Raw genomic sequence first — 144,179 nt, 5'->3', positions numbered from 1 at the left:
CATGCTGACCATCTACCACTAATTTGCCTTAATCCCATCTGGATCCCATTAGATTATTCCTCTCCATAGGTGCTGCCTGATCCGTTGAGTTTCTCTAGTATCTTTTACATATGTTGCTCTGGATTTCCAGCATCTGCAAAATCTCTTGTGTTTAAGACTAAGATATTGGCTTTATTTGTTACATGTACACCGAAGCATACAGTGAAATGTGTTGTTTGTGTCAACAACCAACACAGTCCAAATATGTGTTGGGAGCTGCTTTCAAGAGTCACAACTTACTTACCCTGTCTTTGCAATGTGGCAAGAGACTGGAGCTCCAGGAGGAAACCCACACATCCAGGGGGAGAAGGTATAAACTCCTTACAGACTGCGATGGGAATTGAACCCGATCGCAGATCACTGATGATGTAACAACATTACACGAACGAATATGCTACCGTGCTGACCGCACACTTCATGTTACAGCTTTGTAAAACACTTGTAAGATCACTTTTGGAATATTGCATTCTTTGCTGGTCGCTCCATGATAGAAAAGATGTAGAGGCTTTGAAAATGGTGCGGAAGAGATGTACCAGGATGCTGTCCAGATTAGAGGGCATTAGCTAAGAAGAGGAGGTAGAGCAGGCAAAGTCAATAAACATATTCAAGAGGTATATAACATCATGAATGGCATAACAGGGTGAACACATACAGTCTTGCTCACAGGGTTAAGGAGCTAGGTGACCTACTGTACATTTAGGGTGGGATGAGAGGGGTTTAATAGGAACTTGAGGAATAACCTTTCCTCACAAAGAGTGGACCATACATGGAATGAGCTGCTGAGAATGTGATTGACCAGGTACATTAACAACACTTAGAAGACAATCAGACAGATACATGGATAGGAAAGATTTAGAGAAGAGGTTCCCAACCTGGGGTTCATGGACCTCTTGCTTAATGATAGAGGTCCATGGAATAAAAAAGGTTGGGAACCCCTGGTTTAGAGGGATATGGGTCAAAGAGAGCAAATGGGACTAGCTTAGGTGGGAATCTCAGTTGACGTGGACCAGCTGGGCTGAAATGTTGCTTGACTCTATAAGTCTATGATTGCTTCTTTGATAAAAAGGAATTTTGCAGGTTACTGCAACAGAGCAGGTGTAAAGAAATACAGTACAACAGGTGGAAAATAAATACAAATAGACTTCACACTCCAACTAGTGTCTTCCCAGTTTAAAGTATTGCTCAGTTCCTTAATTCCTCCCCAAAGAAGTACAGAATAATGTGTCATGGTTCCAACTGAGCAGCAACAGACATTCCCTCGAGTACGGTTAGCTGCCACTGTTCCTTTAAGACTCAGTCTGTCAATTATTGCCCACCACATACCTCATGGAAAGTCCGTACTTAAAGACCTTGTGCTGAGCACTCTGTGCTCAATCATAGGAGTTCCATTTCAAGTACTACTGTTTGTGACATCAGCTTTGGATTTTGTTTGTGCAGTCTTGTTTATTTAAGGTCTGAATCTGAGTGTATCCTAGATGTTCTGCTGAACTTTAGTTCACCACCATCCATAGCTTTCATGTTACCTAATGTTACATCTATCAGCACTGGGAGAGCTGTTATCCAGCTCTAAGAGTGCGAAGAGGAAACAAGACAGCATGGACATGGAGATAATATTTCCTATAATGAGGGAAGTCTAGCACCAGAGGCCACAGCCTCGGTATAGAGACATTTCCTTAAACAAAGATGAGGAGGAAATGCTTTAGCCAGAAGGTGGTGAATCTGTGGAATTCATTGCCACAGACGGCTGAGGAAGCTAAGTCATTGGGTATAATTAAAGCACAGGTTCAAAGGTTCTTGATTAGTAAGAACATCAAGGATACAGGGAGAAAGCAGGGAGAATGGGGTTGACAGGGATAATAAATCAGCCATGAAGGTATAGCAGAGAAGACTCAGTGGACCGAATTGCCTAATTCTGATCTTACGTCTTATGGAACTTTTGTGGGAAGGGAGCAGGAAGACAAAATTGCAGATGAAAATTATTCTGCAGCAAGATCCCAAACAATATGTCATTGTTCCTTCAGCTCCCACCAGAGTACAGTTGGCACTGACACTTAATGATTCAACAACATGTGTTTTGTGTACTCTTCAGTGCTTAAGTGGCACTGAGGATGAAACACTCAGAACAGCAAAGCAATAAACATCTGGCTGTTTATACAGTTTCCAGCTAAGCTCACACTGAGGGAAAAGAGTCAAGTTTCTTTAGATTAACGTAGTTTGGCAGTTGATTTTGGTGCAGGCCATCTGGACACCATCCATTCCCTGGTGAAGTGCACCAATATCATTGAAAAAATTTACATGAAAACATCAGAAGATCTGTCCTGGTTTCAGCACATGAGTGCTATTTCAATAAAAGCACAGAAGCTCCTCTACTATTTTAGAAGTTTGAGCAAATTTCACATGTCATCTAAAATTTTGACAAAGTTCTATATACGCACAGTAGGAGTATCCTGAATGATTGCATCACAGGCTGGTATAGATATACTAATGCTAATGAATGGAAAGCATACAAAAAGTGATGGATATAGCCCAATCCATCACAGGCAAAGCCCTCCCCACCATTAAGCACACAGGCATCCCACCCTGCAAAAACTCATTTCAGGGAGGTAGCACCATCAATTTGCGGGAGACTCCCGGGAGAGGTGGAATGTCTGCAATAGAGTAACTCCTTAGCAGCTGGCCAGCTAGTTTAAATAACGTTAGCTATGCTAATAAACGAATGACACCTGTTAAACTCACCTCAACATGTCTTTTACATTTTAACCCACCAATAGAAAAGTCACTGTTGCAAACAGTGCAGTGAGCAACACTGTCATTATTTTTGACCCCTATTAAGCAGGGGTACACTTTAGTGTAGTCTGGGGTGAGGTACATTTTATACTTTCTCTTTTTTGGAACACTCTGCCATGGCGCGCTCTCATGCTCTCTCTCGTGCTCTCTCTCGCGCTCTCGCTTGCTTTCTCTCTCATGCTCTCGCTGGCTTTCTCTCTCACTTTCCCTCTCGCAGTCTCACTTGCTTTCTCTCACTCGCTGGCTCTCAAAAAAATTGATTTCCGTGATATTGTATATAATTTGCTGGCATCAGGGAGCCACTATTCGTATGCGGGAGACTCCCGGAACTTCTGGGAGAAGTGGGATGTCTGAGCACATCTACAAGTAGTGCTCCCATAAGAAAGCAGTGTCCATAATGAAGGACCTGCACCAGGCCATGCCCTCTTCTCCACAGGGATTGCCCCCTATGCAACTCCCTTGTACATTCATCCTTCCCCAGTGATCCTCTTGGTACTTACCTTTGCAATCAGCTCAATTGCTACACGTGCCCCTACACCTCCACCCTCATTACCATTCAGGGCCTTTCCAAGTGAGGAGACACTTCGCCTGTGATTCTTTTGAGGTCATCTACTGTATCCGATGCTTCCAGTGTGGCCTCCTCTGTATTGGTGAGACCCAATGTAGATTGGGAGCCCGCTTTGCGAGCATGTATTCTCCGTCCACCAGAAAAAGCAGGATTTCCCAGTGGCCACCCAATTCAATTCTTTTTTTTGGCATGTGCATGCGTGCGTGTGCGTCTGCGTGCGTGCGTGTGCGATGTTGGTGGGACGATGTCTTTTTCATGCCTTTACAAAGTGCGGAGCGAGAGAGAGAGACTGTGTGGCACGCCACTCCTCACATGGACACTTCGCAGTATTTTCCCTTTATTTTACGAGGTTGAGTTGCGATCTCGACACTCAGCCCAGCACGGATGGAAAACGTACTCGCGAGTGGCCCCGACTGGGTTTGAACCCGGGAGCCTCCATTCCAGAGTCCGGCGCTGATGTCATTGCGCCACCAGGCGGCCCCACCCAATTCAATTCTACTTTCCATTCCCATTCCAACATGTCAGTCAATGGCCTCCTCTACAGATACAGTGAGGCCACGTTCAGGTTGGAGGAGTGTAACGCTCAGCTATATTGACTCGTATTTATCTCGGGGAAACCCCATCCGCTGCCCACCTTGTCTCCTGGTTGTGTCAGTTGCTGTACCAATGCCACCTGATCCAGCTTCAAACATCAATCGTCAGCCAGCACACAATGTATGTTTTACCAATTACACTTTATAGATATTACTAAGTCTATGAGATTAATAGAAGTTCAATACAAAAAAGGAGTGGAAAAGACGCCACACTTATCAGAGTTCAATTCCTTCACGCACACGTTGGAGCTCGGTGACATCTTCGGGACCACTCTGACCCCGTCGACTCGCAGCTCGGGACCACCAGGAGTGGTCAACCTGAGATTTCCCCGCACATCCGTCGTCCTCACAGTCTCTCCTCCAACTCCCTGCCAAAAGCCCCTGGTTCCCAGCCATATGAGACAGCATATCACCCCAAGAAAAAATACCATGGATACCCATTGGCTGATCGTACATCTGTTATCTGTTATAACCCAAGCAAAGTGCCAGCTGGAGACTTTCTCAACATTTAACATAACAAAGAAACCATTTTAATCAGACTACGCAGTAACATAAAAGAAGAAACCCCTTACAGGAGCAACACCTTATTTTCTGTTTGGGTAACCTCCAACCTGATGGCATGAACCTCAGCTTCTCGAACTTCCAGTAATTGCCCCCCATTCACCATTCCCCCATTCCTGTTTTCCTCTGTCACCTTATCTCCTTACCTGCCCATCACCTCCTTCTGGTGTTTCTCCTCCTTTCTTTCTTCCATAGTCTTCTACCCTCATCTTTCAGAGTCTCCTTCTCCAGCCCTGTATCTCTTACACCAGTTGACTTCCCAGCTCTTTAGTTCAGCCCTTCCCCTTTCCCAGTTTCACCTATCACCTACTACCTTATACTTCTTCCTCCCCTCCCCTCATCTTCTTGCTCTAACTTGTCATCTTTCTATCCAGTGCTGATGAAGGGTCTTAGCCCAAAAAAATCATCGGTTTATAGATGCTACAGATGCTGCCTGGCCTGCTGAGTTCCTCCAGTTTGTGCGTGGTACTCAGGAACCGTTACTACACTTCAACCTCCAAGCTTCTGAACCTGCATGAATAAGTTCACTCACCTGAACAATGATCTGATCACTGAACACAACCTATGGACTCACTTTCAAGAACTCCATGACTCATGTTCTCGGTATTATTTATTTATTTTCATATTTGCTCAGTTTGTCTTCTTTCACTTATCAGCTCTTGTACTTAGACCATAAGACAAAGGAGCAGAAGTCGGCCATTCAGCCCATCGAGTCTGCTCCGCCATTCTATCATGAGCTGATCCATTCTCCCATTTAGTCCCACTCCCCCGCCTTCTCACCATAACCTTTGATGCCCTGGCTACTCAGATACCTATCAATCTCTGCCTTAAATACACCCAATGACTTGGCCTCCACTGCTGCCCATGGCAACCAATTCCATAGATTCACCACCCTCTGACTAAAAAATTTCTTCGCAAGTGATACGCCACTGTTATGTTCAGTTTTCTTCCTTCCTTGATTCTATTGTATCTCTTTGTTTTACTGTGAATGCCCATAAGAAAATGAATCTCAGGATCGTATATGGTGATATAGATGTGGTTTGATCATAAATTTACTTTGAACTTTGAATTTAACTGAGTGGCAAGGATAGTAATGAGTGTTATTCAGGAATGAATAGAATGGGAGGAAAACCGATATTGACCTGCATTCTTATCAAAGTCATAGAGATTAGAAGTCAAGAGACACTAGGTTATTTAACTACAATGCAATTATGAAACCTCCTGGTCCAGATCCAGGTGCAGGTAGATGGGTCTAGGCAAATGGTGAAACCAGCATGAGGAGTATAGATGGGGTAAATACAGGCTGGCTTTTTCCACTGACACAGGGTGAGACTAGAACTGGAGGTCATAGGCTAAGAGTGTAAGGTAAAATATTTAAGGGGAACCTGAGGGGGAGCTTTTTCACTCAGAAGATGGTGAGAGTGTGGAACAAGCTGCCAATGGAGGTGGTGAATGCGGAGTCAATTTCAATATTTAAGAGGAGTTTGGATAAGTACATTGACGGGAGGGGTGCGGACCAGGTGCAGGTAAGTGGGACTAGGCAGAATAGAATAGTCCTGATGAAGGGTCTCGGCCTGAAACATTGACTATACTCATTTCCATAGATGCTGCCGGCCTGTTTCTCAGCTGTGGTGCTCTGTGACTCAATGATTAGATAGGCTGAGTGGCCTGTTTCTGTTCTAGGACTCTATCCCTGTGGAAGATTATTCACCAGACTATGCCCCAGAAACAAACATTTAACAACTGGCTCCTTGCCCTGAATTTTCTACCGCGTTGAAGAGCTGAACATAACAGTGGCACATCACTTGACAGCTCCAGTGATCACCAATAAGGATTCAACTCCCACCACTGTCCACAAGGAGGGAGTACATTCTCCTCATTACTACATGAGTTTCCTCCAGGTGCTCTGGTTTCCTCCCACATTCCCAAGAAGTATGGGTTAGTGTTAGTGAGTTATCGACAAGCTGCATTGATTCTGAAAATATGCTGACACTTGTGGGCTTCCTTCAGCACATCTCGAAAAGTATAGGTCACTAACACAAATGATGATTATGTTTTGATTAATTTGTGACAAATAAAGCTAATTTTTACAAAATCTTTACTCTTTATAATCCCAACCTAAAATCAATAGTGTTCATGGTGACTACTGTACAAGTCACTGGTGAGACTTGGCGGTCAATCGGTGAACTGGAGCATGAGAAGGAGAGGTGGTTTCACAAGTCCACAATTTAAGATTAAAAAATCTGCGCTTTGAGACAGTTTTCAGAGAATGAACTGCAGCCAATCAGTGTACGGAATTTATTTGCAAGAACAGATAGAAGTAAGGCAGGGACAAGCGGAGTGGCCATTGTGTGAGTGAGCCAGTGTTAGATTGGGGAGGCTTTGACTTTGGCTCATCAGGCTTGGGCAATGTAAATATCTGATAAGTTTCTTCTTCTTTATTTTTGATTTCTTGTCCGATAGGACATAGTTATAGTGAGAATGACTTCAGGGGCAGTGTTATACGCTTTGTGTAAGATATGGGAATTCTGGGAGATCTACAGCCTCACTGATAACCACATCTGCACCAGGTGCACTGAGCTGCAGCTCCTCAGAGAATGTGTTATGGAACTGGATCGACAGCCCGATAACATTCAACTCAGATAGGAGACTGCGGAACTGATAGATATGAGCTACAAAGTGGTAGTCACTCCTAGTTTGTAGGAGGCTGTTAACTGGGTGACTGTCAGGAGAAGGAGGGGAAATGGTGGTCAGTATACCATTTTGGACACTGTTGAGGGGGGTGACCTAGCAGGGAGAGCTGCAGCAACAGGGTCTCTGGCACTGAGTCTGGTACTGTGGCGCAGAGGAGAAGAGGGGTGAAGAGAGCTGCAGAGGTGATGGTAGATTCCATAGTTAGAGGAATAAAGATGAAATTCTGTGGATGCAATAGGATGGATGGAATGTTTTAGCCAGAGGATAGTGAAGCTATGGAATTTTGACAAGGTGCCACACATGAGGCTGCTTAACAAGATAACAGTGCATGGAATTACGGGAAAGTGACAGACGTGGATAGAGTGTTGGCTGATTGGCAGGAAGCAGAGAGTGGGAATAAAGGGATCCTATTCTGGTTGGCACCGGTTACCAGTGGTGTTCCACAGGGGTCCGCGTTGGGGCGGCTTCTTTTTACGTTGTACATCAACGATTTGGATTATGGAATAGGTGGCTTTGTGACTAAGTTTGCTGATGATACAAAGATAGGTGGAGGGGCCAGTAGTGCTGAGGAAACAGAGAGTCTGCAGAGAGACTTGGATGGATTGGAAGAATGGGCAAAGAAGTGGCAAATGAAATTCAATGTTGGAGAGTGTATGGTTATGCACTTTGGCAGAAGAAATAAACGGGCAGACTATTATTTAAATGGAGAAAGAATTCAAAGTTCTGAGATGCAACGGGACTTGGGAGTCCTCGTACAGGATACCCTTAAGGTTAACCTCCAGGTTGAGTCAGTAGTGAAGAAGGCGAATGCAATGTTGGCACTCATTTCTAGACGAATAGAGTATAGGAGCAATGATGTGATGTTGAGACTCTATAAGGTGCTGGTAAGACCTCACTTGGAGTACTGTGGGCAGTTTTGGGCGCCTTATTTAAGAAAGGATCTGCTGACATTTGACAGGGTACAGAGAAGATTCACTAGAATGATTCCGGGAATGAGCGGGTTAACATATGAGGAACGTTTGTCTGCTATTGGACTGTATTCATTGGAGTTTAGAAGAATGAGGGGGGATCTCACAGAAACATTTCAAATATTGAAAGGCATGGACAGAGTGGATGTGGCAAAGTTGTTTCCCATGATGGGGGAGTCTAGTACGAGAGGGCATGACATAAGGATTGAAGAGCGCCCATTCAGAACAGAGATGTGAGGAATTTTTTTTTAGCCAGAGGGTGGTGAATCTATTGAATTTGTTGCCACGGGCAGCAGTGGAAGCCAAGTCATTGGGTGTACTTAAGGCAGAGATTGATAGGTATCTGAGTAGCCAGGGCATCAAAGGTTATGGTGAGAAGGCAAGGGAGTGAGAGAATGGATCAGCTCATGATAAAATGGCGGAGCAGACTCAATGGGCCGAATGGCCAACTTTTGCTCCTTTGTCTTATGGTCTAATTCTTTGCACAGGCAGCTGTGGAGACCAGGTCCTTATGTATATTTAAGATAGAGGTTGATAGATCTTGATTGATCAGGGCATGAAGGGACATGGGGAGAAGGCAGGGGACTGAGTCTGTGAGGAAAATTGCATCAGCCATAATGAAACGGCAGAGCAAATGGCTTAATTCTGCTCCTATATCTTATGTCTTCTGGTCTCCCAGGTGCCAGGGTTAGGGATGTCTCAGATTGGGTCAACGGCATTCTAACGGGGGAAGGAGAGCAGCCAGAAGTCTTGGTACATATTGGTTCCAATGACATAGGAAAGGCAAAGGGGTACTGAAGAAAGACTTTAGGGAGCTAGGTAGAAAGCTGAAAAGCAGGACAACCGGGTAGTAATCTCTGGATTTCTGCCCATGCCATGCACCAATGAAGGTAAGAATAGGAGCAATTGGGAGATAATTGTGTGGCTGAGGAACTGGTGCAGGGGGCAGGAGTTCAGATTTGTGGATCATTGAGATCTCTTCTGCAGAAGGTATGACTTTTACAAAAGGGATGGGTTACATCTGAACCTGAGGAGAACCAATATCCTTGCAGGCAGGATTCCTAGAGCTGTTCAGGAATGTTTAAACTAATTTGGCAAGGGGGTGGGAACTTGTGTGATAGAGCTGAGAATGGGGCAGTTGGTTTACAAACTGAGGCAGTGGGTGGCGAGACTGCTAGCAAAGGGAGGCTGATGATAAGGCAAATACAGTCAACAGGAAGAGTTACAAAGTAAAAAGGGGACAAAATCGAAAAGGGTGATGATACAGGACTGAATGAGTTATATTTAAATGCACGCAGTGTAAGGAATAAGGTTGATGAACTTCCAACAGATATAGAAATTGGCAGGTATGGTGTTGTGGGCATCACAGAGTTGTGGAAAAAAGAAAATTGTAGTTGGAGCTTAACGTCCAAGGTGACATATTGTATTGAAAGGACAGACAGGAAGGTAAAGGGGGTGGGATGGCTCTGTGGGGAAAAAGTAAATTAAATCATTAGGAAGAGGTAACATAGGATCCAAGAGTGTAGAATCCTTGAGGGTAGAGCTAAAAAACTGCAAGGGTTACAAGACCCTAATGGCAGGTACATACAGAGCGGCAAACAGTAGCCAGGAAGTGTGCTACAAATTACAATTGTAGAAAATTCATGTTAAAAGGTCAATATTATGATAGTTCTGGGGGATTTCGATATGCCGGTAGATTGGGAAAATTAGGTTGTTGCTGGATCACAAGAGGGGATATCTTGTAGAATGGCCACAAGATGACTTTTTAGAGCAGCTTGTGGTTGAGCCCACTAGAGAGTCAGCTGTTCAGGATTGGGTACAAATGTACAAAGTATATTTATTATCAAAGAATGTATGCATTGTACAATCTTGAGATTCATTTCCTTACAGGCAGCCACAAAAAAAGAAACACCAGTAATTTGTCATGTGCCTTCAGCAGCGCCATCTTAAACTGGAAATGTTGTGCAATAAACTGGAATTGATTAGAGAGCTTAAGGTAAAGGAACCCTGTGGAGTCAGTGATCGTAATATGATAGAATTCATCCTCCTATTTGAGAGAGAGAAGCTAAAGTCAAATGTATTGGTATTACAGTGAGTAAAGGGAATTTCAGAGACATGAGAGAGAAAATGGCCAAAGTTAATTGGAATGGGACCCTTGCAGGAATGATGGCAGAGCAGCAATGGCTGGAATTTCTGGCAGTAATCCGGAAGGCACAGGATAGATACATCCCAAAGAAGTATTCTAATAACAGTATGATGCAACACTGGCTGATAAGAGAAGCCAAAGCCAACCTGAAAACCAGAGATTGCATATGATACAGCAAAAATTATTGGTAAGTTAGAGGATTGGGAAGCTCTTAAAAACAATGGAAAGCAACTAAAAATGGAAAAGATGGAATACAAAGATAAATTAGCCAATAGTATTAAAGAAGATACCAAAAGTTACTTCAGAAAGAAAAAGAGTAAAAGGGAGGTGAGGGTAGATAACAGACTGCTGGAAAATGATGCTAGAGAGATAATAATGGGGGACAAAAAATGGTGCACAAACAAAACAAGTATTTTGCATCGGTCTTCACTGTGGGAGCTGCGAGCAGTATGCTGGAATTTCCAGAATGTCAGGGGGCAGAAGGGAGTGAAATTACCATTACTAGGGAGAATGTCATTGGGAAACTGAAAGGTTTGAAGGTAGGTAAATCACCAGGACAAGATGGTCTACAAACCAAGGTTCTGAAAGAGGTGGGTGAAGAGATTGTGGAAGTAAGATTTCAAGAATCAATAGTTCCTGGCATGATTCTGTAGGACTGGAAAATTGCAAATGTCACTCCACTCTGCAAAAAAGGAGAGAAGCAGAAGAATAGAAACTATAGGCTAGTTAGTCTGACCTCAGTGGCTGGGAAGGTGTTGGAGTCGATTATTAAGGACGTGGTTTCGGAGTACTTGGAGACATTTAATAAAATAGGCTTTAGTCAGCATGGTTTCCTCAAAGGAAAATCTTGTCTGAAAAATCTGTTGGAATTCTTTGAAGAAATAACAAGCAGGATAGTCAAAGGAGAATCAGTTGATGTTGTGTACGTATAGTTTCAAAAAGGCCATTGACAAGATGCCACACATGAGGCTGCTTAACAAGTTAAGGGACATGGATAGAGCATTGGCTGATTAGCAGGAGGCAAAGAGTGGGAATAAAGGGAACCACTTCTGTATGGCTGCCGGTGACTATTGGTGTTCCACGGGGGTCTGTGTTGGGACCACTCCTTTTTATGTTATAGAGAGGTCAATGATTTGGATGACAAACTTGATAGCTTTGTGGCAAAGTCTGTCGATGATACAAAGTAGTGTTGAGGAAGCAAGAAGGTTTCACAAAGACTTAGACAGATTAGGAAACAGGACAAAGAAGTGGCAGATGGAACACAGCGTCAGGTAGTGTGTGGTCATGTACTTTTTTTAAAACTTGCTGATGATACAACCATTGTTGGTAGAACCTCAGGTGATGACAAGAGGAAGTACAGGAGTGAGATATGTCAACTAGTGGAGCAACAGCCTGGTACTCAACGTCAGGAAGATAGAAGAGCTGATTGTGGACTTCAGAAAGAGTAAGACAAAGGAACACATACCAGTCCTCATAGGGGGATCAGAAGTGGAGAGAGTGAGCAGTTTCAAGTTCCTGGGTGTCAAGATCTCTGAGGATCTAACCTGGTCCCAACATATGATGTAGTTATAAAGAAGGCAACACAGCAGCTATACTTCATTAGGAGTTTGAAGAGATTTGGCATGTCAACAAATACAGTCAAAAACTTCTATAGATGTACCGTGGAGAGCATTCTGACAGGCTGCATCACTGTCTGGTACAGGGGTGGGGGGGGTGGGGGTGCTACTGCACAAGGCTGAAAGAAGCTGCAGAAGGTTGTAAATCTAGTCAGCTCCATCTTGGGTACTAGCCTACAAAGTACCGAGGACATCTTTAGAGAGAGGTGTCTCAGTAAGGCAGCATCCATTATTAAGGACCTCCAGCATCCAGAGCATGCCCTTTTCTCACTGTTACCATCAGGTAGGAGATAGAGAAGCCTTAAGTCACACACTCAGTGATTCATGAACAGCTTCTTCCCCTCTGCCGTCCGATTCCTAAATAGACATTGAACCCTTGGACACTACCTCACTTTTTTTTAATGTACAGTGTTTCTGTTTTTTGCACATTTTTAAAGTCTATTCAATGTACATATATTGTAATTTATTTATTTATTTGTCTATTTATTATTGTTATTATTTTATTTTATTTATTATTTGTTTTTATTATATTTTTCTATACTATGTATTGCATTGAACTGCTGCTGCTAAGTTAACAAATTTCACGACACATGCCGGTGATAATAAACCTGATTCTGATTCTAATTCTGATTGTGGAAGAAATAAAAGTGCAGACTGTTTTCTAAATGGAGAGAAAATTCTAAAATCCTGCAAAGAGACTTTGGAGTCCTTGTGCGGGTTAATTTGCATGTTGAGTCTGTGGTGAGGGAGGCAAATGTGATGTTAGCATTCATTTCAAGAGAACTAGAAAAAGCAAGCATGTTATTTTGAGGCTTTATAAGGCACTGGGGAGGCCTCACTTGGAGTATTATGAGCAGTTTTGGGCCCATTATCTAAGAAACGATGTGCTGTCATTGGTAGTTCACGAGAATGATTCCGGGAATGAAAGGGCTACCAAATGAGGACCGAGAGATGGCTCTGGGCCTGTACTCACTGGAACTCAGAAGAATGAGGGGGGATCTCATTGAGCCCTATCAAATGTTGAAAAGCCTCGATGGAGTGGATACAGAGAGGATTTTTCCTGTGGTGGGAGAGTTTAGGACCAGAGGACACAGACTCAGAATAGGGAGATGTCCATTTAGAATGGTTATGGGGAGGAATTTCTTTAGCCAGAGAGTGGTGAATCTGTGAAATTTGTTGCCACAGAATGGTAGTCTCTGTGTGGAGCCTAGAGAGATGGGGGAAATCTTAAATGGATTTTTTTGCATCTGTATTTACTCAGGAGACAGACAATGAGTCTACAGAAGTGAAGCAAAGCAGTAGCAAGGTCATGGACACAGACAGCTTAGAGGAGGAGGTGTTTGCTGTCTTGAGGCAAATTAGGGTGGACAAATCCCCCAGGGTCTGACAAGTTGTTCCCTCAGACCCTGTGGGAGGCAAGTCCAAAAATTGCTGGGGCCCTAGTAGAGATATTTAAATCATCTATAGTGGCAGGTGAGGTACCAGAGGATTGGAGGATCACCAATGTTGCTCCACTGTACAAGAAAGGATCTAAAAATAAACCGGGAAACTATAAACTATAGGTAGGTGAGCATGGCTTCAGTTAGGAGAAAGTTATTGAAAAGTATTCTAAGGAAGCGGATAAATGAGTATTTGGTTAGACATAAATTATTAAGGATAGTCTGCATGGCTTTGAGTGCAGCAGCTCGAGTTAACCAATTTTATTGAGTTTTTTTGAGGATGTTACGAGGAAAGTTGGTGAAGGTAAGGCAGTGGATGTTGCCTACATGGACTTTAGCAAGGCATTTGACAAGGTTGGTCAAATATTCAGTTGCTCGACATTCAGGATGAGGTAGTAAATTAGATTAGACATTGACTTTGTGGTCAGAGAGCGGTAGTGGATGGTTGCCTCTCTGACTAGAGGCCTGTGACTAATGGTGACCCACAGGAATCAGTGTTGTGCGTATTGTTTGTAGTCTATATCAATAATCTGAATGATAATGTAGTTAAATGGAACAGCAACTTTGCAGAAGACACCATGATTGGGGGTGTAGTGGACAGCAAGGAAGACTATCAGAACTTGCAGTGGGATCTGGATGAGCTGGAAAATGGGCTGAAAAATAGCAGATGGAATCTAATACAGACAAGTGTAAGGTTCTGTACTTCAGTAGAACCAACCAAGGCAGGTCTTACACAGTGAATGATTGGGCATTGAGGAAGTGTGGAAGAACCAAAGGATCTGAGAATACAGGTCCATAATTCATTGAATATTGGGGCACAGGTCATCAGAATCAGGTCTCTTATCACCAGCATGTGATGTGTGATTGTTAACTTAGCAGCGACAGTACAAGGCAATACATAATATAGAAGAAAAAAAATACAGGAAAAACAACAACAATAATAATAATAAACAAACAAGTAATAAATAAATTACTGGATACATAAATTGAATAGATTAAGAATTGTGCACAAAAAAAAATAATATATATTAAAGAAGTGAGGTAGTGTCCAAAGGTTCAATGTCCATTTAGGAATCGGATGACAGAGGGGAAGAAGCTGTTCCTGAATCACTGAGTGTGTGCCTTCAGGCTTTTGTACCTCCTACCCAATGGTAACAGTGAGAAAAGGGCATGCCCTGGGTGCTGGAGGTCCTTAATAATGGATGCTGCCTTTCTGAGATACCACTCTCTGAAGATGTCCTGGGTGCTTTGTAGGCTAGTACCCAAGATGAAGCCAATTAAATTTATAATCCTCTGCAGCTTCTTTTGGTCCTGTGCAGTAGCCCCTCCATACCAGACAGTAGGTCAACAATAGCTCAACGGCAGATGCAATCTCAATTGCTCTTCACACGGCTTTAGATCACCTGGACAACACAAACGCATATGTCAGGATGCTGTTCATCCATTATGGCTCAGCATTTAATGCCATCATTCCCACAATCCTGATTGAGAACTTGCAGAACCTGGGCCTCTGTACCTCCCCTTGCAATTGGATCCTTGACTTCCAAACCGGAAGACCACAATCTGTGCGGATTTGGTGATAACATCTCCTCCTCGCCTGTCAGAATGCTCTCCATGGTACATCTATAGAAGATTTTGAGTGTATTTGTTGACATACCAAATCTCTTCAAACTCCTAATAAAGTATAGCCACCGTCTTGCCTTCTTTATAACTACATCGATATGTTGGGACCAGGTTAGATCCTCAGAGATCTTGACACCCAGGAACTTGAAACTGCTCACTCTCCACTTCTTTTTTTTTTAACAAGAAGGAACTTTGTTTACAAAATCGGAGCATTACAGAACATTCGCTTGTCAGATCATCACAGCTGAGTACGCCAGAGTCCTTTTCCCTCATTGCAGTCTTGCTCCATTCGTAATGTAGTCCAACCTGACGAAGCCGGTGTCCTTGGTGTACTGTCGAAAGCATTGCCGGCACATGTTCAGACCATACCTCCGGATCAGTTCGTGACGGTTCACGCACACGCGGCAGGAGCGGGAGCCCTGTCCGAATTTTCGGGGGTGAGACCAGTAGAGCTGCTGGTGACCCATGTCGGCGCGGCGGTGGATCCAAAAGAGGATTGGTATGTGTTCCTTTGTCTTACCCTTTCTGAAGTCCATAAGCCGCTCTTTTGTCTTACTGACGTTGAGTACCAGGTTGTTGCTGGGGCACCACTCCACTAGTTGGCATATCTGACTCCTGAACACCCTCTCCTCACCACCTCAGATTTTACCAACAATGGTTGATCATCAGCAAATTTATAGAAGTTATTTGAGCTATTCCTACTCTCATGGGTATAGTGAGAGTAGAGCAGTGGGCTAAGCACGCACCCCTGAAGTGCACCAGTGTTGATCATCAGCGAGGAGGAGATGTTATTACCAATTTGCACAGATCGTGGTCTTCTGGTTAAGAAGTTGAGGATCCAATTGCAGAAGGAGGTACAGAGGCCCAGGTTCTGCAATGTCTCAGTCAGGATTGTGGGAATGATGGTGATAAATGCTGAGCTATAGTTGATGAACAGCATCCTGACACGGGTGTTTGTGTTGTCTAAGTGGCCTAAAGCCCTGTGAAGAGTAATTGAGATTGCGTCTGTCGTTGACCTGTTGTGACAATAGACAAATTGCAATGGGTCCAGGTCCTTGCTGAAGCAGGAGTTCAGTCTAGTCATGACCAAATTTTCAAAGTATTTCATCACTGTAAATGTGAGTGCTACCGGGCGATAGTCATTAAGGCAGCTCAAGCTGGATAAGGTTGTAAAGAAAACTTTTGCCTCTTTGACCTTCATAATCAAAATATTGAGTACAGGAGTTGGGATGTTATGTTAAAGTTGAGTGACGCATTGATGAGGCCTAATCCAGAATATTGTGTGCAGTTTTGATCACCTACCTACAATAAATATTGAAAGACTACAGAGGAAACTTACAAGGATGTTGCAGAACTGGATGACCTGAATTAGATGGAAAGATTGAATAGCTAAGGACTTTATTTTGGAACACACAAGATTGAGAGGAGATTTGATAGAGGTATACAAAATATAGATAGGATAAATGCAAACAGGGTGAAAGGTGAAAAATTTAAGAGGAACCCAAGGAGAAACTTCTTCACTCAAAGGGTCATGAGGGTCTGAATGCAAGCTCTATTTCAATGTTTAAGGGAAGTTTGGATTGGTACATGAATGGTAGGACAATGGAGGGCTGTAACCCGGGTGCAAATCGATGGGAGCAGGCAGATTAAATGGGTTCAGAATGTACTAGATGGGCTGAAGGGCCTGATTGTGTGCTGTATTTTTCTATGCCCATGGCAGTGTTAGGGTGTTTTTCTGGAGTTAGGCTATATAGCAAATATTAACTTCACCAGCAACAATTCTTCAGATTTGAATGTGGATTGTAGATTGGATTTAAAACACAGCTCAGAGCAACTAGACCTCAAATGCCTGCATATGCAAAAACTGCAGCCCAGAGTCAATGGCGATTTACATTCATTTTCAGCGTCGGGCATGTGGGTGTGAAGAAGGAGGTGTGTGAAAACTATATGTCGAAGTTCAAGGTTCAAGGAAGTAATGTAGATGCTTTATACCTGTAGAATCGTCCCGATATTTAGCATATAAAAAGTCATGTAATATTGGGTTAGGAGGCCTCTTCCTCCTAGAGTTTCTCAGTATAATGCCTTTGCTTGTTATCGCTGAATAAAACACTTCTATATCCACTAGTTTAAGTGTCTCTCCAGTGACTATGTCACAGTTACAACAGCTACAGAGAAAGCGCAATGCAGGCAGACAATAAAGTGCAAGGCCATAATGAGAGAGATCATGAGGTCAGAAGTCCTTCTTGTTGTACTGGAAACTCATAACAGTGGGATAGAAACTATCCTTCAGCCCAGTGGTATGCACTTTCAGGATTTTATATCTTCTATCTGAAAGGATGGGGTAGAAGAAGGTAGGTCTGGCCAGGGTGTAGGTCTTTGATTATGTTAGCTCTTTTGCTGAGGTAGTGAGAACTTTGGGAAGGCTGGGCTGAACTTTCCACAACATTCTGCAGGGACCTGTTTAATGGGATTTCTCCCAACCATCTCTTCTAGAGCAAGCTGAAAAGCCTGCAGGCATTTTCCTTGCAAGCAGCGTTGAAGACAGATTTATGAATGCGCTATGCTCCCCGGGTGAAAAGTCATTCTGCCATCTCACCTGAAAACACAGATTCTGCTGATGTTCTGAGCTTTTGGGCTTCTGAGACAGTGGTGTTTACTGATCTGTGCTGAGCAGGAACATCTTCAGCCAGAGAGTGGTGAATCTGTGGAATTAACTATCACAGAGGGCTGAGGAGGCAAGTCACTGGGTGGATTTAAAGCAGAGATTCAGAATTAGAATCGGGTTGATATCAATGACCTAAGTCATGTAATATGCTGTTTTGTGGCAGCAGTACAGTGCAGGTGTAACACATTGCTGTAAGATACCTTAAGTAAATAGTGCAAAAGAGGAATAGTGAAGTAGCACACATGGGTTCATGAATCATTCAAAATCCGATGGTAGAGGGGAAGAAACTTCCTAGAATTTTGAGTGTGGTTCTTCAGGGTCCTGTACCTCTTCCTTGGGAAAGTGGGGTTGAAAAAATTCAGTCATGATCAAACGGTGGAGCAGGCTCAATGGGCTGATTGGCCTAATTCTGCCCCTGTATCTTAATATCTTAGAGACTGGGCTTTGGTAACATAGAGGTTAGCTCCACACTCCTACAGCTTGGGCTTAGAGTTCAATCCCGATGCCGGAGTTTATACGTCTTATCCGTGAATGCACGAGTTTCCTCCCACATTCCAAAGGCAAACTGTAAATTGTCCTGTGAATAGGCCAGGCTTAAGTGGGTGGGGTTGCTGAGTAGTGTGACTTGTTGGGACTGTTCCGTCCAGTATCTCCAAGTAAATAAATCTTGCCTTGTGTGGTGCTCTGCTGCCCTCCAGTGGTCAGATGTAAGATTTCAGGCCAGTGACCACTCCAAAGCAGATTTTGAGGAAGAAACACACATAAAAAAGGCTGGTGAACGCAGCAGGCCAGACAGCATCTATAGGAGGAGGTACAGTCGACGTTTTGGGCCGAGACCCTTCGTCAGGACTGACTGAAAGAAGAGACAGTAAGAGATTTGAAAGTGGGTGGGGGAGGGGCAGAATCTCACTCTGGCCATTGGCTGGCACAGTATCAACATGAGGGATCTGTCAGCTTTATTGGCCTGTGTCTAGATCTAGATCTTTCAGAACCTAAGTTTCACTGCCTTTCATACACTCACCAAGGTCCTCAGTGTTCACTGACTCTGTTGAAAACCTTTCCAAGAACAGACTTGCAGGGTGGTGTGGCATGGAAGCAGGTCCTTTGGCTCAAAATCCATGCTGACCATTGAATACCCACTTATACTAGTCCTGACGAAGGGTCTCGGCCTGAAACGTCGACTGCGCCTCTTCCTGGAGATGCTGCCTGGCCTGCTGTGTTCACCAGCAACTTTGATGTGTGTTGCTTGAATTTCCAGCATCTGCAGAATTCCTGTTGTATACTAATCCTTCTATTATCACATATTTTTCTCCTGACATTCCCATCAACATTCTCAGATTCTGCTACTCAAACATACTACAAGCAATCTACAATGGCCAATTAATCCACCGATCCATACTCCTTTGGGATGTGATCATAAGACCATAAGACATTGGACCAGAATTAGACCATACAGCCCATCCAGTCTGTTCTGCCATTCCATCATGGCTGAACTATTATCCCTCTCAATGCCCCTTCTCCCCGTCACCCTTGACCTTTGACGTCCTTACTAATGAAGTAAGTATTAACCTCCACTTTAAATATATGGCAATGAGTTTCACCACCCTCTAGCGAAAGAAATTCCTTCTTTTCTCTGTTCAAAAGAGATGTCTTTCTACTGTGAGGCTGTGTCCTCTGGTCCTAGACTCCATCACCACAGGAAACATCTCCACATCCACTCTTTCTAGGCCTTTCAGTATTTAATAAGCTTCAGTGAGATTCCACCCCCCCCCCCATTCTTCTAAACTCCAGTGAGTACAGGCCCAGAGCCATCAAACACTTCTCATACATAGAGAGTTTACGGGAGGAATCAGGAACACCTTGAGAAATCAACAGTCACAGAGAGAATGTACAAACTCAACAGTGACACCACCATGAGGTTTAATCTTCTGCTCAAGGTGGTGCCAAGTTGTGGTCGTGGTTCTGATTTAATTGAACCAGCAGGGCTTGTTTCACTGTTCTTGCTTTGACGCTTCATATATTCTGTTTTGCTGCGATCGGTGTTAATCTGCTGAGCATTTTGAGCATGCTCTATTGGCGTTGGAAAGTATGGCGGCACTTGCGGACAGCCCCACCCCACCCCCCAGAAATGTTCCCTCTAAACTTTTTTACAACTGCGCGGACCAACCATTGATCTGAGCAGGAAAGTTTTACATGGCCTGAAAACTGCACGGCATATCTTATGAACATTTAGAATGAAAATTGAAAAACCGTATAATTTTGATTTTAATTATTAATTGAAAAGCATAATGAAATACAACACAACAAAGAAAATCTTTCATGTCTCATAAACTTTTTCTTGTCTGTCTTTATCCCAGCTGTGTGGCAACAGAGGCTATGTACACAAGATCGTTTCAGTTACTACGCAGTCACTCACGCATACAGCTTAGAGGGAACAGTGGGCTCAGCACGTCCGTGGGTGTATTGATTGTTAACATGCCAACGCATTTTACTGTATGTTTCAATGTACATGTGATAAATAAATCTGAACTTTTACTAGCTGGTTAAGCCACTGTTTACTTCCCTTGTTTATGTTCAGAATATATTTGCCCCATTACTGCCCGTCCTGCAGATGAATGACTTATGAAGCACTTATCCCTGTCACCATCCCTTGTACAGCGGCCCACTTCTCTTTCCTGTTTGCTCCTCTCATGCCGTTATTCCAGACTATTTATTTACCGTGCAAATACACAGTCGCTTGACTCAGACCGAACTTTATTCGTCATTGTGATTACATCCCAGCAATAAATACTAAACAACTTACCCTCTGCTTGGAGGGTCTTACAGTCGGACAGGATTTAGTCTCAGTCTGAAGTGCCGCACAGTTACCAAATTCTCAGCAAGGCAAGTCAAGTGGAGTTTATTGTCAAGTGGCCCCAGCACAGTGAGGTGCAGGTAAAGTTCAAAGTCGAGGTACATATATGTCACCAACTACAAATCTGAGATTCATCTTCCTGTGGGCATACTCAGAAAATTTATAGAATAGAAACCATAACAGAATCAATGAACAACCATCAAATTAGGTAGGGCTTTAAAACAGGGTACAGAAAACAGCAAACTGAGCAAATTCAAAAAAGCAGAGACAATAATATAAGTAAATAAGCAAAAAATATTGAGAGCATGAGATGAAGAATTTTTGAAATTGAGTTCATTGGTTGTGGGTACAATAAAAAACTTGCTTCAGCAGCCTCACAGGCACGTAGATACACACAAAACACTGAACATTAATTATACATACATTCATTGGTCATTTTAATTATTTATTGCAGCTGAACAACTGCTCATTAATGCAAATATCTACTCAGCCAATCATATGGTAGCAACTCAAAGCATAAAACATGCAGACATGGTCAAGAGGTTCTGTTGTTATTCAGACCAAATATCAGAATGGGGAAGAATTGTAATCCAAGTGACTTTGACTGTGGAGTGTTTGTTGGTGTCAGATGGGGTGGTCTGAGTATCTCAGAAACTGCTGGTCTCCTGGGATTTTCATGCACAAACGTCTCTAGAGTTTACAGGAATGGTGTGAAAAACAAAAAAAAAAATCCAGTGAACAGCAGTTCTGTGGGGGAAGACGTTAATGAGAGAGGTCAGAGGAGAATGGACAGACTGGTGCAAGCTGACAGGAGGGTGACAGTAACTCAAATAACCACACGTTATAACAGTGGTGTGCAGAAGAGCCTGTCTGAATACACAACACTCGAACCTTGAAGTGGATGGGCTACAGCAGCAGAAACCCACAATTATACAGTCAGTGGCCACTTTATTAGGTACAGGAGTTAACCCTGAGTGTAAATTACCATCTCTGCTTCCCTCGAAGCTTCAGATAATTTGGCATGCCACCAAATACTCCAGCAAGCTTCTACAGATACACGGCTGAAACCCTGAAAAGCTGCATCATGGCTTTCTTTGGCAATTTCAACGAGTGAAAGATGCAGCAGAGAGCAGTGAACACAGCCTGGCCCATCTACGTCAACGTCAATGTCAAGGTCAGTAGGTCTAAGGATTGTAGGCTTCTGGAAGGGGAAGTCGAGTGAATACAAACCAGTCCTCATCAATGGGTTACCAGTGGAAACGGAGAGCAGTGTCAACATCTGTGAAGAACCATCCTGGACCTAAAATATCGATGCAATTATGAAGAAGGCAGAACAGCAGCTATACTTCATTAGGAGTTTGAGGAGATTTGGTATTTCACCAATGACCTGCGCAAACTTCTACAGATGTTATGCAGAGAGAATTCTAACTGGTTGATTCACTGTCTGGTATGGAGGGGCCACCACACAGGATCATAAAAAACTGCAGAGGGTTGAAACCTCATCCAGCTTCGTCATGGGCACTAGACTCCCCGCCTCCGAGGTCATCTTCAAAAGGTGATGGCACAAAAAAGATGGCATGCTTCATTATGGACCACCACCCCCCAGGACATCTATCCGCATCTACCTTTGTGCAGAAGGTACAGAAGCCCGAAGTCCCACACCTTCAGGCTCAGAGAAAGCTACTTTTCTATAGCCACCAGGTTCATGCACCGGCCGGCACAACCCTAACTCTGTCTCAGCCACAGAATACTACAACTGCCTCTTGCATTACCACAGACTTGAACCTGATTGAATCTGATCTGACTGATGAATTTTTATTGATGCACCATAGAAAGTGTCCTATCTGGATGCACCACCACTTGGAATGGCATCTGCTCTGCACGTGACCACAAGAAACTTCAGACATAGCTCAGCACAACACAGGAACCAGCATCCCTGCTGTGGACCTATGGACCATGGACTTCTTGCTGCCCTAGTAAAGCAGCCAACATAATCAATGACCCCACATACTCCAAACATTCTCTCCTTTCTCCCCTCTTCCATTGGGTAGATAAGCCTGAAAACACACACCACCAGGACCATGGACTTCTTTTACCTTATTGATGTTCAAGTATTAAATGGTTCCCTAATATAATGAGATCATCTCTTGACCTTACAACCTGTAGTACTTCATCATGATCTTGCACCTTATTGTTTACCTGCACTGCACTTCCTCTGTATTCTGCACATTAGAGATTTGCAGATGCTGGAAATCCAGAGTAACGCACAAAAAATACTGGAGGAACTCAGCAGATCAGGCAGCATCTACGGAGAGGAATAAAGTCGATGTTTTAGGCCGAGGCACACTCCCAGGTGTAGAAGTACATGCTGAGGAATACAGTGAAGTTCACTTCATACCATTGAGCTACAGAGTGATCTGGGTCCAGGTCGATTGTTCACTGAACAGCGCTACGCAGTGGTAAAGGAAATATATGGTTTGTTTGCCTTCATTTGTAGAACTGCTGAGTGTAAACACAGGGAGTCATGCTACAGTTATATAAAACTTTATAACCACATTATCATCCAGATTGATGGCAAACAATGGAGCCAGCACCGGTCCCTGGTGGTCACAGGGACATACTACTGGTCACAGTCAGACAGGCAACCATCTACCACCACTCTGTGGCTTCTCCTGCAAAGCCAATGTCTAATCCAATTTACTTCTCCCATGCTGAACCTTGTCAAAGGTCTTGCTAAAGTCCATGTCACCAACATCCACCGCCTTGCCTTTATCAACTCTCCTGGTAACTTCCTCGAAAGACTCTATAAGATTGGTTAGGCACGACCAACCACACACAAGTCATGCTGTCCATCCCTAATCAGTCCCTGCATTTCTAAATACACATAATGTGGTCTCTTAGAACACCTTCCAAGAACTTTCCCACTACTTTCACCAGTCTATAATTTCCTGGTTTATTTTTAGAGCCTTTATTTAACAGTGGAACAACGTTAGCTATCCTCCAATCCTCCGGTACATTTCCTGTCGCTAAGGATGATTTAAATATCTCTGTGCGGACCCCTGCAATTTCTGCACGTGCCTCCCACAGGGTCAGGCCCTGGGGATTAGTCCACCCTGATTTGCCTCAAGACACCAAACGCTTTCTCTGTGATGTGTATTGGTCCATGACTTCACTGCTGCTTTGCCTCACTTCTATAGACTGTGTCTGTCTGCCAAGTAGATACAAAAGAGTGGCAAATCTGTGGAGTATGTTGCTACAGGCAGCTGTGGAGGCCAGGTCTTTATGTATATGTAGGGCAGAGGTTGATAGATTCTTGATGGTCTGGGCATGAAGGGATGCATGGAGAAGGCAGAAGATCGGGGCTGAGAGGAAAAAAAAAATGATAAGCCATGATGAATTGGCGGAGCAGACTCAATGGGCCAAATGGCCTCATTCCACTCCTACATCTTATGGTCTAATGGTTTATCAAAGACTGGCAAATCAAGACCGGAAGAAGCTGCAGAAGATCCTGATCACAGCCCAGCACATCACACAAACCAATCTTCCGTCCTTGGACTCACTTTACACCACACACTGTCGGAGCAGTGCTGCCAGGATAATCAAGGACACGACCCACCCAGCCAACACACTTTTCGTCCCTCTTCCCTCTGGGAGAAGGCTCAGGAGCTTGAAGACTCATACAGCCAGATTTGGGAACAGCTTCTTTCCAACTGTGATAAGACTGCTGAACAGATCCTGACCCGGATCTGGGTCGTACCCTCCAAGTATCCGGACCTGCCTTTCGTTTTTTTTTACACTACCTTACTTTCCCTTTCCTATTTTCTATTTATGATAAATAACTTAAATTTTTAATATTTACTATTGATTTGTACTCCAAGGAGCGCAAAGCGCAGAATCAAATATCACTGTGATGATTGTACACTCTAGTATCAATTGTTTGGCGACAATAAAGTAAAGTAAATGCAGATACAAAAAATCCATTGAAAATCTTCCCCATCTCTTTATTCTTTATTATTCTTTATTCATAGATTACTACTCTGATCTTCCAGAGGACCAGTTTTGTCCCGTGCAATCCTTTTGCTCTTAACATACCTACAGAACCCCTTAAGATTCTCATTCCCCTTGTCTGCTAGAGTAAACCTCATGCCTTCCTTTCGCCCTCCTGAATTTTTTCTTAAGTGTTCTCAAGTACCTCATTTGTCCCTACCTGCTTATACCTGCTAGGCATTTCCTTTTTGTTTCTCAACCAGGATCTAAATATCTCTCAAAACCAAAGTTCCCCAACCTGCTATTCTTGCCTTTTATTCTGACAGGATGCAAAGTGTTTCCCTACATAAACTTCTGTCACCTACCCTGTCTCAATCCCTAATAGCAAATCAAGTATCACATGCTCTTTCGTTAGGACTTCTATGTATCAATTAAGGAAACGTTCTGAATTGAATTGACTCTCTTTCCTACATCCTTCACAAACATGAGGAGTAAAAATCTTTATTGTTAAATCTCCATCTGAATGTGCAAATTATAGTAATTTGTAACAAATACTATGTACAGTAAGATAAACAACAGAACAGTCAATAAAGCTCAGAAATACAATTGTGTCAGCGTGAATTAATCAGTCTGATGGCCTGGTGGAAGAAGCCATCCTGGAGCCTGTTGGTCCTGGCTTTTATGCTGCGGTAAAATTTCCCGGATGGTAGCAGTTGGAACAGTTTGTGGTTGGGGTGACTTGGGTCCCCAGTGATCCTTTGGGCCCTTTTTACTCACCTGATGCTGTAAATGTACTGAATAGTAGGAAGTTCACATCTACAGATGCGCTGGGCTGTCAGCACCACTCTCTGCAGAGCCATGCGATTGAGGGAAGTACAGTTCCCATACCAGGCAGTGATGCAGCCAGTCAGGATGCTCTCAATTGTGCCCCTGTAGACAGTTCTTAGGATTTGGGAACTTGTGCAAACTTCTTCAGCCGTCTGAGGTGAAAGAGGTGCTGTTGTGTTTTTTTTCACCACACAGCCGGTGTGTACAGACCAAGTGAGGTCCTCAGTAATGTGTATAACAAGGAACTTGAAGCTGTTCACCCTCTCAACCCCAGATCCATTGACGTCAATAGGGATTAGCCGGTCTCCATTCCTCCTGTGGTCTACAACCTAGCTCTTTTGTTTTTGCGACATTGATGGAGAGGTTGTTTTCTTGTCACCACTGTATCAGGGTGCTGACCTCTCTGTAGGCTACCTCATTATTATTTGAAATAAGGCCAATCACCTGCAAATTTACTAGGCAGACTGAAGTTATGGGTGCCGACTAAGGCATGGGTGTACAGAGAATAAAGCAGGGGGCTTAGGACACAGCCCAGGGGTGGGGGGCTCCTGTGTTGAAAGTCAGAGAGGCAGAGGTGAGGGGGCCCACTTTTAGCTCCTGCCAGTGATCCAATATAAAATCCAGGCTCCAGCTGCACAAGGCAAGGTAAAGGCCAAGGTCTCTGAGCTTCTTGTCAAGCCTGGAGGGAATTATGCCAAACTGTAGTCCAAGAACAGCATTCTCACGTTAGCATCCCTCTTCTTGAGGTGTGTAGAGCTGTTGCTATTGTGTCATATGCTGATCGGTTGTGTCGGAAGGCGAATTGTAAGGAGTCCAGTGTGGGTGGTAGCATGCTGCAGAAGTAGTCCTTGACCAGCCTCGCAAAACATTTACTTATTATTGAGGTGAGCGCAACAGGACGGCTAAAGAAATTTTTCTTCACCTCTATTTTAAAGGGACATCTGAGGCTGTGTCCTCTGGTCCCAGATTTCTCCACTGTAGGAAACATACTCTCCATATCCACTCAATCGATATTTAAATAGGTTTCAATGAGATTTTCCCCTCTCCATTTTTCAAACTCCAGTGAGTACAGGCCCTGACCTAACAAATGCTCCTTAAATTGAATAGTCAAATTTTTATGAATAAAAGGCCTTTTTGGAAAAATAATCCATGAACCAATTTATTGCTAACTCCCGTTCACAGCAGGAGAAGGAACGTGATCAGTGTTTTCAATCGATAGATCAGGCATGGAGCCTTTCTGCCATCTTGTGGCCCAATATCCACAAGATATTGGTATCTTGCACACCAGCCAATGATCATTTCCTTTGGTCAGTGCGGAGAAAACCCTTGCAAATCTGGACTTTGTTTAATCTGTGCCTTCAGGCCAAGGAGGTACTACCTTCAGTAAAGTGACTGAACAGTCACCAGTGAGAAAAAGAAGTACTGTATCTTTGGAAAAAGTAATCTCATTACAGGGGACTGAAGGCACACACCCAACAATTCAGGAATAGCTTCTTCCCCTCTGCCATCCAATCTGTAAGTGGACATTGAACCCACGAACACTATTTCATCACTTTTTTATTTTTATTTTTGCACTATTTATGTAACTATTATACCTACCATCAACTGTGTTGAAAAATGTAGCTGTCAGATTCCCCCCTTGACACTCACCCTCTCACCATAAACCTCTGCCCTCTAGGCTTTGACTTCCCTACCCTGGGGGAAAGAAACTGAGACCATCAACCTTATCTATGTTCCTCGTGATTGTACAACCTTTGTCAGATCACTGCTCAGCATCATATTGTGCTTTACAGTGCTGTGCAAAAGTCTTAGGCACATATATATATAGCTGGGGTGCCTAAGACTGCTGCACGGTACTGTACTTGTCAACGTGGAGCAGAGACCGGGTTTGTAAATCTGGCGGGAGAGGGGTTTGGGACAGGTGGCAGAGAAGGAGTGCCAGGGCGGGGGGGAGGGGGGCAAGAGGTGACACAGGTGCAGACACACCCAACCCTAAGACACAAGGCAAGATCATGTGATTCAAAACAATTGGTTTATTGATCATTACAGAATGTCTCTCTGGTGCTTCCTGCTCCCTCCCCTCCCCCTTCCCCTTTTCCCAACCATGATTCCCCATTCTCCACCCCCTTCCTACTCTTATTCCACAAGAGACCCCTAACAGAATTAGGTTTATCATCGTTCACATATGTCATGAAATTTGTTTTTTTTTTGCATCGTTACAGTGTAATACATAAGATTACTACAATACTGTGCAAAATTCTTACGCGCCCTAGCTATATATATGTGCCTAAGGCTTTTGCACAGTATTGTATGTTAATATGTATTAATTTTTGAAATGTTATTAGCATGTATACATAATTATGAGGGGTATAGATAGGGTTAATGCAAGCAGGCCTTTTTCCACTAAGGTTTGGCTAGGCTAGAACTAGAGGTCATAGATTAAGGATGAAAGGTGAAATATTTAAGGGGAATCTGAGGGGAGGATGACTTCTTCACTCAGAGGGAGGTGTGAGTGGAAGCCAAGTCATTTGGTATATTTAAAGTAGGGGTTGATAAGTTCTTGATTAGTTAGGGCATCAAACTTACGGGAGAAGGCAGGAGAATGGGGTTGGGAGAGATAATAAATCAGCCGCGATAGAATGGTGGAGCAGACTCAATTGTCCCGTTGGTCTAATTCTGCTTCTGTCTTATGGAGTGTGGAACAAGCTTCCAGTGGGAGTGGTGGGTGTGGGTTTGATAGCAACATTTAAGAGAAGTTTGGACAAGTACATGGACGGACAGGGTATGGAGGGCCATTGTCCAAGTGTGGGACGATGGAAGGAGGCAGATTAACAGTTCGGCATTAACTAGATGGGCCGAGGGGTCCCTTTTCTGTGCTGTATCACCATATAACTCTATTTAAACAATTAGAATATTTTAAATATTACTGCCCATCAGAGGAATTTAAATATAGGAACATAGAAAACCTAAAGCACAATACAGGCCCTTTGGCCCACAAAGTTGAGCCGAACATGTCCCTACCTTAGAAATTACTAGGGTTACACATAGCCCTCTATTTTTCTAAGCTCCATGTACCTATCCAAAAGTCTCTTAAAAGACCCTATCGTATCCGCCTCCACCACCGTTGCCAGCAGCCCATTCCACGCACTCACCACTCTGAGTAAAAAACTTACCTCTGACATCTCCTCTGTACCTACTCCACAGCACCTTAAACCTGTGCCCTCTTGTGGCATATAGTTGAAAAAACAAGAATAGGAAAGGTTTAGAGGGAGGTTGATGGAGCTGAGTCCATCACCAGATCAGCCATGGTCTTATTGAATGGCGGAGCCGGCTCGAGAGGCAAAATGGCCGATTCCTGCTCCTATTTCTTATGTTCTTATATCCGTCAAACACAGGAAAATGGGGTATCTCAGATGGGGATCTTGGTCAGCATTGACAAGTTGGAATGAGGGGTCTGGTTCTGTGCTGTATGACCCTTTGACTATGATTCTAAAGGCCTTTGACAGCCATCTCAGGAAGGGGATTTAGTGATATGCCGCCTGAGGACTGGCAGCTGCGTAGAGCCTGTTGGGCCTCACATGAACCTCTCAGTTGGGGACCACAAGTGGTGATCCGGGGAGGAGACCACGTCTAGTAGCATGACCGGTGTACTCTGCCCAACATTTGCTTCCACCTGGTCCCACACATGGAAGAATACAGCACAGGAACAGACCCTTTGGCCCTTGTGCTGATCCAATTAAATCAGTAATCAAATGACCAACTGATCCCTCCTGCCTACATAATGTCTACGTTCTTCTATTTTCCTCACATTTACGTGGCTATCTAATAGTCCCTAATGTTTCTGCCTCTACCACCACCCCAGGCAGCACATTCCAGCCACCTAACACTCTCTTTGTGAAAAAGCTTGCCCCTCACATCTCCTTTGAAATTACCCCCCTCTCACCTTAAATGCATGCTCGCTGGTAATAGACATGCCAACCCTGGGAAAAAAGTACTGTCTGTCTACTTTATCTCTGCCTCTCATAATCTTATAAACCAGTTAGAGACATGTTTCACTCTGGTAAAAATAGAAGCGTGATATTCTTGCCAATATTTGCAGGAAGTCCCAAAGGAGAATTTCAACATTTGCACTAATGTTTGCATTGATGTTTACAGAGTTAAAAGGGCAAGTGGGGTGTCTCTGGGATGGGATTTTTCCTGCAAAAAACCTCTGGCTGAGCAAGTTCAGCATCTCCTAACATCGAATCATATCCAGGACTCACAACTTTCTCCTGTCAATGTTTTTATTTAAATTAATTAGGATTTTTACATTGATATACCAAAGGCTGCTTTTCAGAAAATCAGTGATAAAGTTAATCATAACAGTGCTTTAATGCCATCGTACATCCAAAGTAGTGGATCGTAATCACAAAATAACCTGCAGATGCTGGGGTTAAAGCAACACGCACAACACGCCGGAGGAACTTAGCAGGTTGGGCAGCATCCATGGAAACGATGAGTCGACGTTTCTGTCCTGACGAAGGGTTCTGGCCCGAAACGTCGACTCATCGTTTCCACGGATGCTGCCCAACCTGCTGAGTTCCTCCAGCGTGTTGTGAGTGTTGCTCAAAGTAGTGGATACATCCCAGTCCATCACGGGCAAAGCCGTCCTGGGCATTGAGCACATCTACAAGGAATGCTGTCACAGTATCCATTATTAGCAACACACACAACACGCTGGAGGAACTCAGCAGGTCGGGCAGCATCCGTGGAAATGATCAGTCAACGTTTCGGGCAGGAAACCTTCGTCAGGACTGTAGAGGGAAGAGGCAGAGGCCCTATAAAAAAGGTGGGGGGAGGGTCCAATCCATTATTAGGAAATCCCACCACCCAGAACATGCCCTCTTCTCACTGCTGTCATCAGGAGGAGTTACAAGAGCCTCAGGACTCATGCCACCAAGTTCAGAAACAGCTTGTTACCCCCAACTATCAGGCTCCTGAACCAAAGAAGATAACTTCAATCAACTTCAATTGGCCCATCATTGAAACGTTCCCACAACCAAAGGACTCACTTTCAAGGACTCTTCATCTTATGTTCTTGATATTTATTTATTTTTTTATTAATTATCGTTACTTCTTTTTGTGGTTGCAGTTTGCTGTCTTCTGCACTCCGGCTGAATGCCCCAGTCTGGGCTTCTTTCATTGATTCGTTCTGTTATGTTTAATATTCCATTGATTTTTTGAGGATGCCCACAAGAAAATTAACCTCATGGTTGTGTATGGTGACATGCACATACTTTAATAATAACATCTGCTTTGAACTTTAGTTACAGAGATAGTCAGAATGGAACCAGGCTCCTTGGCCCAACTAGCTCATTCCAATGCCGAGATTCTTATTTAGCTTTGATCTAAAAGGTCTTACTGTTGAGTTACTTATTTTTTGGTAAATGGAGACACAAGTGTTGTGTGCGTGTGTGTGTGTGTGTGTGTGTGTGTGTGTTTTTGTGTGGTTTTTCGTGAATTCTATTGCTCTTCTTTGCTTTGTAGTTGCCTGTAAGAGGATGGATCTCAAGGTTGTATATGGTCTACATACTTAGTCCAATAAATTTGTTTTGAATTTTGAAGAAACTGCAGTTGCTGGAATCTGGAACAAAATAGTGAGCTGCTGGTCAATCAGCTTTTCAGTACGAGACCCTTCATCTGTATCTGAAATGTTGATTTCCTTCCACAGATGCTGCCTGACCTGCTAAGTTCATCCACCAATTTGTATTTACTTACAGTGAATGTACTTAAGTTTAATCCAGTCACATGAAATGTAGGTCCAATCGCTTCAAGACTTTTAGGGTTATCCTTACTTAAGAAGTATAAGAGAGGGAGGGAGGAGAACTTCAGGCAGGGCAGAATTGTTCATGCACTGGGGAAGAAAGATCACTCTGAGCCCTGCTAAGATTAGAGGCACAGCACATCTACAGTGTCCTTTGCCAGCTCGATGCCTTCAGAGGGAAAAGGGGCAGGGAAAAAACACTGGACAACAAAGATTTCACTTTCTGAATACTCCGGTTGTATCTTATGGATTTTTCGCTGCTGATCGTGAAAATCACCATGAAATTTCCCCATCATGCAACATTGTTTTGAAATCACCCTTTATTAGTTATTTCAAGTCATAATTCAAGTCAGAATAACTGATGCCAAGATTAAGGAAGGCATTTTTGCTGGTCCATAAATCAAATGGGTCATCAATGACAGGCAATTTGAAGAACTTCGAGTGGGACCAGAGAAAAATTGCATGGAAGGCATTCAAGGATGTTGTTATAAATATTTTGGCAACTACGGAGCATCAAGCTATGTGCAACTGGTTGACAACATGCATAAAGTGCGACATGTCACTAAAGATTCATTTTTGCTTTCCCATTTAGACTGGTTCCCTGCAAATCTTGGTGCTGTCAGTGAGAAGCACGGTGAAAGGTTTCACCAGGACATTGTGGTCATGGAGAAATGGTATCAGGGATCCATCAATGCTGGCTGATTATTGTTGGATGTTTCAGCAAGAAGCCTCAAACAGTGAGTACAAATGAAAATCATCAACAAAACATTTTTAGCTTAGTTGAACTATTGCAAAGCATCAGCACCGTTATGCAAATGAATGCAATATAATCAATAATTAATTTCTTGTTTCCCTAAATTCCTATGTGAGACAAGTAGTCTGAAATTACATTTGTGTTCAGCTTCAAGTGGTCTATCATAAACGAACAAAAATTCTGAGAAAGCAACACTTCTGAAAAAATTTGTTGGCCGGTGGAATGCAAAGAGTTGCTTTACGGTTCTGGTCAAAGTGATGACCCTGTGGCAGCTTTCAAACCTACAGATGGACTGTGATTTCCCCACAGATGTTCTGTTTCATCAGCTGCAAAATAAACAGCAGTAAGTGGACACACACTCGCCATTTTCCCTTGAACAAATACCCGCAGTGTAATTTGTCCCATCCAGCTCGGACCCCCGATTTAACACCTCCACCAACTGGTGGCAGGTCTGGGCTCTGAACTCTGAAAAAAAAGAACACCTCTGCAAATCTCACCACTTCCACCCTGCACTTCCTTTTCCTAGTAAAGGTGCTGAACTTTGACCAAAACTTTGAATACTGCCCTAACATCTCCTCAAAAGCTTTGACATCAAATGAACATTGAACCTATGAACACTACATCACTAGTTTTTATTTCTGCTTTTTCGCTACTATTTTTAATTTAGCTGTTTAATATACATATATACTTACTGTAATTCATCTGTTTATTTTTTCTATATTTATCATGTATTGCATTGTACAGCTGCCGCTAAGTTAACAAATTTCACGACATACACCAATGACATTAAACCCGATTCCGGTTAAGTTTTCTTTGCTCCTGCACACAGTTACATACCTTGGAACATTCAGTGGCCACTTTATTAGTTACAGCTGTATACCTGCTCGTTAATGCGAATATCTAATCAGCCAATCGTGTGACAGCAACTTAATATACAAGAGTATGCAGGCATGGTCAAGCGGCTCAGCTTTTACTCAGACCAAACATCAGAATAAGGAAGAAATGTGATCTAAGTGACATTGACCTTGGAATGATTGTTGGTGCCAGATGGAGTGGTTTGAGTATCTCAGAGACTGTTGATCTCCTGGGATTTTCACACACATCAGTCTCTAGAGTTTACAGAAACTGTCATGATAAACAAATAAAAAACATCCAGTGAACAGCAGTTCTGTGGGTGAAAGTTCCTTGTTATTGAGAGAGGTCAGAAGAGAATGGCCAAACTAGTTCAAGCTGACAGGAAGGCGACAGTAACTCAATTAACCAAACATGACAACAGTGGTGTGCAGAAGAGCATCTCTGAATGCACAACACATTGAACCTTGAAGTGGATGAGCTACAGCAGAAGACGACTACAAACACACAGAAATATACTCAGGGGCCACTTTATACTTCTTGTACCTTGTAAAGTGATTTGGCATAGACTAGATGAACCGAAAGGCCAGCCTTGGTGCTTTGTCTCTACGACAAAGGTTGAAGCTTTGGAACGGAGCTGAAACTATTTACAATAGAACTATTCAGGTAGCTGGAATATAGGTAGAACTTAAAAGAGGTCAGCACAGGGACAAGGCCTTCGGGTGATCATTACATTAAAAACCTAATTCGATCTGTCTGCACATGATCCATATCCCTCTACTCTGAATATTCATCTGCTGTCTAAAAACATCTTAATGCCACTATAGTATCTGTTTCCACCACTGACAACCTGCTCCAGGCACCCACGACTCTGTGTAAAAGAATTTTCCCCACGTCTCTTTTAAACTGTTCTCCCTTCTCACCTTCAAGCTATACACAATGCTCATCCCTTTAGCTTTAGTCACTGCTTATTGACCTCATATAGCAGCCGTACTTCAGAAGAGGTTATATCTAACATCTACACAATACCAAGGATAACAAGGCCATTCACAAACCTCTCGTCTCTGTCCACTGTCCTCTGATTGATTCAGGACCCACACCAGCTTGGCAATGGCTGCTTCCCTTGTTATGTCATGTCCGAGGATGACTCCGGCTGTGGCCAGCTTTTGGGTGAATGTAAAATTGGTACTGGAATTGGGTAATTGTTGTCACATGTACCAAGAAACAGCGAAAAACTTCTCTGTTATATTGTTCGTTCAGATCAAATTATATTTGCTATCACAATCAAATCTGCAGCTGCTGGAAATTCAAAGCACCACACACAAAATGCTAGAGGAACTCAGCAGGCAGCATCTCTGGAAAAGAGTAAGTAGTCCATGTTTCATGCTGAGACCCTTCATTAGGACTTATTATTGGTATTAGCTTATTATCATCACATGTATGAAGATACAGTGAAATGCTTGTCTAACCTACTGTTCATACAGATCAAATCATTACACCGTGCATGGAGCCAGTATAGAGCAAAACAATAACAATGCAGATAAGAGTGTAAAAACTACTGACAGAGTACAGTGCAGGCAAACGATAAAGTGCAAGATGATAACGAGGTAGTTGGTGAGCCCAAGAGTTTATCTTATTGTACAAGAGGTCCATTCAAGACAGTGCATTGAAGTAGAAATCAGTAAAACAGTAACAACTACAGTGAAAGTGTAGTGCAGGTAAACAATAAGGTGCAGGGTCATAATGTGGAAGATTGCAAGGTCAAAAGTCCACCTTATTTGACTAGGAAACCATTTAATAGTCTTATTACAGAGCAAGGTATGTCAAGGGAGATGGGGATACTATGTGAAGATATTGCAAACCACCTCAGGATGAGAGCTTTCATGAAGATAGTTTTAGTCAGAGTCATAGAAAAGTACAGCACAGAAACAGGCTCTTCAGCTCATCTAGTCTATGCTGAGGCCACTTAAACTGCCTACTCCCATAGGCTGCCCTACCCCTACCATCCAAACTTCTCTTAAATGTTGAAATGAAGCTTGCATGCACCATTTGTGCTCATTCCACACTCTCACAACCTCTGCGTGAAGAGGTTCTCCCTCATGTTCCCCTTAAACTTTTCACCTTTCACCCTTAACCCATGACTTATAGCTGTAGTCTCACCCAGCGGAAAAAGTAATGAGAAAAGCCTGCTTGCATTTACCCTTTCTATACCCCTCAGTGGATAACTTTTCTGAGGGTTATTTAAATGTAAATTTTGGGATGTAATTTTTTGTAATTCGTAGCTTTTTAAATGTAATTTTGGGATTATGGGCCTCAAGTTCAAGTTTATTTTCACCTGACTGAGCATATATGCAACCAAATGAAACAACATTCCTCCAGGCCACAGTGTACCAACAAAACATATGTCACACACAGCACATCAATCAAAATATTACCACATATAAGTTAATAAAATATAATTCAATATGCATGTGAAGTGCACCGCACAGATAAGCAGTAAGCAGCTTGCTCTCCTAGTGACGAGCCCTCAGTGGTGGCAGGGTATTCATTAGTCTCACAGCCTGAGGGAAGAAGCTGTTACCCAGTCTGACAGTCCTATTCCGGATGCTTCAGTACCTCTTTAGTGACGGTGGTGGGTCTAAGAGACTGTGGGACGGGTGTTAAGGATCCTCAACAATGCGTTTGCCCCTTCATATACAATGCTTACAGTCCCTACTCTGGGGGGTGGGGAGACCCCAGTGAACTTCTTGGTTGTTTTTACTATCCTCTGTAGGGTGTTGCGGTTCAATGCCTTGTAGCTTCCGTACCACACAACGACACAGCCAGACAGGACACTCTCGATGGTGCTCCTGTGAAAAGCTGTAAGAATTGGGGTGGGAAGTCGAGCACACCTCAGTCTCCCCAGAAAGTGTAGAGATTGAGCTGTGCCTCAATCACCGGCAAGCCCAGCGTTTGTTGCCCATCACTAATTGCCCCAGAGAGGGTGGTGTTGAACAACCTCCTTGAACCACTGTAGTCTTTCTGGTGAAGTTGCCATGATACAGCCCAGTCCATCACAAAAACCAACCTACCCGCTCATGGACTCTGTCTACACTTTCTATATTTATTGGTTTATTTAGTGTGGAATATCCCTTCCAGCCCTTCAAGCTGCACTGCCCAGCGATCCCCTGTTTTTAACCCTAGCCTGGTCACAGGACAATTTAAAAATAACCAATTAACCTATCACCCAGTAGACCTTTGGAATGTGGGAGGAAACCTGAGCACCCAGAGGAAACCCACATGGTCACAGGGGCAACGTACAAACACCTTACAGGTAGCAGCGGGAATTGAACCCGTGTCACTAGTACTGTAAAGCATAGTGCTAACCACTACACTACAGTGACACCCTTCTTGCTGGTTTGATAAAGCAGCCTGCATAATCAAAGGCTCCACTCAGCCCAGACATTCTGTCTTCTCCCCTCCTGCATTGGGCAGAAGACACAAAAGTCTGAAAGGACGTACCACCAAGGTCATGAACGGGTCAAGGCTGATTTATACTTATGCGTCAAATGTAGGCCATAGGTACGGCATAGCCGCAAACCCTACGCTGTACAGTACGCCAACCCTAAGCCTAATGCGCACCTCTCCCAAAACATAACTACGCTTCGCGGCAACGCAGACCGAAACAACTGTGATTGGTCCGCTTGGTAGCGTCGCATTTTCTCTTACGCTGCAATAGTTTCCCATTGGGCGACTGAAGGGCAGGGGAGGAACTCTGGCTGCAATGCTTTCCATAAAGATTTACAGACCTCCGAAATTATGGAGGACACGTTTCGCTCTTACGAAAGACCTGTACCTGTTTTCGTTAACCGAAAGAGGATTTTCGCTTTTACGAGAAAAGACGCTGGCTTTAAGCTTGTTTACCTTGAGAAAGACTACCATGGCCATGAAGCCTTACACAGGCAGGTATGTGCGCATACGTGCCGATTTTTTTGACAAATCGATTTTGGCTGAAAATTCCCGATTCTGTTAAGTGACACTGCACTGTACATACAGAAAATTCACCCTCCTTCAGTTTCAGTCGCCATTGTTTGAAGTTTGAGTTTCTTCGTGTTGAGTTTCAACACGAAGAAACTCAACACAGTGGCACAAAAACCCCACCGCCAGCTAGCGTTTTGGCGGTGAATTGCAGCGCGAGGCAGACTCACCAATGTACAAGTATAAATGCTCACAATGGCGTAGCCCACTTGCGTAGGCTACGGCATAAGCTAGTATGCACAAGTATGAATCAGCCTTAACACTTTTCCACGTCAGCTACAATGAACTCATACGAGCCATTTGTGACCTAGGAAACAGTCACTCTATCTATGCCTCTCACCTCATACACCCGATGAACTTAGCAAATGTTAGAACTAACCTGGGAAACTTCACACACAGCACCTCGATAGCACTGGGTGCTGCTAACAATCAAAGCCCCAGCGGTCACGGCTTTGTGCAGTAGTTTGAAGAACCAGTCGTCATCAGGAACGTTACCAAGGCCGTAGGTTAGTAGGATCACCGCTTCAGCTCCTTCCAAGGATCTTGCAACCTGCTTCAGCAAAAAAAAGATGAGCAAGGCAGCCTGTTTATATAAGCTTCCTCACATCAAAGTTCAAAGTAAATTTATTATCTCAGTATATAAATGTCGCCATGAGAGTCATTTTCTTCCAGGCATTCACAGTAGAAACAAAGAAATACAAGGGAATCAATGAAAAACTACAAAGACTGACAACAATGTACGAAAAAAAAACTAACTCTGCAAATACAAAAAAAAATCAAATAATAATAAATAATATTGAGAAATAAGTTACAGAGTCCTTGTAAGTGAGTCTATACGCTGTGGAATCAGCTCAGTGTGGAGGAGAGTGAAGTTATCCATGCCGGTTCAGGAACCCGATGGTTGAAAGAATAACCGTGTCATCAATGCTGTCATCAGTAGGGAATAACTGATGTTACTGAGCCCTGACCAGGAACTTTTCAGAACATTAACACTGAAAGCAAAGCTAGAATTGGTTCTGTTTGTGTTCAGATGGTGTACTTCGTTTTTCTTTTGCTTCAAGCTGTTCCAGTCAGGATGAAACCATCTCAAGCAAGGCGACCATGTATTGCCCACCCCAAATCAACCTTGAGAGGTTGGTGGGAAGTCATCTTTGAGATCTACCATAATTCCTCTAATAAAGGTGCTCCCATGTTGCTTTAGAGGAGGTAATCCCACAATTTAGAGTTAGCCACAACAACCGCTGCTTATACAATGCCTGTGATGCTGTTGCAAGTAAGTTTTCCTTGCACTCGTACATAGATTCAAGTTATAAACATTTTTATACAAAAGAACACAACTTGAACTAAAAAGTGCAGATGACAATGAACTGAAATTTGACGTGTTTACAATCACAGTAATACACAGCAGTGTGTCACTGCCTACCTGTAATTTCCTTAGTGCTTCACTTTGAGTTAGGAGAATTTATTGGATCTGGAAAATACTGTATATTAAATATAGAACACCATAGTATAGTGGAGGCCATTTGGCCCACAATATTGTGCTGATCCTTTAACCTACTCCAAGATCAATACAAGACCATAGGATATACAGTAGGAGCTGAATTAGGCCATTTGGTGGTCTGCTCTGCCATTTCATCATGGCTGATCCACTTTCCCTCTCAGCCCTAACCTCCTGCCTTCTCCTCATATCTCTACATGCCCTGACTAACCAAGAATATGACCCTTCCCTCCAACATAGCCCTCTATTTTTCTATCATCTTTTTAAGAGTTTCTTAAATGCTCCTAATGAATCTGCCTCCACCATCACCCCTTGACAGGGTGTTCCACACACCCACCACTCGCTTTATAAAAATCTTACCTCTGATTTACCCCCTACACTTCCCCTCCAGTCATCTTAAAATTATGCCTCCTGGCATAAACCACTTATGCCCTGAGGAAAAAAATCTACTCAATCTATGCTTCTTTCCACTTGTACATCTATCAATCTCTCATCCTCCTTCGCTCCAAAGAAGAGAAAAGCCCCGACTTGCTCAGTCTTTCCACATAAGATATGTTTTCTAATCCAGGCAGCATACTGGTAACTCTCCTCTGCACCCTCTCTAAAGCTTCCACATCCTTTCTGTAATGAGGCAAACCCTCTCCACGCCGCCAATGTTGTCCAAGGGAAGGGCATTAGGGCCGATACTGCTTGGCACTGGTGTCGTCGCAGAACAATGTGTGGCTAAGTGTCTTGCTCAAGGACACAACACGCTGCCTCAGCTGAGGCTTGAACTAGACTGACGCCTTAACCACTTGGCCATGCTCCAACACGTTACTCATAGTACCAAATAATTCCACCTGAAAACACAGACAAACGAAACATAAATAAATTTCACACCAAGTCCAAGGGCAAGATGTCAAACATTCTCCAAGGTCCTGTGATAACTAGCTAATTAAAAGTTATCTATACTTCCTCCATTAGATCATTGTCTGCATGAGGAATTTCCAACAGCAGTATCTACCCTTCCAAGTGAGTTCATGTTCTTCTGTTATGCTTGCTGTCCATTTCCTTTCTCCTTTTCCCTCCAAAACTCCTGCACTCTCCCCCTAAAAATGGCTTCCCCCAAGCCCTCCAGAATGTTCTGGTGCATCTTATTAGACAAAATGTTAACAAAATAAGTCCTATTGGCTATTACAACAGTCTAACTTAATCAACTGAATTATTATTTTAAACAGCAAAAGACATGAAATATTCAATTGTATAATGTAATTAAATGTACATATTGCTTTTTGAAAAAATCCACAGAAAATAAAATACCCTACAGCATAACTTTATTAATACAATAAAGCATGGTCTTAAGCCAGGGTATTACACAAGTATGATCTAATCAGAGCTGCAACATTAGCTCATGGCTCTTGAAATGAACCCCCTGACAAATGAACCATAAGCCTTCCTACCAACCCCATCAACTTTGATGACAATTTTGACAGATCTGTGGACATGAACCCAAGATCCCTCTGTTCCCCCACACTGCTAAAAATCCTATTAACCCTGTATTCTGCCTTTAAATTCAACTTTCCAAAGTGAATCACTTCACATGGAGCAGAAGTTGAATGCATTCTTTACTTCCCTCGTAATATTTTCCTCTCACTCACTGAAAGACATTCCCCAGACATACAGGCGACCAGCTCTCAATGCAGTGGCAGTCTCTCTCCCCACCAGCCCCAGGAGACTGTCCCCCAGAAATGATCAATGCAAGATAATGACACGGCATTAATAGCCTCATACAGTGGCAGTCTCTCTCTCCACCAGCCCCAGGAGTCTGCCCCCCCAGAAATGATCAATGCAAGATAATGACACGGCATTAATAGCCTCATACAGCATGGACTGTGGCAGGAGCAGGGTGCGGTTAAACCACACTGACAATTAGGTAGAGAGGAAATTGTGATGTACACATCTGGTGCAGTCCTTATGTGATTTGACATACACCATTAATCAACTTGGAACTGGATATTAACCCTTTAGTGCCACCAACACGCTATTTATGACCTGTGCAGTTATACGAGTGGTATAGTGTTGACATCCATTTGATGAACACAACACACGCTGTTACATCAAAGCTGAGTCTACTGTCATATGTACGAGTACACGTATGCACGGGTGCAAATGGGAAACTTACTTACAGCAGCACCACAGGCACAAGGCATCAGATAAGTAGCAGTCACAAGAAAAAAGTAAAGTTCATTTGAAGACAATTTTTAAAAGAAAAAGACACAATAAGAACTAAAAGAATGCTTTAGCACATAATGGTCCTGCTGTTTCTAAACTGTAATGATTAGAGTTTTGATACTTCAGGAACCAAATGGTTGAAGGGAAGTAGCTGTTCTTGAAGCTGTAAATGTGGGGCTTCTGTATCTCCTGCTAATGGTACAGTAGCTGAAAGAAGATGGCATGGCCCAGGTCGTAGAGATCTTTGGTAGTAATTCTTGCCTTCCGCAGATACTACCTGTGGTAGAAATGGTTAAGACTAGTGTTTGATGGGAACTTGACCATTCTGGAGCAGCTGGGCTTAAGACTGCTGATGCGTGTCGAGAATAACCTTCGATGGTAAGCGCAAGTACCAGGAACTCCAATTAATAAGATACTAGGCCCCTGGAACCAGGAGGGAGGATGCATCTGGGGGTAAATTGTGAGTTCTGATAACAAGGAACTAAGAGGACTGTTAGACTCGCGCTGAGAGATAGTTGACATGTCTTTTAAGCGATTGATCATGTACTGACTGTGGGATGCCAAAGAAAGTTATATTAAGTTGTTTGTCTTGCCGTATAAATATGAGCTTTGTACATCCTAAAAATCAGAGTCCTGGTGGCGGTGGGGACTGCTGCAGCCTCTCCATGATATCATGTTAGTAAACTCTTGAAACGAAACTCGGTCACTCTGGTGTTCTTAGTTAGTGTTTCTATGACACTACCAATCGTGGGGAGAGAGGTACTCGTGATGTGATGGGCAGAGTCCACTACTCTGTACAGCTTCTTACGTTCCTGTGCATTCAGATTGTCGTTCGAGACCGTGATATAACCTGTGACAAGTGACGTGATGTTCCGCAGGCATCTATTCTTTGTCATTTTATATACTGTAAAAATATAATATATATATATATTTATAATATGTAGTTGTGATTTACAATTATATTTGATGTATATAAAATACAGTATATAATATATTCATAATTTTTATTGTTATTATTTGCAAATCAGAGGAGAGACAAAAGCTGTAGGCAGATTCTTTTCATTTAATTTTTCTTTCTTATTGCATGGTTAGAGCAGTGGGAATGCCTTGCAGGATAGTTGAATACCCCTCTTGCGGGATGTCAGACCTCCAGTGTCCCTGCAACTACAACTGTGAGAAGCCCATCCAGCTGCAGCTTCTAACAATCTACGTTAAGGAGTTGGAGCTTGAATTGGATGAACTCTAGATTATTCTAGAGGCTAAGGGGGTGATCAACAGAACTTACAAAGAGGTACGCGAACCAGTTCCCATCTACCACCATTCTGGTCCATCTAGCGGAATTAGTCCTTACTCTTAATAATTTCTCCTTTTGCTCCTCCCACTTCCTCCAAACTAAAGGTGTAGCCTTGGGCACCCATATGGGTCCCAGCTATGCCTACCTTTTTGTTGGCTTTGAGGAACAATCTATGTTTCAAACCTATTCTGGTATCTGTCCCCCATTTTTCTTTTGCTACATCGACGACTGCATTGGCGCTGCTTCCTGCACGCATGCTGAGCTCGTTGACTTCATTAACTTTTCCTCCAACTTTCACCCTGCCCTCAAGTTTACCTCGTCCATTTCCGACACCTCCCTCCCTTTTCTAGATCTTTCTGTCTCTATCTCTGGAGACAGTTTATCTACTGATGTCTACTATAAGCCTACTGGCTTTCGCAGCTATCTGGACTACTCCTCTTCTCACCCTGTCTCTTGCAAAAATGCCATCTCCTTCTTGCAATTCCTCCGTCTCCACCGCATCTGCTCTCAGGATGAGGCTTTTCATTTCAGGACGAAAGAGATGCCCTCCTTTTTTAAAGAAAGGGGCTTCCCTTCCTCCACAATCAACTCTGCTCTCAAACACATCTCCCCCATTTCACGCACATCTGCTCTCATTCCATCCTCCCGCCACCCCACTGGGAATAGGGTTCCCCTTGTCCTCACCTACCACCCCACCAGCCTCCGGGTCCAACATATAATTTTCCGTAACCTCTGCCACCTCCAACGGGATCCAACCACTAAGCACATCTTTCTCTCCCCCCCTTTGCTTTCCGCAGGGATCGCTCCCTATGCAATTCCCTTGTCCATTCATCCTCCCCATCCCTCCCCACTGATCTCCCTCCTGGCACTTATCCTTATAAGTGGAACAAGTGCTACACATACCCTTACACTTCCTCCTTGACTACCATTCAGGGCCCTAGACAGTCCTTCCAGGTGAGGTGACACTTCACCTGTGAGTCGGCTGGGGTGATACTGTGTCCGGTGCTCCCGATGCGACCTTCTATATACTGGCGAGACCTGAAACAGACTGGGAGATCGTTTCACTGAACACCTGCACTCTGTCCGCCAGAGAAAGCAGGACCTCCCGGTGGCCACACATTTTAATTCCACGTTCCATTCCCATTCTGGTATGTCTATCCACGGCCTCCTCTACTGTCAAGATGAAGCCACACTCAGGTTGGAAGAACAACACCTTATATTCCATCTGGGTAGCCTCCAACCTGATGGCATGAACACTGACTTCTCAAACTTCCGCTAATGCCCTACCTCCCCCTCGTACCCTATCCATTATTTATTTATTTATTTATATACACACTTTCTTTTTCTCTTTCTCCTTTTTCTCCCTCTGTCCCTCTCACTATACCCCTTGCCCATCCTTTGGGCTCCCCCCCCCCCTTTCCTTCTCCCTGAGCCTCCTGTCCCATGATCCTCTCATAACTCTTTTGCCAATCACCTGTCCAGCTCTTGGCTCCATCCCTCCCCCTCCTGTCTTCTCCTATCATTACGGATCTCCCCCTCCCCCTCCCACTTTCAAATCTCTTACTAGCTCTTCCTTCAGTTAGTTCTGACAAAGGGTCTCGGCCTGAAACGTCGACTGTACCGCTTCCTAGAGACGCTGCCTGGCCTGCTGCGTTCACCAGCAGCTTCGATATGTGTTGGTCACAAAGGGGTACTGTAGTCACACCAAAGGTGCAGGACACAGGTGACCATCAGGAGGGAGAAAGAAAGGGGTTAGACAGCCAATGTAGAGTATCCCTGTGGCCATCGCCCTCAACAATGGTTATTCCACTTTGGATACTGTCGGCGGGTGCGGGGGTGGGGGAGATATTGATGGCCTAGCTGAGGAAGGCAACAATGGTCAGGCCTCTGGCACCAAGTCTGGCTCGGTGGCCCTGAAGGGAAGGGGAGAACTGAGGTGAGCTGTAGTGATAGGGGATTCATTAGTTTGGGGAACAGAAAAGAGGATCTTTGGACAAGAATAAGATTCCCTTGTGATACAGTACTGTGAAAAAATCTTAGGCACATATATGTAGCTAGGGTGCCCAAGACCTTTGCAAGGTACTGAATTTGTCAAAGTGGAGTGGAGAGTGAATTTGTAAATCCAGCGGGACCAAAGAATGTTGGGAATAGATAGATAGATAAACACTTTATTGATCCCAAAGGGAGTTACAGTGTTACAAGTGCATAGATATACAAATAATAGAAGAGAAACAAGAAGGAATAGAAAATAAGTTACCTTAATAATAAAACAGTTTAAACAGAGCTCTGGTAAGCCAAGGTGAATAACAGCCTAACAGGAGGGGTCATCAGTTTGCCAACTATAGGTTGACTCACTATAGAACCTGATGGCCAAAGGTAAGAATCACCTCATGTCGTGCTCTTTGGAGCAGCACAATAGTCTTAGTCTATTACTAAAAGTGCTCCTCCGTTCAGCCAAGGTGGCATGCAGAGGATGAGAAACATTGTCCAAAACTGCCAGGGCTTTCAGGAGGGTCCTTTGTTCTACCACAGCCTTGGAAATGCTCAGTTCGACTCCTATAACAGAGCTAGCCTTTCTAATGTCTATTGACCCTGTTGGCATCCCCTGTGTTGATGCCATTGCCCGAGTACATTGAAGATTGGAATGTATGCGGGATGGTTTTTTGAACCAACATGTCGAGGAACCGACTAGAGAGCAGGCTATTCTGGACTGGGTTTTGAGCAATGAGGAAGGGTTAATTAACAATCTTGTCGTGAGAGGCCCCTTGGTTAAGAGTGACCATAATATGGTGGAATTCTTCATTAAGATGGAGAGTGACATAGTTAATTCAGAAACAAAGGTTCTGAACTTAAAGAGGGGTAACTTTGAAGGTATGAGACATGAATTAGTTAAGATAGACTGGCAAATGACACTTAAAGGATTGATGGTGGATATGCAATGGCAAGCATTTAAAGGTTGCATGGATGAACTGCAACAAATGTTCATCCCAGTTTGGCAAAAGAATAAATCAAGGAAGGTAGTGCACCCGTGGCTGACAAGAGAAATTAGGGATAGTATCAATTCCAAAGAAGCAGCATACAAATTAGCCAGAGAAAGTGGCTCACCTGAGGACTGGGAGAAATTCAGAGTTCAGCAGAGGAGGACAAAGGGCTTAATTAGGAAGGAGAAAAAAGATTATGAGAGAAAACTGGCAGGGAACATAAAAACTGACTGTAAAAGCTTTTATAGGTATGTAAAAAGGAAAAGACTGGTAAAGACAAATGTAGGTCCCCTGCAGGCAGAAACAGGTGAATTGATTATGGGGAGCAAGGACATGGCAGACCAATTGAATAATTACTTTGGTTCTGTCTTCACTAAGGAGGACATAAATAATCTTCCAGAAATAGTAGGGGTCAGAGGGTCCAGTGAGATGGAGGAACTGAGCGAAATACATGTTAGTAGGGAAGTGGTGTCAGGTAAATTGAAGGGATTGAAGGCAGATAAATCCCCAGGGCCGGATGGTCTGCATCCCAGGGTGCTTAAGGAAGTAGCCCAAGAAATAGTGGATGCATTAGTGATAATTTTTCAAAACTCGTTAGATTCTGGACTAGTTCCTGAGGATTGGAGGGTGGCTAATGTAACTCCACTTTTTAAAAAAGGAGGGAGAGAGAAACCGGGGAATTATAGACCGGTTAGCCTAACGTCGGTGGTGGGGAAACTGCTGGAGTCAGTTATCAAGGATGTGATAACAGCACATTTGGAAAGCGGTGAAATGATCGGACAAAGTCAGCATGGATTTGTGAAAGGAAAATCATGTCTGACGAATCTCATAGAATTTTTTGAGGATGTAACTAGTAGAGTGGATAGGGGAGAACCAGTGGATGTGGTATATTTGGATTTTCAAAAGGCCTTTGACAAGGTCCCACACAGGAGATTAGTGTGCAAACTTAAAGCACACGGTATTGGGGGTAAGGTATTGGTGTGGGTGGAGAGTTGGTTAGCAGACAGGAAGCAAAGAGTGGGAATAAACGGGACCTTTTCAGAATGGCAGGCGGTGACTAGTGGGGTACCGCAAGGCTCAGTGCTGGGACCCCAGTTGTTTACAATATATATTAATGACTTGGATGAGGGAATTAAATGCAGCATCTCCAAGTTTGCGGATGACACGAAGCTGGGTGGCAGTGTTAGCTGTGAGGAGGATGCTAAGAGGATGCAGGGTGACTTGGATAGGTTGGGTGAGTGGGCAAATTCATGGCAGATGCAATTTAATGTGGATAAATGTGAAGTTATCCACTTTGGTGGCAAAAATAGGAAAACAGATTATTATCTGAATGGTGGCCGATTAGGAAAAGGGGAGGTGCAACATGACCTGGGTGTCATTATACACCAGTCATTGAAAGTGGGCATGCAGGTACAGCAGGCGGTGAAAAAGTCGAATGGTATGCTGGCATTTATAGCGAGAGGATTTGAGTACAGGAGCAGGGAGGTACTACTGCAGTTGTACAAGGCCTTGGTGAGACCACACCTGGAGTATTGTGTGCAGTCTTGGTCCCCTAATCTGAGGAAAGACATCCTTGCCATAGAGGGAGTACAGAGAAGGTTCACCAGATTGATTCCTGGGATGGCAGGACTTTCATATGAAGAAAGACTGGATGAACTGGGCTTGTACTCGTTGGAATTTAGAAGATTGAGGGGGGATCTGATTGAAACGTATAAGATCCTAAGGGGATTGGACAGGCTAGATGCTGGAAGATTGTTCCCGATGTTGGGGAAGTCCAGAACGAGGGGTCACAGTTTGAGGATAGAGGGGAAGCCTTTTAGGACCGAGATTAGGAAAAACTTCTTCACACAGAGAGTGGTGAATCTGTGGAATTCTCTGCCACAGGAAACAGTTGAGGCCAGTTCATTGGCTATATTTAAGAGGGAGTTAGATATGGCCCTTGTGGCTATGGGGGTCAGGGGGTATGGAGGGAAGGCTGGGGCGCTGTTCTGAGTTGGATGATCAGCCATGATCATAATAAATGGCGGTGCAGGCTCGAAGGGCCGAATGGCCTACTCCTGCACCTACTTTCTATGTTTCTATGTTTCTATTATACTGGCAACAACAGACTGGTAGAACATGTGAAGGAGAGGCCTGCTTACTTCAAAGGACCTCAGTTTCCTCAGGTAGTAGAGGTGACTCTGGCCCTTCTTGTACCCAGTCTCTATGTTGGTACTCCACTCAAGTCTGTCATCCAGGTGCACCCCCAGGTACTTGTAGGTGCTCACCACATCCACGATCTCGCCATGAATAGTAACAGGGAGCACTGCAGGCTTGGTCTTCCTGAAGTCCATCGCCATCTCCTTTGTCTTATTGATGTTCAGCCACAGATGATTCAGCTTGCACTATTTGACGAAGTCCTCCAGCAGGGCCCTGTATTCATCCTCCTTGCCTCCCTTTATATACCCAACTATTGTTGAATCATCAGAGAATTACTGCAGATGACATGACTCAGTGTTGTATTTAAAGTCCAAGGTATACAGGGTAAACAGGAAGGGAGCCAACACAGTCCCCTGTGGGTCCCCAGTGCTGCTTATAGCCATGTCTGACACACAACTCTGAAGGTGCACAAACTGTAGTCTGCCAGTCAGGTCATCCATTACCCAGAATGCAATGGAAGTACCAATTTGCATTGAACAGAGCTTGTCCCCCAGCGATGAGGGCTGTATGGTATTGAAGGCACTTGAGAAATCATAAAATCATGACCCTCACAGTGCTGTTCTGCTTATCCAAATGACAGTAGGCTCTGTTAAACAGGTAGATGACAGCGCTGCCGACTCCAATGTGCTCCTGGTAGGTGAATTGCATGGCTGATCTGACCAGGGGTCAGAGGTGAGCCAGGACCAGTCTCTGCAGAGACTTCATGATGTGTGAGGTCAGGGCCACAGGATGGTAGTCATTCAAAACTTTGTCAGCCTTTCTTAGGTATTGGGACCACATGTGATGTTTTCCACACAGCTGGGACCCTTGTGGGCACGTGTCCAAGTGGTTAAGGCACTTGACTAGCGACCTGAAGGTCGTAAGTTCGAGACCCAGCGTGTTGTGTCCTTGAGTAAGGCACTTAACCATACATTGCTCTGCGACGACACTGATGCCAAGCTGTATTGGCCCTTGCCCTTCCCTTGGACAACGTTGGTGTCATGGAGAGGGGAGACTTGCAGCATGGGCAACTACAGGTCTTCCATACAACCTTGCCCAGGCCTGCGGCCTGGAGAGTGATGTTTTTTGGTGGGGTCCTAACAAACCATTGTCTCCCGCGCCATCACCACCCTTATGAACTCAGGAGACCTTCCATCCTCAGCCACTAAACTCATTATTCCCACACCCCGTACCGCTCGGTTTTACCTCCTCCCAAAGATACACAAGCCTGACTGTCCCGGTAAACCCATAGTTTCTGCCTGCTCCTGTCCCACCGAACTTGTATCTGCCTACCTGGACTCCATTTTGTCACCCATAGTTCAGTCCCTCCCCACCGACATCCAGGATATATCCCATGCCCTCCACCTCTTCAATAACTTCCAGTTCCCCGGTCCTGACCGCTTCATTTTCACTATGGATGTCCAATCCTTATACACCTCCATTCCCCATCAAGAAGGTCTCAAAGCCCTCCGCTACTTCCTGGATAATAGACCTCACCAGTTCCCCACCACCACTACCCTCCTCCGGTTAGCGGAACTGGTTCTCACACTTAATAACTTCTCTTTTGGCTCTTCCCACTTTCTTCAGGCTAAGGCTGTAGCTATGGGAACTCGCATGGGACCCAGCTACGCTTGCCTCTCCATTGGTTATGTGGAACAGTCTGTACTCCAGACCTATTCTGGTACTGCTCCCCAACGTCGGGGACAATCTTCCTGCATCTAGCTTGTCCAATCCCTTTAGAATTTTATACATTTCAATCAGATCCCCCCCTCAATCTTCTAAATTCCAGAGAGTATAAGCCTAATCGATCCAGTCTTTTATCATATGAAAGTCCTGCCATCCCAGGAATCAATCTGGTGAACCTTCTTTGTACCCCCTCTATGGCAAGAATATCTTTCCTCAGATTAGGGGACCAAAACTCACACAATACTCTGGGTGTGGTCTCACCAATGCCTTGTACAACTGCAGTAGTACCTCCCTGCTCCTGTACTCGAATCCTCTTGCTATGAATGCCAGCATACCGTTCGCCTTTTTCACCGTCTGCTGTACCTGCATACCCACTTTCAATGACTGGTGTACAATGACACCAGGTCTCATTGCACCGCCCCTTTTCCTAATCGGCCACCCTTCAGATAATTTGATTCCAAACAATTGGTTTACTGATCATTATAGAATGTCTCTCTGGTGCTTTCCATTCCCTCCTCTCTCCTTGCCCCCTTTCCACTCTCTGTCTACAATAAAGGCTTATATCGGAAACAGGTTTATCATCACGTATGTCATGAAGTGTGTTTTTTTTGCTGCAGCAGCAGTACAGTGTAGTACATACAATTACTACAGTACTATCCAAAAGTCTTAGGCTCCTTAGCTATATATGTGCCTAAAAATTTTCTGCAGTACTGTATGTTGCCTCCTAGGTGCCAGGGTCAAGTCCACAGCTTTTTTAAGTAAGCAGCCGGTGGTACCAACGACATGGGTAGGAGAGGTGCCAATTTCCTGCATAGTGAGTTCAGGGAGTTAGGCGCTAAGTTAAAGGACAGGTTGTGATTTCAGGATTGCTACCTGTGCCACATGCAAGTGAGGCCAGAAATAGGCAGATCATGCAGTTCAACAGCTGGCTAAGGAGATGATGCAGGAGAGAGGGCTTTATATAGTTTGATCATTGGGCTCTCTTCCAGTGAAAGAGGAAGCTGTACAGTAGGGACAGTTTGCACCTGAACTGGAGCGGGACTAATATCCTTGTGGGAAGGTTTGCTGGTTCTGCAAGGCGAGGAGTTTAAACTAGAGTTGCAGGGGAATATGAAGCAAAATGTCAGAGCAGATAGTGGAGTGGTCGTGGGGAAAGATGTTTTTAAGCCCACATATAAAAATCAGGAATTGAAAGATTGATCATGGTGGGTTAATGTTCTGAGTTGTGTATATTTCAATGCAAGAAGTATTGCAGGAAAGGTGGATGAGTTCAGGGCATGAATCAGCATGTGGAATTATGACACTGCAGCCATTAGTGAGACTTGGTTGCAGTAGAGGCAGGATTGGCAGCTCAATGTTCCAGCTTTCTACGGCATTAGACTCAATAGAGCGGGATGGATTAAAGGGGAAGAGTGGCATTACCAGTCTGGGAAAATGTCTCTCCGTAGATGCTGCCTGACCTGCTGAGTGTTTCCAACATTTGCTGCTTTTACGGCATACGTGCTGAAAATCACTGAGATACACTTACATATCTTTCATTAATTCCAGGAAAGAACTGAAGAATTCCTATGTCCGGTGTGCAATTCAAGGTGAAAATCTGCAAGTCACCCTCATTTGCCTTCTTCGTATCCTTGTTTACTAAAGTATGCATTTGGAGAAATAAAAGAAAGGTGTTAGTTACAGACCATCCTTGGATGTTTCGTCATTTAAGACGTCCGAAAAGCCGATTTTGTCTGCAAGTTGGAAAATGCACAAAAAACACTCAATATGTTAACTGCACATCACAGAATGGTAATATATGGCATCAAAAAGCACTTAAGGTGGATTAGGAAGAACAATTACTATAAGAAGAAAGAGGAAAGCAGATCTGCCATTTCTGGGAATGAATGTATGTGAACATTGAACAGTACAGTAGAGGCTGCACAGTAATGCTCCAAACTCTCAACCTCCTCCAATATCAATCTAACCCTTCCCTCTCACACAGCCCTTCAGATTTCTATCATGCATGTACCAAAAAGTCTTTTAACTGTCCCTAATGGCTCTCCCTCTACCACCTTTCCTGGAAGGGTATTCCACACAGTCACTATTCCCTATGTAAAAAAATACTTGCCTTTGACAGGCCCCCTATTTTCCTCAAATCACCTTAAAGTCATGCCTTCTCACATTAGCCACTTCCATCCTAAGAAAATGTCTCTGACTGTCCAGTCCATCTATTCCTCTTATCAGTCTATGTGCATCCATTATGCCACCTCCCATCCTCCTTCGCTCAAAAGATAAAAGCCCTACCTCGCTCAGCCTACCCTCATAAGACATACGCTCCAATCTAGGGAAAGATAAATCTCAAAGACAAGGAATTCTGTAGATGCTGGAAATCTGGAGCAAGACACACATCATGATGGAGGAACTCAGCAGGTCAGGCAGCATCTATGGAAACAAACAACCAGCCAATATTTCGGGCTGTGTCCCTTTCTCAGGACTGGAAAGGAAGGGGAGAATGTCGGAATAAGAAGGTGGGGGGAGGGGAAGGAGGGTAGCTAGAAGGTGATAGGTGAAACCAGGTGAAAGGTAAATGACTAGAATTGAAGGAATCTGATAGAGAGTGGTCCAGAGGAAGAAGGGAAGAAAGAGAGGCACCAGGGGAAGGTTATAGGCAGGTAGAGAAGAGGTAAGAGGCCAGGATAGGGAATAGGAGAAGAGGGGAGGAGAATTTATTTTACTGGAGAAATTGATATTCATGCCATCAGGTTGGAGGCTACCCAGATGAGAAACAAGGTGTCGGTCCTTCATTCTGAGGGAACAACAACTGAACCCCTTGACTTTCATGCATTGAGTTGCTGGAACATAGTTTGCCAATTAGATATTTGCATTAATGAGCAGGTGTGCCGGTGTACCTAATAAAGTGGCCACCGAGTGCACGTAACTCCAGACCCATAACAGTATGGTCAAGTTTCAACTGCCCTCGGAAAAGGTCAGGCAAGCCAAACTGTTATAGAGTCATAGAGCAATACAGCACAAATACAGGCCTTTCGGCCCAAACAGTCCATGCCAACACAGGGCCTACACAGATAGTCCCAATTTAATTTATTCAACACATATCCCTCTAACCCAGAAGGTTTCCAACCTGGTGACCATGGACCCCTTGCTTCATGGCATTAGTCCATGCTATAAAAAAGTTTGGGAACACCTGCTCTAACACTTAGTAACATGTATAAAATGCTGGTGGATCCCAGTAGATCAATCTGTATCTATGGAGAGGAATAAACAATTGATGCTTCGATTTAAGACCCTTCATCAGAATCAGGTTTAAGATCAATGTCATGTGTTGTGACATTTCTTGTTATACAGCTGTGGTAAATTACAACAGATAGTAGTAACGATTGTAAATTATAGCAAATATATAGATATATATTTAAATTTTTAAGTTAAATAAGTAGTGCAAAATCAGAAAAAAGTAGTAAGGTTTTGCTCTTGGATTCAATGTCAATTAAGAAATCTGATGGCAGAGCGGAAAAAGCTGCTCCTGGGTCATTGAGTGTGCGTCTTAAGTCTTCAGTGCCTCCTCCCTAATGGTAACAATGAGAAGAGGGGAAGTCCTGGGAGATGGGGGTCCTTAATGACGCATGCCACCTTTTTGAGGGATCACTCTTTGAAGATGTCCTAGATGCTGGGGAGACTAGTGGCCATGATAGAGCTGACTGAGCTTACGGCTTTCTGCAGCTTGTTTTGATCCTATGCCGTGCCCCCCCAAAACTCATCAGGACTCATTGTTCTGATCTCTCTGACCCCCTTCCACTCCATGCACCTATCCAAGTACTGCTTAACTGATACTATTGTACCTGCCTCAACCACTTCCTCTGGCAGCTCGTTCCACTTACTCACCACCCTCTGTGTGAAAAACTTACCCTCCAGGATCCTTTTAATTCTTCCCCTTTCACCCTAAACCTTTGCCCTCTGGTTTTGGACTCCCCTACCCTGGGGAAAAGACTGCCACCATCCAGCTGATCTCTGCCTCCCATAATTTTAAACATTTATATAAGGTTTCTCCGCATTCTCCTCTGTTCCGAGGAATAAAGACTTAGCGTGGACAACCCTTCCCTACACCTTGGGCCCTCTTATCTCGGCAACATTTTTGTCAATTTTTTCCGCACGCTTTCTAGTCTAAGTATATCTTTCAATAACAGTGTGAGCAGCTTGCAGACAAGTAATAGTGGGAAATAAATTCTGACCCTGCCAGAGATGTCCTTATCCCATGAAGGACGTTGATGAATGAGTTGGAGCTCGAGTTGATGACCGGATCTTACAGAGTTGCCTCCAGGTGCTGGAGGATCTCAGCATTTTGGGTGTGTTGAAGAGTCTCCACTTTTTATTCCTCTCCGTAGATGCTGCCTGACCTCCTGAGTTCCCTCAGCAATTTGTGTGTTTTGCTCTGGATTTCCAGAATCTGCACAATCTCTCGTGTTTAAGATTACTGGCCCAGGGGAGGTTGGGTGCCTGCTCATGTGACTTACCTTTCACCTGCACATTCAGTTCCAACAGAGGGAGGTTATTGGGTGAGCCAAAAGCATCCATATCTTCAGAACTCTGTTTAACTACACGGTTTCCCTGGAAGAGCTCAGAGTTGAAAAACACGCAAACCTGCAAGTCAAAGTGTAACAGGAAGCTATCACATTTAAGGAGATAATTTTCTCTTACCACACAGACAATCTTACCAGAAAATACTTGCAAACTAATTTCAAGAATCTTCACCAATCAAGATTCAAGATTATTTATTTTTTATTTATTTAGAGATACAGTGCAGAATCAGAATCAGGTGCAATATCACTGGGATAGGTTGTGAAATTTGTTGTCTTACATCAGCATTATAGTAAAATACATTAAAAAAACTATAAATTACAATAATGGATATAGCTAAAAAAGGTAAATTAAAATCATCATCACTATGTGCCATGTTGTATGATGTGAGTGATCATGGTCTTAACCATGATTGTTCCTGGCAAATATTTCTACGGTAGTGGTTTGCTATTTCCTTCTCCTGGACTGTATCTATACGAGATGGGTGGCCCAGCCATTATTAATACTCTTCAGCGATTCTCTGCTGGCATTAGTGGTCACATAACCAGTATGGTCATATGACCATAAGCTATAGGAGCAGAATTAGGTAATTTGGCCCATCGAGTCTGTTCCAGCATTTCATCATTTTCCTTCTCACCCGAATCTCCTGCCTTCTCCCCATATCCCTTCATGCCCTGACCAGTTAAGAACCTATCCACTTCTGTCTTAAATATAAAAAAAGACTTGGCCTCCACAGCTACCTGTAGCAAAGAATTCCACAGATTCACCACTCTCTGGCTGAAGAAATTCCTCCTGAGCTCCATTCTAAAAGGATGCCTTTATATTCTGACACGGTGTTCTCTGATCTTAGACTCTCCCACCAGAGGAAACATCCTCTCCACATTGACTCTATCAAGGTGTTTCACCATTCGATAGGTTTCAATGAGGTCACCCATCATTCTTCTGAGTTCTAGTGAGTACAGGCCCAGAACCACCAAACGCTCTTCATATGACAAACTACTCCATCCTGAAATAATTTTCGTGAACCTCCTTTGAACCCTTTCCAGATTCAGCACCACCTTTCTAAGATAAGGGGCCCAAAATTGGTCACAATACTCCAAGAGAGGGCTCACCAGTGCTTTACACAGTCTCAACATTATATCCTTGATAAATATTCTAGTCCTATTGAAATGAGTGCTCACATCGCATAATGCCTTCCTCACCACAGACTCAACCTTTAGGTTAACCTTTAGGGAATCCTGCACACAGACTCCCAAATCCCTATGCACCTCAGATTTTTTGTATTTTCTCTCCATCTGGAAAATAGTCAACCCGCTCATTTCTTCTACCAAAGTGCATGGCCATACACTTCCCAACACTGTATTCCATCTGTTATTTCTTTGCTCAATCTTCTAATTTGTCAAAGCCCTTCTATAGCTTCACTACTTCCTCAAAGCCACCTGCCACTCCACCTATCTTCATATTGCCTGAAATCTTTGCAACAAATCCATCAATTTCATCATATAACATGAAAGGAATCTGTCCCAATACAGACCCCTGTGGAACATCAATAGTCACTGGTAGCCATTCAGAAAAGGTTCCCTTTATTCCCACACTTTGCTTCCAGCCAATCAACTACTGCTTAATCCCTGCTAGAATCTTTCCTGTAATATCCTGGGCGCGTAGTTGTTAAAGCAGCCTCATGTGTGGCACCTTGTCAAAGTCCTTCTGAAAGTCCAAGAACACAAGATCATTGAATTCTCCTTCGTCTATCCTGCTTGTTATTTCTTCAAATAATTCCAACATATTTTTCAGACATGATTTTCCCTTGAGGAAACATTCCTGACTATGGTCTATTTTATTATGTGCCTCCAAGTACCCTGAGAGCTCATTCTTAATAATCGTCTCCAACATCTTCCCAGCCACTGAGGTCAGACTGCCCTATAGTTTCCCACCTTCTGTCTCTCTCCATTCTTGGAGTAATATTTCTAATTTCCCAGTCTTAGAAACATAGAAACATAGAAAACCTATGGCACTATAGAGGCCCTTCAGCCCACAAAGCTGTGCCGAACATGTCCTTACCTTAGAAATTACCTAGGGTAACCCATAGCCCTCTACTTTTCTAAGCTCCATGTACCTATCCAAGAGTCTCTTAAAAGACCCTATCGTATCCGACTCCACCACCATTGCCAGCAGCCCATTCCAAGCACTCACCACTCTCTGTGAAAAAAACTTACCCCTGACATCTCCTTTGTACCTACTTCGAAGCACCTTAAAACTATGCCCTCTCGTGCTAGCCATTTCAGCCCTGGGGAAAAGCCTCTGACTATCCACATGATCAATGCCTCTCATTATCTTGTACACATCTATCAGGTCACCTCTCATCCTCCGTCGTTCCAAGGAGAAAAGGCCGAGTTCACTCAACCTATTTTCATAAGGCATACTCCCCAATCCAGGAAACATCCTTGTAAATCTCCTCTGCGCCCTTTCTATGGTTTCCACATCCTTCCTATAGTGAGGCAACCAAAATTGAACACAGTACTCCAAGTGGGGTCTGACCAGGGTCCTATATAGCTGCAACATTACCTCTTGGCTCTTAAACTCAATCCCACGGTTGATGAAGGCCAATGCACCGTATGCCCTCTTAACCACAGAGTCAACCTGAGTAGCAGCTTTGAGTGTTCTATGGATTCGGACCCCAAGATCCCTCTAATCCTCCACACTGCCAAGAGTCTTACGATTAATGCTATATATTTCCGTCATATTTGACCTACCAAAATGAACCATCTCACACTTACCTGGGTTAAACTCCATCTGCCACTTCTCAGCCCAGCTTTGCATCCTATCAATGTCCCGTTTTAGCCTCTGACAGCCCTCCACACTATCCACAGCACCCCCAACCTTTATGTCATCAGCAAATTTACTAACCCATCCCTCCACTTCCTCATCCAGGTCATTTATGAAAATCACAGACAGTAGGGGTCCCAGAACAGATCCCTGAGGCATTCCACTGGTCTCTGGCCTCCATCCAGAATATGACCAGACTACAACCACTCTTTGCCTTCTGTGGGCAAGCCAGTTGTGGATCCACAAAGCAATGTCCCCTTGGATCCCATGCCTCCTTACTTTCTCAATAAGTCTTGCATGGGGTACCTTATCAAATGCCTTGCTAAAATCCATATACACTACATCTACAGCTCTACCTTCATCAATGTGTTTAGTCACATCCTCAAAAAATTCAATCAGGCTCGTAAGGCATGACCTGCCTTTGACAAAACCATGCTGACTATTCCTAATCATATTATGCCTCTCCAAATATTCATAAATCCTGCCTCTCAGGATCTTCTCCATCAACATACCAACCACTGAAGTAAGACTCATTGACCCATAATTTCCTGGGCTATCTCTACTCCCTTTCTTGAATAAGGGAACAACATCTGCAACCCTCCAATCCTCCAGAATCTCTCCTGTCCTCATTGATGATGCAAAGATCATTGCCAGAGGCTCAACAATCTGCTTCCTCGCTTCCCGCAGTAGCCTGAGGTACATCCCGTCCGGTCCCGGTAACTTATCCAACTTGATGCTTTCCAAAAGCTCCAGCACATCCCATTTCTTAATATCTACATGCTCAAGCTTTTCGGTCCACTGCAAGTCATCCCTACAATCACCAAGATCTTTTTCCGTCGTGAATACTGAAGCAAAGTATTCATTAAGTACCTCCGCTATTTCCCCCGATTCCATACACACTTTTCCATTGTCACACTTGATTGGTCCTATTCTCTCACGTCTTATCCTCTTGCTCTTCACATACTTGTAGAATGCCTTCAGTTTTTCTTAATCCTGTCCACCAAGGCCTACTCATGGCCCCTTCTGGTTCTCCTAATTTCATTCTTAAACTCCTTCCCACTAGCCTTATAATCTTCTAGATTCATAATACTGATACATCTGACATTAGCTTCTCCTTCTCAAATTTCATGGTGAATTTGATCATATTATGATAACTTGCCCCCAAAGTTCTTTTACCTTAAGCTCTCTAATCAATTCTGGATCATTGCAGAACATCCAATCCACAATAACTGATCCCATAGTGGGATCAACCATGAACTGCTCTAAAAAGCCATCTCATCGGCACTCTAGAAATATCCTCCTCCTGTAATCCAGCACCAATCTGATTTTTCCCAATCAACCTACATATTGAAGTCCTCCATGACTATTGTAACATTGCCTTTTTGGTATGCATTTTTATCTCCTGTTGTAATTTGTAGGCCACATCCTTACTACTGTTTGGAAGTCTGTATACAGCTCCCATCAGGGTCTTTTTACCTTTGCAGTTCTGTTTCTTAGCTCTATCCACAACAATTCAACACTTTCTGAACCTATGTCACCCCTTTCTAATGAACTGATTTCATTTTCTACCAACAGAGCAGCACCACCCCCTCTGCCTTCCTGTCTGTCCTTTCAATACAACGTGTATCATTGGACATTAAGCTCCCAGTTATAATCTTCTTTCAGCCATGACTCTGTGATGCCTACAACATCAAACATGCCAATCCGCAACTGTGCCGCAAGTTCATTTACCTTATTCCATATAGCGCACGTATTCAAATATAACATCTTCAGTCCTGTATTCACCCTTTTCAATTTCGTCTGCCTTTTACTTGAAACTCATCCTGTTGACTGCAATTTTGGCCTATCAACAGCCTCTCCTCACTACACATTGCCTCTGTTTGTAAACAGCTACCTAATCTTCAGCACTACCATCCACCTTTCCTATGATACTTCTTGCATTGAAATATACACAGCTCTGGACACTAGTCGCACCATGCTCAACCCTTTGATTCCTTACTTTGCCTGAGGCCTTATCAATATCTGTCTCCACAATCTCTCCACTAACTGTTCTGGCACTCTGGTTCCCAGCCCCCTGCAACTCTAGTTTAAACCCCTTCCTGCATCATTAAGAAACCTTCCCACTGGGATATTTGTCCTCATCCAGTCCAGGTGCAAACCATCCCGTCTGTACAGGTCCCACCTTCCCTGGAATAGAGCGTAATAATCCAAAAATCTTATGCCCTCCCTCCTCCACCAATTCCCTAGCCATGTATTAAACTGTATGCCCATCCAACACCTACTCCCATGGCTTCATGTGATCCTGATCCAGGGGATTGGGGGTGCTAAGCAGGTGCTACACCTTGCCCAAGAGTAACCTGCTGGCTAGTGGAGGGAAGGAGTGTCTTACACCCTCTTCGGTAGAGATGAAACCCCACCCCACCATTCATTAAATAAGAAGTGCAAAAAGAGAGAAAAATACACGGAGGTAGTACTAATGGATTCATTGTCCATTCAGAAATCTGATGGTGGAGGGGAAGAAACTGTTCCTAACACATTGAGTGGCTTCATTGAGTACATTGTCCATGATGATAGCAATGAGGATAGGGTACGACATGGGGGTCCTTAATGATGGATGCCGCCTTTTTGAAACATCAATTTTTAAAAATGTCCTCGATGACGGTGCATCTGTAGAAATTTGTGAGTATATTTGGTCACATACTGAGTCTCCTCAAACTCCTAATGAAATATAGTCACTGTCATGCCTTCTTTGTAATTGCATCAATATTTTGGGCCCAGGATAGATCTTCACATATGTTGATACCCAGGAACTTGAAACCGCTCACCCTGAAACTGCTCGATGAGGACTGGTGTGTCCCCTTGACTTCCCCTTCTTGAAGTCTATAATCAATTTCTTGGTCTTACTGATGTTGAGTGCAAGGTTGTTGTGACATCACTCAACCAGCTGGTCTATCTCGCTCCTGAAGTTCTGGCATTAGCAAATTCATGGATGGCACTTGAGCCACATAGTTGTGGATGGAGAGAGTAGGGTAATGGGCTAAGCACACATCCTTGAGGTGTGCCAGTGTTGATTGTCAGAGAGGAGGAGGTGTTCTTTCCAGTCTGCTCAGAATGTGGTCTCCCAGTGAGGAAGTCAAGGATCTAGTTGCAGAGGAAGGTAGAGAGGCCCAAGTTTTGAACAACACACACAAAATGCTGGAGGAAATCAGCAGGCCTGGCAGCAGCCATGGAAAAAGTGCAGTCAACATTTCAGCCCGAAACATCAACTGTACTTTTTTCTGTAGATGCTACCTGGCCTGCTGAGTTCCTCTGGAATTCTATATTTGTTGCTTGGATTTCCAGCGTCTACAAAATTTATCTTGCTTGTTTTGAAGCTTGTTGATTATAACTGAGGCTATGATCATGTTGAATTCTGAGCTTAAATCAATAAACAGCAGTCTAACATTGATATTACTATTGTCCAGGTGACTAAATATAAGTGGAGAGCCAGTGAGATTGCATCTGCTATAGATCTTTTGGGAGGAAACCCACATGGTTCATGGAGAAGTCGTACAAACTCCTTACAGTCAATGCTAGAATTGAACTCTTTATTCTGGAATGCCCTGAGATGTAATAGCAGTACATTATCTGATACTTGTCATTTTTGACATAAACAGCAAATTAAATTAGTGCAAACAGAGAGAGCAAAAGCAAAATTCTGGAGTTGTGTTCATGGGCTCGTTGTCCTTTCAGAACTATGATGGAGGAGGGGAAGAAGCTGTTTCTAAAATGTTGAGTGTGTGTCTTCAAGAAGTTTCTGTACGTCTTCTCTGGTAGCATTAATAAGAAAAAAATCCAGAGTGATGGGGGTCCTTAAAGATAGAGGCATCACCTTATGAAGATGTTCTCCATTTTAATTGGGAGAAAGAAGACTGAGATTTGGAGCGGGAGTGTAAAGGAAGCCTTTTTTGAATTTTTCGTTTTTTTTTCATCGGCGTCGAGAGAGGCAGGACTGCGCAGGCGTGTGACATCGGGGAATGAAACAAGGGAAATTTAAAAGGAACACAACCTTATATAGCGGGCAAAGGAGTTTGCGGGCTGCGGAGTGAGCCGAGAGCAGAGTGAAGGCTTAAGGGCTTTGGCTAAACGGGCTTAGGCGGAAATGGGCGAGGCAAAGATGGTTTGGTAATTCTTTTTTTTTCACTGTTATTTGAAGAGATGGGGAAGTATGAGTGTGAGGGCAGCTTGTTGTTCTCAGTGCCAGATGTGGGAGGTAGTGGAGCCTCCCAGCCTCCCGGACATCCACATCTGCGCCAGGTGCGTCGAGATGCAGTTCCTAAGTTCCTAAGATGCAGTTTCTAACCTCTGGTTAGACTTTTTCCATAGAGAGTGGGGAAGAATCAAACAAGAGGGCATGGGTTGAGAGTTAGAGGACAAAAGTTTAGGGGTAACATGAGGGGGAACTTCTTTACTCAGAGAGTGGTAGCTGTGTGGAATGAACTTCCAGCAGAAGTGGTTGAGGCAGGTTCTACGTTGTCGTTTAAAGTTAAATTGGATAGATATATGGACAGGAAAGGAATGGAGGGTTATGGGCTGAGTGCAGGTCGGTGGGACTAGGATAGGGTAAGAGTTCGGCACGGACTAGAAGGGCCGAGATGGCCTGTTTCCGTGCTGTAATTGTTATATGGTTTTATGGTTATGCTGGGGTTGCTCATGCCCATGATGGAGCTGGTTGAGTTTGCAACTTCCTGTAGCTTCTTCCCAATGCTGTTCAGTGACCCCTCCATACTAGATGGTGATGCAACCATTTAGCATGCTCTTCACTGTACCTCCGTACGATCACCAAGTTGGAGCTGTTGCATCACAACTCCATGCAGCAGTGTTCAATCCATTTTGGGTGTGTTGTAGTTTAATTAGCTGCTTTAGATTTTTGGTAGCATAGGCAGCTGGCAAAGGAATCAAAGGGGAGTTAGTGGACATTTGAGACAGAATAGGGACACAGGGAATTCAGCGGGGGAATGGAACTATAGAATTGTTCCACTGCAAGCCAGTATGGATCTGACGGGCCAAATGGCCTCACTATTTAACAGAATAAAGCAGATAGGATGAGACCACAGAATGTTACAGCACAGTACAGGCCCCTCATTCGATATTGTTATACCAACCTGTTAACCTACTCCAAGATCATTCTAACCCATCCCTCAGACATAGCCCTCAATTTTCCTATCATTCATGTGTCCAAGAGTCTTTTAAATATCTATAATGTAACTGCCTGTATCACTTCCCCCAGCAGTGTGTTCCCCGCACTCAATACTCTCTGTGTAAAAGAATCCTACTTTGGACAACTTCCCTTATTCTTCTCTCCAATCGCCTTAATGTTATGGTCCCATCTAATACCCATTTCCACCCTGAGAAAAGGCTTCTGGCTGCCCAGTCCATCATGTCTCTTATAATTTTGGACACCTCTAACTTGGGTGGTGGGATGGAGATACGTCTCTACCAAAGGAGGTGTAAGGCACTCCTTCCCTCCACTAGCCTGCAGGTCACCCTTGGGCAAGGTGTAGCACCTGCTTAACTCCCCGTTCAGTGTCATGTGAAGTCATAGGAGCAGGTGATGGATGGTTGTATGAGCAGCTGGTGCGCATCTTAAGTCCTGGTTATGCGACCACTAACGCCAGGCAGAAATTTTCTGAAGAGTATTGGCAATGTCTGGGGTCACCCATCTTGTAAAGACACTGCCCAGAAGAAGACAATGGGAAACCATTTCTGTCGGAAAATTTGCCAAGAACAATCATGGTCACGGATAGACCATGATTGCCTACATCACACAACACTCCATATAATGATGATAATGATAATGATGACACCTCTGTTAAGTCACCTCTCACCTTCCTTCACTCCAAAGAGAAAAGCCCTAAATCACTCAGTCTATCCTCATAAGACATGCTTTCTAATCCTGGTACCGCCCTAGTAAGCCTCCTCTGCACCCACTCTAAAGCTCCCTCATCTTTCCGATAATGATGTGAACTGAACCGAACACAACACAAAGTGTAATCTAACCAGAGATTAATTCAAGCTGTCATGCAGTCACCACAGACATGACAGGACAAGTGGCCTATTCCTCTGCTGAACTGCTCTACACTCAGTGTACTAAACAAACATTGATAATGATTAACCATAGAATTATAGGGCCCAAGGGATGCCATTCTAACTGGAGTAACACATACAAAATGCTGAAGGATTTCAGCAGGTCAGGCAGCATCCATGGAAAGGAATAAACTGCTGATGTGTTAAGGATCCGGCCTGAACACTGCATCGAAGGGCCTCTGCTGGTAGCTCTGGATCACAACAGTCTTTAATTTCTGTTTTCTTTCACCTGCCCATGTAGGTTCTGGCCCAACCCCTTTCCTTTTTGGACTTCCTCCAATTACCTGCTTGTCTCCTCATTTGCACCCAGCTGTTTCTAATTTTCACTCATTACCCTGTCCATTTAAACCCCGCCTTGACTAGCATTCTCTGCCAGTTCATCGCAGTTCTGACCTTGCCATTTGGCTTCCAGCGTCTGAAAAGGGAGTGGTTGAGTTGGCTCGACTGGAAGCTGGCTGTGTTTTGCTTGATGCGTGAATGTGGTTTGGAACCTGTTGAGGGACAGAGAGTGGGGAAGGAACGGAAATTGCTGGGAGGGGGTCATGTGGGTGCCTCTACAGTCTCTAAAGACCGTGCCTTCGCTCCTAAGGACTCTTCTCCCCTCCTGATCTTCGCAAGTGAAGAACCAATCATCATCACAGATACCGTATGCAACTTTGAGATTTGTTTCCTTGCAGGCAGCCACAAAACAAAGAAATCCAATGGAACTCATTAAAACAAAAGAAGACCATCAAACACCCAATGTGCATAGAGGGGAAAAAACTAATTGTGCAAACAATAAAAGTAAGCAAATGGCATTCGGAACTGAAGTTCATGAAAGTGAGTCAACAGACACAAAGCCAGGCATCACTGCAACCAGAGTAGGCTGCAGCCTCAGCTTAGCACAGAGTCCAGTAATGTTGTGGAGCAACAAGCAAAAATTGCTCATCTAAGTAACTGGTCCTGTTGCCCAGCAACAGGTCTCATTTTGCTATGTTTGACCATTAGCCTTCTATACCTCTCCTATTCATAGCTAGTTGGTGTTACATGTTGTTAATGTGCATTTTTCAACCACTATTTCTGGCCAGTTCATTCTGAGTGTGTACTTCACTTTGTGTGAAGAAACTGCCCCTGATGTCCTTTTTAAATCTCTCACCTCTGATCTTAGTCCTATGCCCTCTTGTTTTTAGCACCCCCTCCCTGAGAAAAAGATTATGTACTTTCACCTTGTCTCTGCACCTCATGATCTTGTACACACCTCTATCACGTCAGCCTTCAATCTCTTACGTCCAGGAAATAAACCCTATCTACACAACCTCTCAGTGTAAATCACAACTGCAAGACCAGGCAACATTCTATTAAATCTTAATAGTTTATTGCATATTTTCTATAACAGGGTGAGGCTCCACTTGGAGTATGGTCTAGAATTTGGGTTGGAATCAGGTTTACCAAATTTCATGACATATGCCAATGATGTTTAACCTGATCCAGATTCTGACCAAGACTGTAAACAACACACCAAGTGCAACTTCACCAACGTCTTATATACAGGACTGTGCATTAGGGTGTGGGTAGCACCAAAGAGACATATTGTAATGATCAATAAACCAATTGATTGGAATCAATTGACCTTGCCTGGTGTCTCAGGACTGGGTGTTTCTGCAATCATGCCACTCCTTATCCTTCTCTGCCACCTGTCCTACAGTGTTCCACCTTCATTATTCCCAACACACTTTGCTCCTGCCAGATTTACAAACACTCTGCTTCACGTTGACAAATACAGTACTGTGCAAAAGTCTTAAGCACCCTAGATATAAGTATGTATATGTATAAGACCAACGTGCCAAACTGCTTCTTCCCCACCCTGTCTACCTGTGCCACCACTTTCAGTAGACTATGCATATGTGTTCCATAACATTCCCCAGGGGACATTGCCTCAAGGTTCAGGGGAGAAGATTTAGGACGGAGGTGAGGAGAAACTGTTTTTCCCAGAGAGTGGTGAATCTGTGGAATTCTCTGCCCAGGGAAGCAGATGGGGCTTCTTCACTAAATATATTTAAGAAACAGTTAGATAGATTTTTACATAGTACGGGAATTAAGGGTTATGAGGAAAAGGCAGGTAGGTGGAGCTGAGTTTACGGACAGATCAGCTATGATCTTATTGAATGGCGGGGCAGGCTCAATGGGCCGGATGGCCTACTCCTGCTCCTATTTCTTATGTTCTTATGTTCTTATGAATATTAATTTCTCCAACTTCCAGTAACCACTCCCCTCTTAGTTTCTTTTTCCCACATTCTGGTGGTCTTCTTACTCTTTTTATTCACCTCCTCTGCCTTCTTGAGCTGTTCATCACCTCCCTCCAGTTCCCCATCTTCTTCCCTTTGCTCTGCTATCCTCTCCTAACAGATTCTTACTACTTCGGCCCTCTACATCCTCCACCTATCACCTCCCTGCTTCTCACTTCATCATCTGTCTTGAAAACCACCTGTCATGGTGTGCCCTGAGAGATGACTGAACTCAGGTGTGGAGGAATGACAGACTTCTATGTTAAAATAGAAACAAGAGTTTACTCATAGTAATTCCAACTGAAAATCAGTGGCTTGTCAGAGCGACACCGCAAGCCAAATCTTTCTCAAAACACACAATGACCCTGCAATAGGTGCTAATTGAGAGACAGCTTTAAATCATCACAGTACACTAGAAACCTGTACCAGTCAAAATAAACTTGACAAGATTAAATAGAAAGCTTAATGAATCTAGATAAGATGACACCACTTACCTTCCTCTTTACCTGGTTTCACCTATCACCTGCTAGTTTGTACTCTCCTCACTCCCCCACCCCCATCACCTTTTTAATCTGGTGTCTGCCCCTTCCTTTCTAGTCCTGATGAAGGGTCTCAACCCAAAATGTTGACTGTTTATTTGCCTTCATGGATGCTCCCTGACCTGCTGTGTTTTTCCAGCATTTTGTATGTATCGCTGTATAAATCCTACTCTTGGTTGAACTACCAAAATACAAAATTACCTCACATTTAAGCCATTTTTCAGTCCTCAGTCTACATGCATAGCTGATCAAGATCCTCCTGTAATTTTTTTTATAAATTATCATTATTTTTTCTCAACTCAAGATGGTAAAAACCTGAGGTATAGGCACAGCCAAGCATGCTCTTTTGTCAATTGCTAGGGGCTCTCGGACTATTCTAGTGGTGTTTAGTATTGTGGGTTTCTGAGGATTTACATTGATTTTGCTGTGTAGACCCAATTGTTTAATGTTATTGTGTAGTGACTTTGGGATGATACCAGTTGTAGGTGTTACTATTGGGACAATGTATACCCTGTTCATGTTCCAAAGTCTTTAAATTTCTTTTAATTTAGCATGTTTCTGGTGTTCTTCACTTATTGATTTCTGTATGTTACAATGTTTGGAATGGCTATATCTATTAAGTAAGTTGTTCTTGTTTATCATGTAATATTATATCCGGGCGGGTGTTATGGATTATCCTATCAGTAATAACGGATTGGTCATAATATAATTTGTGCTATTCGGACTCTAACACTGGATCAGGCTTGTGGTTATAGTAAGGTACGATTTATTTTATGAAATCCTCTCCTTCCCCACCCCCCCACCCCCATGACACCACAGCTTGATGCCCAGTCCTCGCATATGCAAGTCAATAAACCCATATAGAATATCAGTAAAATGCAACAATGTAGAATATACATACCGTATATATAGTTCAGAGCCCCCACCCCACCAGTATCATCTGATAACCCCCCCCCATACGCTAGCTAGGGGCCACCACAGCTTTTGAGATCCAGTGTGCATTATAAGCACATACATAATATTAGTAATTCCCCCTCTAGCAGTTCCCCTAATATATGTGGGTTTCTGCCGGGTGCTCCTGTTTCCTCCAACCTTCCAACGATGTATAAGTTAGAGTTAGTAAGTTGCGGGCTGCTCTGTTGGCGCCAGAAACATGGTGACATTTGCAAGCTGCCCTTGCACATCCTCAGACGGTATTGGTCATTGACACAAAAATGGTGTCTCTCACTGTATGTTTCGATGTACACGTGACAGGTGAAACTAATCTCCCCATCTAAGGGGTTCCCAGCCTGGGATGCATGGACCCTTCAGTTAATGGTAAGGCTCCATAACATAAAAAAAGTTGGGAACATATCTCTACCTTTAATATATTTATAAAGAAAGTACATTTCACATATTCCACTCTGTCCAAGCCTTATACACTCCAACTAATCAGTATTATGGAATTTTAAATCTCTAATACTATCCTATTCTGTTTACAACTAGTTGCAATCTCTCTACATACCTGCTCCTCCGATTCCCAATAGCTCATGGGGGGGGGGCCTACAGTACAATCCACAGTGACCGCCCCCTTCCCATTCCTATCCATATCCTCTCACTGGATGATCCCCAGTAATATCCTCTATAATGAAGACAACTACCCCTCCTCTCTTACCTGCACCTCTGGTACGCCTGTAGCATCTGTATCCTGGAATATGGAGCTGCCAGTCCTTCTCCTCACCTGCCCATCACCTCCCTTTGGCTCCTCTCCTCTTTCCCTTTCTCCTATAGTCCATTACCCTCGCCTATTAGATTCCTTCTGCATCCAACCTCAACTGGGCCGTATAGGAGACCACGAGCAGATATCTCTGTGCCTTTTTGCGCTAATGTCTTCCACAGTTTTTTTTCCCACTGCTTTGTATAATTTTATATTCTCTGTGTTGCATGCACCCACGTACCTGCATTGCAACTGCAAGCAGATTTTTCACTGTACAATAAACTCGAATTGACTTGGCATTTCCAGAAAAACTTCCACCGATTGGAAGCAGTATAAGTGTGTATCGTGACCCATTGACACAATGACAAAGCACTTCAGTCTGCAGCTTTTGTTATATTCATGTGCCGACTGCAAAGTGGTGTTGGCTTACCACATGATTCTTCTCCTAGCAAGGAGTCCTGTAGCGATTGCCTGGTTTCTATAGCCACCTGTTCGGCCGGGAGAAACCCAATACACACTGACTGAACTCAACCATCTTCCGGCTCTCAATTGTCATAGCTCCTCTCTCAGGGACTACCAGGTGATAGTAGCTGTCCTTATGATTCTCTCCTGGATAAATTCATGCATTCATCTTGAAACTGCTTTTATTAAGAAATGTCTTCCACAGAGGTGAGTGAACATTTTGTGATTAGGACTATAAAAAGAAGCTTCTTTTGAAATTGTTTTGTGCCATGTGTGTGCTTCTAGATTGGTCAAATTTTTCATGGTTTTTGGTTCAGACTGCTGCAAGGATGAAGGAAGGTTTTTATATGCGCTGAACACCAAGAATTCCTTGTGCTTTCTAACTGTTAAAGAATTTCTAAAGCATAGTTGTATTATTACTGTGGGGAAACCCAGTCGCCAATATGCACTGAGAAACTCATGTGAGTACCTTTGCCTGAGGCAATCCCTTGGGATTGAGGGTGATTTGCTGTCCTTGTGCCTTCTTAGGTGGCTGATGAGTCGAATCGCAGAATCCTCCACACATTGAGCAGAGGGGGTGCCTAAGGGGGCAGGTGGGGGGGGGCTGTTTGTGAGTTTGTCCTTTCCTTCTGCCTTGACACTGGGCTTCTGTATACTGCTGGTGCATAGTCTCAGTGGTCTCAACACCAACCCAAAGCCTTTTCCATTTTGAGTGATCTTGGGCCAAAGGTTCCCAGGAGTTAGAGTAGTGGTCACCAACCATTTTAAGCTCAAGATCCCCTACCTCGACCTTAGTGAAAGGCAAGATGTACCTACTAAATTGTTCAGAGAAAAAACAGCTCAGATTGTACTGCCAATTTGAGGCCTTTTATTTGCGCTAATTGTATTTGAATTACACAAAATACTTTTGTCAAACTTCCAAATTAATTCAAACAAGAAAACACTAACTATCATATCTTTAAGAATATTACAATACTTCACACCTTTAGTTCTAAGTTTCATTATTTAATTTTATTTCAACACGAAAAATAAATGAATAAAAATAGACTGTTGCACTCAGTGTGATGACTGGGGCTGAATACTTATTGCTAGTTCCCTGAAATTTGGCTCATATTATGGGGAGCAAGGACATGGCAGACCAATTGAATAATTACTTCGGTTCTGTCTTCACTAAGGAGGACATAAATAATCTTCCAGAAATAGTAGGGGACAGAGGGTCCAGTGAGATGGAGGAACTGAGCGAAATACATGTTAGTAGGGAAGTAGTGTTAGGTAAATTGAAGAGATTGAAGGCAGATAAATCCCCAGGACCAGATGGTCTGCATCCTAGAGTGCTTAAGGAAGTAGCCCAAGAAATAGTGGATGCATTAGTGATAATTTTTCAAAACTCGTTAGATTCTGGACTAGTTCCTGAGGATTGGAGGGTGGCTAATGTAACCCCACTTTTTAAAAAAGGAGGGATAGAGAAACCGGGGAATTATAGACCGGTTAGCCTAACGTCGGTGGTGGAGAAACTGCTGGAGTCAGTTATCAAAGATGTGATAACAGCACATTTGGAAAGTGGTGAAATCATCAGACAAAGTCAGCATGGATTTGTGAAAGGAAAATCATGTCTGACGAATCTCATAGAATTTTTTGAGGATGTAACTAGTAGAGTGGATAGGGGAGAACCAGTGGATGTGGTATATTTGGATTTTCAAAAGGCTTTTGACAAGGTCCCACACAGGAGATTAGTGTGCAAACTTAAAGCACACGGTATTGGGGGTAAGGTATTGATGTGGATGGAGAATTGGTTAGCAGACAGGAAGCAAAGAGTGGGAATAAACGGGACCTTTTCAGAATGGCAGGTGGTGACTAGTGGGATACCGCAAGGCTCAGTACTGGGACCCCAGTTGTTTACAATATATATTAGTGACTTGGATGAGGGAATTAAATGCAGCATCTCCAAGTTTGCGGATGACACGAAGCTGGGTGGCAGTGTTAGCTGTGAGGAGGATGCTAAGAGGATGCAGAGTGACTTGGATAGGTTGGGTGAGTGGGCAAACTCATGGCAGATGCAATTTAATGTGGATAAATGTGAAGTTATCCACTTTGGTGGCAAAAATAGGAAAACGGATTATTATCTGAATGGTGGCCGATTAGGAAAAGGGGAGGTGCAACGAGACCTGGGTGTCATTATACACCAGTCATTGAAAGTGGGCATGCAGGTGCAGCAGGCAGTGAAAAAGGCGAATGGTATGCTGGCATTTATAGCGAGAGGATTCGAGTACAGGAGCAGGGAGGTACTACTGCAGTTGTACAAGGCCTTGGTGAGACCACACCTGGAGTATTGTGTGCAGTTTTGGTCCCCTAATCTGAGGAAAGACATCCTTGCCATAGAGGGAGTACAAAGAAGGTTCACCAGATTGATTCCTGGGATGGCAGGACTTTCATATGAAGAAAGACTGGATGAACTGGGCTTGTACTCGTTGGAATTTAGAAGATTGAGGGGGGATCTGATTGAAACGTATAAAATCCTAAAGGGATTGGACAGGCTAGATGCAGGAAGATTGTTCCCGATGTTGGGGAAGTCCAGAACAAGGGGCCACAGTTTGAGGATAAAGGGGAAGCCTTTTAGGACCGAGATTAGGAAAAACTTCTTCACACAGAGAGTGGTGAATCTGTGGAATTCTCTGCCACAGGAAACAGTTGAGGCCAGTTCATTGGCTATATTTAAGAGGGAGTTAGATATGGCCCTTGTGGCTACGGGGATCAGGGGGTATGGAGGGAAGGCTGGGGCAGGGTTCTGAGTTGGATGATCAGCCATGATCATAATAAATGGTGGTGCAGGCTCGAAGGGCCGAATGGCCTACTCCTGCACCTATTTTCTATGTTTCTATGTTTCTATAACTACAGACAGCCAGTCTGAGACAGTCTGTGAGGTGTCTGTCAGTAAGACAGCTCCTGTACTTAGATTTAATAACTTTCTTCTGTGAAAATGCAATTTCACATAGATAAGTTGACCCAAAGTAGGCACTGCCTTTTAGTGCTATAAAACCAACGCGCACACTGCACATTGCTGGTGCCCCATCAGTAGTAATTACCACCAGTTTATGAATGGGGTTGTCATTTTCACGGACATACTTTTTAAACTCATTGTAAATATCCTCACCTCTCATTCTCTCCTTTAATTGCAAAAGAGTGAGAAAGTCCTCCTGGAAAGACATTCTGACAAATACAACAAGCTGAGCTGTTTGCATTACATCCAGGGATTCATCGAACTGTAGTGAAAAATATCCACGTCCTCTGACAGTGACTCTACCCTCCTTGTCACTGTTGCAGGGCCAAGCAGTATATTATGTATTGCGGTTGTGATGTCATTTTTGTTTTTAAAGTCATTAAAAACAGTCTCTGCGGTAATGGCCATTGCTTCCTTGAATAAATCGCCATCTGTAAAAGGCTGCTTGTGTTTCGCCAAAAGGTGACTTACACAAAATGATGCTTCAATAGCAGCCTTATTTTGAGCAGCATGTTTTGTGAAAAATGATTGCTGGGCCTTCAACCCCGATTTCAGCTCCTCAACTTTCCTGGCACGAATTGCACTCTTTGGGGGGTAGGTGTCTTTAAATTTCTGGTGATTGGTGTTGTGGTGCTGCTCCAGATTCCCTCTTTTAGTCAGTGCTTGTGTTTGGTGGCACAACATACATACATACTTGTCTTTCACCAAGGTGAATAGAAATTCCGCTTCCCATTCTGGATGGAATTTGTAAGTTTTCGCCTTCTTTCGTGGAGCCTCCGCCATGCTATCAGGATACCACGAGTCAGTGACGTATATTGATGTTTGCAACAGTCTGTACTCTTATCCAGTGGTCCCCAACCTCCGCGCCATGGAGAATGCAGCAGTACAGCGGTAGTCGGAACGCACCCAGCACATCTTTAAGAAAAAAGCCGAAATAAACAAGTTGATTAATTAGGTGCCGCCTGGCACGTAAATGTCAGCCCAGATCAGAGGCAACGCAATCGGTAATTAATTAGCCGATTAATTACTACTATTCAAGACCCCAAACGGTCCTTCCAAGTGAGGGAACACTTCATATGTGAGTGTGTTGGGTTCATATAATGTATCTGGTGCATCTGGTGTGACCTCCTGTATATCGATGAGATTCAACGTAGATTGGGAGATCACTTCGCCAAGCACCTTCACTCCACCTGCCAGAAAAAGTAGGATCTCCTGGTGGCCACCTATTTTAATTCTACTTCCCATTCCCATTGTGACATGTCAGTCCACGGCTGCCTCTGCTGTCGCGATGTGGCCACACTCAAGTTGGAGGAGCAAGACTTTATATTCCTTCTTGGCAGCCTCCAACGTGATGGCATGAACATCAATTTCTTGAACTTCTGGTAATGTTCCCCCCTCACCATTCCCCATTCCCATTTTCCTCTCTTTCCTTATCTCCTTACCTGCAATCACCTCCATCTAGTTCTCCTCCTCCTTCCCTTTCTGCTATGGTATTCTACCGTCTCCTATCAGATTCCCCCTCCTCCATCACTTTTATCACTTTTGCCAATGAACTTCCCAGCTCTGTCCTTCACCCCTTCCCCCCTCCCTGTTTCACCCATCTCCCACTACTTTCCTCCCCTCCCCCACCTTCTTACACTGATTTCTCATCTTTTTCCAGTCCTGATGAAGGGTCTTGGCCCGAAACATCAACTGTTTACTCTTTCCCATAGGTGCTGCCTGGTCTGTTGAGTTCCTCCAGCATTTTGTGTATATGCTGCAGAATATTGTGCTCAGATCTGCTCACCTCATTATATGAAGGATGTGGAAGCACTAGAGAAGCTGCAGAGTAGATTTATCAGGATGCTGCCTGGATTAGAGAGTACGTTTTATGAAAAGCGGTTGAGCAACCTAGTGTTTTATTTCCTTTGGAGCGAAGGAGGATGAGAGACGACTTGATAGTGGTGTACAAGGTAATAAGAGGCATAGATAGAGAAGATAAACAGACTTTTTTTTCCCAAAATGTAAGTGGCTAGTACCAGTGGGCATAATTTTAAGGTGATTAGAGGAAAAGCTGGGGGGATGTCAGAGGTAAGTTCTTTACACAGACTGGTGAGTGCATGAAGCACCCTGCCGGTGTGGTAGTAGACATTTGGAGCATTTAAGAAACTCTTACATGGAGGACTATTTAACAGGGTAGGGTTAGATTTATCTTAGAGTAGGTTATAAGGTCAACACAACACTATGGGCTGAAGGGCCTGTACTGTGTGCTGTAGTGATTGTGGTCTAATATGTGAAAGACTCAGCCTACCTAACAGTAATTATGGCCTCAGTGTTGGGGATGTTGGATTGAGTGATGACAGTGACATTGGTTTAGCCAGAGGGCACGCATGAATACTGCTTGGCGAACTGTGTACTGTGTACTGGTGAGCTGGTAATAGGGGACAAACAAATTGCAGATAAACTTAATGGGTACTTTGCATCTCTCTTCACCGTGGAAGACACTAGGAGTATAGGTTATAGGTTTGTGAGTGTCAGGGAGCAGGGGTCATAGGTCTGTGAGTGTCAGGGAGCAGGAGTGAGCGCCATTGCTAATACAAAGGAAAAAGTGCTAGGCAAATTCTAAGGTCTTAAGGTGCATATGTCATCTGGACCAGATTGACTACATCCGAGACTCCTGAGAGGGGTTGCCGAAGAGATAATGAATGCATCGGTCATGATCTTTCAAGAATCACTTGATTCTGGCATGGCGCCAGAGGACTGGAAGATTGCAAATGACACTCCTACTTGTGATGGATGTCACTCTGAAGTGGCTTCTTTAACTCGCATGTTTTGGTCCTGTCCTCTTTTGGAAAAATATTGGAAAGACATTTTTGATATTATTTCAACAGTTCTATGCTTTGATTTAAAACTCCATCCTATTACGGCAATCTTTGGATTGCCAATGGTAGAACATAGATCTTTATCTTCAGCGCCTCGAATGATAGCTTTTGTTACTTTAATGGCGCGAAGATCTATTTTGTTGAACTGGAAGGAAATTAATCCTCCAACTACATTCCAATAGTTTTCTCAAACCATATTAAGTTTAAATTTAGAAAAAATTAGAAGTGATATTTTTGACCCTTCAGTTTAATTTGAAGTTACCTGGAAACCTTTTACGCAACATTTTCATACGATGTAATCTGATTTTTCTGAATTTTTTTTTTAAATTATATGATGAGAGGAGCAGAGTTAGCGACATTATGGATCAAGTTGTTGGTCCAGCCCTGTTTTGCCTTTTTTTGGGGGTTTTTTTCTCTTTTTCTTTTGGGTTTTTTTTTGTTTATATTTTTTTCTTTTTATTAATGTTTAATCTCATTATGAGTTTGGAAGTCTTTTATTTCTATGTTACTTAAAATTCATTTTATATATGCTGATGAACATTTTTCCAATCTCTTTGTACCAACTTTGTTATTGAGTTTATAATTTTGAAAATTAATAAAAAGATTTAAAAAGAAAAAAAGACACTCCACTCTTTAAGGGAAGAAGGTAAAAGAAAGGAAATTATAGGCCAGTTAGCCTAACCTCAGTGGTTAGGAAAATGTTGGAGTCTATTATTAAGGATGAGGTTTCGGGGTACTTGAAGACTAATGATAAAATAAGTCAAAGTCATCGTGGTTTCTGAGAAGGGAAATCTTGCCAGACAAATCTATTAGAGTTCTTTGAGGAAGTATCAAGCAGGTTGGACAAAGGGGAGGCAATGGATGCCATTTACTTGGATTTTCAGAAGGTGTTTGATAAGGTGCAACACATGAGGCTGCTTAACAAGATAAAAACCTATGGCGTTACAGGAAAGATACTGGCATAGATAGAGGAATGGCTGACAGGCAGGAGACAGCAAGTGGGAATAAAGGAGGCATTTTCTGGTGGCTGCTGGTGACTAGTGGTGTTCCTCAGGGGTCAGTATTGGGACTGCTACTTTTTACATTGTCAATGATTTGGATAATGGAATTGATGGCTTTGTGGCAAAGTTTGCGGATGATACGCAGGTAGGTGGAGGGACAGGTAGTGCTGAAGAAGCAATGAGATTGCAGCAGGACTTACCCAAGTTGGAAGAATGGGCAAAAAAGTGGCAGATGGAATAGTGTTGGGAAATATATAATAATGCATTTTGGTAAAAGGAATAATACTGCATCCTATTATCTAAATGAGGTGAAAAATTAAACATTTGAGGTGCAAAGAGAATTGGGAGTCCTTGTGCAAGACTTTCAGAATGTTAATTCACAGGTTGAGTCTGTGGTAAAGAAGGAAAATGCAATGTTGGCATTTATTTCAAGAGGAATAGAATATAAGGGCAAGGAGATAATACTGAAGCTTTATAAGACAATAGTCAGGCTGTGCTTGGAGTATTATCAACAGTTTTGGGCCCCTTATCTCAGAAAGGATGTGCTGTCATTGGTGAGAGTCCAGAGGAGGTTCTTGATGATTTTGGGAATGAAGGGGTTAACATATGAGTGGCATTTGGCAGCTTTGGACCTGTACTCACTGGAATTTAGAAGAATGCAGGGGGATTTCATTGAAACCTACCAAATATTGAAAGAACTAGATATGGTTAATATGGAGAAAATGTTTCCCTATGGTGGTGTTACTCAGAACTAGAGGACACAAAATTGAAGGGTAACCTTTTAGAACAGAGGTAAGGAGGATTTTTTTAGCCAGAGAGTAGTGAATCTGTGGAATACTCTGTCACAGACTGGTGTGGAGACCAAGTCCGTGTGTATATTTACAGCAGAAGTTGATTGTTTCCTGATCAGTCGGGGCTTCAAAGGATATGGGGAGAAGGCAGGTGTATGGGGTTGTGTGGGATCTGGGATGTGATAGAATGGTGGAGCAGACTTGATGGGCTGAATTGCTGAATTCTTCTTCTATGTCTTATGGTCTTGATCTTGATCTTCAAGCACTGTACTCACTGAAGACTTGAGAAATGTTAAATCCTAGATGTGGTTTCCCCTTATCTTCCATCCATAGGGAATCGGGTTTATTATCAGGAAATTTGTTGCATTCTAGCTACAGTAGAGTACAAACATTAAGAACTACTATAAGTTATAAAAATAACTAAATACTGCAAAAGATAAATAGTGGGATAGGGTCCATGGTTTCATGAACCATTCAGAAATCTGACGGTGGAGGGAAAGAAGCTGTTCTTGCAAACCTGAGTCTCCGGTAACTCCTTCCCAATGGTAGCAGCGTCAGGTTTAATATCACAGACATGCCTTGTGAAATTTATTGTTTTGGAGTAGCAGTACAATCAAAAAAACTACTGTAAGTTATAATAAAAGATTTTTAAATATGTAAGTAGTACCAAAATAGAGCAAGATAGTGTGGCTTCATGGATTGTTCAGAAATGTGATGGCAGAGGGACAGAAGCTGTTGCTGAAATATTGAGTGTGTGTTCTCAGACTCCTCTGCCTCCTCCCTGACAGTAACAATGAAAAGAAGGCATGCCCTGAGTGATGGCAGTCCTTCACGATGGATGCCCCTCTCTTGAAGCATTTCATTTTGAAGGTGTCCTTAATGCAGGGGAGGCTGGAGCCCATGACAGAGCCGGCTGAGTTTACAAACCCCTGCAGCTTTTCTGATTCTGTGCATTGGTGGTTCCATACCAGATGATGATGCCACCAGGCAAAGCAAAGTAATGCAGAGCGGGTATGTCCCAGATGGTAAGGGTCTTTAATGATAGCAAAACACAAGTTCTGATGCAGGGTTCAACAATTCATTTCCTTCCACAAATGCTGCTCAGCCTGCTGAGTTCAAGCAAATTGTCTGATGTTCCTTCTGATTCCATTAACGATAATACCTTTAGTAGCATCTATTCTGGATTTGCTTAGACCACAGGAACATAAGATATAATCATTATCATCATCATTACGTGCCATGTCGTCTGACTTGGGCGACCATGGTCTATCCATCACCTTGACTGTTCTTGCAAAGTTTTCTACAGAAACAGTCTGTCATTGCCTTCTTCTGGGTAGTATCTTCACTAGATGTGAGACCCCAGCCATTATCAATAAGCTTCAAAGATTGCCTGCCTGGTGTCCGTGGTCACATAACCAGGACTTGTGATATGCACTGGCTGCTCGTACGACCATCCACCACCTGCTCCCATGGCTTCATGTGACCCTTGCCGAATGATGACCTGCAGGCTAGTGGAGGAAAGGGGCACTGTTCTCCTCCTTTGGGAGCTTTTGGCATCTCCACCCTGCCACCCACCATAAGACATAGGATTGAAATTAGGCCATTCGCCCTATTGAGCCTACTCCACCATTCCATCATGGCTAACTTATTATCCCTCCCAACCCCTTAACAGGCCTTTCGGGCCATCATGTCCATGTGGACCATCAAACAACCCCGTAAACTTTGAAATCCTTACTTATTAAGAACCTATCAACCTCTGCTTTAAATATACTCAATGACTCGGCCTCTATACCTATCTGTGGCAATAAGTTCCACAGATTCACCAGCCTCTGGCTAAAGAAATTCCTCTTTATTTCCTTTCTGAGGGATGTCCTTCTATTCTGAGGTTGTGCCCTCTGGTCCCCTTCTTCCCCACTATAGGAAACGTCCTCTCCACGTCAACTCTATCACCTTTCATCCTTTCAATACTCAATAGGTTTCAATGAGATTTAGTTACTTAATTCTGTAATTCTGAGATCCACAGTGGATTTGAAATGGTGTCTCAGGATTATTGGTCAACATTGCTGATATGCTCCCAGTACAGGTCACTACATTCCCACTCCCTGTTGTGCAGTACTTCTGTAGCAATATCAATAATTTTTTTCTGTCAGGCACAGACTGAGCCAACAAAGAAAGCAGGTGATGATGCAAGAATTGAAATCATGTCAGTGACAGAAGATGAGCTGCCCACCATCGAACTACCCAACGCCACCCAGAAGGTCCCCAACATCCCTGAAGCAAAAGTATTGCCTGTTGAGGCAGGTAATTGGATTTCTGTTTACTGCTCTGATGTTTGAGGTCTGATCAAAACGTATGATGCGTTCTCAAAAGGGAAACTCTCCCACAAGAATGATTTGGGAATGAAAGGATTAATGTATGAGGAGCTTTTGATAGCTGTGGGCTTGTACTCGCTGGAGTATAGAAGAATGAGGGGGGTTCTTGTTGAAACTGATGGAATATTGAAAGACCTAAATAGGGTGGACGTGGAGAGAATGTTTCCTATAATGGGGGAGTCTAGGACCAGAGGGTACAGCCTCAGAATACAAGGATATCCCTTTAGAACTGTGGTGAGGAATTCCTTTAGCCAGAGGATGGTGAATACGTGGAATCCATTGCCACAGATGTCTGTGGAGGCCAAATCTTTGATACGTTTAAGGTGGTGGTAGATAAATCCTTTGTTAGTCAGGACGTCAAAGATTGTGGGAGTAAGGCAGGAGAATGGGGTTTAAAGGGAAAAAAATTAGGCATGTGCAGCAGGCTCAATGGGTCGAATAGCCTAATTCTGCTCCTATGTCTTATGACCTTATGAGAACAAAGAGGGTTACAGCGAATGGAGACACAAAAGATGGCAGCAGCTGGAATCTGGAACAACAAACAATCTGCTGGAGGAACTCAGCAGGCTGAGCAGTGGAAGGAGGAACTATCGCCTCTTCAAGTCAGAACGCTGTATTAGGACTAAGCAGAGAAGTGAGAGACAGTATAAAGAGGATAGGGGAGTGGTAAGATAGGGCATAGATATAACTGGTGGAGTAAGCGTTGAAGGATGCGGGGCAGATGGATCCAGGTAAGGGAGAGAGACAGGTGAAACTGGGAGACAGCAGCTGGTGGGAGAGGGATGGAGGCAAGCTGGATGCTAGAGAGGCGGGGTGCAGAGGATGGAGATAATTGATGGAGGGAGTTGAACAGGTACACAAAAGGCCACCTTTTCTGGCGGCAGATCTAACAGAGAGGTGATGGACAAGTTGAACCAGAACCGGATGAGAAGGAGGTGGGGTGAGCAAATGGGTGAAATATGTGGGGAATGGGTGGATGGGGGAGGACAAAAATGGGTTATGTGGAGGGTGCATGGGAAATGGGACATAAGGCACAGCTAGGTTGACAGATTTACTAAAGTGGATGAGAGATGGAGCAGTGGACTTGATGGTGATATGGAAGTGGTGAAATGTGCTGGGTCTTCTGGTATTGCAAGTGATGTGTTGATAGTAGTTCTGATTTATTTGTTTAACATATGCATGTTAAAACACACAGTGAAATGTGTCATTTGCATTAACAACCAACACAACTTAAGGATGTGCGCACAAGTGTTACCACACAGTCCGCACCAACGTGGCATGTCCACAACGTCCAGCTGAACAATACAAGCAGCAACAACAATTACAACAACAGCAGAACAAGCCCCCTTCTACCCCCTACCTACCCACCCACACAGATAGACAGGTATCCAACCCCAGGACAGGTCACTCCGAGTCTCCAGTAGACTCATAGACACTGGACATCTGACTTCCACTGTGGACTCGTGGACCCAGGGCTTTGGCCATCAGGCAGAGATTTCTTCAAGCTAGATTGAATAATGTCTCCCACCTCAAAGTGACACGTGCTGGGGTACACTTCTTCATTCTTGTTGATCGTAGCATTTAGTTCAAGTGCCAGCTTAATGTCTGCCCAGGGTAAGAAATAGACTATAGTCAGGATGATGATGGAGAATTCCTTCGGCAAGGCGATTGGTTGGAATTTCCCACCAATCCACCAACCAGGCCATGCTCTCTTTTCACAGCTACCATCAGGAAGAAGGTACAGGAACCTCAGGACCCAAACCAACAGGTTCAAGAACAGTTATTACCCCTCAGCAATCAGCCTCCTGAACCGGAGGGCGTAACTTCACTCAACCCATCACTGAACTAATCTCACAACCCATGGAATCACGTTCAAGGACTCTTCATCTCATGTTCCTGATATCTATTGCTTATTTATTATTATTACTAGTATTTCCTTTTACTCTTTGTACTTGCACAGTCTTTTGTCTTTTGCACACTGGTTGGTTATCCATCCTGTTGGATACGGTTTTTCATTGATTCTATTGTTTCTTGGATTTATTGTGAATGCCCACAAGAAAATTTATCTCAAAGAAGTATATGATGACATATATGTCAACTAGTAGGCGGCGCAGCTTGGCAGCAGTGGCCTTTCGGATCTGGTGTTTAATTTAATTTTTTTATTTAATTTTAAGGCACAATTTTTGATTAGGACACATGGATAACAGAGTGACTATCTACTATCGCCAGATACTGCTACAATACAGAGATCGCCCAAAAACAAACCCTCATGAAGATCTGGTTAAATTACGCGACCTCGGCTTGCTGAGGGGATCGGGCCTACAGTCCTCAGAGTCACCTGATGCCGGTGGCCGGAGGTGGGGACGTTGTAAGCGGTGTGCGAGGAAGCGGAAGCGAAGCAAGCAGACAGGAGTCCATGCCAGGCAAAAAGCAAACCCTAGCCGGCCGGCTCTCCCGTCCATTCTGCTCTCCAATGTCTGCTCCCTGGACAATAAATTGGACTACATCCGACTCCAACAAAATACTCGGCGGAGTACAGAGTCTGCTTTGCGTATGTTTTCACGGAAATGTGGCTCACCAATGGAATCCCGGAGCCACCATTCAGCTGGACTGGCTTGTCTTGTTTTAAGCAGACAAAGATGCAGCTCTTTCTGGTAAGACTCACAGCGGTGGCTTGCGTGTTTACATCAATATGGAATGGTGCAAGAACTCTGTGCTGGTTTCCAGATACTGCTTGTTGCTAGTGGAGTTTGTGACTGTTAGATGCAGACCATTTTATTTACCACAGGAATTCACCACTATATAGTTGGTGTCTACATTCCCCCCAGCGCTCATGCGAAGGAGGCGCTCTGTGAACTGTATGGGGCTATTAGCGAACTGCAGAACACACACCCTGATAGACAGTTTATTGTTGCTGGAGATTTTAACCACGCGAACCTTAAGTCAGTGCTCCCCAGGTTTCATCAGAACGTGGACTTTGGAACGAGAGGGGCGAACGTGTAGGACCTTGTTTACACAAACATCCCCGACGCGTACCAGGCGAACACCGCCCCCACCTCAGTTACTCAGACCACATCTCTGTTATGCTAATCCTAGCATTCAGACCGCTCGTCAGGTGCTCCAGATCAGTTCAGAAGCAGGTGAAAACCTGGCCAGCAGGAGCCATCTCTGCTCTTCATGACTGCTTTGAGCACACTGACTGGCACATGTTCAGGGAGGCTGCAACCGATGGCGACTCTACCAATTTACAGGAGTACACGGCACCAGCGACTAGCTACATCAGCAAGTGCATCAATGACGTCACTCTGGCCAAGACTATCACTACATGCACTAACCAGAAGCCATGGATGACCACGGAGGTGCGGCCATGGATGACCACGGAGGTGCATGCACTGCTGAGGACCCACGACTCCACCTTCAGAACAGGTGACAAGGCAACCCTAATGACAGCGAGGGTCAAACTGTCCTGGGCCATCAGAGAGGCAAAGCATGCACACGCCCAGCAAATCCACAGCCACTTCCAGGACAGTGGCAACACGTGGCGCATGTGGAAGGGCATTCAGGACATCACCAACTACAAGACAACACCACCTGCCTGTGCTGGTGATGCCTCCCTCCCAGATGCATTGAACAACTTCTACGCTCGTTTTGAGGCGGAAAATGACGTGGTGGCGAGGAAGACCACCCCTCCTCCAAATGACAAGGTGCTGTGTCTTACTGTGGCCGATATGAGGAGAACCCTGTGCGGGGTCAACCCATGAAGGCTGCTAGACCAGGCAATATTCCTGGCAGAGTGCTTAGAGGATGTGCAGACCAGCTAGCAGAGATTCTCACTGACATCTTCAACATCTCCCTGAGCAGCGCTGTCGTTCCTACGTGCTTTAAGGCCTCCACTATCATCCCCGTGCCAAAGAAGTCTTCAGTGTCCTACCTCAATGACTACCGTCCCGTTGCACTGACATCCATCACCATGAAGTGTTTCGAGAGGCTCGTCATGAGGCACATCAAGACCCTGCTGCCCCCTTCACTGGACCCCCTGCAGTTCACGTACCGTCCCAACCATTCAACAGACGACGCCATTGCCATCACCCTCCACCTGGCCCTAACCCACCTGGACAAAAAAGACACGTACGTTCGAATGCTGTTTGTAGACTTTAGTTCAGCATTCAACACAATCATTCCTCAGAAACTGATTGGAAAGCTGAAACTGCTGGGCCTGAACACCTCCCTCTGCAACTGGATCCTAGACTTCCTGACAGGGAGACCTCAGTCAGTCCGGATTGGAAGCAGCACCTCCCACACCAACACACTGAGTACAGGGGCACCCCAGGGCTGTGTGCTCAGTCCACTGCTGTTCACTCTGCTGGCCCATGACTGTGCTGCAACACACAGCTCGAACCACATCATCAAGTTCGCCGATGACACGACCATGGTGGGTCTCATCAGCAAGTCAGCATACAGAGAGGAGGTGCAGTGGCTAATGGACAGGTGCAGAGCCAACAAGCTGTCGATGGTTGTTGACTTCAGGAGGACACGGAGCGACCACTCTCTGCTGAACATCGACGATTCCGCCGTAGAGATCGTTAAGAGCACCAAATTTCTTGATGTTCACCTGGTGGAGAATCTCACCTGGTCCCTCAACACCAACTTCATAGCAAAGAAATCCCAGCAGCGTCTCTACTTTCTGTGAAGGTTGAGAAAAGTCCAGCTCCCACCTCCATCCTCACCACATTCTACAGAGGTTGTATTGAGAGCATCCTGAGCAGCTGCATCACAGCCCGGTTCGGAAATTGCACCATCTCGGATCACAAGACCCTGTAGCAGATAGTGAGGTCAGCTGAGAAGATCATTGGGGTCTCTCTTCCCGCCATTACAGACACTTACAGCACACGCTGCATCCATAAAGCAAACAGCAATATGAAGGACCCCACGCACCCCTCATACAAACTCTTCTCCCTCCTGCCATCTGGCAAAAGGCATCGAAGCATTCTGGCTCTCACGACCAGACTATGTAACAGTTTCTTCCCCCAAGCCATCAGACTCCTCAATACCCAGAGCCTGGACTGACACCAACCTATTGCCCTCTACTGTGCCTATTGTCTTGATTATTAATTGCTCTGCACTGTTTTGTGCACTTTATGCAGTCCTGGGTAGGTCTGTAGTCTACTGTAGTTTTTGTGTTTTACGTAGTTCAGTGTAGTTTTTGTGTTTTACGTAGTTTAGTGTAGTTTTTGTTTTGTTTCATGTAGCACCATGGTCCTGAAAAACGTCTCATTTTCACTGCGTCCTGTACCAGCAGTTATGATCGAAATGACAATTAAAAAGTGACTTGACTTGATATGTACTTTGATAATAAATTTACTTTGAATTTTGATTTTCACTGCCTGATATTCCAGCTTGGAGAAGGAGGAATGGGTCAAAACTGCCAAGTCCAAGCACCACAATGAGTTCTGGTAATTTCTCCTCTTCTCCCCACCTTCTCTATATTTCTATTTCCCATTCTAACTCCCCACTTACCACCTCTTTTCCCTCACCTGCCCATCACCTCTGGTGCTCATCCTCCTTCCATTTCTCCCATGGTCCAAACTCCTCTCTTACAGTATTTGATTCCTTCTTCAGCCCTTTACCTTTTCCACCTTTCATCACCCAGTTTCTTATTCCTTTCCTTCTCCTCCCTCACACTTATGATCCATCCATCACCTCCATCTGCTTCTCCACCTCCCTCCCACTGTCCTCTCCTAATGGATTCCCTCTATTTCAACCCTTTACATCTTCTACCATCACTTCCCACCTTCCTATTTCATCTCCCTCAGCCACTCATCCTCCCACCTGCCCCTCATCTGGATTCACCTTACAACAGTTAGCATGTACTCCTCTCCCTCCACCACTGCCTTCTTATTCTGGCATCTGCCCACTTCCTTTGAAGTTCTGATGAAGACGTTCAGTCCAAGACGTGGACTGGTTATTCCCTCCATTGATGCTGCCAGACTTGATGAGTTCCTCTGGCATTTGCGTGTGTTTATCATAATGCAGACACCTCTGATCATCTCTTATGTGACACTGCCGTCTGGTCCATGTGGTGAATCGTGAAACCCTCAGGTTGGAGCACTATGTTAGTAGCGTTGGGAGTGAGCCATGTCTTCGTGGAAATAAAAGTACACAGCAGTTCTTCATGTCTCTCTGATGAAGCAGACTTGCTCTGAGGTTGTCAGTCGTGTTTTCTAATGACTACACATTAGCCAGGAGGATGCTGGAGAGGGAAGGTAGTGGAAAGCCTTTGGGCCCAGCACTTCAGTCTTACTAGAGACCTCCCTGAGGTTTCAACTGTTCACCATCTCGGCGGTCTGCCTTGGGTCTTAGCATTACTTATTCACAGACACGTGGATGAAAGAAAATTGAAGCGTTATGGGCAGTGTAGGAAGGAAGGGCTAGATCGATCATGAAATGGGTTTTAAAACTTTTAAAACATTAGCTTTATTGCCATATGTACATGAAAAAACATCGAAACATACAATAAAATGTGTTGTTTTTATCAAATCAAATATTGAACCATTCAATAGTTTATTAACAGAAGGTTGAGGATATCCTTGAGCCTGGTGATAAGGCTTTTGTACCTTCTGCCTAATGGGAATGGAAGAAGAGAGAGTGTCCATGCTGGGTAGGATCTTTGAATATGGCTGACTGCTTTACTGAGCCAGTGAGAAGTGTAAACGGAGCCCATGGAGGGGAGAATGATTACCACGTGTTGAATTGTGTCCACAACTCTCTGCAGTTTCTCGTAGTCATGCGAAAAGTCACTGAAAATTTAAAATAGCTGAGGGTGTGCATTGACTAAAAATAACCAGTGTGTTATGCAACTATAGAGAAGGCAAGACAGTGGCTATACTTCATTAGGATTTTGAAGAGATTTGGCGTGTCAACAAATACACTCAAAAAATAGATGTACGGTGGAGAGCATTCTGACAGGCTGCATCACTGTCTGGTATGGAGATGTTACTGCGCATGACCGGGAGAAGCTGCAGAGGGTTGCAAACTTAGTCAGCTCCGTCTTGGGTACTAGCCAACAAAGTACCCAGGACATTTTCAGGGAGCGGTGTCTCAGAGGCAGAATCCATTATTAAGGACCTCCAGCACCCAGGGCATGCCCTTTTCTCACTGTTACCATCAGGTAGGAGATACAGAAGCCTGAAGGCACACATACAGCGATTCAGGAACAGCTTCTTCTCCTCTGCCAACCGGTTCCTAAATGGACATTGAACCTTTGGACACTACCTCACTTTTTTAAATGTACAGTATTCCTGTTTTTTGTACGTTTTTTAATCTATTCAATATATGTATACTGTAATTAATTTACTTGTTATTATAACATATAAGCATATAAAAATATAACAACTACAGCACAGAAACAGGCCATCTTGGCCCTTCTAGTCCGTGCCGAACTCTTACCCTATCCTATTCCCACCAACCTGCACTCAGCCCATAATCCTCCATTCCTTTCCTGTCCATATATCTATACAATTTAACTTTAAATGACAACATCGAACCTGCCTCAACCACTTCTGCTGGAAGCTTGTTCCACACAGCTACCACTCTGAGTGAAGAAGATCCCCTTCATGTTACCCCTAAACTTTCGCCCTTTAACTCTTAACTCATGTCCTCTTGTTTGAATCTACCCCTTTCTCAATGGAAAAAGCCTATCCACGTCAACTCTATCAATCCCCTTCATAATTTTAAACACCTCTATCAAGTCCCCCCTCAACCTTCTACGCTCCAAAGAATAAAGACCTAACTTGTTCAACCTTTCTCTGTAACTTGGGAGATGAAACCCAGGCAACATTTTAGTAAATCTCCTCTGTACTCTCTCAATTTTATTGACATCTTTCCTATAATTCGGTGATCAGAACTGTACACAATACTCCAAATTTGGCCTTACCAATGCCTTATACAATTTCAACATTACATCCGAACTCCTATACTCAATGCTCTGATTTATAAAGGCCAGCATACCAAAAGCTTTCTTCACCACCCTATCCACATGAGATTCCACCTTCAGGGAACTATGCACCATTATTCCTAGATCCCTCTGTTCTACAGCATTCTTCAATGCCCTACCATTTACCATGATGACTTATTTTGATTAGTCCCACCAAAATGTAGCACCTCACATTTTTCAGCATTAAACTCCATCTGCCAATAATAATAATTATTATTTTACTTTATTTATTTTTCTCTTCCATATTGTGCATTGCATTGAACTGCTGCTGCTAAGTTAACATATTTCATGTCACATGTCGGTGATAATAAACCTGATTCTGATTCAGAACTATTCTTCATTCAAATAATCGGCTGACTCTGCCTGTGCCAAGCCAATGCAGGCTCATTATTAGGCTGGGAGAACCTAGGAAGCTGACCATTTCACTTTATATTGGTGGAATCCACCGGGAGTCCAATGTCAAAGCAAATTCTAGAAATATAAGGAGGTTCACCCAACTTCATTTTAAGACTCCCATGTTATGGTGGAAATCCTGGAGTTGCTATCCGTTGGGTAGATAGGTTTCAACAAGCCCTCCCAGTATTTGAGCCATTCTGGTCAAGTAAAGCAGCGAAAATGGTGGAAGCTAGTTTGATTATATCATTTAAGTGAAATTTGGATAGGTACATGGATGAGAGGGATGTGGTCCAGATGTGGGTCGATGGAACTGTGTGGTGTAACAGTTTGACGTGGAATAGATGGGACAAAGGATTTGTGTCAATGCCTCTGAAGGAATCTTTTTCCAACTTCTTTTAGGAAAACATGACAGAACCACTTCAAAGTGCCACATTTTCACCTCCAAGAAGTTCCTGATCGTAGTTACGGCTGGAGTGGTAGTCACCACTGTATTAGTTATAACAGCCATTACTGTGGGCGGTAAGTATACTCTCTGTACTCCAACCTGAAAAAAGTATAGGGCTAGGGTCTATTTGAAAGCTTCATCCTTTTATATATGGTTTCAAATCCCTTTTTAACATTTTCAGTCTTACCAGGATTGGACACGGGATGGGGAAGGTAGGACTGTCTCCTACAACTACCTGGAGGTGATGTTAATTAGTGTTGTAGCAAATTAAACTGTATTTGGATATTCAAGCAGCTAAATTAATGCCCTCTCAGAATGCTCTCTGCTCATAAACTGGGGTAATGGTCACCCAGCCTCCTGCATTTTACATTACTCCAGTTTATGAGCGGACAGCACTCTGATTGGTTGCATCATTGTAATGAGATACTGGTGCATAGAATCAGAAAAAGTCAGCTCCATCATTGGCACTAGCCTCCCAACATCCTAAGGCCATCTTCGTCCTAAAAAAGGTGACATCCATTATTAAAAACCCTCACCTCCAGGACATATCTTCTTCTCATTGCTATCTTCAAGGAGGAAGTACAGGAACCTGAAGACACACACCCAATGTTTTAGGAACAGCTTCTTCCCCTCTGTCATCAGATTCCTGAATGGACTATGAACTCTACCTCACTTTTTACTCTATTTTTTGCCCTATTTATCTATTTTTTAACATATTTCTTATTGTAACTTATGGTATTTGTTGTGGTCCTGACTGAACAGTGGTAGGCACCCAGGTTTTGGTGCTCCAATTTCCTGAAGTATGTTTAGCTGTTGCTGTCCCTTTAAAACTCAGACTGCCAATTATTGCTTGCCACATTCCCTCATGAAAAGTTTGTACTTAAAGCCTAATGCTGAACACCCAGTACTCAATCAGAAGAGTTCCATTTCAAGCAGTACTGTTTGTGATTTCACCATTGATTTTCATTTGAGTCATCTTGTTATTTCTGAGTTAATTCTAAACCTTTCTCTCCCACTTGGATTCGTCACCATCCATAGCCCCCTCGTTACAGTATTTTGTAATGTATTGCACTGTACTGCTGCTGCATAACAACAAATTTCATGACCTGTGTCAGTGATAATGAACTTCAGTCTGAATCTGAGCAGATATGAGATGGTCTTCATGTAAAATGTGTCCGTGATTAGGATGCATGAATGTCAAGTTCAGTCAGATACTAGGTAGGATTAGGAATGCTGCAAAGAAGAAGAACAAAGCATATGTTAGTTGAATTTCAGAATGAGCTCTTTGCTTGATATTAGGTTGCTTTATAATGAAAAGGTAAACTTGATCTGTTTACCTCACTGGAGGAGCTTATCATCTAGCCGTTGTATATCGTATTATCCTGGCTAGTATTACTCACTCTCTATCACTCATGTTTCAAGAGAAGCTCCATCAGCTTACATTCAAGGCATTTATGGGATTTGAAAAATATATTAGTATTATCTGAAAGTTCAGAATGCATCAATTATCAATGTATACTGTATACAGCCTTAAGATTCTTCTTCTTGCAGACGGCCACAAAGAAATACAATAGAACCCATTAAAAAGCCCCACACAGCAAAGACACCCAATGTGCGATTTAAAAAGAGCAAATTGTGCAAACAATAAAAATGTAAATAAATAGCATACAGAACATTAACCACAGAGTTCCCGAAAGTGAGTCCACAGCCACGGAGCCAGTTCAGAGCGGAGGCGAGTTAAAGTGATCCGGGAGCCTGCTGGCTGCAGGCCATACCACCCACGGAGCCAGGTTTAGTGCAGAGGTGGTTAAAGTGATCCAGGAGCAAAATGGCTGCAGGCCATAGTCACAGAGCCAGTTCTGTGCTGAGGCGAATGCCGATGGCTGCAGGCCACAGCTGCAGATTTAGTTATTTGCTGTACTTTACATGTTTGATACTTTCAATTGATTCATTCATTTTAACAGCTAACTCCAGCCATCCTGGCTATCTATACTAATCCCACTTGTCTGCATTAATTCCACATCTCTCTAAACTAGGGGTTCCCAACCTGGAATCCACAGAACCCTCTGTTAATGGTATGGGTTGAGAACCCCCGATCTTTTCTCTCCTCATTCAAGTACTTGCCAGGATACCTCTTAAAATATAGCTATTTATTGTTCCTGCTTCTACCACTGCCTCTGTCAGCTCCTTCCTAATACCTGTTACTCTTTGTGTAGATGTTTTTTTTCCCTTAGATCACCTTGAAACCTTCTCCCTCTCACCTTAAACCTAGTTTTGGGTTCATCCTGCCATGGAATACAAAGCCTAGCAACCTCCATTCTGTACACTCGGTCATTTTATGAGGTATATCTGTGCACCTCACTTAAGCAAATATTTAATCAGCCAATCATGTGTCAGCAACTCAATGCATAAAAGCATGCAGACATGGTCATGAGGTTCAGTTGTTGTTCAGGCCAAACATCAGAATGGGGATCTAATGTGATCTAAGTGACTTTGGCAATGGAATGATTGTTGGTCCCAGACAGGGTGGTTTGAGTAATTTAGAAAATGCTGATCCCCTGGGACATGCACAGCAATCACTAGAGTTTACAGAGAATAGTGCAAAAAAGCAACATTCAGTGAGCAGCGGTTCTATGAGTGAACATGCTTTGTTAATGAGAGAGGTCAAAGGAGAATGGTCGGACTAGTTCTAGCTGACAGGAAGGCACCAGTAGCACAAACAAGCAACTGTGTTACAAAAGAGCATCTCTGAAAGCACATGTTGAACAAGACCACCAACATCATCGATAGATGTGTGGGGGAGAGTACATTGACGGGTTGGTTGCATCACAGCCTGATATGGAAACTCCAATGTTCTTCAACAAAAAAGTCCTCAAAATAGTGGCTATGGCCCTAACCATCATGGATAAAGTCCCTCCACCACCACCAATGAGCACCATTGAGAGCATCCTGACAACCCACAACCTATCGTTTCACTTTTAAAGACTTATCATCTCATGCTCATGATGCTTATTGCTTATTTATTATTATTACTTTTTTTTGTTTTTGCACATTGGCTGTTTGTTCATCCTTTTGGTTATAGTCTTTCATTGTTTTTATTCTGTTTCATGCGAATGCCCACAAGAATCTGTGTAGTACATGGTGGCATATACGTACATTTAGAATAAAGTTACTTTGAGTTTTGAACTCTGAACGTACTTTGAACTCAGTGGCGACTTTATTAGGTACCTGATGAAGTCACCACTGAGTATAAATCTCCAATTAACTTAAACTTGAACATATATTTGGCCCATAAACTGCCTACTCAAGTTTGGACATTTCCAATCAGACCTTTCATTAATACTGTATACAAAAATGTCAAAGATCAAGTCAAGTTAAGCTTATTGTCATTTAGCTATATACATGTATACCATCAAATGAGACAATGAGCCAGGGTGTAAAGCACAGTAGTACACATAACAACATATGAAAGTAAAGATGAAATCTGCAGATGGATTACACATAAATAACCAAACTAAAGTGAATAAATTAAATATTGTAGGGTATATAGAACAGATTAACCGGTGATACTTTGAATATGATGCGGCAGGGAGATCAGAAGCCTAATTGCCTGAGGGAAGAAACTGTTCCCCTCCTGACTGTTCTTGTTTTTATGCATCGGAGTCTCCTGGTTGATGGTAGAAAGTCAAAGAAGATGCTGGATGGACGGGTGGGGTCCTTGATAATTCTAAGGGCCCTGTGTACACAGCACTCGTGATAAATGGCCCCAATTGATGCTAGGGAGATCCCTACAATCCTCTCAGCCATTGTCACAGTCTTTTGTAGGGACGTCATGTCTGATGCTCGGCTGCTCCCATACCAGATTGAGAGGCAACTTGTCAGGGTGCTGTCAATGGTGCTTCTGTAAAATGCAGTTAATATGGGGGTGGGGAGCCTCGCTTTCCTAAATCTCCCTGTAAAGTGGAGACGCTGCTGTGCCTTCTTGTTCAGGGGGGTGTTATTAAGGGACCAGGTGAGGTCATCTATGATATCAACTCCCAGGAACATAGCTCCTCTGTAGAAAGTACACTATGTATCCACTGAGGGGAATGGTTCACCTGCATCTTCCTGAAGTACACAATGACTTGGTCTTCTCCATGTTCAGACTTAGGGGACTTTATTGAGTTAGTTGAATTTATTGTCATACACACAAGTACATGTTTGAACTATTGCATTGAAAAATTTACTTGCAGAAGAATCATAGACACATAACATCATATTAGCAGCATTCAGAAGAAAATGATACAACATTTCTACAAGAAAGAACACAATTAGAATAAAAAAAGATAAAATCCCCTTTTGTATAAGTTGTCATAGTGGTTGTATTGGGTTTTGCTGGCTGGTTCAAGGACCAAAGGGTTGAAGGGAAGAACAGTTCCTGAACCTGGTGGTGTGTGACTTCAAGCTTTTATACCTCCTGACTGATAGGAGCTGTGAGAAGATGACAGTGAATGTTTGATGGTTGATGCTTTGTAATGTACAATGTGACTCAATTCTTCGCTTTCAGAGGATGGAAAGCAAAGTTGACACTTACCATATGTCAGTTAATGTCATTTTTAGGTTTTATTTCTCTGTAAGAGCACAGAATATTAAACACTCTAATGAATATCCCACCATTTAAAATTTTTTCAGTGACCTACAGCTGCATCGGTAAATTCCAGTGCTCGGCATCTTCACTGTGTCTCTGGTACTCAGCCCGGTGTGACGGGGTTAAAGACTGTCACTTAGGGGAAGACGAGCTGGGATGTGGTAAAGTAGTGAATTAACTTCCTTACACATGCTATCTTCTAAAATAAACTAACAATTCTTCAATAAGGGAAATGCCCGGTTACAACATTAATATTGTTAAACCACATCTATTGTGTAACTAGATATGCTGGGACTGGGTCTAATGCAGAGTCATAAAGAAAGATTGAATAGGTTAGGACCTTATTCCTTGGAATGTAGAAGACTGAGGAGATTTGAGAGAGGTATGCATAATTATGAGAGATACAGACAGGCTAAATGCAAGCAGGCTTTTTTTTCACTGAAGTTGGGTGGGAGTACAACCAGAGGTCATGGGTGAAGGGTGAAAGGTGAAACATTTAAGGGGAACATGAGGGAAACTTCTTCATTCAGAGGGTTGTGAGAGTGTAGAACCAAGTTGCCAGTGCAAGTGGTGCACACAAGCTCAATTTCAGCATTTAAGAGAAGCTTGGATAGGCACCTGGATGGCAGGGTGGTTGAGGGCTACAGTCCAGGTGCAGGTTGATGAGACTAGGTAACTTAAATGGTTTGGCATGGACTAGATGGGCCAAAAGGCTTGTTTCTCTGCTGTCTTTTTCTATGACCCTATGACATTAAATGGTCATTACACAAATTGCCCCTGGTTCTCCACATATACAGTATATGAGCTACAAGATCCACTGACCAGAACAATTGCAAAGATAAACTTTAATCACTGTTCTATTTTAATACATATTTTATTTTTTTATTTTACTGAGATACAGCACGGAACAGGCCCTTCGAGCCGCACTACCCAGCAACCCCCAATTTAGTCAGCCTAATCACAGGAAAATTTACAATGACAATTAAGCTGCCATCTGGTACGTCGTTGGACTGTGGGAGGAAACTGGAGCACCCGGAGGAAACCCATGCAGTCCCAGGGAGGACGTACAAACTCCTTACAGGCAGCAGAATTGAACCCAGGTCGCTGGTACTGTGGAGCATGTGCTAACCACTACACCACCGTGCCACCCCTATTATTTCTATTCTCTATTATTAGTGAATATAAATTAATAAAATTATAATTAGATTTATCATTGTCACATGCACTGAAGTTTGGTGAAAAACTTTGTTTTTTTCATGCCAACCATATAAACAGCACTTGGACTACAGAATAGTACGGCACAGGAACAGGCCTTTCAGCCCACAATGTTGTGCTAACCTAATTAGTTTCCTAGGGAAAAAAATATGGTGTGTGATTAACGCACAAGTTGTCACCAAATTCATCAGAAACTTTTAGTTGGTTTATTCTACTTCACTGTTGGTTCGTGAAAACTGCATCTTGTCCTTAGTCTCCCTTTTATTGAAGTTAATTGTTCTATTTGTAAATTAATTGGATGTGCCGTATTAAATTACTAGTACAATTTATACTGTATATAAAAATTTGTGCCTGACTTTTGCACAGTACTGTATATTTACAACATGGAACAGACAGTGAGTTTGTAAATCTGGTGGGTGCAAAGAATGTAGGGTATGGTGAGGGTGGAGCACCACGGGAGGGGTGTGGGATAGGAGGAGAGCCAGGGCAGGGGTGGTGCGGGTGCAGACACACCCAGGTCTGAGATACCAGGCAAGATCATTTGATTCCAAGCAAATGTTTTATTGATCATTACAGATTGTCTCTCTGGTGCTTCCTGCTCTCCCTCTCCCTTCCCATCTTCCAACCATGATTCCCCTCTCCCTGTCCCCTTCCCACTCTCAGTCCACAATAGAGACCCATATCAGAATCAGCTTTATCATCTCTCACATTTGTTACGAAATTTGTTTATTTGCTGCTGCTACAGCAGCAGTGCATAAAATTGCTACAGTATCAAGCAGAAGCCTTAGACACCTTAGCTATATCTATATAGTATGTGCCTTAGGCTTTCGCACAGTACTGGTATTCCAGTTAATTGCTACTATAATTGCCAGTGGTCTTTCAATAATGTGATCATTGTTACGATAACAATGAAACTCTGACTCTGAAAGGGAAAATCTTACATAACTGAATCTTATTCCTGCATATTGTACATGCCTTTAATCATTTCAAATCTTGCCTTTCCTTACCTTAATATGCTCTTTTGTTTTACTACTTTACTGGTCTTGGAAGACTGACCCTGTGCTTTGTGACCCCTGGTTTGGACAACACTGCCCCTATATCTGGGCTCTTTAACCCTTATGAGTTCTGTGCACTTCAGTGAGATCACCATTCATCTTTCTAAGCAAGACTGTTTACACTGCTTGATGGAAGACATTCGCTACAGTACTTCTATCCAGGTGGAAAATAAGTCAGCCATGATCAAATATTGGCACAAACTCATTGGGCTGAATGGCCTGATTCTGCTCCCATGTCCATCTGCCACAATAGGTGTGATTTCCTGCTGGCTACTAATTTTATTTCTACTTCCCATTCCAACATGTCGGTCCATGGCCAACTCTACTGCCACGATGAGACTATTCTCAGGATGAAGGAGTGTAAAACAGCAGAGGCATTTTATGTTTCAGAAAAGCCATAGCAACTCATTCATTGAAGATGAAAAAAAACTGAACACAAAGCGCACTGAAAGTCCTTAACGTAATTAATTCATCATGTGAAACCTCAACTCAATGTTGGTGATTGTGAATTCTGTACGTTTCCAATTACATTACCCTACAGGACCAAAAACACATTCCATCTCAGTAGCATGATGGCATTCAACCTGATGGCATGAACATTGGTTTCTTGAACTTCTGTTGATTTTCTTCTCTCTGCTCTTTTTTTTCATTCCCCATTCTGACTCCTTGCTTATCCTGTCCTTTCTCTGCAGCTACCGATCCTCTCCCTCTGGTGTCTGTTCCTGTCTCAGCACTTTATCTATCCCCTCTCATAATCTCACTTGACCCCCACTCCCCTGGTCTCACCTATCCCCAGCCAGTTTGTACTCCTTCTCCCCCCACCTTCTTATTCTGGCTTCTTTCCCTTTCCTTTCCCATCCTGATGAAGGGTCTTGGCTTGAAATGTCAACTGTTTCTAGCCCTCAGCTTTGTTAGTTTAAGCACCTTTGAAAGCTTTGTTGTGTTATTTATTTATTTGAATATCATTCCATGGAACTTGGCAGAGCACAGCATATACCCTTTGGTCCACGGGGTCTGTGCTAACCATGATGCACACTGGACACTTGTCTACATGCAGTCTATATCCCACTGTCACCCTCATCATTTTATGCTGTGTCAGGTGAAGCGGGTAATTGTCTATAACATGATTGTTCTTGGCAAATTCTACAGAACTGGTTTTCCATTGCCGCCTTCTGGGCAGTGTGCTTACAAAGCAGGTGACCCTAGCCATTATCAATACTCAGTGGGTCTCAGTGGTTGCATAATCAGGACTTATGACATTTACTGGCTACTCATATGACTATCCACCACCTGTTCCCAAGGCAGACTAGAGGGAAGGGACACTGTTCTCCTCCTTTGATAGAGATTCATCTCCACCCCACCCACCCAATAATCCCACTAAACGCTATATATTCCTTGTCCTTCTGAATGCCCGTTGAACATGCCATTGTTTCACTCTCCACCACTCACTCTGGCAGCACTAAGGCTTCTTCAGCTTTGCATATTTGTGTAGTTTTGGGCTCCGTAGTTAAGAAAAGATATGATGACATTGGAGACGGTCCAGAGAATGTTCAAATTCATTATCATTTATGCTACCATATGCAATGCTGAGATTTATTTTCCTGCTGGCATACTCATTAATTTCAGTAATGAGAGAGTTATGGATGGTGGTGAGCCCAAGTACAGAGTAAGGTCTGGACTACACTTAGAATTAGACTCAGAATAAACAAGACAACACAAACAAAATCAAGAGGCAATATCACAAATAGTATTACTAGAGATGGAACTCCTATGATAGAGCACAGAGTGCTCAGCATGAGACCTTTAAGTACAGACATACCATGAAGGAGTGTGGCAGGCAACAATTGCCAGTCTGAGTCTTAAAGGGACAGTGACAGCTAACGATACTCCAAGGAATTAGAGCACCGAAGCTTAGATGCCTGCCGCTGTTCATTCGGGACCATAACAAGATTCTAAACCATAATAAAATAATAACCACAATTGAATCAATGAAAGAATACATCATCTTGGGTGTTCAGCCAATGTGCAAAAGGCAAGAAACTGTACAAATACAAAAAGAAAGAAATAATAATAAATAAGCAATTAATATCAAGAGCATGAGATAGAGTCCTTAAAAGTGAGTCCATTGGTTGTGGGAACATTTCAATGATGAAGTAAAGTTGAGTGAAGTTATCCCCTTTGGTTCAAGAACCTACTGGTTGAGGGGTAGTAACTGTTCCTGAACCTGGTGGTGCGAGTCCTGAGGCTCCTATACCAGACTGACCGCCAAGAATGAAAGGATTAACGTAACGTATGATGAGACTTTGATGTGTCTGGGTATGTACTTGCTGGAGTTTAAGATAATGAGTGGGGGATATCAAGAAATCTATCAAATATATAAAGGCCTAGATAGAGTGGATGTGAACAGGATGTTTCTTAAAGTGTGTGTAGTCTAGGACCAGAGGGCACAGCCTCAGAATAGAGGGATGTCCATTTAGAATAGAGATGATGAGGAGGAATGTCTTTAGCCAAAGGGTAGTGAATCTATGGAATTCATTGCCACAGATGGCTCTGGAAGCATAGCCATTGGGTATATTTAAAAAGGAGATTGATAGGTTTTTTCTTAGTCAGGGTGTCAGAAGTTACAGAGAAAAGTAGAAGAATGGGCTTGAGAGGATAATAAATCAGCCCTGATGGAATGGCAAAACAGACTCAATGGGCCAATTGGCCGTATTCTGCTCCTGTGTTTTATAGTCTTAACTGTCTGTGTAAAAAGACTTGCTTTGTATATCACCTTTAAACTTTTGACGAAGTCTAGCTTATCAACAGCATTCACTTCTATCCAGTTTGATTTTTGCAATCAACTTTCTTTTGGGTTATTTTATTACTCTCTGTAGTCATTTTATTAAGTACACCTGATTGTTAATCCAAATGTCTAATCCGTTAATCACTCAATGCGTAAAAGCATGCAGACATAGTCAAAAGGCTCAGTTGCTATTCAAACCAAACATTAGAATGGGGAGAAATGGGGTGACATTGACTGTGCAATGATTGGTGGTGCCAGATGGGGAGGTTTGAGTATCTCAGAAATTGCTCATTGTCTGGAATTTTTACACATAAGTCTCGCGAGCTTACAGGGAATGGTGCGAAAAACAAAAGTCATCCTGTAAGCAGTAGTTCTGTGGTTGAAAATGCCTCGTTAATGAGAGATGTCAGAAGAGAATGGCCAGACTGTTTCAAGCTGACAGGAAGGGTACAGTAACTCAAATAATTACACATTACACCAGTGGTGTGCAGAAGAGCTTATCTGAACACACAACATGTTAAACCTTGAAGTGGATGAGCTACAGCAGCAGAAGAGCATGAACATGCTGCAGGCGGTAGCTAATAAAGTACGCACTGGGTGCATTTTAAATTATTATTTTAACATGACTAAAACCAGTAAAAAAGGAGGGAGAGAGAAACCGGGGAATTATAGACCGGTTAGCCTAACGTCGGTGGTGGGGAAACTGCTGGAGTCAGTTATCAAGGATGTGATAACAGCACATTTGGGAAGCGGTGAAATGATCGGACAAAGTCAGCATGGATTTGTGAAAGGAAAATCATGTCTGACGAATCTCATAGAATTTTTTGAGGATGTAACTAGTAGAGTGGATAGGGGAGAACCAGTGGATGTGGTATATTTGGATTTTCAGAAGGCTTTTGACAAGGTCCCACACAGGAGATTAGTGTGCAAACTTAAAGCACACGGTATTGGGGGTAAGGTATTGGTGTGGGTGGAGAGTTGGTTAGCAGACAGGAAGCAAAGAGTGGGAATAAATGGGACCTTTTCAGAATGGCAGGCGGTGACTAGTGGGGTACTGCAAGGCTCAGTGCTGGGACCCCAGTTGTTTACAATATATATTAATGACTTGGATGAGGGAATTAAATGCAGCATCTCCAAGTTTGCGGATGACACGAAGCTGGGTGGCAGTGTTAGCTGTGAGGAGGATGCTAAGAGGATGCAGAGTGACTTGGATAGGTTGGGTGAGTGGGCAAATTCATCGCAGATGCAATTTAATGTGGATAAATGTGAAGTTATCCACTTTGGTGGCAAAAATAGGAAAACAGATTATTATCTGAATGGTGGCCAATTAGGAAAAGGGGAGGCGCAACGAGACCTGGGTGTCATTATACACCAGTCATTGAAAGTGGGCATGCAGGTACAGCAGGCGGTGGAGAAGGCGAATGGTATGCTGGCATTTATAGCGAGAGGATTTGAGTACAGGAGCAGGGAGGTACTACTGCAGTTGTACAAGGCCTTGATGAGACCACACCTGGAGTATTGTGTGCAGTTTTGGTCCCCTAATCTGAGGAAAGACATCCTTGCCATAGAGGGAGTACAGAGAAGGTTCACCAGATTGATTCCTGGGATGGCAGGACTTTCATATGAAGAAAGACTGGATGAACTGGGCTTGTACTCGTTGGAATTTAGAAGATTGAGGGGGGATCTGATTGAAACGTATAAGATCCTAAAGGGATTGGACAGGCTAGATGCAGGAAGATTGTTTCTGATGTTGGGGAGATCCAGAACGAGGGGTCACAGTTTGAGGATAGAGGGGAAGCCTTTTAGGACCATGATTAGGAAAAACTTCTTCACACAGAGAGTGGTGAATCTGTGGAATTCTCTGCCACAGGAAACAGTTGAGGCCAGTTCATTGGCTATATTTAAGAGGGAGTTAGATATGGCCCTTGTGGCTACGGGGGTCAGGGGGTATGGAGGGAAGGCTGGGGCGGGGTTCTGAGTTGGATGATCAGCCATGATCATAATATTGGTGGTGCAGGCTCGAAGGGCCGAATGGCCTACTCCTGCACCTATTTTCTATGTTTCTATGTTTCTAAAACCAGTAGCCTTTATGTGCTAATGAGTTGTCTGTTTTCTGCAATTTGATGGTGTTACATCTGGTCCAGATACTTTAAACTCTTCTTCTCTTCATCTAAGAAGATTACATATGTCTACAAGGATTCTTTAGAAATCCGCTACAAAAGTATCCCACTGGATTGCATCTCAAGTTGGTATGGCAGCTACTCTGCTCTACACTGGGGGAACCTGCGGAGTGTGGTAAACGCTTCCTCGTCTGTCACAGACACATCATTCCTTCCATCCAGTTCATCTTCATGGTACACCGTTTCAGGAAGACAAACAGTATCATCAAGGATTCCTGCCACCCTGGCCATTCCCTTTTCTCAATTCTACTTTCTAGGAGGAGATACAGGAGCTTGAAAGCCCCAACAACCAGAGTCAAGAACAGCTTCTTCGCCACTGCTATCAGAATTCTGAACCAGCTACTTTTCACATCCTGTTCCTAATAGTGCTTCTACGTTCTCAGGCACCTAATTCTACCTTTCACTATTGTCTACAGAACAGATACTCAATTCTATCTTTCATGGTAGCATTAAGTGTCTGTGCTTTAGATAATGTCTTCAGTAGTTTTATTGGGAATAAAATAACTATTAGTCAACATTTAAGAGAAGCTGGGAAGGAGGTACAGAAGCCTGAAGGCACACACTCAACAATTCAGGAACAGCTTCTTCCCCTCTACCATCCAATTTCTAAATGGACATTGAATCCATGCACATTACCTCACTACTTTTTTATTTGTTATTTTGAACTGCTTATTTTAATTTAACTGTTTAATAGACTATGTGTGTGTGTGTATGTGTGTGTATATATATACACACACACACACACACACTCACTCTTACACACGAGGGATGAGTGATCAGTTTGAAAGGTAGAAAGAGTCAATTTTAGAAAACCTAGCACATTTATTTTTCAACATAGTCCCCCCTACATTTAAACACTTAGTCCAGCAGTCATGGAGCATACGGACCTTGGACCTCCAGAAAGTGTCCACAGGAGGGGTGATTCCTTTCTTCATAAATTGATAAGAGGAGAATGAATTACATTTTTTTTCTGTGTTATACATTCTATATCAAATTTATACTTTGTAGATCAACACTGTGTGTGATTCTGAAATTGTTTGTTTTACCTTCTGTATGTACTGTTACTGACATATATACCAGAGATATTCTCCTCTTGTTTGTATACACATATTTTTAAATCAATAAAAAGATTGAAAAAAGAAAAAGAAAGTTTGTGGCCTAAGGTAGAAGGAGATGAGTTATACAGCTCTCATTACATGCACATGCTGGTCAACTCTCTGAGTGATTATGCAGAAAGTTTGAAATTAATAACTCATCTCCTTCTACCTTAGAGCATGAACATATCAATCACCCCTGATGAGTTATTAACTTCAAACTTTCTGCATAATCACTCAGAGTTGAACTGCATGTGCATGTAACAAGAGCTGTATAGCTCATCTCCTTATACAATGCACTCAGTTTTTTTTCTCTATAGTTATTTATCATGTATTTCATTGTACTGCCGCCATAAAGTTGACAAATTTCATGACATATACCAATGATATTAAATCTGATTCTGCTTCTGATTCTGAAGTAGATGTTCTTCCATCCTGGGAGATTCTGGAGCCAAGTTAGAACTCAGACAGTAGAGCCTAGAACATTACAGCACAGTACAGGCCCGATGGCCTACAACATTGTGTTGACCTTTGAATCGACTCTAAGATCCATCTAACCTTTCCCTCCTACAAAGCCCTCCATTTTTCTACCATCCAGGTGCCTATCCGTACAAATATCTAAAAGTTTTTTAAAAATCCCCCCCTATATCTCCCTCTACCATCACCTCTGGTAATGCATTCCATGCACCTACCACTGTCTTTTTTTTAAAAAATTTATATTTGCAAATACAGCACATTAACAGGCCCTTCCTGTCCAATGAGCCCACACCACCCAATTACACCCACATGTTACCAATTCCCTACTAACCCATACATCTGAGAATGTGAGAGGAAACCAGAGCAACTAGAGGAAACCCATGTGGTCATGGGGAGAATGGACAAATTCCTTACAGACAGCGGTGGTAATCGAACTCAGGTCATTGGTACTGTAATAGTGTTATTATGTCATGTTACCACACCAACCCAATATTCTTGTTTCTTTTTGTATATAAGAAAAATCTTAAATCTGTTATTACTTTATCATTCCTTTTGCATTATTTCAGATTGCAGTACATTCCATTCACCATTGCACATTGTGGGATCTGGTGATCTTTCGATTCCCAGGTTCTTTTAGGAGTCCATGAATGAGTGAAAGCTTGTTGCTTCATGATCGTTTATTCGAAGTTTAAACAAGGGAACAGAGTCAGGGCATATGAAACTGAGATAAGAAACCCAAAGCAAAGACAAAGAAAAGATGGTGATTTTTACAGAGTCTGACGATTTGTAAAGAACTAAGGCAAATTCCCAAGATAAATAAAGGGCAAAATAAAAGAATTATGGTCACAGCACATGACCTGAGCTAACACTTAGCCAATAAAAGGTAGTGTGACTGTTATATTGCTTTACCACCAGTAGGTGGAGACAAATGCCACATAGTGTGAAAATATACAAGTTAAAAATGTTGGTAACTACAATTTAATTATGCTTTTAATAAGGTATTAGTTGAATTACAAGGGATTATAACAAGACTAAGGAGCAACTGTTTTTCCAAAATAGTACAGAATCTGTGGAATTCTCTGCCCAATAAAGCTTATTCTGTGAGCTTCATGCAGTCAAAGAATTTCATTATACCTTGGTGTATATAATAACCTACAGCCAAAATCAATCTCTCTGTCTAACAATCTTGTCCCACATCAGTGCGAGTGAGCGGGAAGAATTCTGTGGTGCAGATCTATGCAGATGGTGTGTGGAGGACAGTGTGCTGGGAGGGATGGAATTCCCTGCACGGGACTGCAGCCTGTAAACAGCTGGGATACAGCAGGTAATCTTAAATCTTTCAGCCCTAACCCTCCCCTGCTCGGTTAGTCTATAGCTTTCATCCTACTGTTAACCAGCCACCTGAAAGGACGTCTCACATAAATAAATGCTTAATCTCACTCAGAACACACACAAAGTTCTGGAGGAATACACCAGGTATGGCAGCATCAATGGAAAGCAATAAAGAATCAGTGTTTCAGGCTGAGATGCCAACTTTTCACTCCTCTCCATAGATGCTGACTGACTTGCTGAGCTCATCCAGTACTTTGTGTGTGTGTTGCTCAAGATTTCCAGCATCTGCAGAATATCTTACGTTTATGCTTTATTTTTTTTCCACTTGTCTGCACTTGATTTGCGACTGTAAAACTTCATTCTGCATTCTGTTTTCTTTTCGTCCTAGCTTGATAAAATAATAATTTGGATTATTGTTTAGAGGGGAGGTGATTTACTGGTGAATACTTCTCCTCAAAACTTAATGCCTTTAACTCTGCCCTAAGCTTATGAGAGGTGACAACATCTTGGAGAGGGTCATTGAGAGGTGCTCAGGCATTTGGAATCACTGAACCCACACCAAAGATTAACACCCAGAAACAAGAGGTTCTGCAGATGCTGGAAATCTTGAGGAGAACGCACAAAATGCTGGAGGAACTCAGCAAGTCAAGCAGCATCTATGGAGGGGAGTAAATAGTTGACATTTGGGGCCGAGATCCTTGATCAGAATGTAGTACCCATCCTTTCATACAAGATGATGGGGAGACTTCAGAGGTAAGTTTTTTTACACAGAGAATAGTAAGACTCTGTAATGACTTGCAGGGGTTGGTGGTAGAGGCTGATACATTAGGGACGTTAGATAAGCACGTGGGTGATTGAAAAACAGAGGGTTATGGGGCTGATGAAGGGTCTGAGCCTGAAACATCAACTATTTAGCCCCCAGAGGAAATGCTGAGACACGTACACTAAAAACTTTTGAATGTACATGAACAGAAATCGCTTAGAGCAGGGGTTCCCAACCTGAGGTCTATGGACTCCTTAGTTAATGGTAGGGATCCGTGGCATTAGAAAAAGGTTGGGAACCCCTGGTTTAGAGAGATATGGGCCAAGTACTGGTGGATGGGACTAGCGGAGTTGTGAATAATTCCACCATGGATGGTCTCAAATTTGGCTTCATAAAGGAGGAGGGTTGGCAATCCCTTCCCGTAAAAACCCAGAGCTATAGAAACTCCAAAGACCTTATCACTGGGAGAGATGGGCTACACTTGGGATAACATAAAAGATTGGCTGTGGATTCTGGCAAGCTGCTGTTCATGGCCCATGCCCCTAAGTAAATGAGTTTAATGGGAATTAACCAGTTGGGCCAAGGGACCTGCTTCTATGCAGTTTGACTCTATGATCGTTTGTTTGGGCTGTAGTAAATTGCCGTTAACTTTCCTGCCCTCTCCCTTTATCTTCCCAGCTACATAAAATCGACGGAGCTTCCCGTCACATCCATTGAGGAAACACTGAGGCACAACTTTGTGGAAGTAGATTTCAGCCGACGTGTTATCCGAATCCAAATGGTTGTCTCCCTCAGGTACATTTTCACGTGCAGTTGGATTTGCAGTGTGTCTTTATTTCATAACATTTGTATAAGTTGCTTCAAATCGTACAAAGGAAATCATGTGGACCTCAGCCTCCATGTCAAGAAGCTCTCACAACATTTTAATTAGATTAGATTAGATTAGATTCAATTTTATTGTCATTGTGCCGAGTACAGATACCCATCTTTTCATACAAGAAGATGGGGAGACTTCAGAGGTAGGTTTTTTTTACACAGAGAACAGTACGACTCTGTAATGACCTGCAGGGGTTGGCGGTAGAGGCTGATACATTAGGGACATTAGATAAGCAGGGTTAGTAAATTGTAGGCATGCTAAGTTGATGCAGGAAGCAAGGCAATATTGTGGGTTGCCCCCACCCCAGCACAACCTCAGACTGTGTTGGTCATTGACGCAAACAATGCATTTCACTGGATGTTATAATGTTTTAGAAACATAGAAACATAGAAAATAGGTGCAGCAGTAGGCCATTCGGCCCTTAAAGCCTGCACCGCCATTTATTATGATCATGGCTGATCATCCAACTCAGAACCCCGCCCCAGCCTTCCCTCCATACCCCCTGACCCCCATAGCCACAAGGGCCATATCTAACTCCCTCTTAAATATAGCCAATGAACTGGCCTCAACTGTTTCCTGTGGCAGAGAATTCCACAGATTCACCACTCTCTATGTGAAGAAGTTTTTCCTAATCTCAGTCCTAAAAGGCTTCCCCTCTATCCTCAAACTGTGGCCCCTCGTTCTGGACTTCCCCAACATCGGGAACAATCTTCCTGCATCTAGCCTGTCCAATCCCTTTAGGATCTTATACGTTTCAATCAGATCCCCCCTCAATCTTCTAAATTCCAACGAGTACAAGCCCAGTTCATCCAGTCTTTCTTCATATGAAAGTCCTGCCATCCCAGGAATCAATCTGGTGAACCTTCTTTGTACTCCCTCTATATGGCAAGGATGTCTTTCCTCAGATTAGGGGACCAAAACTGCACACAATACTCCAGGTGTGGTCTCACCAAGGCCTTGTACAACTGCAGTAGTACCTCCCTGCTCCTGCACTCAAATCCTCTCGCTATAAATGCCAGCATACCATTCGCCTTTTTCACTGCCTGCTGCACCTGCATGCCCACTTTCAATGACTGGTGTATAATGACACCCAGGTCTCGTTGCACCTCCCCTTTTCCTAATCGGCCACCATTCAGATAATAATCTGTTTTCCTATTTTTGCCACCAAAGTGGATAACTTCACATTTATCCACATTAAATTGCATCTGCCATGAATTTGCCCACTCACCCAACCTATCCAAGTCACCCTGCATCCTCTTAGCATCCTCCTCACAGCTAACACTGCCACCCAGCTTCGTGTCATCCACAAACTTGGAGATGCTGCATTTAATTCCCTCATCCAAGTCATTAATATATATTGTAAACAACTGGGGTCCCAGCACTGAGCCTTGCGGTACCCCACTAGTCACCGCCTGCCATTCTGAAAAGGTCCCGTTTATTCCCACTCTTTGCTTCCTGTCTGCTAACCAATTCTCCACCCACACCAATACCTTACCCCCAATACCATGTGCTTTAAGTTTGCACACTAATCTCCTGTGTGGGACCTTGTCAAAAGCCTTTTGAAAATCCAAATATACCACATCCACTGGTTCTCCCCTATCCACTCTACTAGTTACATCCTCAAAAAATTCTATGAGATTCGTCAGACATGATTTTCCTTTCACAAATCCATGCTGACTTTGTCCGATCATTTCACCGCTTTCCAAATGTGCTGTTATCACATCTTTGATAACTGACTCCAGCAGTTTCCCCACCACCGACGTTAGGCTAACCGGTCTATAATTCCCCGGTTTCTCTCTCCCTCCTTTTTTAAAAAGTGGAGTTACATTAGCCACCCTCCAATCCTCAGGAACTAGTCCAGAATCTAAAGAGTTTTGAAAAATTATCACTAATGCATCCACTATTTCTTGGGCTACTTCCTTAAGCACTCTAGGATGCAGACCATCTGGCCCTGGGGATTTATCTGCCTTCAATCCCTTCAATTTACCTAACACCACTTCCCTACTAACATGTATTTCGCTCAGTTCCTCCATCTCCCATAATCAATTCCTTGCTCCCCATAATCAATTCACCTGTTTATGTCTGCAGGGGACCTACATTTGTCTTTACCAGTCTTTTCCTTTTTACATATCTATAAAAGTTTTTACAGTCCGTTTTTATGTTCCCTGCCAGTTTTCTCTCATAATCTTTTTTCTCCTTCCTAATTAAGCCCTTTGTCCTCCTCTGCTGAACTCTGAATTTCGCCCAGTCCTCAGGTGAGCCACTTTCTCTGGCTAATTTGTATGCTTCTTCTTTGGAATTGATACTATCCCTAATTTCTCTTGTCAGCCACGGGTGACCTACCTTCCTTGATTTATTCTTTTGCCAAACTGGGATGCACAATTGTTGTAGTTCACCCATGCAACCTTTAAATGCTTGCCATTGCATATCCACCGTCAATCCTTTAAGTGTCATTTGCCAGTCTATCTTAGCTAATTCACGTCTCATACCTTCAAAGTTACCCCTCTTTAAGTTCAGAACCTTTGTTTCTGAATTAACTCTGTCACTCTCCATCTTAATGAAGAATTCCACCATATTATGGTCACTCTTACCCAAGGGGCCTCTCACGACAAGATTGCTAATTAACCCTTCCTCATTGCTCAAAACTCAGTCCAGAATAGCCTGCTCTCTAGTTGGTTCCTCGACATGTTGGTTCAAAAAACCATCCCGCATACATTCCAAGAAATCCTCTTCCTCAGCACCTTTACCAATTTGGTTCACCCAATCTACATGTAGATTGAAGTCACCCATTATAACTGCTGTTCCTTTATTGCACACATTTCTAATTTCCTGTTTAATACCATCTCCGACCTCACTACTACTCTTAGGTGGCCTGTACACAACTCCCACCAGCGTCTTCTGCCCCTTAGTGTTACGTAGCTCTACCCATATCGATTCCACATCTTCCCGGCTTATGTCCTTCCTTTCTATTGCGTTAATCTCTTCTTTAACCAGCAATGCCACCCCACCTCCCCTTCCTTCATGTCTATCCCTCCTGAATATTGAATATCCCTGAACATTGAGCTCCCATCCCTCGTCACCCTGGAGCCATGTCTCTGTGATCCCAACTATATCATAATCATTAATAACAATCTGCACTTTCAATTCATCCACCTTATTACGAATGCTCCTTGCATTGACACACAAAGCCTTCAGGCGCTCTTTTACAACTCTCTTAGCCCTTATACAATTATGCTGAAAAGTGGCCCTTTTTAAAGCTTGCCCTGGATTTGTCGGCCTGCCACTTTTACTTTTCTCCTTAGTACTTTTTGCTTCTACCCTCACTTTACACCCCTCTGTCTCCCTGCACTGGTTCCCATCCCCCTGTTGTGAACTAACCTCCTCACGCCTAGCCTCTTTAATTTGATTCCCACCCCCCAACCATTCTAGTTTAAAGTCACCTCAGTAGCCCCCGCTAATCTCCCTGCCAGGATATTGGTCCCCCTAGGATTCAAGTGTAACCTGTCCTTTTTGTACAGGTCACGCCTGCGCCAAAAGAGGTCCCAATGATCCAAAAACTTGAATCCCTTTTGATTTTGATACACATGTGATAAATAAAGCTAATCTTAATCCTATTTTAGATATGGATGTGTTTTGGTGGCCTCAAATTACTGCGAAACTCCTCAAAATTCATTTCTTTTGGAATAATAGAAACTTTAAAGAAACTCAATTATCTTTGACTGTGGTGTTATTTCTAATCTTGATGTCTTAATATATTTTCTATCCTTTTAATCTCCCTGCAGCAAGTGTAACTCAGGGAGGGTAACTTCACTGAAATGTTTGGGTAAGTCATTTTAATTTTAAGGGGTGTTTTATCACGAAGAACAATTTGCATTGACATGATGCTTTTAACACCCCACACTAAATAGTCAGTGGGCCGTGGATAATTGAAACCAAGAGAAAGGGCCTCAGAGTGACGCAGTTAGTGGAGCTGCTGCCTCACTGTTCTAGTGATTCAGGTTTGATCCCGCCCTCCAGTGCTGTCTATGTGGAGTCTGCATGTTCTTCCTGTGTGGCTTTCCCTCAGGTATCACTGTGGCATAACGCCTTACAACATCAGCGAATAGGGTTCAAATTTTCCTGCTTTCTGTAGGGATCTTGTATGTTCTCTCTGTAATCTTCTGAGTGCTCTGGTCTCCTCCCAGATTGCAAAGACGTATAGGTTAGGGTTAGCAAGTTGTGGGCATACTATGTCGGTGCTGGAAACATGGCAATACTCGTGGGCTTTGGCAGTCGGTTCAAGAACCGAATGGTTGAAGAGATGTAGTTGCTCTTGAACCTGGTGGCAAGAGAACTCGGGCTTCTCTATCTTCTGCCCAATGGTAGCTGCAAGATGAGGCATGGCCCAGAGATGGTAGGGATCTTTGACGTTCATCATTGCCTTCCTGAGACAGTGCCTCCTGTAGACAGTACCAAACAGTAGAGAAGTTGAGAAGTGGTGGTGAAGGAGATATAAGGTTCTGGAAATGTAGTCCTTGTTCCTGTAACCACTGTGATATTGAGAACCCCAGTGCAGTCATCACAGGGTAAACTTAACAATGGACAGACCACAACAAAAACAACAGATGGCGCTTGCATCATATTTACACGATGAGACTACTATATTTTATGTCCTTATAATATATTTACATTGATACACCAATTGTTCAAGAGCCAAAGGGTAATAAATCATTCAAAGAGGAAAGTGGCAACTTAGTACAAAGGCTTGATGAATGGCCCTCTGACATGTCTTGATCAATGATTATTGGTTATTATTGATTAATTATTGGTTTATCATTGATATATTATTGGTGTATGATTGATTTATCATTATGAATCTGCAGTTTCTTGGACTGAGTTGTTCCACGGGCAGGTGAGCTTTCTTCACAGAGGAAGGATCTGCCCTGACTGGAGGCTGCTCAGCATTTCATCTCACCTTAGAAAGTGTCACGTGACCGGCAACAATTAATATCAATTGAGTCAGGTTTTATAAAAACAAACATTTATTATCTCTGCTCAAAAGTAGCGAAATGTATTTAAACGACTAACTTAACCGGAAGTTAACTGCCATACGGCAACTCTGGAACAGTTCTTAAAAGGGTAAATGTGAAAACAGTTCTTAAAGTGGTAAATTCGAACACAGTTCTTAGAATGGTAAATTCGAAAGTCCAAGAGATTTATACAGTCAATTAGGAGAGACTTTCCTGAAGTAAAGAATTCCTTGAAGACATGACGTTACTGCTGATCCCAGCCAGAACCTGCCTTGTCTGCAGGATTCACGATGACGGAAATAAAACAGTTTAAAGGAACTGACCTTTTCCTCTGGAGAATAGACACTGCACAACCTTTCCTACTTTAGCAGAGGTTATCTCATGCAGGTCACTGTTTCTTGAACAAAGATTCAATAAAGGTTGATCCTCTCCAAAACTGCCAAACGATATCAGATTTACTCGACTCTGCGAATTCCTGTACTTTGGTAAGGCCTTCACTCTCCAATACTACTTACAATAGAAAGTAGAACTCCACTTTAAAACAAAACTGCGTCATAAGACGAATATGCAGCAATACGGAGTAACTCACACAAAACTAAACTGAAAACTAATTGCGTCACACCAGGGGTCTCCTTTATATACCTGTTGAGAACAGGTCATCATGTGACCTCACTGGCGGGAAAATCACATCATGTGACCTCCGCAAGACCATTACATCATGCTCATAAGACACTCAATTACATCATGGTCATAAGACAATCACAAGATACCCACGAGGTATGTAACAAAAGGCTGAGAAGGTTAAGGACCAAATGCTGTCAAATGGGACCAGCTTTGACGGTACTGGTTTATTATTGTCACATTTAACAAGATAGGGCGGCACGGCAGCGTATTGGTTAGCACAACACTTTACAGTACCAGCAACCTGAGTTCAATTCCCGCCACTGTCTGTAAGGAGTTTTATATATTTTCCCTATGACTGCATGGGTTTCCTTCCATCCAAAGACATACCAGTTGATAGGTTAACTGGTTATTGTAAACTGTCCCGTGATTAGAGTAGGGTTAAATTGGGGCTGCTGAGTGGCGCAGCTCGAAGGACTGGAAGGGCCTTAATAAATAAATAAATAGAGTGGAAAAACTAGTAAATCTGCAGATACTGGAAATCCGAGAAACACACACAAAATGCTGGAGGAACTCAGCAGGCCAGACAGCATCTATGGAAAGAAGTACAGTCGAAGTTTTGAGCTGAAACCCTTCCGCAGGACTCAGCCCGAAACGTCGACTGTACTTCTTTCCATAGATGCTGCCTGGCCTGCTGAGTTCCTCCAGCATTTTGTGTGTGTTGAAATAGAGTGAAAAGATTGTCTTGCATACTGTTCATATACTGAAAGTAAAATGTATGGTCAAACCAGACTGGAAAAATAGAGATTATGAGGTGGTTAGACTAAGATCACTGAAATTGTAGGGAGAGTTGATAGGGTAGACATGCCTGTGATACGGGGAGATGAATTTGCGGCTGAACATTCAGAAAGAATTAAGATTCATTACTGGTCTTGGTTTATTATTGACATATGTACCAAGATACAGTGAAGAGCTTTTCCTGTACAGTATACTGTTCTTTCAGTGAATTGAGGTAGAAGAAGGTAAAACAATAACAATGCAGATTAAAGTGTAAAAGCTGCTGAAAGAGTGCAGTGTAGGTAACAATAAAGTGCAAGATCATAACAAGGGAGTTAGGGAGATGGGCTGATAAATGGCAAATGGATTTTAACAGGTAAGTGTGAGATGCATTTTGGTCATACTAGGGTAGGATTTATACAGTGAATGCCAGGGCACTGACAAGCATGGTGGAACAGATGGTGTACAAGTGCACAGATCACTGAAAGCATCTATGCAAGTAGACAGGGTAGTGAAAAAGGTGTTTAGCATGCAGGCCGTCATTAGTCACAACATCGAAGTCAGGGTCGAGACATTATTGTGGGATCGCATTTGGAGTATTCTGGACAGTATTGGTCACCCTGTTATAGGAAAGACATTGTCAAGCTGTAAGGGGTGCAGGAGAGATTTACAGGTATGCTGCCTAGGTTAGAGAGCCTGAATTTATGAAGAGGTTGGCCACACTGGATTTTAATTCCCTAAAGTACAGGACAATAAATCCATAACATATAGGAGCAGAATTAAGCCATTTAGATTATTGAGTTTGCTCTACCATTTCATCATGACTGATCCATTTTCCCTCTAAGTCCCAATCTTCTGCCTTCTCATATCCCTTCATGCCCTGACTAATCAATGACTTGGCCTCTACGACCACCTGTGGCAAAAAATTCCACAGATTCACCACTCTCTGGCAAAAGAAATTCCTCCTCATCTCCATTCTAAACGGACATCCCTCTATTCTGAGGCTGTGTTCTCTGGTCTTAGACTCTCCCACAAGAGGAAACATCCTCTCTACATCCAATCTATTGAGGTCTTTCAACATTCGATAGGTTTCAATGAGATCCAGTGAGTACAGGCCCAGTGCTAACATATGACAAGCCTTTTAATCCCAGAATCATTTTCATGAAACTCCTTTGAACTCTCTCCAGTGTCAGCATATCCTTTCTTAGGTAGGGTGCCCAAAGCTGTTTACAATACTCCAAGTGAGACCTCACCAGCGCAGGGAGACTTCACAGAAGTTTATTAAATCATGAAGGTATGGATAGGGTGGACGTTTGATGAAAGGCATGGAACAGACCTGAACATAATGTTTGCCAAAACCATCATACAAATGTCACCCAAAACTTGGCAAACCAAGTAAGAAGGGCACCAGGGTAGCCTAGCAGTTAGCGTGGCGCTATTACAGTTTGGGTCGTCTGGAGTTCAGAGTTCAATCGCGGCATCTTCTGTAAGGAGTTTGCACTTCCTCTCCATGAAGGTATGGATTTCCTCCAGATGTTCCGGTTTCCTACCGCCATTCAAAGACGTACCTGTTAGTAGGTTAATTGGTCATTGGAAATTGCCCTGACATTAAGCTAGATGGGTTGCTGGGCCATACGACTCGTTGGACCAGATGGGCCTGTTCCGTGCTGTATGTGTAAGTATATAAATGTTAATCCCATTAAATGAACCTGGATTCAGTACCACTCATTGCCTCTGAGTGGCGCTGTTGAGACTTTTGACAATGGTGGAACATCAGTGCCATCTACTGGGAGGTGGGGGAAATGGATGGCAATGGGGGGGGGGGGGGGGGAACCAAAGCAATGGATTGAGGAAGGGAGGGAAGAGGAGAATTAAAGGGAAGACTTTGTCCTAAATCATTTTTGTCTTCCCTTGTGCAGAGTGTGGCTCCAGACCCAGATACTCACCTCGGATTGTGGGTGGGAATCTCTCGGTGGCCGGTCAGTGGCCTTGGCAGGTTAGCCTCCACTTGGACGGGCAACACCTGTGTGGAGGAACCATCATATCTTCAGTGTGGATCGCAACCGCAGCACACTGTGTTGTTGAGTAAGTCTCTGCCTCGCAAATCCAGCCGAACGGACAGGGACCTGATCTGGTGTGTGAGCGTGGGACCAGTGGCTCTTGTAATATTAAGAGCAGAGGCCTTCAATGATTAGTGTATTGAGTATAAAAGTCAAAACATTAAGTTGCAGCTGTATAAAACATTGGTTGGACCACACCTGGATTGTGTGCAGTTCTGGAGTCCCCATTACATGGCTTTGGAGAGGGTGCAGAAGAGGTTCACCAGATTTCAAAAATTCAAAGTACATTTATTATTTATTACATTATCAAAGTATGCACACAGTATACAACCTTGAAATTCATCTTCTGCACAGACAGCCACGAAACAAAGAAGAACCATGGAACCAATCAATTCAAAGAAAAACATCAAACCTGCCACCCATGTGCAAAAACTTCACGTAAACAACAAAAGAAAAAAAAAACACAGAATACAGAGATACAGAGGAGCAGATTCGGAGGCAGATTTTGGAAAAGTGCAAAAATAACAGGGTTGTTATCATGGGTGACTTTAACTTCCCTAATATTGATTGGCACCTGATTAGTTCCAAGGGTTTAGATGGGGCAGAATTTGTTAAGTGTGTCCAGGATGGATTCCTGTCACAGTATGTGGACAGGCCAACCAGGGGGAATGCCATACTAGATCTAGTACTAGGCAATGAACCAGGTCAGGTCACAGATCTCTCAGTGGGTGAGCATCTGGGGGACAGTGACCACCGCTCCCTGGTCTTTATAATTATCATGGAAAAGGATAGAATCAAAGAGGACAGGAAAATTTTTAATTGGGGAAAGGCAAATTATGAGGCTATAAGGCTAGAACTTGCAGGTGTGAATTAGGATGATGTTTTTGCAGGGAAATGTACTATGGACATGTGGTCGATGTTTAGAGATCTCTTGCGGGATGTAAGGGATAAATTTGTCCCGGTGAGGAAGATAAAGAATGGTTGGGTGAAGGAACCATGGGTGACAAGTGAGGTGGAAAATCTAGTCAGGAGGAAGAAGGCAGCATACATGAGGTTTAGGAAGCAAGGATCAGATGGGTCTATTGAGGAATATAGGGAAGCAAGAAAGGAGCTTAAGGGGCTGAGAAGAGCAAGAAGGGGGCATGAGAAGGCCTTGGCGAGTAGGGTAAAGGAAAACCCCAAGGCATTCTTCAATTATGCGAAGAAAAAAAGGATGACAGGAGTGAAGGTAGGACCGATTAGAGATAAAGGTGGGAAGATGTGCCTGGAGGCTGTGGAAGTGAGCGAGGTCCTCAATGAATACTTCTCTTCGGTATTCACCTATGAGAGGGAACTTGATGATGGTGAGGACAATATGAGTGAGGTTGATGTTCTGGAGTATGCTGATATTAAGGGAGAGGAGGTGTTGGAGTTGTTAAAATACATTAGGACAGATAAGTCCCCGGGGCCTGACGGAATATTCCCCAGGCTGCTCCACGAGGTGAGAAAAGAGATTGCTGAGCCTCTGGCTAGGATCTTTATGTCCTCGTTGTCCACGGGAATGGTACCAGAGGATTGGAGGAAGGATTGCTCAAAAAAGGTAGTAGGGATAGTCCGGGTAATTATAGACCAGTGAGCCTTACGTCTTTGATGGGAAAGCTGTTGGAAAAGATTCTTAGAGATAGGATCTATAAGCATTTAGAGAATCATGGTCTGATCAGGGACAGTCAGCATGGCTTTGTGAAGGGCAGATCGTGTCTAACAAGCCTGATAGAGTTCTTTGAGGAGGTGACCAGGCATATAGATGAGGGTAGTGCAGTGGATGTGATCTATATGGATTTTAGTAAAGCATTTGACAAGGTTCCACAAGGTAGGCTTATTCAGAAAGTTAGAAGGCATGGGATCCAGGGAAGTTTGGCCAGGTGGATTCAGAATTGGCTTGCCTGCAGAAGGCAGAGGGTGGTGGTGGAGGGAGTACATTCAGATTGGAGGATTGTGACTAGTGGTGTCCCACAAGGATCTGTTCTGGGACCTCTACTTTTCGTGATTTTTATTAACAACCTGGATGTGGGGGTAGAAGGGTGGGTTGGCAAGTTTGCAGATGACACAAAGGTTGGTGGTGTTGTAGATAGTGTAGAGGATTGTCAAAGATTGCAGAGAGACATTGATAGGATGCAGAAGTGGGCTGAGAAGTGGCAGATGGAGTTCAACCCGGAGAAGTGTGAGGTGGTACACTTTGGAAGGACAAACTCCGAGGCAGAGTACAAAGTAAATGGCAGGATACTTGGTAGTGTGGAGGAGCAGAGGGATCTCAGGGTACATGTCCACAGATCCCTGAAAGTTGCCTCACAGGTGGATAGGGTAGTTAAGAAAGCTTATGGGGTGTTAGCTTTCATAAGTCGAGGGATAGAGTTTAAGAGTCGCGAAGTCATGATGCAGCTCTATAAAACTCTGGTTAGGCCACACTTGGAGTATTGTGTCCAGTTCTGATCACCTCACTATAGGAAGGATGTGGAAGCATTGGAAAGGATACAGAGGGGATTTACCAGGATGCTGCCTGGTTTAGAAAGTATGCATTATGATCAGAGATTAAGGAGCTAAGGCTTTACTCTTTGGAGAGAAGGAGGATGAGAGGAGACATGATAGAGGTGTACAAGATAATAAGAGGAATAGATAGAGTGGATAGCCAGCGCCTCTTCCCCAGGGCACCACTGCTCAATACAAGAGGACATGGCTTTAAGGTAAGGGGTGGGAAGTTCAAGGGGGATATTAGAGGAAGGTTTTTTACTCAGAGAGTGGTTGGTGCGTGGAATGCACTACCTGAGTCAGTGGTGGAGGCAGATACACTAGTGAAGTTTAAGAGGCTACTAGACAGGTATATGGAGGAATCTAAGGTGGGGGGTTATATGGGAGGCAGGGTTTGAGGGTTGGTACAACATTGTGGGCCGAAGGGCCTGTACTGTGCTGTACTATTCTAATATAAAACACAAAATCAAAAGGCATATTTCAATTCACAGCAACTCAGTGTTCATGCCACCTTGATTGAAAAATCACCCAAAAATCGTAATAAAAAAGAGCGACAAGAACCAGAACTGGAAACTGAACACATTATAACCCTGAATTAGACTCTAAATCTGCAATTAAACCTTGCTCCGGCACCATCCGCCAACAGCAACGAGGGAGAAAGAAGTCACTCAAACACAAGGACCTTTCCTCAGGAGCAAGGAGCAAGAGACCGCCACATGCAAACTCCTTCCTCTGGCGGCAGTGAGAGAGATCGGTAGATGGTGCTAAACACTCGCTCGCCTTCCACAAATGCTTGGATTATTTCAATCTTCCTGCTGCCTATATTAGAGGTTATATAATGAGAGTTTGGACAAACTTCTGTTGTTTCCTTTGGAATATCAGAAGCTGAGGGGAGCCCTGATACAATTTATAAAGCTCTGACAAGCAGATATAGGATAGGTGGTCAGTCTTTTTCCAAGGGTAGAAATTTCAAATTCGAGAAAGGAGGCATTTAAGGTGAGAGACAGTAAGTACAAAGGACTCAAATGACACATTTCACTGTACGTTTCAATGTACAGAACAGAGGTCATGATTGGCAATTCTGCTCATTCACGGAACATCGAACAGAACAGCACAGAAAAAGTCCACAATGCCTTTGCTGAACGCCATACCAGATTAAACTAAATCTCTTCCGCCTGTACACGATCCATATTCCTCCATTTCCTGCATTTTCACACGTTATTCTAAAAGCTTCTTAAACACCACCATGGTATTTCCCTCCCACACTGCCCCTACTGACAGTCTGTCCCACAATTCTGTGTGGTTAAAAAAAATTGCCCAGCACATCTCCGTCAGATTCTGGTTTATCACATGTACACTGAAACACAGAGTAAAATACGTGTTTCCAGCTTCCCTCTTTCAGCATAAATGCTTCTTTTCTGGTATTTGAAAGGTTGGAAAGCCCTGGTCTACTCTATCTATGCGTCCATAATTTTATCAAAGTTGTCAGGTCTCCCCTCAGAAAACAAGCCAATGTTGTCCAATCTCTCCTTGAGCACCTGCCCTTTAATTAGATTAGATTAGATTAGATTATGAGGACACGCAGTCCTCTTTTATTGTCATTTAATAATGCATGTATTAAGAAATGATACAATGTTTTTCCAGAATGATAATCACAGAAACACATGACAAACCGACTTAACAACTAACAAGAACCACATAATTATATCATATAGTTACAAAAGTGCAACAATACCGTAATTTGATAAGAACAGACCATGGCACGGTAAAAGTCTCAAAGTCTCTCGAAAGCCCCATCATCTCACGCAGACGGTAAACCTCCAGCGCTGCCAACTTGCTGATGCAGCATACTGGAAGCATCTGACCACAGTCCGACTCCGAGTCCGTCCAAAAACTCCGAGCCTCCGACCAGCTCTCCAGCACCGAGCACCATCTCTGCCAAGCGCTTTGACCCTGGCCCTGGCAGCAGGCAATAGGCAAAGCCGAGGATTTGGGGTCTTCCCTCCGGAGATTCTCAATCGCACAGTAGCAGCGGCAGCGAAGCAGGCATTTCAGAAGTTTCTCTAGGTTGTTCCTCTGTGCTTCTCACAGCTGTCTCCATCAAATCCGGATTGTGCCCAGCCCCCTAGTTAACACATAATCGCTATCATTCGGAACAGCCGCGCGCACTGCGTCGTGTCGCCATCTTCTCCACCCTCCTCTGCAACCTCCACCTTCTCCAAAGGGATCCGACTACTAAACATATCTTTACCTCCCTCCCTCTCTCCGCTTTCCACAGGGTTAACTCTCTCCATGATTCCTTTGTCCACTCACCCCTCCCCACTCATCTCCCTCCAGGCTCTTATCCCTGCAAGCAGCCCACGTGCTGCCCCTGCCCATTCACCTCCTCTCTCACCTCCATTCAGGGTCCAAACAGTCCTTCCAGAATCATTCTTGTCAACCTCATCTGGACCATCACCGATGCCTGCACATCTTTTCTTAGGTGTGCTGACACGAGGCTGAAAAAAAATTACTGCTGACTCCATCCACCTGAGCAGTCACGTATTCAGCAAATTGCCACCAGGGAGGCTCCACAAGTCCACCTTCACCAAGACTACACATAATGTCTGAAGTTTCTTTCCTGTCGCTATCCAGCTTCTCAATAAAATTCATTCAGGTGTAATACCCCAACCGTCCCTGTACAGCATCCAGTAAATGATCTTTCCTGCTCTCCTTGTTCTGTTGATAATTATTGAGTCTGTTCATATGTTAACATATATTTAAATTTGATTACTGACATATTTGACCATTCTGCTAATTGTTGATTGCTCATGGCTGTTTGTACTGTTGTCTTATAAATTGTTGGTTACTAATATGTTGCCTGTTATGGTATTGTCCTGTGTTTTATGCTTGGCACCAAACCACAATCATTTCTGGTATGTTTCACACACTAGCAATGAAGTGATTTTGAATCTGATAAGGAACTCAGAACTGCTCACAGTCATCCAAGCGGCTCATAAAGCCTCAGCATTACACAATGTTTTTATATTCTAGTTCTCTGGAAATTAATGCTAACATTGCATTTGCCTTCCTCACCACTGACTCAAGCTGCAAGTTAACCTTTGGGGAATCCTACACAACGACTCCAAAGTCCCTTTGCAGCTCGCATTTTTGAATTTTCTCTCCATCTAGAAAAGTGTCTGCTCCTTTAGTCCTGCTACCAAGGTGCATGACCACACACTTCTCTACACTATATTCCGTCTGCCACTTCTTTGTCCATTCTCCTAATCTGTCTAAATCCTTCTGCGGACTCCCTGATCCAGAACACTACCTGCCTTCATATCATCATAGCTTGATCACAAAGCTATTAATTCCACCATCCAAATCATTGACATATAACGTAAAAACAAGTGGTCCCAACACTGACCCCTGCAGCACACCAGAAGACACCAGCAACCAACCAGAAAAAGGCTCCCTTTTATTCCCATTCTTTGTCTCCTGCCAAGCAGTTATGCTAATATCTTCACAAACACGAGGAAATCTTCAGATGCTGGAAATTCAAGCAACACACACAAAAAATGCTGGTGAACGCAGCAGGCAAGCCAGGCAGCATCTATAGGAAGAGGTACAGTCGACGTTTCAGGCCGAGACCCTTCGTCCTGACGAAGTTACTGCAGTTACTGGAAATCCAGAGCAGCATGTACAAAATTCTAGAGCAACTAACTTAGCAGTTCAGGCAGCATCTATGAAGAGAATAAAGAGTCAACAGTTCGGGACGAGACCCCTCATCAGGACTAGAAAGGAAGGGATTGGAAGCTTCTCTGGGGGGAGGAGAAGGAGTGTAAACTGACAGCTGATGGGTGAGACCAGGTGAAAGAGAAGGGTGAGTGGTGGAGGGTAGATGAAGTGGGAAGCTGGAAGAGGTAAAGTGCTAAAGAAGAAGGAATCTAATAGTTCCTGTATCAAGACTGAAATCATTGAATTCACTAATTTATCACATACCCAAGCCGCCCCATCTGGCACCAGCAATCATTCCACGTTCATTTAAGTTGCTTAAATTACATTTATTCCCCATTCTGATATTTGGTCTAAACAACAACTGAACTGCTCGTCCATGCCTGCATGACTTCTATCGGCTTGATATTTTCCCTGAATCCAAGCTATTATTCTGGAGAGAAGCCCTTGCTGAAGTTAACGTCTTACTTAACTTCTGCGTGTTGCTTTCAGGTTCATATTCCTCTCTTCGTGGAAAGTATATGTGGGCATCATAGAACAGCCTCTGACGGAAAGCTCGTCATATGTTGTGGAAAGGATCGTACACCACAAGAAGTACAAAGGCCACACTTACGATTACGACATTGCACTCATAAAGCTGGGAACACCACTGACGTTTAATGGTAATTTTACACATGTGGGAAGTACCTCGAGCTTCACTGGGTTCCTTCCTAAATTTATATCCAGAACACAATTATGTCATGGAGCAACATATGTAAAATGCTGGAGAAACTCTACAAGTCAGGCAGCATCTATGAATAAACAATTGATATTTTGGGCAGAGACATTTCTTAATGAGAATGTTATGGAGTGTGTTAGCAATTTGTTTTTTCCTCACGTAATCTAGATCAGAGATTTAGTGGTCTGGATCAGGGATTTAGCTTTCTGGATTGCAGATTTAACCACTTAGATCAGGATTAGTAGTCTGGACCAGGGATTTGGCTATTTTGATTGGGGATTTGAACATCCGGATTGGGGATTTGGCAGTCTGGACTGGCAACTAAACAGTAATATATCCCACTGGTGAAAAGTACTTGTAACTTTGTTGGATTCTTTCTGAAATTTATGCCTAAAAACCTATTTTGTAATGGAGTGCATTAGCAATCTGTATATTTCTCATTGGTAGTCTGGATCAAGGATTATTCCTGATTCCTAGGATCAAGTTCTCTACTCTCCATAGATTACAGGCTATTTATTGATAAATGAAAATGATCCTATTTTGGGTGTAGCTGCCTTTAAGTCTGACCCCCATTGTACAATCTTTATTCATTCCTGGACGTAAAAGGTTACTGCTAGAAAGTCACAAATATTCCCAGTTTATTTTGTGTGAAAACTCTGTAATGAAGTTAGGTTGAGTGAGCTGAGGGCTTTCCTCCAAAGTGAAAAAGGATGAGAGGTAACTTGATAAAAGTGTACAAGATGATAAGAGGCATAGATCGAATGGACAGCCACAGAGTTTTTCCCAAAGCCAATATGGCTAATATGAGGGGACGTAATTTTAAGGTGATTGGAGGAAAGTATGGGGAAATGTCAGAGGTCGGTATTTTACACACAGAGTGTTGAGTACATGGAACGTCTTGCCAGAGGAAATGACAGTGGCATTAGAGGCATTTAAGAAACTCTTAGATAGGCAGGAGGATGATAGATAAATGGAGGGCTATGTAGGAGGGAAGGGTTAGGTAGATTTTAAAGTAGGTTAAAAAGTTGGCACAGCATTGTGGGCAGAAGGGCCTGTACTGTGTTGTAATCTTCTATGTTCTAAAACTGACTTGATCACCAGAGCCAAATGCCATTTAAGTGTTTTGGAACAAAACTAAGATACAGCTGATATTGGAAATTCAAAATTAAATAGAAACATGCCGGGATTAGTGATAGGTCAAGCAGCATGTGCAGAACAAGAAGCAAGAGTCAACATTACAGGTTGAAGGTATTTTATCTGAACAGTAAATCTACTTCTCCCTCCACAGATGCTGCCTGACTGAGGAGACTTAGACCATAAGTCCATAAAAGCAGAATTAGGCCATTCAGCCCATCGAGTCTTCTCTGCTATTCCAGCATGGCTGATCCCATGTCCCACTTGACCCTATACACCTGCCTTCTCGCCATATCCTTTCATGTCCTGACTGATCAGGGAACTACCAACTTCTGCCTTAAATATACCCATGGACTTGGCCTCCATCACAGTCTGTGGCAGAGCATTCCACAGATTCACTACTCTCTGGCTAAAAAAATTCCTCCTTATGTCTGTTCTGTTCTAAAAGGTCACCCCACAACTTTGAGGCTCTGCCCTCTAGTTCTGGATATCCCTACCATAGGAAACATCCTCTCCACATCCACCCTATCTAGTCCTTTCAACATCTGGTAGGTTTCAATGAGATCCTCCCACATTCTTCTAAATCCCAGTGAGTACCAGCCCAAAGCTGCCAAACACTCCTTATGTTAACCCCTTCATTCCCAGAATCGTCCTCGTGAACCTCCACTGGACCCTCTCCAATGACAATACATTCTTTCTGAAATGAGGAGCCCAAAACTGTTAACAAATCTCCAAGTGCAGCCTGACTAGTGTCTTATAAAGCCTCAGAATTATCTCTTTGCTTTTATATTCTACTCCCATTGAAATAAATGCCAACACTACATTTGCCTTCTTTATTAAGACTGAACATGTAAATTAACCTTCTGGGTATCTAGCACCTAAGTCTCTCTGCATCTCTGCTGTTTGAACTTTCTCCCCATTTAGATAATAATCAGTACTATTGTTCCTTTTACCAAAATGCATTATCATACATTTCCCAACACTGTATTCCATCTACCTCTTTTTTGCCCATTCTTCCAATTTGTCTAAGTCCTGCTGCGATCACATTGCTTCCTCAGCACTACCTATCCCTCCATCTATCTTCATATCATCTGCAAACTTTGCCACAAAGCCATCAATTCCATTATCGAAATCATTGAAAAAACAATATGAAAAGTAGCGGTCCCAATGCTGACCCCTGAGGAACACCACTAGTCATTGGCAGCCAACCAGAAAAGGCCCCCTTTATTCCCACTCGCTGCCTCCTGCTTGTCAGCCATTCCTCTATCCATGCCAGTATCTCCCCTGCAACACCATAGGATTGTTTCTTGTTAAGCAGCCTCATATGTGGCACCTTATCAAACGTCTTCTGAAAATCTAAGTAAATGACATTCTCTGCCTCTCCTTTGTCCACCCTCCTTGTTACTTCCTCAAAGAATTCTAACAGATTTGTCAGGCAAGATTTCCCTTTACAGAAACCATGCTGACTTTGACTTATTTTATCATTAGTCTCCAAGTACCCCGAAACCTCATCCTTAATAATAGACTCCAGCACTTTCCCAAACACTGAGATTAGACTAACCAGCCCATAATTTCCTTTCTTCTGCCTTCCTCCCTTCTTAAAAAGTGTAGTGGCATTTACAATCTTCCAATCCTCTGGGACCATGCCAGAATCAAGTGATGCTTGAAAGATCATGACCAATGCATCCGTTATCTCTCAGCAACCTCTCTCAGGACTCCGGGATGTAGTCCACCTGGTCCAGATGACTTAGTTACCTTAAGACCTTTCAGCTTGCCTAACACTTTTTCCGTTGTAATAGCAATGACACTCATTCCTGCTCCCAGACACTCACAGACCTCTGGCACACTGCTAGTGTCTTCCACAGTGAAGACTGATGCAAAGTACACATTAAGCTCATACCCCATTAAGTTTTTCCCTCGTTACTACCTCACCAGCATCATTTTCCTGTGATCCAATATCAACTCTCACCTCTCTTTTACTCTTTATATAACTGGAAAACTTTTGGTATCCTGCTTTATATTATTGGCTAGTTTGCCCTCATATTTTATCTTTCCTTTCTTCTTGCTTTCATAGTGGCCTGTTGTTGGATTTTAAAAACTTCCCAATCATCCAACTTCCCACTCACTTTTGCTACTTCGTATGCTCTTTTCATGGCTTTTATGCAGTCCTTAACTTCCCTTGTCAACCACACTTGCCTATCCCGCCACCTGAGAGCTGCTTCTATGGGACATACCTATCCTCTTGCCTTGTGGACCTCAGCCATCTCAGCTCTGCTGTCGTCCCCGCCAGTATCCTCCTCCAGTCCACCTGGGCTAGCTCCTCTCTCGTGCCTCTGTAATCCCCTTTATTCCATTGTGATACGGATACATCTGACCTCTGCTTCTTCCTCTCAAATTGCAGTATGAATTCAATCATATTGTGATCACTGCCTCCTAAGGGTTCCTTTACATTAAGTTCCCTAATAAGATCTGGGTTATTACACTACACCCAATCTTAGATGGCCTTTCCCTAAGTAGGCTCAAGTACAAGCTGCTCTAGAAAGTCACCTAAAAAGCCATCTCGCGAGCATTCAACAAATTCCCTCTCTTGCCATCTGACACCAACCTGTTTTTCCCAATATTGAAGTCCCCCATTACAATTGTAACATTACTCTTATTACATGCCTTTTCCAGCTCCCTTTGCAATCTCAACCCCACATCTTGGCTACTGTTTGAGGCCTATAAATGATTCACATATACTTCCAGCATTCTTAGTACTATTTGAGAGAAGTGGTTATTGACTGTACTCTCTTCATGAAATATAACACTGTTAATTAGTGATGGTTTATTATTGTCAAGTGTACCAAGATCAAGTGAAAAAAAATGTTTGTGTACTGTCCAGGCAGATAATTGCATACAGAGGTGAATCAAGGAAGTAAAAATGTAAAACAGAATGCAGAATGTACACTTAGTTGTCACTTTATTAGCTGCATGTGTACAGCTGCTCATGAACCAAATATCTAATTAGCCAATCATGTGGCAGCAGCTCAATGCAGAAAAGCATGCAGACTTGGTCAAGAGGTTCAGTTATTGTTCAGACCAAACATCAGAATGGGGATGAAATGATATTTAAGTGGCTTTGACTGTGGAATGATTGTTGGTGCCAGATCGGGTGGTTTGAGTATTTTAGAAACTACTGATATTCTGGTATTTTCACACAGCAGAGTCTCTAGCATTTACAGAGAAAGGTGCAAAAAAAAACGGCCAGTTCAGTGGAGAAAAAAGCCTTATTTTCATGCACAGAAGTCTTTGGAGCTTACAGAGAATGGTGTGAAAAACAAATAAAAACTTCCAGTGAGTGGCAGTTCTGTGGGTGAAAACACCTTGTTAATGAGAGAGGTCAGAGGAGAATGGCCAAACTGGGTCAAGCCGGCAGGAAATTGTCAGAAACACACTCACCATGTGTTGCAATAGTGGTGTGCAGAAGAGCATCTCAGAATGCATAATGAGTTGAACCTGGAAGTGGATGGGCTACAGCAGCAGATGACTACAAACATACACTCAGTGATCACTTTATTAGGTACAGGCAGTAAGTATTAAAATGACCACAGAGTGTTGTTACAGAAGGAGTGCGGAGCAGGCAAGCAGCATACCATGGTCACAAAGAGGTGGATTGGGAGATCAAGAGTCTCTCGTAGTGGGAGGTCCATTCAAGAATTCGATGACAGCAGCATAGAAGTTGTCCTTGAGTGTGGCAGTACGTGCTCTTGGGTTTCTGTATCTTCTGGCTGATGGAAGAGGGGGAAGAGAATAAGACTTCCACCATACCTTAACAACACGCTCCAAGCATATATCACTCTCTGTGTACATAGAAAAATTGCCCTGTGCATTCCAAGGGTCAAAGAGCACTACGGCACAGAAACCTTTGGCCCATCTAGTCTGTGCCAATCTGTTATTCTGCTGCTAAATCCCCTCTCCCACTTTAAATCACTGCCCTCTAACATTTAACATATCTATCCTGGGAGAAGGACTCTCTTTACCCTATGAGAGCTGCTCATTAGAACCGGTGCTCGGTTCTATTAGGGCTTCCCTGAGCCACCAGTGCTCCAGAAAAACAAACAGACTTTGTTCAGCCTCTCCTTATAGTTAACACCCTCTGCTCCAGGGACCGTCTGGGCAAACCTCTTCTGAACCCTCTCCAGAGCCTCCACACCTTTCCCGTAAAGACTATATACAATACTCCTCATCCGTCTCAGTAACCTCCCTCAGAACTGACATCTCCCTGGCATCCTTCAGTGCCAATTTCCATGCCTCCACCATTGGTATCTTTGCCCTCAACTGTCCCAATGTCTCTCTTCTCCAGCTATCTCATTGTGCTATGCGATTCCAGCTTTGCAGGAAATGATCTCCACGTCTTGTTTCAGATTGGATCCAGCCCATCTGTCTCCCAAATTCTGGGCAGGAATTTCCAGATGGCAAAGCCTGCTGGATCTCGGGCTGGGGTCTGACCAATGAAGGAGGTAAGGAGCGTTACGGAAGTGGGTATGTGTCAAAACCAGTGGGCTTGGGGCCGTAGGAGAAAGGTCAGCTGGCTTCCGTCTGCTGGACATAGCATTCAGTTCAAGTTGTCATTGCCAGGGATGGGGAGGAAGTGGGGATAAGCTCCCACTACCTATTAAATAGTCCCAATAATGTGCATCTGCAGTAGCCTCTGACAACAAAGTCCAGCTCCTGGCCTTCACGTGTGGCTTAGTAACTAAGGTTGGAAGAACCTTTTCTACAGACAGGCGAAGGGGCAAGGGCGGCTTATTGGCACTTTAAAACCAGTTGGTTTGGGCACATGGGGTTTGTCAGCTGTGGTTGGCAGCTCACTGAGGAGAAGGAAAACTCTGATCTCAAACCTCCATTCCTTGCAGCTAGACCCGCTCAAGTGGAAGGTTTCCGGAGTAAACCCCAAGGGAGAGTCTGGAGCTGGAGTCCCTAAGGCAGTCTGATATTGAAATAAGACCATAAGACATAAGAGCAGAATTAGCTCATTCACCCCATCACGTCTGCTCTGCCATTTCATCATGGCTGATTTATTATCCCTCTCAACCCTATTTTCCTGCCTTCTTGCCACAGCTTTTGATGGCTGATTCTAGTTTAAATATACTCATTGACTTGGCCTCCACAGCCGCCCATTGCAATTAATTCCACAAAGCCACCACCCTCTGGCAAACGAAATTCCTTCTCATCTCTGTTTTAAGTGGATGTTCCTCTATTGAGGCTGACTCCCTCTATTCTGGTCCTCGACTCCCCAGTTATAGGAAACATCTTCTCCACATCCACTCTGTCGAGGCCTTTCAATATTCAATCGGTTTCATTGAGATCCCCTATCATTCTGCTAAACTCCAATGAATATAGATACAGAGCCAAGCAATACTCCTCATATGTTAACCCTTTCGTTCCCAGAATCATTTTTGTGTAACTCCTCTGGACATTCTCCAATGCCAGCAAGGAAAAGGGGCCCAAAGCTGCTTACAATACTCAAAGTGCTGTCTGACCAATGCCTTATAAAGCCTCAGCATCACATCCTTGCCCTCATCTTCTAGTTCACTTGAAATGAATGCTAACATCGCATTCGCCTTCCCCACCACCGACTCAGCCTTGTAAGTTAACCTTTTGGGAATCCTGCGCAAGGACTCCCAAGTCCCTTTGCAACTTTGACTTCAGAATTCAACATTGACTGGCAATTCCGGCAACACCACTCTGTCGTCAAACTGTATCGGTCTCTGCCGTTCCTTTTGATTTATCTGCTGCATGGAGAGGGGGAATCTGCTGCATGGGAAACAACTTGCTGTCCATATTTTACTGTCCTGACTTGCGTATGAAAGCTAGGATGCAACATGCATGGTCAAACCCGACCAACAGAGGCCTCCCCTCCGTGTGTTCGGTGACTGACACTGTAGAGCCGCTGCCTTCGGGCTGCAGTGACCTATGTGCATTCCCAATCTTCCTGAAACCAAATGCAGAATCAAAGATCAACATTATTCACCAAACACGAGGAAACCTGCAGATGCTGGAATTTCAAGCAACACACATAAAAGTTGCTGGTGAACGCAGCAGGCCAGGCAGCATCCCTAGGAAGAGGTACAGTCGACATTTCGGGCCAAGACCCTTCGTCAGGACTAACTGAAAGAAGAGCTAGTAAGGGATTTGAAAGTGAGAGGTGGAGATCCGAAATGAAAGGAGAAGACAGGAGGGGGAGGGATGGAGCCAAGCGCTGGAGAGGTGATTGGTAAAAGGGATATGAGAGGATCATGGGACAGGAGGCCTAAGGAGAAGGAAAAGGCGGGGGGGGGGAACCCAGAGGATGGGCAAGGGGTATAGTGAGAGGGACAGAAGGAGAAAAAGGAGAGAGAAAGAATGTGTGTCTATAAATAAATAACGGATGGGGTACGAGGGGGAGGTGGGGCATTAGCAGAAGTTTGAGAAGCCAATGTTCATGCCATCAGGTTGGAGGCCACCCAGACGGAATATAAGGTGTTGTTCCTCCAATCTGAGTGTGGCTTCATCTTGACAGTAGGGGAGGCCTGGATAGACATATCGGAATGGGACGTGGAATTAAAATGTGTGGCCACTGAGAGATCCTGCTTTCTCTGGCAGACAGAGCGTAGGTGTTTAGCAAAACGATCTCCCAGTGGCTAGATTAGATGTTAAAGCATGGACATGGAATAAGATATGCATAAATACCAGCATGTAAACGGCATTATGAACTGCGGTTTCAAGTGTCTGCAATGCTGTGAAATAACTGAGGTAACAGACAGAGGGGGTGGGGTGACAAAATAGAATAGCTGATCAGATTAATTCACTGGGGGAAGAAACTTTTAAAAAGGAGTGAAATCTAAACGTATCACTCACTATGCCATCACTATTTCAATCCAGAAGATCAATAATGATCCAATGAGGGAAAGCAGAGGAAGACACACTCTAAGCTACTTGCAAGACTGTCTGTGTGCTTAAGTGTTCATTCTTTAAGCTGCAGTCAGGACTGTACTGTATGTGTGTGAGTGTTATAGACACATGGAGTTATACAGAGTGGAAACAAGCACTTTGGCCCAACTTGTCCATACCAACCAAGTTCGTCCTAGTCTGATTTATCTGTGTTTGTCCCATATCCTCCTAAACTTTTCTTATCCCTGTCCCTGACCAGATGTCTTTCAAGCACGACAGTTGTACCCATTACCACCTTCCTTTGGCAGCTCATTTCAATTGCCTGCTATCTGGAGGAAACCCATGTGGTCATGGGGAGAATGTACACACTCCTTACAGACAGCAGTGGGAATTAAACCCAGGTTGTTGATTGCTGATGCTGTAATAAATTTATGCTAACTGGTACACTATCTTAACACCCTGTTTTCATTGGCCAGTGTCCAAATGCAACAGCTTTGTAAAACTTCTTCAGGAATTACTTGTTGTGCTAATTTACAAGACATGGGAGTAGCCAATTGCCACTGACGAACGCAGAGAACCAATTACAACTCTAGGATTAAAATCTAAGAAAATGGCTCTGATGCTGGGTTCCATCATGTGAACTATCATAACAACGTGCTTTTGTAATCCAGCAGAGGAAATTTCTCTCAGTCTAAGAGAGGCCAAGGTTCCCCTGATTCCCAATCACATCTGCAGTCGGCTTGACATTTACCACAAGAAAATAAGCTCCAGGATGATCTGTGCCGGCTATCTGCAGGGAGGTGTTGATACTTGTCAGGTAAGGTCCCAGCCCGCACACGGGATCTGTTCAAAGATCACAGAGTCATGGAATCATCAAGGTTTAAGCATTGACTTTATTCACCTTGCCTGGTGTCTCAGGGCTGGATATGGCTGCGCCCGTGCCACACCCCTGTCCCGGAACTTGTTCTCTGCCACCTGTCCTGCACCTCTCCCACGGCACTCCACCTTCGCCATTTCCAACGTCCATTCTTTCCACCAGATTTACAAACTCATTCTCTGCTCCATGTTGACAAATGCAGTACTGTGCAAAAGTCTTAGCCCCCAAGCTATATCATGTATGCGTGCCTTAGACCTTTGCATGGTGCTGTACATAAATATCAACACGTATTTACAATGTAAACGGCATTATAAAAAGCAGTTTCAAGTGTTTACAGAGCAAAGCGATGACTGAGGTAATAGAAACATAGAAAATAGGTGCAGGAGTAGGCCATTCAGCCCTTCGAGCCTGCACCGCCATTCAGTATAATCATGGCTGATCATCCAACTCAGAACCCTGTACCAGCCTTCTCCCCATACCCCCGATCCTTTTAGCCACAAGGGCCATATCTAACTCCCTCTTAAATATAGCCAATGAACTGGCCTCAACTGTTTCCTGTGGCAGAGAATTCCACAGATTAACCACTCTCAGTGTGAAGAAGTTTTTCCTAATCTCAGTCCTAAAAGGCTTCCCCTTTATCCTCAAACTGTGACCCCTCGTTCTGGACTTCCCCAACATCGGGAACAACCTTTCTGCATCTAGCCTGTCCAATCCCTTTAGGATTTTATACGTTTCAATAAGATCCCCCCTCAATCTTTTAAATTCTAACGAGTATAAGCCTAGTCGATCCAGTCTTTCATCATATGAAAGTCCTGCCATCCCAGGAATCAATCTGGTGAACCTTCTTTGTACTCCCTCTATGGCAAGGATGTCTTTCCTTAGATTAGGGGACCAAAACTGCACACAATACTCCAGGTGTGGTCTCACCAAGGCCTTGTACAACTGCAGTAGTACCTCCCTGCTCCTGTACTCGAATCCTCTTGCTATGAATGCCAGCATACCATTCGCTTTTTTCACTGCCTGCTGTACCTGCATGCCCACTTTCAATGACTGGTGTATAATGACACCCAGGTCTCGTTGCACCTCCCCTTTTCCTAATCGGCCACCATTCAAATAATAATCTGTTTTCCTGTTTTTGCCACCAAGGTGGGTAACCTCACATTTATCCACATTAAATGGGTATAATGGGGTGGATGAGGGGAGGCTGACTATAATAGTCGATCAGATTAACTGCTTGGGGGAAGAAACCCTTAAAATGGAGTGAAGATTTTGTTTTGATAGCCCTATAGTGCTTTCTTGAAGGGAGAGTTTGAAAAAGGCAGTTTGCAGGGTGGGTCGAGTCCGCAATGCCTTCTTGCTACCTGATTCTTTGTCCTGTATACGCACACGTCCTGCAGTGATGTAGACTGCAGCCAATAACCTTTTCTTCTGTCCTGACAGTTCACCGTAGTTTTTGTATATAGTGGGAAGAAACTGCACTAAACCAGACAGGAATGGTTGATGTGAAGATAATCTCTATGATGGCAAGGTAGAATTACACTGGGATGTCATGGGGAAGATGGAATACTACCAACTGCTGTCAGAAGTACATCCTTTGCCTTACAGCACAAAAACAGGCCTTTCGGCCCATCTAGTCCTTTCCAAGCTGTTCCCCTGACTAGTCCCATCTACCTACACCAGAACTATATATTAAAGATTAGCTTTATTCTTAAAGGTTAAAGATTAGCTTTATCCTCCCGCACCAGCAGGCACAGGAAGAGCTTTTTCCCTGAGGCTGTGACACTGCTGAACCTCTCATCACAGCGCTAAGCAGTATTGCATCCGTACTGTACTGTCTCAGTACGTTTATATTAGTGTGCTGTAGCACATTTTTTATTCACAGTTATTTTGTAAATAACACTATTCTTTGCATTTCTGGTCAGATGCTAAATGCATTTCGTTGGCTTTGTATCTGTACTTGGCACAATGACAATAAAGTTGAATCTAATCTAACCTAATCTAATTAGACATGTACATCAGAACATCAAAACAGAGTGAAACGTGTTGTTTGCATCAACTACTGGTACTGTCCGAAGATGTGCTGGGGACAGCCCGCACGTGCTTCTTGCGCCAAAGCAGCATGCCCACAACTCACTGGCCCTAAACCGTGCCTCATCTGGAATGTAGGAGAGAACTGGGCAGAGGAAACCCACATGGGCACAGGGAGAAAGTACAATCTCCTTACTGTCAGTGGTGGATCTGAACCTGGGATGCTGGCACAGTAACAGTGTTACATTAACCTCTGTGCTACCCTGCCTCCTGTAGATGCAGCCTGACTTGCTGAGTTCCTCCAGCATTTTGTCTGTGTTGCTTTAGGTCACATGTGTTTAAGCCAATTGCCGGCTGTAACAGAGTTCCCGTTCCATGGATTTTCCTTTGACCTTGGAGATTTTCACTTGGATTTTACACAGGGAGACAGCGGGGGACCACTGGCCTGCAGCGAAGAGAATGGATGGCATTTAGTCGGCATCACAAGCTGGGGAGCGGGCTGCGCCAACCAGAACAAACCCGGGGTGTACGCGAGGGTCACTGAGTACCTGGACTGGATCCACGAGCAAATGGAGGTACTGCTGCCGCTGTACGCCAGCCTTGCATTGTCTTTGACGCCCTCTTTGCCCTTTGATAGAAGCCAGGAGGTGAGTGGGTGGAAATGCCAAGGAGAGGAGGTGTGGGTCAGGAAACTTGGATTTCCTGAATGCCTTGTGGAATTTTTAACTGCAGGGCCCCTTTAAGTGGGGATTTGGCCACCAGGACGTCTGGGGCTTTGTGGGACTGAAAGTTTTCACTGAGCCAAAATCCACTAGATGTATGACAAGAGTGGAAGGGTTATGGGTGAGGACTTCACAGCACTAATAACAGCCAGGTAGAGGAGCAGCTAGGATCTTATTAAATGACCAAAAAGATGCCAAATTATAAATGTTCTTATGACCTCCCTGTTTTTATATTTCTCATCTCAGCCATAGTGACAAGTTCTGCTTTTCAGATCGGGTTCGCCTGCTTCTTCACAAAGAACATAGGGCATAAATTCCTCTCCACCAACTCAACCTACAAGTTAACCTTAAGACTTTTGCACAGTACCATAAGAGTTTCTTAAATGTCTGTAACCCGTATCTAACTCTAATACCTCCCTGGCAGTGCATTCCAGACACCCACTGCTCTCTGTATAAAATTCCTACTTCTGACTTCTTCCCTTATATCCTCCAATCACCTAAAATTAAGTCCCAATGAAAGGTCTCAGCCTGAAACACCGAATGTTTACTCATTTCCATAGGTGCTGCCTGGCCTGCAGAGTTCCTCTAGCATTTTCTGTGTGCAACAACGACATTAGTGCAAGTTGAAGGAAGTATGTCTGAGGAAGAATGAGGGCTTTTCAGGTCATTTCAGGGACCTGATGGCAGAGGGGAAGAAGTTGTTTCTGGCACCAGCTTTATTCAACAGTATAAGCACAAGTGCCATACATAAATATTGTAGACACAGTACATGTTTACTGCTTTCTCTATTTTTGAAACAAAAGATTAATTCTTATATTCAGGGTTCCATGCATACAAAGCAGGTACTCTCCCATTGAGCCACGTCCCGGGATATCCACAATCTTATTACCACAGAGCTTTTCTCCCTATAGTTTTTTGCAAGAGTGTCCCTTCAGTCAAGACATGACACCACCAGAGATTCATGAACTTGACTTGGCTGAGGATCTCAGCACATTACTGTATCCGTTAGTGTAATACCATTATGTGACAGCCAATGCCCAGGTTCAATTCCTGTAAGGAGTTTGTACATTCTTCCTGTGACTGTGTAGGTTTCTTCCACATTTCCTCCCACATTCCAAACACGTATGGGTTAGGGTGAGTAAGTTGTGGGTATATTATATTGGTGCCGGAAACATGGTGATCCTTGCTGGCTTGAAGTGCCCCCAGCATTTCCTCAAACTCTGTTGGTTGTTAACATAGAGACACATTTCACTGTATGTTTTGATGTACATGTGATAAATAAAACTAATAAACCATATAAACCATATAACAATTACAGCACGGAAACAGGCCATCTCGGCCCTTCTAGTCTGTGCCGAACTCTTACTCTCACCCTAGTCCACCGACCTGCACTCAGCCCATAACCCTCCATTCCTTTCCTGTCCATATAGCTGTCCAATTTAACTTTAAATGACAACATCGAACCTGCCTCAACCACTTCTGCTGGAAGCTGGTTCCACACAGCTACCACTCTCTGAGTAAAGAAGTTCCCCCTCATATTACCCCTAAACTTTTGCCCTTTAACTCTCATGTTCTCTTGTTTGAATCTCCCCCACTCTCAACGGAAAAAGCCTATCCACGTCAACTCTATCTATCCCCCTCATAATTTTAAATACCTCTATCAAGTCCCCCCTCAACCTTCTACTCTCCAAAGAGTAAAGACCCAACTTGTTCAACCTTTCTCTGTAATTTAGGAGATGAATCTCTTTAATCTCCCTTTCTCCTGACCACTAAATCAGTTGCTGCCTTGAATTACTTTGTGTCCAGTGGGGGGTGGGAGAGGTGCTCCATTACACACATACAAGTCTGCTGCAGTCTTGACCAACTGCTTTAGCTGATTTTGAATTGTAGCCACTCACCAAGTGACAGTGAATTGCTGTCATATTTGTAACATGTACTGGCTAACATTTTTCAGAATCTCTCTGTGTCTCCTCAACAGATATCACACTCTCATACACCACACTCTCATACACACGGGATCAAATATAAGATCCTGTGCCTTCAATAATTTTGAATTTGCTTGTCAATTAAGGCACAAACAGCATTATGCAATGCAAGGCTAGAAATATTGAAGTCACAGGTGAGACTGGCCCTTCTATGAGACAATATATCTGCTGACCTATGATTCTTAGTTCCACGTTGGCAGTCCCTACAATTAGTGAACATTTAGGACTGAAATGTTCTGGTAATCTTCATGAAGCTAAACACCTTTCCTCTTTCTGTGCTGAGTAAAGATTTATTGGTGCACTAGAAGTTTTGGAGCACGCTTTGCAGAAAATAGAACATTACAGAATAGTACAAACCCTTCAATTCACAATGTTGTGCTAACCTTTTAACCTACTGAAAGATCAGTCTAACCGTCCCTTCCTGCATCATTATCATCAGCTTTATTATGTGCCATGCTGTATGATGTGAGTGACCTTGGTCTTATCCATGACCATGATTGCTGTTCTGCAGAAGTGGTTTGCCATTGCCTTCTTCTGGGCAGTTTCTTTACAAGACGGGTGACCCCAGGCATTACCAATACTCTTCAGAAATTGTCTGCCTGGTGTCAGAGGTCACATAACCAGGACTTGTGATATGCACCAGCTGCTCATATGACCATCCACCACCTGCTCCACTGGCTTCACGTGACCCTGAGTTATTAAAATCAGGTGCTACACCTTGCCCAAGGGTAACCTAAAAGCTAGCAGAGGGAAGGCGCATCTTACACCTCCTTTGGTAGAAACATATCTCCACCCTGCCACCCACCTCCAACATAGCCCTCCAGTTTTCTATCTTCCATCTACCTATCTAAGAGTTTCTTAAATATCCCTAATGTATCTGCCTCTACCACCACCTCTGGCAGTGTGTTCTATGTACTCACCACTCTCTGTGTAAAAACCTTACCTTTGACATCCACCTATACTTTCCTCTAATCGCCTTAAAATTATGACCTTTGATATTAGCCATTTCTAACCCAGGAAAAGTTCCTTGGGTGTTATTCAATCTGTGCATCTTATCATCGTGTGTACCTTTATCAATGTAGTTAATCATGATTTTAATTTACTTTTATTTTACAGGAGGAGGAGTCAAGGAAGAATCACATGACAGAAGACAATAAGAATAAAATATTTTAATAAAATCTTGCCTAAGTTTTATTCCTAATGATAAAATGAGTCATGTCTCAGTATAAATATTTCATTTTAGTCTCTCTACATGCTTCTCGCTGGAGAAAGGGTGTGAATTAGCTATCTGTTCACATGCTGTCAGCCAGCCAGCCTGACGTTCAGTACACTTCTACAGCGAGAATCTGACGCACAAAATTTTAGAGGAACTCAGCAGGTCAGGTAACATCAGTGAAGAGGAATAAAGAGTCGACATTTTGGGCTGAGACCCTTCATCAGTACTGTAAAGGAAGGGGGAAGAGACCAGAATAAAGTGGGGGGAGGGCAAGGAGTTCAAGCTATAAGGTGATAGGCGAAGCCCGGTGAGGGGGGAGGTAGATGGGTAGGGAAGGGGGTTTTTGAGAATCATCCCTATTCCAGTCAGTGGTCCTTGAAGGTGGAAGGATGTTATGGTCTGGAGTCTGGAGGCTTGTTGTCTTGGGGTTAAAATACTGTGTATGTGCATGGGTAAGAGGCAGGATCAAAAAAAGGTTCAAAGATTCATTTTATTGTCAAAGTCTGCATGCACACTTTGTCGGCTGGTGGTGTAGTGGCATCAGCACTGGACTTCAAGGCAGATGGTCGTGAGTTCAAACCCAGCTGGGTCCCAACCTGGGCAGCAGCAGTATCTGCGTGGAAGAAAGGCCTGTCAGTCTACTTCCGGATCTTGCCATGAAAACTCTATGGACCATGAGGTAACAAAGAGTTGGACTCGACTGAACAACAAATGCATGCACAATACAACTCTGCTATTCATGTTCTCCAGACAACCATTAAATAGAGAAAGACTATGCGTGTTGATGAAAGAACTCATCAACTCCCCCTCCCAAATGGCACGAAGAGAAAAGAAACAAAACTCGCAGACCCCAAAATCACCGGAGCAAAAAAAACCAGCCACATTAATAATCAACACCTACAGGTAACAATCCTCGACCCCCTCACTTGTATCAAAGCCCCAATCTCATTCTCACTCACACACACACACACACACACACAATTAATAGGTCACCCACCTACCAATCATCTACAAGAAAGAAAACACTGAAAACCTGAAGGAAACCAATCAGGGCTTGTGTTGCTGTTGTTATTTTGTTGACTCTGCTCTCCATTGTTCCGCTGAGCATCGTGGGCATGTTATGTTGGCGTTGGAATATGTGGCAACATTTGCAGACTGCTCCCAGCACACCCTTGGGTGTGTTGGTTGTTCAAAGTAAATTTATTATCGAACTACATATATGTCACCATATACAGTACAACCCTGAGATTCATTTCCTTGCAGGAATACTCAATAACTCTATCGACTAATAACCGTAACAGAATCAATGAAAGACTGCATCAACCAGAATGCGGAAGACAACTGCGCAAGTATAAAAAGAAAGAAATAATATTAATAATATATAAATAAGCAATAAATATTAAGAATACATTCTGACGAGTCCTTGAAGGTAAGTCCATTGGTTGTGGGAACAACATATTTCACTGCATGTTTCAATCTACATGTGGCAAGTGAATTTGAAACTTGGGCTCTCACATTTTGAGCAAACACAAGAGATTCTGCAACTGCTGGAAATTGTTCTTATTTATTTAATTGGACGTATAGTGCCGGACAGGCCCTTCCAGCTCATCAAGCTGCAACAAGCCAACAACCCACTAACTTAACCCTTGCCTAATCACAGGACAATTTACAATGACCAATTAACCCCTCAATGACAAGCCATTCAATACAGGAATCATTTTCATGAACCTCCTTTGAACTTCAGCACATCCTTTCTTAGATAAGGGTCCCAAACTGCTCACAGTATTCCAAGTGATCCTCACCAAGTCTCAACATTACATCATTGCTTTTATATTCTAGTCCTGTTGAAATGAATGTTAAATTGCATTTGCCTTTCCCGCCACGACTCAACTTGCAAAGTTACTTTTACGGAATTCTGCACAAGGACACCCAAGTTCCCTTGCACCCCAGATTTTTGAGTTTTCTCCCCATTTAGAGAATAGCCTTTTAATCTGCTCTAAGATCTAACTATCCCTTCCCACCAAGTTTTCTATCGCACATCTGAGTATCTAAGAGTCTCTTCAATGTCGCTAATCTACCTACCTCTACCACCATGGCAGTGCATCCAAGTGATTCTTGAATTCAATCCCCCAACTAATGAAGGCCAACTCAAATTGTGCTTTCTTAACAACTCTGTCAGCTTCAGCAGCAACTTTGAGGGGCCTATGGAGGTGGTCCCCAAAATCACTCTGTTTAATGTTCTATAGGTCCATTCTATGGCCATTTCCATGTGTCTTATTAAAAGTAAGGATGTAAATTTGTAATATTGAATTATTTTAAAATCTGCAGTGCTGCTGTCAATATAGAACAGAATATGAGGAAGTACTCTGTAGGTCAGGCAGCATCTGTGGAAAGGGAAACAGAGGCAAGGTTTCACATCAAAGATGTTTCATAAGAATAATCGATTTGAAATGAATGTAAAGATGCTGCCTGACTAGTTAAGTATTTTCTCAGTATTTTTAATCTCCATCATCTGCAGTATTTTGATTTTCACACTAAATAAAAATTGCTTAAGTTTGCGTTCTCCAAATCTGGTGGTCCACAGTACAACAGGGGAACATTTAGACAATCAAAAGCAACGTTGCACTTCACTCTTTCTCCATCTGTTCAAGTTCAAATATATTGTCATCTGCCTGCACATATATATAACCAAACAAAACAACATTCCTCCAGACCACAGTGCATCAGCAAAACATATATCATACACAGCACATAGAACAAACTATTATCACAGATAAATAAATATAATTTAAATACACATAGTGCACATCACAGGTAAACAGTAAACAACTTGCTGTCCTAGTGATGAGAACTCTGTGGTGGCAGGGTATTCATTGGTCTCACAGCCTGAGGGAAGGAGCTGTTTCCCAGTCTGACAGTCCTAGTCTTGATGACCTCCTTCTTGACGGTAGTAGGTCAAAGAGATTGTGGTGCTTCAAAAATGCTTCGGGCCCTTTGTCTACAATGTTCCTGGTAAATGGGGGAGTGGAAGACCCAGGTGATCCACCTGGAGGTTTTTACTATGATCTGCAGTGTCTTGTGATCCAATGACCATAAGACCATAAGGTATAGGAGCAGAAGTAGGCCATTTGGCCCATCAAGTCTGCTCCACCGTTCAATCATGGGCTGATCCAATTCTTCCAGTCATCCCCACTCCCCTGCTTTCACCCCATACTATTTGATGCCCTGGCTAATCAAGAACCTATCTATCTCTACCTTAAATACACCCAATGACTTGGCCCCCACAGCTGCTCGGGGCAACAAATTCCACAGATTTACCACCTTCTGACTAAAGTAACTTCCCCGCATCTCAGTTCTAAAAGACGTCCTTCAATTCTGAAGTCGTGTCCTCTTGTCCTAGAATCCCCTACCATGGGAAATGACTTTGCCATATCTAATCTGTTCATGCCTTTTAACATTCGGAACGTTTCTATGAAATCCCCCCTCATTCTCCTGAACTCTAGGGAATACAGCCTAAGAGCTGCCAGATGTTCCTCATACCTGGAATCATATTTGTGAATCTTTCCTGAACCCTCTCCAATGTCAGTATATCCTTTCTAAAATAAGGAGCTCAAAACTGCCCACAATACTCCAAGTGTGGTCTCATGAGTGCCTTATAAAGCCACAACATCACATCCCTACTCTTATATTCTATACCTCTAGAAATGAATGCCAACATTACACTCGCCTTCTTTACAACCAACTCAACCTGGAGGTTAACCTTTAGGGTATCTTGCATAAGGACTCCCAAGTCCCTTTGCTTCTCTGCATTTTGAATTCTCTCCCCTTCTAAATAATAATTTGCCTGTTTATTTCTTGCACCAAAGTGCATGACCATACACTTTCCAACATTGTATTTCATTTGCTACTTCTTTTCCCATTCCCCTAAACTATCTAAGTCTCTCTGCAGGCTCTCTGGTTCCTCAACACTACCCACTCCTCCACCTATCTTTGTATCATCGGCAAACTTAGCCACAAATCTGTTGATACCACAGTCCAAATCATTGACATACATCATAAAAAGCAGCAGTCCCATACTGACCCCTGTGGAACTCCACTGGTAACTGGCAGCCAACCAGAATAGGCTCCCTTTATTCCCACTCTGTTTTCTGCCAACCAGCCAATGCTTCACCCATGCTAGGAACTTCCCTGTAATTCTATGGGTTCTCATCTTGCTAAGCAGCTTCTGTGTGGCACCTTGTCAAAGGCCTTCTGAAAATCCAAGTACACCACGTCTACTGCATCTCCTTTGTCTACCCTGCTTGTAATTTCCTCAAAGGATTGCAGTAGGTTTGTTAGGCAGGACTTTCCTTTCAGGAAACCATGCTGGCTTTGGCCTATCTTGTCATGTGCCTTCAAGGTACTCCACAATCTCATCCCTAACAATCGATTCCAACATCTTCCCAACCACTCATGTCAGGCTAACAGGTCTATAGTTTCCTTTCTGCTGCCTCCCAACCTTCTTAAATAGCGGAGTAACATTTGCAATTTTCCAGTCATCCAGCACAATGCCCGAATCTATCGATTCTTAAAAGATCATCGTTAATGCTTCTGCAATCTCTCCAGTGACTTACTTCAGAACCCGAGGGTGCATTCCATCAGGTCCAGGAGATTTATCAACCCTCAGACCATTAAGCTTCCTGAGCACCTTCTCAGTCGCAATTTTCACTGCACAAACTTCACTTCCCTGACACTCTTGAATGTCCGATATACTGCAGACATCTTCCACTGTGAAGACTGATGCAAAATACACATTCAATTCCTCTGCCAGCTCTGCATTTCTCATTACAATATCTCCAGTATGATTTTGTATTGGTCCTATATCTACCCTCAACTCTCTTTTACCCTTTATATACTTAAAAAAGCTTTTAGTATCTTCTTTGATATTAGCCACCAACTTCCTCTCATAATTCATCTTTTTCTTCTGAATGACCTACTTAGTTTCCTTCTGCAAGTTTTTAAAAGCTCCCCAATCCTCTGTCTTCCCACTAGCTCTCGCTTCCTTGTACACCCTCTCTTTTAATTCTACTTTGGCTCTGACTTCACTTGTCAGCCATGGTAGTGTCCTTCTTCCCTTTGAAAATTTCTTCTTATTTGGAATATATCTGTCTTGCACTTCCCTCATTTTTTGCAGAAACTCTGCTCTGAAAGACTGCTCTGCTGTCTTTCTTGCAAATGTCCCTTTCCAGTCAACTTCAGCCAGTTTCCCTCTCATGCCATTGTAATTTCCCTTATTCCACTGAAATACCGACACATTGGATTTTATTTTTTCCCTCTCAAATTTCAATGTGAACTCGACCATATTGTGATCACTGTTCCCTAAGGGTTCCTTAACCTTAACCTCTCTTATCACCTCCGGATCATTGCACATCACCCAGTCCACCACAACCGATCCCCTAGTGGTCTCAACACCAAGCTGCTCTAAAAAGCCATCCCTTAGACATCTACAAATGGCTTGCTAAAAGGAGACCACTGAGGGACACTTCAGTTTCGCACTTGGCTTTGAGTGGACAGACCCTCTTCAAACCATGCAAGTTTGTAAGGGACAAATTGTGTCATAGCTTAAGCAAGGTCCTTCACTCAGTGAGTTTGTTTCAATGAGGAATCAGGAGATGATTATACTTATATCTGAATAAAAGGCTACTGCAGTCCTGGGAGATCAGGCAATCATCGGCTGGTGCAAGGATTGATACTGAAGATCAATGGCCGAACAGAAGTCCAACAGCAGAAGCCTGGAGGCTGGAGGCTGGAGGCCTGGGGTTGTGGGACTGTCTGTGTGTGTGGGAATGAGGAAAGGGCTTAGTTTGCTGTTGTTATTTTGTTGCTTGTTGTGTTCTGCAAGAATTGCGGGCTGCTATGTTGGCGATAGAATGAATGGCGACACTGGCGGGCTGTCCCCAGCAGTTCCATAACTGGGTGTTAAATCAGGTGATGCATTTCACTGTATGTTTCCATGTTCGTGTGATAACTGAATCTGAATCTGAAAATTCATAAGGGCCAGATCATGTCATTGCTCAGCAATGCCTTTCGTTCAGTCAGTCCACTTCATCAAGGAATCAGATGATTACATTTATTTCTGGAAGGAGGGATTCTGCAATGTTGTGAGTTCAGACAGTAATGAATGACAATGAGGGATGAGAAAAGAACACATAATTGGAGCTCTCATTCATTCCCACATCACATAGCAGTGAAGTTATGAGAATGGATTTAATACACTCCACTGCTGTCATTACCACTTGAAAATGAAGTTTTCCAGATGACCTCTGACAAGCTGGTTTTCAAACAAAGAGCAAAGGAGAAGCATCTATCTGATGCTTTTGAGGATGCTGCCCCCTTTTAGCGCTCACTGCTTTAATTTAGGGCATTAGGCTCTATGGAGGGAAATAAACAGTCGACTTTTCAGCCAGTCCGCAGTGCGTGGGGTCCTTGGCTGCTTGATCGAGGTAGCAGGAAGCGTAGGACAGTACAGCATAGGAACAGGCCCTCCAGTCCACAATGTTGTCCCAAACCAAATAAATTAGTATTCAAATGGCCAACTAAACTAATCCCCCCTGCATACACAACATCCATAATCTTCTATTTCCCTCACATTCATCTGTCTACCTAAATGTCTCATAAAAGTCTCCAATATATCTGCCTCTACCACCACCCCAGGCAGCACATTCCAGGCACCCACCACTCTCTGAGTAAAAAAACTTGCCCCTCACATCTGCTTTGAAATTACCCCCCCTCTCATTTTAGCTGCATGTCCTTTGGTATTAGATAATTCGACTATCTGTCTACTCTATCTCTGCCTCTCACATTTGTATACACCTCTATCAGATCTCCCCTCAACCTCTCCAGAGAAAACAACCCAAGTCTGGCAACATCTTGCTATAGGACATGCTCTCTACTCCAGACAGCATCCTGGTAAACCTCTTCTGCACCCTCACCAAAGCCTCGACATCCTTCCTATAACGGGGCGACCAGAATTGTATGGGATACTCCAGAAGTGGCCTAACCAGAGTAGGTGTGAGAGGGAAATAAGAATGTGGAATAGTGAAGGATTTCACAGTATGTTTTGATGTATTTGTGACAAGTAAGCTAATCTTCATCTTTATCTTTATAAAATATCTGGGAGTAAGTTTACGTAGAGTGAACGGAATAAATTTTCCATTGTGGTGTCAACCAAATGAGAAATAGAGGGGAGATCTGGTGGAGATTTATAAGATTATGATAGGCATTGACAGAGTGGATAGAGAGTATCTGTTTCCCAGGCTTGAAATGTCTAATATCAGAGGGTATGCATGGAACGTTCAAAGGGGATGTGAGGCATAAGTTTTTTACTCAAAGAGTCATGGATTCCTTGATTGCGCTACCTGGTATGGTGATAGAGGCGAATATATTAGAGGTTTATAAGAGACGTTTGGATAGGCACATGCATGTAAGGAAGATGGAGAAATATGAACATGGTGTAAGCAGGAGGAATCAGTGTTGGGTGTTTTTGATTTGTTTTTTAGCTGGTTTGGCACAACATTGTGGGCTGAATGTTCCTGTGCTGTACTATTCTATGTTCTATAACAAATATAGGACTAATTGATAACTGAGATATAAGAGCAGTTATGACTAGTACAAGCAGAACCACATTTCCTTTCTATATGATATTTGGGCATGGATTTACAGATAATACCATCAGTATTGTGTTTTTTGTGTATCTCATTTACACCTGAGCACCTGCTCAGTAATACAAATATCAAAGTTGGCCAATCGCGAGACTGCAGCTCAAGAGGTTCAGTTGTTCTTCAGACTAAATATCAGAACGGGGAAGAAATGTGATCTAAGTGACTTTGACAGTGGAATAATTTTTGGTTTGAGTATCTCGAAACTGCTGATCTCTTGGCATTTTCACACAAAACGTTCTCTAGAGTTTACAGAGAATGGTGCAAAAAAATAACAAAAAACATCCAGCGAGCGGCAGTTTTGTGGGCAAAAATGCCTGGTTATTGAGAGGGATCAGCGGAGAATGGCTAGACTGGTTCAAGCTGACAGGAAGGTGCTGTGCAGACATGGCTCTGTTAATGCACAGAATGTCAAACCTTGCAGTGGATGGGCTACTGCAGCAGAAGACCATAAACGTACACTCAGTGGCCACTTTATTAAGTACCTTCTGTTTGGGAGGATCATGTGAAAAATAATGAATTTTAGGAGCCTGTTTGATTTATTTAATTTATACTACTTATTAAACTGATGTGTCTCATTGGAAGTGGTTTTGCTTTCATCAGGTACTTGTGTGGAAACCTTCACCTTTGGAAATGTGCTCATTATCTAACGGTTCACAATTCTTTCCCCCAGATTTGTGTTGCTTCACTCTCTCTTCAGCTTTGTCCAATGGAAAGTTGTCATGGTAACAAAGCATTCTGGCAAACAATTATACACTGACAATATCACCCACTAACTCACTGAGTTCAAAGCACCTTATTGTTATATTAGAGCAGCTCACATGGACAAGAAATAGGAGGAGGATTAGGTCCTGCAGTTTCTCATTCCTGGTTTGCCTCTCAATTGCTGATCTGATAGATGGCCTTGGCTGCATTTCTCAAAGATTCAAGGTACTTTTATCATCAAAGTGTGTATGCAGTCTACAACTCTGAGATTCGTCTTCCCACAGACAGCCATGAAACAAAGAAACACCGTGGAACCTGTTCAAATAAAACATCAAACACCCAACACACAAAAAAAACAAATTGCACAAACGGCAAAGCATGAGCGAAAATAAACAGAATAGAAGACATCAAACGACAGTCATTGAAAGAGTCTAGGAATGCTCAGTTTACATCAGCTCAATTCAATTTAGCACTGTGTCCTTGGTTGACTGCAAGCTGCAGAGCCATTCTGCCCATCAAAATCACACAAAATAGCAATTAAAAAAGGAGTAACCAGAAACCAGAGACACATATAACATGAACTACTGAGTCCAATCCACAAACTGCATCAATTAAACCTTATCCAAGACCCAAGAGACTAGCCCCATCCTCCAGCAGCATCAAGCGAGTGGGGGAGAGAGAGACTGATCAGAAGCAGGGACCTTCCTCCACTGAGCTCCTGCTTGCATTCCACTCTCATCGTCATTAATTTCAATCTTACTCAATGCTTTAATCAACATTGGCGAGAAATGGGCCTGGGCCTTGTCTCCAGGACGCACACTCTGCTCCAAAACTCACTAAACTCCTTCGGTGACAGCAAGGTGCCAGATCGCTCAACTGGCCCAAAAGCTCACCACCAGAATGTAAATCACAGGCTCTAATTGCACTTGGTTTAGTAGTAGAATCACAATTGAAAGAAGAAGAAGTAAAGTAAGTAGTTTTGTCAACTGTCTGCAGGATGTTGCATTGTTCACTGGTGCCATCTTCCACCTTCATCTATCTCTATCCATTCATCATGTTCCCAGATTCTCCATAACACCCTTGTAGAGTTGATCATCCAGTTTTTGATGGCTCCCTTAGTACAGCTTTATCCAAATTTGAACACAGGAGATTCTGCAGATGCTGGAAATCTTTGGTAACACACACAAGATGCTGGCGGAACTCAGCAGGTCAGGTGGCATTTACAGAGGGGAATAAGCACTCAATATTTCAGGCTGGGCCTGTTCATCAGGAATGGCTAGGAAGGGGACAGAAACCAGATTAAGGCGGTGGGTGGAGAGTGGAAGGAGAACAAGCTGGCAGGTGCCAGTTAAGTCCAAGTACGTGAGAAACTGGGAGGGCGGATGAGGCAGGAGGAATGATGTGAGGTTTGGAATCCTGTCCTTTTTGAGAGTCCCAGCATGAAACGTTGAATGTCTATTTCCCTCCATAGATCTGCCTGAGCTGATGAGTTCCTCCAGCATTTGAGGAGTATTTATCAAAATTTGTTTTGGCTGCGTTTGGAGCATTGAGTGGAGTTCTAATTACTCCATAACAATATAGATGTGAAGGCTTTGGAAATAATCCCAAAGAGGTTCTCAAGGATGTTGTCTGGTTGAAAGAGGAGAGGTTTGACAAACCTGGGTTGTTTTCTCTGGAGCAGCGGAAGCGGAAGGGAGATCAGAGAAAGGTTTATAAAATTATGAATAAACAGCCAGAGTCTTTTTCCCAGAGTACAAACGCCAAAGTCTAGAGGACATAGTTTTAAGGTGTAGGTGGAGAAATTTAAAGGAGGTATCATATAGTCATAGAACAGTACAGCACAGAAACAGCCCCTTTCAGCCCATCTAATTAGTGCCGAGCCATTTAAACTGCCTACTCTCATCAATCTGTAGTGCATATGGATTTCAGTAAGGCATTTGATAAGGTTCCCCATGCAAGGCTCATTCAGAAAGTAATGAGGCATTGGATCCAAGGAGACCTTGCTTTGTGGATCCAGAATCGGTTTGCCCACAGAAGGCAAAGGGTGGTTGTGGATGTTTTGTACTCTGCATGGAGGATGGTTACCAGTGGTGTTCCACAGGGATCTGTTCTGTGACCCCTCCTCTTTGCGATTTTTATAAATGGCTAGAATGAGGAAGTGGAAGGTGGGTTAGTAAGATTGCTGATGATACAAAAGTTGGAAGTGTTGTGGATAGTCTGGAGGGTTCTCAGAGGTCACAGTGGGACATCGATAGCATGCAGAACTGGGCTGAGAAGTCAGATGGAGTTCAACCCAGATAAATGTGAGGTGGTTCAATTCAATAAGTCAAATTTGAAGACAGAAGATAATATTAATGGTAAGACTCTTGGCAGTGTGGATGATCAGTGAGATCTTGAGGTCCACGTCAATAGGACACTCAAAGCTGCTGTGTAGGTTGACAGTGTTGTTTAGTAAGTGTATGGTGTGTTGGCTTTCATCAACTATGGGACTGAGTAATGTTATAGATATATAAGACCTTAGTTAAACCCCACTTGGAGTACTGCGTTGTTCTGGTCACCTCACTACCGGAATGATGTGGATACTATAGAGAGTGTGCAGAGGATTTGGAGAGCATGCCTTATGAAAACTTGGCCTTTTCTCCTTGGATTAACAGAGGATGAGAGGTGACCTGATAGAGGTGTATAAGATGATGAGAGGCATTGGTCAATCATGTGGAATGCCAGAAGCTTCTTCCCAGGCTGAAATAGCTAACGGGGGGGGGGGGGGGGGCATAGCTTTAAGGTGCTTGGAAGTATGTACAGGGGGGATGTCAAGGGGTAAGTTTTTCACACAGAGTGTAGTGGGTGTGTGGAATGCACTGCCAACGATGGTGGTGGAGGTGGATACTTTTTATAGGCATCCATTAGTCTCATGAGAACATGGATTTGCGCCTTGGAAGGTTTCCAGGGTGGAGGCCTGGGCAAGGTTGTATGGAAGACCAGCAGTTGCCCATGCTTCAAGTCTCCCCTCTCCACGCCACCGATGTTGTCTGCGGGAAGGGCATTAGGACCCATACAGCTTGGCACCGGTGTCGTCGCAGAGCAATGTGTGGTTAAGTGACTTGCTCAAG

The 144,179-nt window shown here is 43.4% G+C and overlaps 2 protein-coding genes and 1 pseudogene across 2 annotated transcripts; 1 reads left to right on the top strand and 2 right to left on the bottom strand.

Moving 5' to 3' along the window:
* Positions 1-15,260: 15,260 nt before the first annotated feature.
* LOC140199723 (small ribosomal subunit protein uS14-like) lies at positions 15,261-15,522 on the bottom strand. The gene has a single exon (XM_072262201.1). It carries the CDS (start codon positions 15,499-15,501, stop codon positions 15,304-15,306), a length of 198 nt encoding a protein of 65 aa, XP_072118302.1. The 5' UTR covers positions 15,502-15,522; the 3' UTR covers positions 15,261-15,303.
* A 13,420-nt stretch (positions 15,523-28,942) lies between these two features.
* On the bottom strand, positions 28,943-67,692 carry LOC140199701 (L-asparaginase 1-like; annotated as a pseudogene).
* Positions 67,693-71,382: 3,690 nt separating this feature from the next.
* Positions 71,383-129,487, top strand: LOC140199700 (transmembrane protease serine 3-like). The gene is given in 15 exon segments (XM_072262180.1): positions 71,383-71,473; positions 75,750-75,803; positions 76,802-76,887; positions 76,889-76,914; positions 76,916-77,079; positions 85,939-86,058; positions 90,656-90,772; positions 100,618-100,741; positions 102,191-102,307; positions 106,172-106,212; positions 110,716-110,881; positions 117,568-117,737; positions 123,331-123,426; positions 126,511-126,656; positions 129,167-129,487. Coding segments are annotated over 15 exon segments (1,839 nt in total).
* The last annotated feature ends 14,692 nt before the right edge of the window (positions 129,488-144,179 follow it).

This window comes from Mobula birostris, chromosome 6 (genome assembly GCF_030028105.1).
Source record: "Mobula birostris isolate sMobBir1 chromosome 6, sMobBir1.hap1, whole genome shotgun sequence".
Taxonomy (NCBI): Eukaryota; Metazoa; Chordata; class Chondrichthyes; order Myliobatiformes; family Myliobatidae; genus Mobula; species Mobula birostris.
This window is presented reverse-complemented; position numbering and strand designations above follow the sequence as displayed.

What these genes read in the sequence shown, in the direction of transcription:
- LOC140199723 (XM_072262201.1), bottom strand. Translation starts at nt 15,501, where the DNA reads ATGGGTCACCAGCAGCTCTACTGGTCTCACCCCCGAAAATTCGGACAG.